Below are 144179 nucleotides of genomic sequence, written 5' to 3'. Positions count from 1 at the left end.
ATTCCCTGTGATCATCGCTGCAAATCTCTCACCGCATGAAAAAGAGAGGTTGATTGAAGTTTTGAAAAAGAGAAAGCAAGCTATAGCATGGAATTTTTCTGATATCAAAGGAATAAATCCATCCTATTGTTCTCACAAAATTTTGATGGAAGAAGGATCAAAACCAGCAGTCCAACCACAAAGGCGATTGAACCCGAAAATGCAAGAAGTTGTGAGAAAAGAGATCGTAAAACTCTTAGATTCGGGAATGATCTACCCTATTTCAGACAGTCCATGGGTAAGCCCCATTCACATTGTCCCAAAGAAGGGAGGAATGGCCATCATAATCAATGAAAAGAATGAGCTGATACCAACAAGAACAGTTACAGGGTGGCGAGTGTGCATCGATTATCGAAAGTTAAATGATGCATCCCGCAAAGACCATTTCCCCCTTCCTTTTATCGATCAGATGCTAGAACGTCTTTCTGGAAATGCTTACTATTGTTTCCTAGATGGTTTCTCAGGATACTTTCAAATTCCTATCGTTCCTGAAGATCAAGAAAAGACAACATTCACTTGCCCATACGGAACTTTTGCATACAGACGAATGCCATTCAGACTTTGCAACCTTCCAAAGATGCATGACAGCCATTTTCCACGACATGGTGGAAAACTTCATGGAAGTGTTTATGGATGATTTTTTAGTGTTTGGAGATTCCTTTGATGCATGTTTAGCTAATCTAGACAAAATGCTTGCTAGATGCGAAGAATCAAATCTGGTTTTGAACTGGGAGAAATGTCATTTCATGGTGCAAGAAGGCATTGTACTAGGGCATAAAATCTCCAAGGAGGGGATTGAGGTGGACAAAGCGAAAATAGAGACAATATCAAAATTTCCACCTCCAACCAACGTCAAAGGGGTCAGAAGTTTTCTAGGTCATGCAGGATTTTACAGAAGGTTCATAAAAGATTTTTCAAAAATCACGCGCCCTTTGACTCAACTTCTGTTAAAGGAAGCAAAGTTTAATTTTTCTTCAGATTGTTTAAATGCTTTCAACAATTTAAAAGAAAAATTAACAACAGCCCCGATAATGGTCGCTCCAAATTGGAATTTGCCATTTGAATTAATGTGTGATGCTAGTGATTTTGCAGTGGGAGCAGTTATGGGACAAAGAATTGAGAAACATTTTCAGCCAATCTACTATGCCAGCAAGACGTTAAACCCCGCTCAAGCAAATTATACCACAACTGAAAAAGAATTGCTTGCTGTGGTTTATGCTTTTGAGAAATTTCGCTCTTACTTGATCTTGTCAAAAACTATTGTCTTTACTGATCATGCTGCCTTGAAGTATTTATTCAGGAAAGAAGACTCTAAGCAACGATTAATTCGTTGGATCATGTTACTCCAAGAATTTGACATCGAGATTAAAGACAAGAAAGGCATGGAAAATGTGGCTGCTGATCATTTGTCCAGATTAGAGAATCCCAACATCGAAGAACTCAAGGAGTCTGAAACAAATGACAAATTTCCAGATGAATCCTTGATGATGATAGGTGAAGAGGTACCTTGGTATGCAGACATTGTAAACTACTTGGCTGCATGATTTCTTTTTAAAGGAATGACACATCAACAGAAGAAGAAATTTTTTTCGGACCTCAGGCACTATTATTGGGATGACCCTTACTTATTCCGAAGTTGCGCGGATAATGTAGTAAGGAGATGCGTATTCGGAAAAGAAAGTCGTGAGATCATGAAAGGATGTCACGCTGGACCGACTGGGGGGCATCATGGTGCTAATTACACAGCAAGAAAAATCTTTGATGCTGGATTTTACTGGCCTACGATTTTCAAAGATGCTCACATGTTCGTGAAAGAATGTGATGCATGTCAAAGGGCCGGTAACATCTCTTCCCGAAATGAGATGCCCCAAAACAGCATCCAAGTATGTGAAATTTTTGACGTTTGGGGAATCGATTTTATGGGACCATTTCCTTCCTCACGAGGAAACAAATATATTTTGGTAGCTGTTGACTACGTATCAAAGTGGGCTGAAGCGAAAGCTTTACCCACTAACGATGCTCGTGTAGTAGTCAAGTTTTTAAAGAATCTGTTTTCACGTTTTGGTTTCCCTAAAGCTCTGATCAGTGACAGGGGTACACACTTCTGCAATACCCAACTGGAAAAGGTTTTGCAAAAATATGGTGTTCACCATAGAATCGTAACGGCTTATCATCCACAAACCAGTGGGCAAACTGAAGTCACAAATCGAGCTTTAAAAAGAATTCTGGAACGATCACTGGGAAGTAACAAGAAGGAATGGGCAGATAAACTTAATGATGCGCTGTGGGCATTTCGAACTGCATACAAAACACCTATTGGTAGTACACCATATAGGATGGTCTTTGGAAAAGCATGTCATTTGCCAGTCGAAATCGAACATAAAGCATTTTGGGCATTGAAATCATGCAACTTTGATCCTGTGGAAATTAAAACTAACCGTCTTATGCAGATGAATGCTCTGGAAGAATTAAGGGATGAAGCTTATGGAAACTCTCAAATCTACAAAGAGAAATCAAAGAAATGGCATGATAAAAGATTAAGCAGAGACAAAAAGTTTACCCCTGGAGAAAAAGTATTGCTATTCAATTCCAGGTTGAAACTTTTTCCAGGTAAACTGAAGACGCGTTGGTACGGTCCATTCACAATAAAAGAAGTCTTTTCACATGGTGCAATCGAACTAATTGGAAAAGATGGAGAAAGCTTTAAGGTAAATGGACATCGAGTGAAGCATTACCAGGAAGGAATGTTAGAAGAAGAAGAGAAAGAGGATATACCCCTCCAACTCACTGAAAACAATTAAGTGAGGGGTAGAGTCTGGCTCATGACTCAGTTAAAAAGAAGCGCTTGCGGGAGGCAACCCGATGTTTGTTTTGATTTTTAAATTGGTGTGTTTATTTTCTGTATGTTTGGTGTGAATTTTCTTTTTAGTTTGTGTTTTTGTTTTCAATAAAAGTGCTTTTTAATGGTTTTATTTTTTTGTGAAAGTTACTTTTCAGCTTAGAAACAGGTGATGGTCAGAATGGTGTAAAGTAAATTTCTGAAGTGCAAATTACAATTGGAGAAATGGCATCACATAAGTGTGGGGTGATTCCCCACAAAGAGCAGGATGGAGAACTGAAGTTGATACTGACCAACGGGAGAGCATTATTCGAAGGATGAAGCAAGTGTTCGGCCGACACAAGTCAAATCCAATTCACTCAGCGAAAAGGAGTAATTGATCTAATAACGCAATGTGTACTTGGCCAATATACAAAGCGTTAAATTCAAGAATCGCGTAGAGAATCCCAATAATTCCATTACGCGACGTGTCCAAATCTTATACGCGACACGTAAATGCACCTGTTCAGAGAAATTGTGCGGAAAAAGATTCAGATGCCACACTTACCTAAATCTCCAGCTGGTTCAAAAAGAAAAGATTTACATGCACTTCAACATCACAAACAGAAAAGTGCACTCAACACTTGTCCCACGCAAATCAGGATTTCTACCTCGCCACTACAATACCCCAGGGGAGTCTGTTCCTTTTTCTCCCTTTTTACTTTTATGTTCTTTAATTTTGCATACAATGGGGACATTGTATGATTTAAGTGTGAGGTAGGGGGTCGAATAAGGAAACCAAGCATTTTTGATAAAAAAAAAAAAAAAATTGCTAGATTCACATTTATTGAATAATGGTTTAATTCAGAAATCTAGTAAAAAATTAAAAAGTTTTATTGTGTTAAAACTTAAGTTGTTAACGTTGTGTAGGATGATCCAATGCGAACTCAAATGTTTAATTGAACCAATAGTATGTTATAGTACATTTGTGGCTTCCCTATCCTAGTGAAATCATGGAACAAAAACACAACCTTGCTTAGTTTGAGGGTCATAATATGTTTAGCATCGTGTACCAGAAATATATCCAGGAGAGCTTATGTAGTCATTGCACTCTAAACTAATATCTCTAACCAATAAGAGTTGAAGTTAAGTTCCCTTGCTTAAGCATATGTTTTTATTTTTTAGGATTGCTAGTAAAAAAAAAAAAATTACAAAGTTTGAGAATAAAAGTCTACAAAGCTATGAAGATCAAGAAATATCATGAAGAAAAATTCCAAAAATCAATGAAGACTCTAGAATAAAGGCAATTTGCCAAGTTATTAGTTATTGTAATTTTTATTTCTAGGTTATTTTTCCATATGTATGCTTGGGGACTTAGTAAAAATACTTTGAGGTTAAGAAAGATTTCTGAGGATATATTCGGAGGGATGCATAAAATGAATGTTGTTCAAAAGAAGTGGGCAAGTGTTTATGAAGATTGTGAGTATTTAGGATTAGGGAAGTTTTAAGAATCATTAGACACAAATGTATGCATTGAGTTTTCGATGTAATGGCTGGGTTCAAGTTGAATTGTTTTAAACAATGTTGGTGATGAAGGTTTTGATATGATGACATGCTAAAGTTAGTTTTGCTTGAGGACAAGCAAAGTTCAAGTGTGGGGTATTTTGATATCGCAATAATTATACATATATTTCGAGCGATATTTATGTATTTTTAGCTATATTTTGGTATGATTTAAGATAAAAGGTACTTATAAAGTTTGAAATTCCATTTTACAGCTAAAAATCATTTCTGAAGAAAAAGGAGAAGAAAATGTGCAAAAATCCGCAAAAAGAAGTGAAAGAAATTACACGAAGAAAAACGAGATCAAAAAGTCAAAGAATTCAAAAATAGCCGCGTTGGAAAGACGAGAAAAGAAAATAAAAATATAAAAAAACAAAAAGAATTTAAATTAATTAATGAGGTTTAATTAAAATAAATTATTGGGAATTAATTATTTAATTTCTAAATAATTTATATTAATTAAATTAATTTAATTTAATTTAAATTGGAAAAAGAAAAAAAAAATAGAAAAGAAACAAAAATCTAGCCCAAAATCGGAGCCCAAAACCCGAAGCCCTGATCCATTCTCGCGACCCAGATCCGGAAGATCCGAGCCCGATCCGATGTCCGCCCCGCGATCCACTTCCCCTCACAGAAGATCCGCGCATCGACCCGATCCGACCCGGGTTTAGGATCCGCGCTTTTTTCCGATTATGACGTCATCGACGACGTCACTCGGTTCTGATCCGCATCCGACTTCGACCCGATCCGACCCGAAGATCCGATTCGTATTACCTCACGTAAGATCCGCGTGTTGACCCGGTTTCCGACCCAGAATTCGATTCGGTACTATTCATGCCTAAACGACATCGTTTTGAGTACCAGATTTGCCAATTCCGATTCCATTACGTTTTTAACCATTTTTTCCCCACTTTTTCCTATTCTAAACCCATTCCTTTCCAACCAATACTCAATAATTCACCACCTTTAAACTTTCCAACCATTTATTCCCATCTTTTTAATTCTTTTGAATTTTTTTTCATTAGATCCAATCTCAATTTATTTCTTTTTGGTATTTAATTCTTCCAATTTTTACTATAAATACCACCATTTTTCACCACAAAAGAAGAGAGGAGATTGAATCATACACTTTGATACACAAATTTCTCCATACAATTTCTTACCATATCACCACTATACCAAATTCCACCCAACCTTTGAACCACAATTGGGGATTCAAGAGTCAAAAAGCTAAGGAATTGAAGATTGCAGTGGCATTAGGGACTACATCGGGTTTGTTTTATCGACATGTTTAACATTCTCAATATGTTTTCTATGTATGTTGTAACCTTAATTATGAGCTAAATTCTCTTTGCTTTCACTTGGATAATAAAACCTTGAAAATATGATTTGATTTATATTATTCGGATATTAATTGTTATTTATTTTATCATGCATATTTGATCATTTATTTGTATATGTTAAGTTTTTGTAATTAATTCTCCTATAACTAAGTTAATATTTTTAAAAGATCACTTTAATTATATTATCTTGAATCATAAATTTTTCATAACCATTGATATTTATGACTAGTAAAGGACAATATTCTAGGAATTGGGCAAAATAAAATACTAAAAATTTAACATGTATATTTTATATCGTACGACCAACTTACGATTCCTATTTGTTTTACTACCACTAAAATGAATAGTTTGATCAAATGTTTGCATGATAGGAATTAATTATTGTTAAATAAAATTGTTAATTGCATGACAATTGTTTTTAATTAATTTTATTATCAAAACGGTAAAAAATTTAGATCATGATTTTTAACCAATTTTAGAAATCGGTAAATAACTAATAATATCCATTGCACTTAATATAAATCATTCATTACTAAAAGGTGGAATTAAATCTAAGTGAAAGCATCCTTATCATTCTTGATTCTTAAAAACCAATTCTTGTTCTATATTTATTCTACACTTTAATTGTTAAAATTCTCATTATTGTCTTGTTACTAAAAATTCCCCCAAGTTACTTATCTTTTAAGTTAATTAGCGACAAATAGTCTAAATTTAAATCATACTCGTTTCCCCAAGTGTTCGACATCCGTTCTTACCATTGCTATATTACAAATTCAATTAGGTACACTTGCCTAAGTCGTGTAGTAAATTCTAGCATCGGTAATTTCAACCTTATAAATTTAAAACTAGTGAAATTTACACATCAACTATTTAACCCTAGAAGTTGATGAGTTGTTATTAGAGCGTGTTGGTGATTGTGTTTCAAAGGGGTTAGCAAAAGCGGGTTGTTATTTTTGGTAGTGTTCTGAAACTTCATTGCTTTTTTAGTGTGTGGTCAAAACAATGTTGTCATGGATGGTTCTGGTGGTGTGTTCACGAAGACCTGGGCATTCTTGTTACTTGATTTTGGGTGTTATTTTTGAGTCATTTTGATCACTTAATTAGGCTTACGTTTTTTTGGGATGTTTTGGTGATGAAGTTCAAGAATTATGAGATTAGTAAATCACAAAATAATGAAGGAAGAATCATTTTTTTTGGCTATTTTAGATGAAATAGAAATGAATCATGAAAGAAATTTTACTCCATAAATATCAAGAGTCAATGAAGTTTCAATAACTCTTTTTGATAGTTTTGATAGAAAAGAATTGGACACTTCAGTTCTAGACAACTACAGTCTATGTGAACGCGTGATTTTGTTGTTGTATGGTATGTGTGATTTCCTAATCAGATTAGAGAGGGTTAGGATATTGGGTTATTGTCACTGTAGCCCAACAATGTTTTGTATATTGGTTTAAAATGGTCCCTCGTGACTTTTTTTTGCCTTTAAAGGGTACGAACTTGTGTTTTACCGGTTAATTTGGTACCTTTACCTATTTTTGAAGGTTACACTGCCTTTATCACCTGCCAACTAAGCAGGTGAGTCAACAATGACTCATTGGTGAGTCGACTCATCGTTGCCACGTAAGTAAAATCGATTGGGGAGGAAAAGGATTGCACCTGCCAAACGAAATCGGAAGTAAAATCGACTGGGGAGGAAAAGGATTGATCCTCGTCGCTCCAAGGGGAAAGAACGATCGCAGATGTGCGATCGATTGAAAAAGCGGGAAATCAGGGTCTAGAAATCGATTAGTCAAAGGGGAACGACCAATGATTGGCTAGAAGGAAGCACATAGGTGCGTAGTCTGCTACTCCGGATGCCTTGGCCGATCGTGTTCACCTATGGGGCTTGACGAGGCCGAAGGGAAGGAAGAAAGGGGAAGGCATCGAGGTTTCTTGCTTCGGTTGTGGTAGCGAGTTGTGAAAAGGTGTTCGGTGGTGTTGATCAAGGAAACGATCAGCGCACGGCTCGGGCTCCGGTGGTTTGGCAACGAGGGTCGATGGGACGGAAAGGAAAGGGGATCCTGTCTTTGGCCAGCCGTGGAGGTGTTAATTGTTGGATTAATGTCTAAGTCCATAACTATAATTGGTAAGACTTGACCTGACCCGACATGGTCCATTTGGGTTGCATGGCATCGGGACAATTGGATAGACAAGATGAGGAAAAAGGATACTAGTGATTTATATTAATATATTATAAGTTCTAATATATTAATATATAATCATATTATTTAATTAGTATTGATCAAGAATTAATTTATAATTAATTAAGTGATCAAAAGGAACTAATTAAATATGGACTCTAAGATATATGTGTGTGATGGGCCAAGTTCATTTTGGTTGCGCTAAGCTTTCATGGATAGTCCATGGAGTGTTTAACCCATGGATCATATGAAATGAAAGGTCATGGGTATTAGGGTTTAACCCTAATCTCCACGCTATATAAAGATGTCCTTGGTTGGTGAAATTGGAACTAGTGTGTGTACACAAAAGGGCAAGGCCGATTTCACTAGAGAGAACCAAAGTATCCTTATTCTCAAGGTTATTCCAAGTGTTCATGGTGTTGTGTGAACCATTTGAGGTGTCACACTTGGGGCACTAGGCACTCAAGCTTCATGAAGACAAGTTACATCAAAAAAAGGTATGTATTATATCTATTTTATTACCCCAAGTATATGATATTTGTATGCTAGTATAGGGTAATATCTTGGAAACTTCATATTTGCATGTATAATAGAGAAAACATAGATCCAATGTATTTAGGGTTGTATGTGCACCATAGGATGTTGTAGTATACTAAAACCCAACAGTGGTATCAGAGCCATGGGTTGTTTTCTGTTATATTCATGCAAATGTTTGATTTTCAAAGTTGAAAAAAGAAAAAGAAAATAACCATGAAGTTTGTCAAATTTTAAGATAATTACTTGTTTTGTGAAAAACTAATTATTTGTAAAATTTGAATCATTTGCTATATGAGTTGAATTAGGTCAAATTTAGTAAAAGATAAAATGATATGATTATTTTATTAGTTTTAAAAGTTTGATCTAAATGTTTTTTATGGAGTTACAAATTTTGTCATAAAATTTTGGAGCTCAAAAGTTTTTTTTAAAAGTTATGATCTTAAGAGTATTGAAACCTCCATAAGTTATGGATATGAAAAGGTTTTTAAAAAAAAAAATTGATTCAAAGTTTTTATGGAGTTACAAAATTTGGTGTTAATGTTTTAAAGAATTCCATAACTTATTCTTAAGTTATGGAACATGAAAAGTTTCATCATAAAACAAGCATTTAACTCCATAAGTTATGGATTACCAAAAGTTTTATGTTTCCTTGATTTATGAGTTAGTTTAGATTAATGGAAAAAAAAATTGTGTTTTAGTTGTTTTCAATCCTAATTAATCTAAAAGTTGTTCATAAAATGTGTTTTTTTGTAACTTGTCCTCAAGTTATATGAAAAGTCACATTTATGAATCTTAAAAACTCATAAATATGCCTTAGGTTCCAAAAAAATGAAGAGTCTTTTCTTATAAATAGTTTTTATGGCTCCATAATTTGTCCTCAAGTTATGGATGTCCAAGAGTCTCTTCATTAAAAGTTTTAAAGCTTTACTTAAAACTCATAAGTTATGAAAATCCAAGAGTTTTGAATAGTTTCAAAACTTGCCCTCAAGTTTTGGAATTTGAAAAGTTTTCTCTAATGAATACTTTAATTCCAAGTTAAGCCCTTAGAATTTTAAAAGTTAAAATTCAACCCTTATACTTTATAATATTATAAGTTAATAATATATATATGTGTATAAGAGCAAGTCAGTCTTACCATTAGTAGGCCTCATTCACGAAGCCGGTCTATAAGGGGGGTATAAGGTTGTTGCCTATAAAATGGCAGCTTAATGGGTGTCCACTCTCACCCACCGCTTCCTTGACTGGTGGAGGGTCGTTAGCCGAACAGGTAGGACAAGGACTATAATTCTCCCTTCATTAAAAGTATTAATGATAAATACTACGTAACTAAACACTTATAAATTCCCAATCTTAGTTACTTAGCAAAATGTGAATAAGGTGCTAATCCATGAAATTACACTTTGCACTTTGTTTAAACCGTTAGTGGAGCGTGTGTGGTTAACCGGCACACTAACCTGGATTTAACAAGGTAGGCAAAGGGTAACTTAATATTTATCATAGTATCGATGGAGCTCGTGTGGTTAACCGGCACATCGATTGAGGGGTAAATATTAAGGGTACCAAGTATATTTGCATGGTTACTTCACACCTTGTTTTGTGATCCTCGGCATCCCAGTCACAAAACCTGAAGGGCATACTCGAGATTGAAACATGCCATTGAAAAGTTCAATGAATCTGAAAAGATCTAGGAGTTTCAAATCCAATTAAAAACCTAATTAAATTATTTCGTTTTTCATGGTGGAAATTAGTAAATCGTCATTTACCTACCTTCAACTATTTTATAACTCGGATTACGGCATCCCTCTTCCAGTTATAAATAGGTTGTTGGATCCTATCCTTAATATTTCATATTGAGTGTTATATTAAGGACTTTAGATCAACTATCTTGAATATCTCCCAAAAGATGTCTAGCTCAGACATCTATGATCTTCCCAAATCTCTTGGAACTTTACTTCCTCCATCTCCTCCAATTATTCTCCCTAACCCACAAGTTCAAGGTCACTCAAACCCTATTGGCAAGGCAAGGTCTAGGTGTGATTACATCTTGGAGATGAAGTCACATATTGACAAGCCAGGAGAGTTGGGTGTCAAAGTCTTGAGAAAGTTGGATGTTCAATCACTTTCTAAGTCACATAGTGAGTTCCTTTGGGACTACTATGAAACAGACTATGACATGAACCATAATGATCATATCTATTTGCTTGGTGCTACTGAATCAGCAATGATTTGGAGGACTAGTAAAGCAAATTTGATTAGAAGATCAACTTTCCAAACTTCCATGGACTTTGAAAATGGTAACATTGGATATCCAGAAAAGCTTTCGCTTCCCAATGGAAAGGGATTGGCCATAGTCAACTCGGTTGACCAAATGGTAAAGAGAAAGGCAAGTCTATGATAGTCCAGTACACCATTCCCAAAGAGTCCATATGTTTCTCTTGCCAAAGGAAGGGGCATTGATTGCGAAGCTGCCTATTTACCTGAAAGATCATAAGGTTGATCAAGTCAAGAAGTTTGACTCTACTTTAGGTAAAGTCCACTATCTAACTTTGTTAAGTTTCTATTCTGAGATTCTTGTTGCATGATGTGACTGGGTCACATGTTGATGTTTTAAGAATCAAAGAAATGTGAAGAAACTTAAAGGAAGTATATGCTGATTCTGATCGCGAAGATAGATTTCGATCGCATGGTTCGGTGATCAGAATTTTTGAGCTACTTCATAAGAGTTGTGATATATTGCTTAGGAATAGATAACAACAAGTTTTGCATATGCATTTGCATTGTAAGGATAAGTTTCTCCGCAAGTTTTAAATAAAAGAAAATTTTGTTTTATTTATTTTAAATATCCTTACAAGTGGCATTTGTGAAAAATGGTTGTTTATATGATTCCATTGATAGCAATATTTGAAAAAAAATGGACTTGATTCTTTCGTTTGTGGTAGTGTCATAATTTACCAAATAAAGAAAGATTCTCATTCCTAAGGCTTCAGTTGGATAGAAACTTGGAATCATGCAAGTTGAATAGTATGATGAATGAGAACTTTCAAGCATTGGAAAATTAAGACTTGTTCACATGGATGTGTGAATCAAGTGAAGGACTAAAGGGATCGAATACACATTCTTGTGCACTGGTCATGTCCACCACAAAGATCGATAAGATTATTCGTCATGATTTACTAAAGTTTAGTAAATATGGTTATACTTACAAGTTTAAGTATAATTCTGAAACATTGGAAAAGTCTTAATGTATGGCCGAACGAATGGGAATAATCAACTTAGGTAGAAAGATAAAAGTTTCTCAAATCTGAAAAGATAGGAGAGTACTTTAGTATCAAGTTTTGTGATCATCTTAATGATTAAAGAACCATATCACAATTGGTCTTCTAAGGACATCTTAGTGCATTTTTATGGCTAAGAAGAGGAGTCATGAATTGTTGAAATGGTTAAATCAAGAAGATGAGTCATACCTCGTTCCAAAACAATTCTTAGAGTCATGCTCCAAGATTGTAATTTGAGTGACACATCTTAAAGAAGGATTATTAACACTTGTCAAATGTAAGAGTAAAAGTGTCCTACTCTTGTACATTTGAAATTGGTAAGTTGTGATGTTTTGAATAAAACAAAGACCAACTTAGGCCAATTGTGTGAAGTGTTTGTCTTGATAAAGAATCCGCACTATTCCTTGCATATTTGACAAGAGAGTCTTATATGTCAAGAGGACAGTGGGAGTCTTAAAGGTTTTGAAAGTCTCAAGAACTAATCAAGAATAAAACCCGAGGTTCTTCACTAGCACACGACTTGAGGTTTATAACCTATCGTGTTGACATATTTCTATTTATGTGCCCATTCCAGTTAAAGATGTCTTTGCATATGAGTTCTTAGAGTTCTCAGTTGGTTGCATAACAACTTGGAAGTAATGGCAGACCCTTGAGCTGCCAGGTGGTAAGAAATTAAGATTAAGTTCAGTCCATATGTGTTTGGATTTGTCATTATCCTTGTCTTGTGACTATGGTTTTGACGATTCACATGGATAAGAACACATACACCATAAAATCTAAGGGTCATAAGGTTTCTATCCGATTCATGAAAATGATGGTGAGGAAACACTTCCACCAAGTAGATTTGAAGCAGATGGCAAAAGGTCTAAACAATTGAGACTATGATTACGGTATCCCTTTTCATAGTTCTGAAATTGTTTAGACACACATGCATGCTACCTAAGGAAAGGTGTATGATTTTGATAAAGTTTTATCAAAGCATCTCGTATCAGAAATCTGAACTTTGGTAAGAAATTCAATAAAGTATTGATTTCTAGAAGTCCAGTTGATTTCTGAGTACATGTTAAAGCTAGTGGGAGCATAAGTGTTATGCTAACAATCATCATGTTAGTGGGAGCATGATAATTATTGTTAGTGTTGCAAGTTAGCAATGTTAATTATAGAAAACAAAAGTTTCAATTCGTGAGGCTGCAGGGATTGAAAAAGTTGTTTTGCTATAATTAAGGGAGAGGATATACTTCATTTCAGTTCTAAAGGCTTAGATTGAGACCTTAATCATCTTTAGTCAAGAATATATATATATATAAATTTCATGTTGGATTGGTTCAACTTAAGGAAAATTCTATATATTGCGTTCTCAAAATTCGATTATGATTACGGCATCCCTCTTCATAGTCAAATTTTGAAAACATGGCAAATAAAAATATTGTAGCAAAAGACTGGTCTAGAATCATGTCTTTATGTGAGACATCATGAATTGTGTACCATTTGCTTTGGGTACAGGATCGATTGCATGTGCTATATTATTTGTCATTTCTAAATTTTTCCAAATGCCCAGAGGCATTAAGAAGGGAAAAGGTCTAGAATTGGATATGACTAAAATGATTAAGCAATTGTCAAGGACAATCTGAGGTTTACCAAAGATTGGTTGCTCAGGGACAGTTGGAAGTATAGTGCTAATTTTGGAAGGACCATATTGACATATTCTGAAAAGAGGCATCTCTTATTCAGAAGTGATAGTCAAAATGAGAATATGGAGTTGTCTCCATAGGTGGAAGTTATCTGTGTAAGATTAGAAAACTTAATGCAAGAAACATGTCCAAAGCAATGTACTTTGAATATGATACTTAGTTTCCATGAAGTTGATCTCCATTGGAATACCTTATAATGACTGTTGACAAGTCTTTGTGACTTTGTACATATTCATTACAAGAGGGTCGGTGCATATAAGTTTAAAATCTAAACAGATTTCGATAAATGATAGGAATTTGAAATTCTCACATTTTTCGATAAGGATTTGGGAGTATGAAATTAGAATCATTGAAATTATGTTCAATTGGTTTATTTCACAAAGTAAGGATCATAGAGAAACATAGAGTGCATACTTGGTGTATGGCAAAGCTATTGTTTAAGAAAAACATAGTGTACATGCTTGGAGCATGGGACAACTAGTGTTTTTAATTCAAGTATAAAGTTGATAAAACCGAAACAATGAATAATGAGTAATCAGTATGGTGATAAATAAAAGTGTTTATTTATATTCATAGGGTTTGATACCATATTTGATTCATTTATTCTTGTGTTTCACTTTGCATGTTTTGACTTCCAGAATAACTAAGTCGATCTTCCTGAATGATTAAGTTATTCAAACCATCCACAGTCGGTCATATGTTGGAAGTAGATATGAATCAAGACTGTCATGGGTTGGTTTGTAGAGGTCCAAGTTGGTGGACAAAGTGGTGCTACAACACTCATGAGTGCTCATAAGTTCTGAGTATTGGATTCAACCCACGCTCATTTGAATCACTTCATGGATTTTATCACAAGTGATCATGAGACGATAATATCTTATATTCTTCAAACCTAGAGATATGAGTTGTTACTATGAGTTGGTTATACATTGATTGCACGAAAACGCATTTGGTAACTCGATGTTATAAAACGTGCCTTTGTGTATGATTCAACAAGTAGTAGAACAAGCCATATGAGTCGAAGTTTATCCATTCCTTTTACCTTCGGGATAAAAGCGATATCTGTGGGCCCCTCGATGATTTAGCGATGACACATGTGAGTGCTTGGCCAAGACAGGACTGATTTGATTTGTTCAATCAGTCAGTCATCATAAATCGAAAATCGGAAAACAACAAATGGACAGAGAGAATGATTATAATCCATGTCTCAGTCCATATGATATCTAGAATGGAGGAATATATGATCCCTTATCTAATGGACAAGTCATTGACAAAGGTCAGAGTTCATCGGCAAGGTCAGAGTTCGACAGAAGCTTTTGAGAGCTACGATTGCCAGTTGGTTTTTGAAGTCATACTCAATAATAGTTTTAGACTTATCCAAGTGGGAGACTGTTGGATTAATGTCTAAGTCCATAACTATAATTGGTAAGACTTGACCTGACCCGGCATGGTCCATTTGGGTTGCATGGCATCGGGACAATTGGATAGACAAGATGAGGAAAAAGGATACTAGTGATTTATATTAATATATTATAAGTTCTAATATATTAATATATAATCATATTATTTAATTAGTATTGATCAAGAATTAATTTATAATTAATTAAGTGATCAAAAGGAACTAATTAAATATGGACTCTAAGATATATGTGTGTGATGGGCCAAGTTCATTTAGGTTGGGCTAAGCTTTCATGGATAGTCCATGGAGTGTTTAACCCATGGATCATATGAAATGAAAGGTCATGGGTATTAGGGTTTAACCCTAATCTCCACGCTATATAAAGATGTCCTTGGTTGGTGAAATTGGAACTAGTGTGTGTACACAAAAGGGCAAGGCCGATTTCACTAGAGAGAACCAAAGTATCCTTATTCTCAAGGTTATTCCAAGTGTTCATGGTGTTGTGTGAACCATTTGAGGTGTCACACTTGGGGCACTAGGCACTCAAGCTTCATGAAGACAAGTTACATAAAAAAAAAAGGTATGTATTATATCTATTTTATTACCCCAAGTATATGATATTTGTATGCTAGTATAGGGTAATATCTTGGAAACTTCATATTTGCATGTATAATAGAGAAAACATAGATCCAAGGTATTTAGGGTTGTATGTGCACCATAGGATGTTGTAGTATACTAAAACCCAACATTAATAGTCATCGATCATCAACAGGTAGAAGAAAATTCTCCATCTTCTTCTCCCAAGTGGACTTGCTTTTTGAACTGTTCTTTAGTATCTGAAATATCTCTAGGGTGGTAAGTTAATACATAAAGCATCTTTGATCCAGGCACACCAACATCACGCAATAATTGCATATTTGGAATCACATTTGCTTGGGAATCCAAATCCAAGACCCACGCACACCTCCTGATTGCAAGAAGAGTTTTTTCATTGAATTGGAGTAAATCTTTAAGTAAGTTAAAGGTAGGTTCTATACTATTCTTCAAGCTTTTACGAAGGGATTTGGGTCTTGTAATTAGTATCTTGACAATATCAGAATCTGAAAGTCCTACAGAATGTAAGAACTCAAATTTGGGAAAAAGGTTTGTTTGGGGATTACATGTGAGAGCCCTGGGAAACTTTCGCACTAAATGAGATATTTGGGTTTCTGTGAAGCCTTGATTCTTGAAAAATGCTATCATAGAGTCTGCTCGATCTGGGGTTTGGATGTTTAAGCATTTGGAAGCTGAAATCGCCTTGTCTGGAGGGAATCCGCATGAGTTTATTAGGTAGGAAACTGTGAATGAGTTATATGATGCTGCTTGTGACGAATATGATGTGCGAGGAAATAATCTATGAAATCGCCTTCTCTCTCTCTCTCTCTCTCTCTCTCTCTCTTTTTATTGTTCTTGTCAAAAATTGAAGAATGGAATGGGTGCTGGGGTTATTTTTTGATAGGAATCGATAGAGGAAATGAGTGTTTATTATAAGACAGCGAGGGAGGTGGAATGGTGGTAGGGTGTGACGGTGCAAGGTGGTTTTGGGGTTGTAGCAACCACCGATTGTTGTTGTGAATTTGATGGGAAGCATCAGTGGAAGGAAACGGGGAATTAGGGCTTTCCGGCGATGTAGGGATGAGGGAGAGAGAGACAGAGAGAGAGAGAGAGAGAGAGAGAGAGAGAGAGAGAGAGAGAGAGAGAGAGAGAGCTTAATTGATAAGAGACTTGATGAGGTGGCATTTTTTTAACTTTAAACCTGCTGACTAGGAAGGGGTTCACCGGGTGACCCCTTCATTTTTTTAAAAGGACTTTTTAAACCCTAAAAACATGAATTCGTACCCTTTAAAGGCAAAAAAAAAGTCACGAGGGACCATTTAAACAAATATACGAAACATTGTTGGGCTACAGTGACAATAACCGTAGGATATTAGGCTATGCTTGATCTAATTCCAAAAGGGTTATAGTAATTAGGGGCAATTCGGTCAAACCTATTATACGTAGAAAAGTGTATTGGTATTTAAGGGTAATAAGGTCAATTTACTTATTGTATTATATATATATATATATATATATATATATATATATATATATATATATATATATATATATATATATTAAAGTTATGAAAGATTTTAACAGTAAAATGGCACATTTTTTTGTCAATTTTGGTCCTCCAACTTACAACATTGACCCTTCATCTTTATGCTTTTGTTCACAAACAACCCTTTCACTTTGGTTTGAATTTTTTTATAACCCTCGCCTTTTATTACATATTATTAGTATTTAGTCTTTTGGCAGAAATGGTCCCTCATCATTATTATTATTATTGTTAGACAAAATTACACAATTGGTCCTTGTGGTTTACATGGTGATTTAACATTCTCTTTTGTTCACAAACAACCCTTTCACTTTGGTTTGAATTTTTCATAACCCTCGCCTTTTATTACATATTATTAGTATTTAGTCTTTTGGCAGAAATGGTCACTCATCATTATTATTATTATTGTTAGACAAACTACACGATTGGTCCCTGTGGTTTACCAGATTTAACATTCTCTTTTTGGTTTTAAATTAATGTTTTATTTATTAGAAAATACTCACCCAATACCATAAACCCACCCACCATCTGCCATCACCACCACCACCGCCAAAATTACATAAATGGTCCATATGGTTTACCCATGGTGACAAATTCAGTCCCTACTACCTGAAAAGACCAAATTACCCTCACATTAACGGACAAAAAGCAACCAACATGCTACTTTACTTTACAAAGCAATACCTTCCGACCCCGGCAACGCCGGTGAATCTTTTCTAGTTTTAATTATAATTATTATAAAGTATAAAAATCGATTATAAAAAGTTTAATTTTTTTTAAAGGTTATGATTCGTTTACGGCCCTAATCATATTCAATATCCATCCGTCTCCCCTTCACCTCTTGAGCTCTGATTTCAGAAAAGACCACGAACACGAAGTTTTCATAGTTCAGATTCAGAAGTCGCCGAATATCTCTGTAAGTCCTTGCTAACCTGCAATGTTTCTCTTCCCTCCTCTCAACGATAAAAGACCATATTCCGAAAAAAATCCCATTAATTAATCGCTTCTGGATTGTAGTGGGTGTTTGCGAAAATTGAGAAATGGGTATCTTGAGTTTTCGTCTGTTCAATATTATAAAATCTGGGGAATCACTTCTGGACTAGAGTGGATCTAGTTCATCGAGTTTTGTCTGGGTTTTTGGTTTTCAGATTCGTTATTATGCCTATAGACCAATGACCTGAACAAACAAAGAAGTGAATTTGGAGAATTTGGCAAATTTGTCATCTGTTCATTCATGCACGTAACCTGTTCGACTAGATGCCAATGGGAGGTTACTTCTAGAAAGAAATTACTTTTAGAACCGACTTCATTAAATCCATTAGTAAATTTTTTCAAATTGTTTTGCTTAAATAATAAATAAGGTTGATTTGTCTTTTCTCTTTTTAAGGGACCAAGCAAATAAACTTCACACTTGCAACGCCAAATTAGGGTTTCGTTGAGCCACTGTTTCAAATCGGATTTGATTTAACAATGACATCGTTAGGGGCTTCTAAAGGTGTACTGGAGATTGCAAAGTTTGCTGTTTATGTTACAGTTCCGATTGGTCTCATGTATTTCTTCACCAACAACACTAACAATCTTCACAAATTCATGGGCGTTGTAAGTATCTCATCACAATTTTAGCTTTAAACAGTATTCTTCAATAGTATTTGCTACGTAAGTTTGATCATTTTAGTTGAATGTTCGTAGTTCTGTTAACAAGTATGAAGTCAAAGGATTATCTTTCGTTGAGCCCATGAAGAGTTCAAACCATTAGTTATTCCTATATAGGAAACATAGGAATATACCTGAAAATTATTTATTTTTCTTTAGGGTAAACTGCAAGAAATTTCTTGTGTTTTGTTTCTTGTTAAATGCAAGAATTTTCTTGTTTCTCTTTAGTTTTTAACTACAAGAAATTTAATTATTATAGCATCATACTTTGATTTATAGGCATAAAAGTTTCCTGTTTCTCTTTAATGTTAAATGAAAGAAAAATAACAATGTAATTCCATTATTTATTTATTATAGCATCATACTTTTATTTCTTTTTATTACAACCCTTTACTTCCAAAAATCCAGGGTTAATGACATAATTGGGTAACAAACTATCTAAAGTGTTTTAAAAATACCATTGTGCTAAAAAAATGTTCTAAAAAATAAAACCAACTTTTATTTTTGTTTTTACCGGGCTACAAGGGTTTTTAAATAACAGAAATAAAATTTGGTTACCTTCTTAGAATATTTTTTTAGTACAATGGTATATGTAAAACACTTTACATAGTTGGTTACCTAATTATGTGATTAACCCTTTACAACCACTAATTTTCACATTTAAAGTTCTAAAAAGTACTATAAAAATCCTTCAAACCAAGTAGATGGTTTTGATTATAAGAGTAGGATTAATTTTTGCAATGTTTCACTTTTTGAAGCGACAATATGTTGTGTACCCTACGGAGGGGCCAAGGCCACAATCACCAGAGGAACTAAGAGAAATGGCTCGGGAGATAGCTCGCAAGCGAGCCACACAATCATCATAACCTACTACAGCCTACTCGTGAACATGCTTTTTAGTTCATGTTATGTGCTTATTAAAGTGTAATAAAAGTGCTTCCAATAAATTTATTGTAATTCTAGTATCTTGAATATTGTAGTTGTAATTAAGAAATTCGGCAATTAATAATACGGGGATAATCACAAAAATATTCATTCGAAATTTGGGAGTATGGGGAAATAACCCAACTTCTTTTGGTTTACCAAAACGACCATCATGTCCTAAGACTATAGGTTAAGTTTTAATTATTAATAATCTTTTTTCCTAAAACCGGTTTTTAAGTGGTGGAACCGGTTTTTTGAAAACTTGTTGATTTTCACTAGTTCGTATACAAACAACTTTTGACCTTCGAAAAATATCAGTTTTCAGTTCAGCCGGTCCAACCTACTGGTCCAGTCCGATCTACAAAACAACGATAAAGGCCAAAATTACAAAAAAAAAAAAAAAAAAAAAAAAAAAAAAAAAAAAAAAGTTGAATGATCCAAAAAAATATCTGTGGATTAAGAATGTAGGTTATGATCTTGAGTTTGATCGCATAACAACTTCAACCACTTCATTTCCCCTTTTCACCTTTTGACCACAATTAGACTCTATCAACTTACGAAATTCTATATTTGCTATTTTAACACATCCTAGCCGACTCTTGGAGGTTCCCAAACCAAGTCAAGACAAAGTAAAATCAAGTTTCATGAAATTGATACATATAGTCCATATATCTTGACTTTTTAATTTAACCCAAACTTAACTTCCTAATAATTTTTTAGGCCTTTAATTTCATAATTTCTGTAATTTATTTTATTTGTTTGTATTTGTTTTAATTATTTTTATTTTATCTAAAAATTTTAAAATTTTAACTTTACTAAAAAAGGACAGAAATTCTAGCCCTAAATACGGATGCTATAAATATACACATTAATATTTTTGGAATGACCATTTTGCATCCCATGAATAAAGGATAAAGAGCAAAAAGTGATTTATTTTCAAATTTGATCATATCATAACAAACATTGGTTTAAAATGGACTAGGTTGTTCTAAATATAGCATGAAGAAGCCGTTATGTCGTGCAATAATGAATTTTTACCTCCACCGCTATCACAGTGTTGATCCACCACCACAATCACTATGCAGTACCCCATCATAATCGTACTGGGAATGGATGGAAACGTCGAAATTGAATTTGTGGATAGTGGAGGTCTGATCGAAAGCGACTGTCCTACCCTTTCTCCTTCGTACGGATCATAAGGGGCGATTTTTAGTGTATTGTGTTAGATGACATCGTTGCAAGAGGAGCGACTACCCTCACCCTTCTCCTTCCCTTGTGAGATATTTGTAGATTAGGTTTTTTATTTGTAAATTAGATTAGGTGTGTTTATCATTTATAGTTTGATTTGTGTGGCTAACATGTGTAATTCCTATCAGTTTTTTTAATGATTTGCTAGGAGCAAACAACAATTAGATCTTTATGGTAAAATGAACAATTAAAAGAAGACCCTACACGAACATTTGATACGACAACTCGACAAGTACTTGAAAAGAAAGAAAGTTTCACCTTTTGCGGTAGAGTTGTGACATCCCCAATTTCACGGCCAGAAAAGATCGATTTGTTTATGCTTTGTTTTAAAATCAGAGTAATCTTTTAAAGAAAACTGTTGCGGAATTTGTTCCCAGAAAACATGATAAATACTTTATCCAAGCATCTCCGAAGAGATGTATTTATTCGTTTTAAAACATTTGGGATGTCCTGGTCAATACAGACACATAAGCATAAACCGAACTTACATTCATCTACACTAATTATCTACATCTCTTTTAAATCTCTCAGTGTAATGTAGTTTCGTATCGATACCCGTGATACAAATATATTGAGTGAGTTAGGTTTGAAAACCTGGTGAGTACATAGGGATTTCAATCCCACAATGTTATAACACACACACACACACACACACACATATATATATATATATATATATATATATATATATATATATATATATATATATATATATATATATATATATAAAATTTAGAATTCACACAATATATAATTTTCTCTATATATATAATCAACTCTTACCCCCACCCCGTCAATCCTCTCAATGAGACTATCCATACTCTCGGACCTTAAATTATAACTCTTACACCCGAATCTAATCCATGTTCTCGAATCCATGATTGTGCCCATTCCATACTCCCGGATAAGGGACAATTGGTCTATGTCTAAATCCATACTCCCGGATTAATGACAAATTATATGTCCTGTCCATACTCCCGGACTAAGGACAACCGACTATGTCTTAATCCATACTCCCGGATTAAGGACAACTGACTAAGTCCAATCCATACTCTCGGACTAGGGACGAATAACTAAGTCTAATCCATGCTTTCGGATTAATGAAATGTTTAAGGGTTCTATTCCCCGTGTATATCTCACTCGTACTCATAAGGAGATACTACCCCATAACCATTATAACAAACCTTAGGTTTACTCTTTAACCTAAGTTATCATAAACAATTAGGTATGTTCTTTAACACTTAATTCAGACATCATCAAATAACTCACACAAAACATATATTTAATACATTCAAACAATACTTGTATTAAAATCATGTTCAGGAAAGGGACTATGCACTCACTTGATAACACGATGATCGGACAACACTACGGCTCTATAAAGTAATATTCTTCGATGACGCCGAGATTTTTTCTCAGAAATCGGGCTTCTCGCGGGCAGAGTTTCGGCTCGAAAACTCTTTTTCTCGGGATCTTCGGGGATTCGGGACTTACTTCGGGTATCGGAATGATACCGGGACTTCAGGGGGTTAAAAGTGGGCTTAAAGATGAGAGAAGTAGGAGAGAGGTTGAGAAATTAGCAACCAAAACCGGTTACCTTCGATTTCTATTTATAGGGCTGAGTTTCGCTATTCACGTCGTGAACCAGGCTTGTTCACGTCGTGAACTTGGTCGTCATCAGGTGCATAGTCACGACATCAGTCTGTCAGGCTCTGAAGGTGTCAATCACTGAGTTCACCTCGTGAACTCTATGTTCATGTCGTGAGTTCTGACACAGGTTGAAGTTTGTGCCCCGAACTTCATAAATTCATATCTTTCGCATACGAGCTCCGTTTTCGACGTTCTTTATATCCACGCGTACGTGAGATTATGCTCTACAACTTTCGTTTAGACTCCGTCGGCTAATTTTGACTTTGTTTTTATTATATTATTTTTAGTAGGCCGGGACAGGTTAACTCTGTTAGAAATTCATAACTTCTTCATCTGACGTCCGTTTTCGTCTGTCTTTTTACCGTTGAACTACTATCGACGAGACCTTCGATTATCGTTTAGATTGTTTCGGCCAAAGATCACTCGATCTCAATTTCGAGATTTGGGCTGCATACCGCTAAGCTGAAACTTAGAAAAATTATAACTTCCTCATACGAAGTCAGATTTGGGCGTTCTCTTTATGCACGCTTTCGGTTTAACGTATTCTACGACTTTCGTTTAGATCGCTAAAGCCATATATCGCTCTATCATAAATTCACTATTTACGCCGCGCTGTGTCGTGTCGGTTCTGTTGCGAAACTTCGACAAGTCATAACTTCTTCGTTATAACTCGGATTTCGGCATTCTTTATATATTCGGAATCCTTGTAACATATAATACAACTTTTATTAAGACTATCCATTCTTATTACTTCAAAACGAGTCTCAATGATTGACCTAGACTATTATACCGTCATTAATGCATAGCCCAGAAACACGGGCGGTACAATTCTCTCCTCCTTAGAATGATTTCGTCCCCGGAATCATACATCAGCAAACAAATGCGGATAGCGACTCATCATGTCATTCTCCGTTTTCCCCAGGTGAGATTTGGCCCATTCGTGTGTTTCGATTGCACAAGAACTAAATCGACCATCTTGCATCGCAACTTCTTAGTCTTACGGTCGACGATTGCATCTGGTTCTTCAATTAGTCTCTTGCTTTCATCCAACCTTATTTCAGAAATTGGAATTATGTCGGGAACTTCTCCCGTGAACTTCCTCAAATAACACATGTGGAAAGTGTTATGAATATCATCTAGTTCTTCTGCTAGTCCTAGCTTGTAAGCTTGGTTCCCAATTCTCTAAAGAACTTTAAACAGTCCAATAAACCTTGGACTCAACTTTCCCCGAACCACGTAACATACTCATCTTAATCGGACTCGATTCGATATGACCTATAGGGTCGGAATATCAATCATCTTCTTAGTCATTACCGAAACGATGGTAACGACATACGTGAATAAAAACAGAATCAATTACTAGCTTCTTGGCAACCTTGTGACTTTCCCTAATCCAAGTGTGAGTCATGTGCTTCCAGTAGTATAGATCTCTACTACTATTCACACCTACTCATACTCGTCCCAAGTATTGTCTCGCATTCCCCAAGTCCTAAAATCACAAAACAATTTAACACATACGAATGTGCCCAAATAATCATAAAAATTTTCCTAGACTCTACTAGGACTTCTTCCATGCGTATCTTTAATCATCAATTCTACTTCAACTCGGTTGGTGATGGAAATTCCAGACGATGGGACAACTTCAAGAATTACACCAATCGTTCCATCATCCTACCAATCGAAGGTGTACTTCAGACGTATCGTACTCTTCTAAACGTTCCGTTATTTTATCAGACATATTCTAAAGGCAAGATACCACTCTTACGATATCTTCCGATAGGTGTCATTCACTATCGTAAGCCTTTCATTTCCTCAATTTACTCAATTCTCTACGAGTCTTCACCATGACGTTTTGTACACCCAATTGGACGTTCGGTGTACCGGGCGAGAATTTTAAGATAGGAAGGCTTTATTTACGATAGACGTATAAATCTCCTTATCACTCCGAAACATTTACATGCTAGTTCTAATATCGTAGTCGTACGCTTAGAATCCTAAACATGTAAGGTTTCCAGATCCGGTCGGCAACAGATCATAGATCCAAACAAATAATAACATATATGGTAAACATATAGCATTTTGCACATAAAAGCATTTTAGGCATCTTTCCTAAAATAAACTAGTGCTCGTGTCTAAAATATGGTAGACACTCATCTCATAATCATCACTTAGCATTCTAAGTTTACGTCTACAAAATCCTACAAATTCCTAGTTCGCTTAAACTAATGCTCTGATACCAACTGTGACATCCCCAATTTCACGGCCAGAAAAGATCGATTTGTTTATGCTTTGTTTTAAAATCAGAGTAATCTTTTAAAGAAAACTGTTGCGGAATTTGTTCCCAGAAAACATGATAAATACTTTATCCAAGCATCTCCGAAGAGACGTATGTTATTCGTTTTAAACATTTGGGATGTCCTGGTCAATACAGACACATAAGCATAAACCGAACTTACATTCATCTACACTAATGATCTACATCTCTTTTAAATCTCTTAGTGTAATATAGCTTCGTATCGATACCTGTGATACAAATATATTGAGTGAGTCAGGTTTGGAAACCTGGTGAGTACATAGGGATTTCAATCCCACAATGTTATAACACACACACACACACACACACACATATATATATATATATAATTTAGAATTCACACAATATAAAATTTTCTCTATATATATAATCAACTCTTGCCCCACCCCGTCAATCCTTTCAACGAGACTATCCATACTCTCGGACATTAAATTATAACTCTTACTCCCGAATCTAATCCATGTTCTCGAATCCATGATTGTGCCCATTCCATACCCCCGGATAAGGGACAATTGTTCTATGTTTAAATCCATACTCCCGGATTAATGACAAATTATATGTCCTGTCCATACTCCCGGACTAAGGACAACCGACTATGTCTTAATCCATACTCCCGGATTAAGGACAACTGACTAAGTCCAATCCATACTCTCGGACTTGGGACGGATAACTAAGTCTAATCCATGCTTCCAGATTAATGACGTGTTTAAGGGTTCTATTCCCCGTGTATATCTCACTCGTACTCATAAGAAGATACTACCCCATAACCATTATAACAAACCTTAGGTTTACTCTTTAACCTAAGTTATCATAAACAATTAGGTATGTTCTTTAACACTTAATTCAGACATCATCAAATAACTCACACAAAACATATATTTAATACATTCAAACAATACTTGTATTAAAATCATGTTAATGAAAGGGACTATGCACTCACTTGATAACACGATGATCGGACAGCACTACGGCTCTATAAAGTAATATTCTTCGATGAAGCCGGGATTTTTTCTCAGAAACCGGGCTTCTTGCGGGCAGAGTTTCGGCTCGAAAACTTTTTTTCTCGGGATCTTCGGGGCTTCGGGAATTGCTTCGGGTATCGGGATGATACCGGGACTTCGGGGGGTTAAAAGTGGGCTTAAAGATGAGAGAAGTAGGAGAGAGGTTGAGAAATTAGCAACCAAAATCGGCTGCCTTCGATTTCTATTTATAGGGCTGAATTTCGCTATTCACGTCGTGAACCAGGCTTGTTCACGTCGTGAACCAGGCTTGTTCACGTCGTGAACTTGGTTGTCATCAGGTGCGTAGTCGCGACATCAGTCTGTCAGGCTCTGAAGGTGTCAATCACTGAGTTCACGTCGTGAACTCTATGTTCACGTCGTGAGTTCTGACACAGGTTGAAGTTCGTGCCCCGAACTTCAGAAATTCATATCTTTCGCATACGAGCTTCATTTTTGACGTTCTTTATATCCACGCGTAGGTGAGATTATGCTCTACAACTTTCGTTTAGACTCCGTCGGCTAATTTTGACTTCATTTTTATTATATTATTTTTAGTAGGCCGGGACAGGAAAACTCCATTAGAAATTCATAACTTCTTCATCTGACGTCCGTTTTCGTCTGTCTTTTTACCGTTGAACTACTATCGACGAGACCTTCGATTATCGTTTAGATTGTTTCGGCCAAAGATCATTCGATCTCAATTTCGAGATTTGGCTGCATACCGCTAAGCTGAAACTTAGAAAAATTATAACTTCCTCATACGAAGTCAGATTTGGGCGTTCTCTTTATGCACGCTCTCGGTTTAGCGTATTCTACGACTTTCGTTTAGATCGCTAAAGCCAAATATCACTCTATCGTAAATTCACTATTTACGTCGCGCTGTGTCGTGCCGGTTCTGTCGCGAAACTTCGACAGGCCATAACTTCTTCGTTATAACTCGGATTTCGGCATTCTTTATATATTCGGAATCATTGTAACATATACTACAAATTTTATTTAGGCTATTCATTCTTATTACTTCAAAACGAGTTCCAATGGTTGACCTAGACTATTATATCGTCATTAATGCATTGCCCAGAAACATGAGCGTTACAAGAGCTTTGAGCTGAGATAATTTCTTGACAATGTGAAAATACATTATGAGTTTATCATTGTAGATATTTTATGTTTTATGATTCTTTTGGGGTTTTTTAATATTTTGATTCACTAGTAGTTATTGCACTGATTTGATTACTAAAGTTCTTTTTACATGTCATATCGGATGGATATTAAATATTGGTGGTAGTAAATCACTAATTTTGTTATGGAAATATTGTGTCATTTTTTTTTGCTATTTATATTTAGAAAAACTGTTGGTAAATGAAATTAAACCTTGTTGTATTAAATTGTGCTATCAAAAAACTTTGATGTATTTTTTTTTTTTTTGAAAAAAAAAATCTTGAAGTATTAAACTATCAAAAAACATATTTGCTATTAAAACCTTTTTATTAAACTATCAAAAAGGAATTTTGAGCTTTAATGTATTAATGTAGTTGCAAAAAAATAAAAAAAAAATGAAAATAAGATAGGGTTACAAAAAAAGTCTCTTGTAGTATTTTAGATATTTCAAATTTTGTTCCAAAGGCAACTTCTTCACTTAAAAAATTCACCAATTAAAAGTTAGTTTTAAGAGCAATGGACCAATCGTGCTACGAGACCACTGATGTAACGTTTTTCAAAAATATCCTGAAAATAGAATTTTTCAGAAACCACAGAGATCATTTATGAAATTTTGTCTAGAAGTTTAGTTTCTATTTTTATTTATGTTAGAATTAGTTAATTTTGTTGTTTCAGTTTTTTCTTTCGATTTAGAATGAAATTAGGTTGATTTTAAAGGGAATTGGACTGGATCTTAAACCAAATTTCCCGTTACCCAAATTTCTCAAACTCAAACGGTTTGATTTCGGTCGGTCTACCCGATACCCAAGAACTTTTGCCCGAACCCAAATAACCCAAAACCGATTAACCCGTTCAAAAAAACACCCTGTCCCCTATCCAAGCGGAGCCCCAAAAAACCTAAACAAGCAGTTTTCAACAGCTTACAGCTACGAATGCTCGAAATCCAACCATGTTATCTCGTCTATTTCCGGTGCCAACATTCATCAATGGCACCGGTACCGGCAGCAGCACCACCGTCTCTCCCCATCGTAGCTCCAATCGCAACCTCATTTTCATGCCCCCTGCACTACAACACTTTTTGATGTGTCATTTGACAGGTGTTATCTAACAACACAACAAGACAGAAGTACGATAATACCCTCATCAACAAACGACACTTGTTTACCCAAGTCCTGAAAGTCACCTTCTTCTCCATACTCAAAACCATAGGGGCAAAACTGTTGCTCGCTTTTAGCAGTTTAATGGCTTTACTTGACACAAAACTCCATGGAGGGTACAAGCTCGGTTTACATTATTGCATGGGTGTTGGGGGGTAAAACCGGAATTTTACTCACTTTATGCCTCTCATTTGCAAGTTGGGTTTGTGGGAAAACCCATGTGTATTAAACCACAAGCTCATCTTAACTAAACCTACTTAGGCCCCGTTTGATAGTTGCTGACTGAGAAAGTGCTTACTGGAAAAGGTCTGTCTGAGTAATAAATTATAACTGAGTAAAAAACATGTTGTTTGATTGTATATGTGACTGAATGTGCTGGCTGATGCAAAATGACCATTTTACCCTGATGCTTTAATAATAATAATAATAATAATAATAATAATAATAATAATAATAATAATAATAATAATAATAATAATTTATTATAAAAGTTCAGGGTCCAACTAATAATTTCCAGAAATTAGTTATGCAAGACAATTTAAAGTTGTGGTAGATTAGGGCAAGATGGGTATCTTCAAGGACCAAAGTTGCCTAATTCTGATTTTGAGTTGTCTTCTTCCCCTGATCTCCCTGCCTGAGCTGCGATGCAGCTCTGTTTGTCTTTTTTTTGTGCCTCTTTTTGTGTTTTTTTTCCTTTCCATGGATTAAATTGATGTGTGGGGAAGGAGGATGAGGGTGGTGTTGGTTGAGGGGCAATGGTGGAATGGATTTCAATCAGATTCAGTTAGCAAGATTTTTTGGTATGAACGAGTCAGACATTGTTGACCCGGTCAGATGTAAAGCTAAGCCATATCAAACACATGGAGCTGACCGAGTTAGACATTTTTGTCTGACTTGACCCAGTCAAATCCAAATCAAACAGGGCCTTAGTTTTTTTTTTTTTTAAACACTCTGTAAATAGTATTGGATATGAGATTCAAGTCATTATATAGCTTAACGACATCATATGTCAATGTCTATTAAGCTCCAAGCTGATCTTAACTAAACCTAACATCATAGTTTTCACATCTTTTCCCATTAATTTATGTATGGGTTAAATGGTTGAATAAATAACAATGTTTGTCTAAATAAAAACAGCTATTTCATTTTTAAACAGAATAAACCGTCTGAATGATACTAAAATGACTTTTTTACCCTTGTATGTAAAAAACAACTTTCGTAGTATTCATTGGTATCGACTTTGTCAAGCTTTTGGTTATTCCATTATATCATCATACGTGTGGTTATTGTGGTTATCGGACTCCATTTATTTTATTTTATGATTAATTATAAATTTTGTATACAATTAGTTAACAATGAAATTTTTATTCAACAATTAATTGGTGATTAAAGTATATAGGTAGCATCGTGAGATGCATAATTTTCATATAAATATAATGAATAAGAAGATATGGATACATAAGAAACTCAGAAACACAATCACCACGATTGTTTGACTTCTAAATACGTGAAAACCGGGTGGTTTCTGAAATCCCAAGGATTCTCATTCTACAAACTCTTCACTTTTGGCTCTTGCTTAATCTGGTTTAGGTTTCTCCATAAATACTTTCGAGTGGCCAAGAATCCATCTTGAGCCATGAAATCCTATAAACATTTAAATTAAAATTTGAACATGATAAATGATAATAGAGTGTAGAACAAACAGTTGAGTTTTTTAGAAGGAACAAGGCAAGAAGGCTTACCTTGATGATGTTAGATTCTTGTTTTTTGATCGATGAATTATCACCGCAATGCATGTCTTGTGTGGGCTCTGAAGATGTGGAACCGACTTCCAGGCGATGTAAGCTGTCAAAACGGCAATAAAAACACCAACATGAACCTTATGGGACATATTTTTTTCTTCTTCAACGATGAGTTCCATATCAGCATTCCTTATTAAGTTTATGTTCTTGATGCATGAAGAAAATGTCATTTCAGGGACCAAATGTGGTGTACAACAAGAAGAAGAAGCATAAACCTCACCTAGGGTTTTGAAATCAATTATTTTTTCAGGGGCACACTTGAGTTAGATGAATATAGAGCTACCGTAGCAACCGGCTCCATTAATGAAATAACAAGGAATATGTTAAAATTGAATTTATTTTGAAAAAATAAAGTTTTGTCTAAAATAGAAAAAAAATGCAAAATATTGGGTTTTTATGAAATAAACCAAATTTACATGTTAGTAACCAACTTCATGGCTGCAATAAGTAAAAGTTATGTCATTTTTGAAAAAAAAAAAAATTTAGGTCTAAAACAGAAAAAGAAAAAAAAAAGGATATTTTATTGAATAAACCCTTTATAAAAATGAAGCTTTACTATCCAATTTTTTTTTCTTTAAAAAAAAACAGTACTTCATTTGTATGAAATCTTTGCATGTGGTAACATAGTAGATTAAAGGAACAAAAACATGGACTTGTAAAAGGAGATATTGTCATAGAAGTCACAAATTAACGGTTTTACCTAAGTTGAAATTTATGTTCATGTCTAAAATATGGAAAGTTTTTCTCAATTTTTGTTGATTTTGTCCCTATGATAATTTTTTGTTCGTTAATGCTTAAAGTTTGTCATTTTTTTGCCCTTGTTAGACGTAATAAAAGATTTCCAGATTATCATGAAATCAAATTTACAAAAAAAAAAAAAACTTTAAGTTAACAAATAATTTATATTTTTTTACCATAAATATGTTTTTTTATATATTATACATATTTATGCAGGAAAAATGTATTTATATATTGAAAAAACATTTAACTAAACATTGTATAAATAAGTTTTTTAGAAGTATAAATACATATTTTACATTTTATTAGAAATATAAATACATTTTTTTAGAAATATTAATATATTTTTTTAGAAGTATAGATACGTATTTTTACATAGCTAGAAGCAAGGTTCTAAATAACGTAAGTTGTGACTTGGCGGCAATGTCAAGTCTCAAGTTTTTCCAAGCTTTGGCGAGCCACGTCGTTTGTAAAGCGTGACTTAAGGTGACAATTTTGTATACAATTAATATTTTTATACGTATTTTCAACTATTATTCATTTTATACACATATATGAGTTAATGCGGCATTTAGGTAAAGCTTGGTGGCAGGTACAAGCCTTGGAGCCATGACTAGTTTTCTAGAACATTGGCTAGAAGTATATCAATAAAAAAAATGTATTTATATGAAAAATGTAGTTATACTTCTAAAAACGTAAAACTACATATGTATACTTCTATACTTCTAAAAAACTAAAAATACATATTTATACTTCTAAAAAATATATTTATACTTCTAATATATATATATATATATATATATATATATATATATATATATATATATATACTTCTAAAAATATGTCTATACTTCTAAATACATAAAAATATGTACTTATACTTTTAAAACATATTTATATGATGTTTAGAAAAACTTTTTTTTTTGTGTATAAGTACGTTTTTTTGCATTAATACATATAATACATATAATATGGAAAAAAATATGTACTTATACTTTTAAAACATATTTATATGATGTTTAGAAAAACTTTTTTTTTGTGTATAAGTACGTTTTTTTGCATTAATACATATAATATGGAAAAAAAATACTTAAAGTAAAAACATAAAATATTTGTAAACTTAAGGTTTCTTTTGAAAACTTGATTTCATGTTACCATGAAAACCTAATCACATATATCAAGGGCAAAAAGGTTTTTTTATTTTATTATTATTATTATTATTATTTTTGCAAACTTTAGGCATTAACCAACAAAATATCGCCACAAATTTAAGGACTTTCATGTCAAAAGACATTTTATAACTTTTTGAAGGTCAAGTCGGTAACAATTGACATGCTCACGCTTAGGCATGTAAACTGGTCCGGAACCAAAAAATCAAAAAACGAATATGACTTAAACTAAGAACAGATAACCGGACCGAATACCACTAACTGATTCCAACATGTTTCCTTTATTTGAAAAAATCAACAACCTATAGAAAAGAATGGGGATGGGGATGAATTGGACCTACGCCCTCCTAAACACATAATAGATTTGTTATTATTAGGCCAGAGTTAATTCTTTATATATTTTGCTTAACATTGGTATATAATATCTAAGGCTCGAAGGTATGTAGCGGGAAGGGCGAGCGGGAAGGTTACCCGCACCTCGGAACACAATATCGAGGGTGCGGGAAGAAGAGTGCGGGAACAGAGTGAGGGGAAGCCTCCCCGCTTCCTCTCTCATGTTTTGATTGGCCACCTTCGGATATATATATATATATATATATATATATATATATATATATATATATATATATATATATATATATATATATATATATATATATAGACACACACACACACTAAACTAATCCAACTTAATTTTTACACCTTTTTCTACATATTCTCTCCAAAAAACCACAAAAACATAATGTTGTCATCTTCGTCCTCCGATTCAACGGCTCAAGAAGAGACATTATGTGTTGGTTCCGTCATGGAAAAGACCGTTTCATATTTCCAAAACTGACAAGGTCAAAGTTCATGTTCACGAACTAAAACAAGAAAGCCGCAGTTGCAGAGAAATTGTGAAGCCGAGCACAATCGTCTTATAGAAGACTATTTTGTAGATGACGTCGTGTACGTTGAAAAGTTTCGACGACGAGTCCGGATGATGAAGGAGTTATTCTTACATATTGTTGGCAATTTGGAAGGTCGTTTTTCGTATTTCCAATGGAAGCGGGAGGCTAGACGCAGAAAATGTTTCTCTCCAATTCAAAAATGCACAACCGCAAATCATCAATTAGCATACGGCATGGACGCAGACAAATGGGACGAGTATTTGAGGATGTTCGAGCGTACCATACGGGAAAGTGTGTACAAGTTCGCGAAAGCTATTAGGTTTACGGACGACAGTATTTGCGCAAACCAACCATCAACGATGTTCACCAATTGTACATGACGCATGAAAGTAAGCATGGTTCCTGGGAATGCTAGGTAGTATCGATTGCATGCATTGGGCTTGGGCATTGTGCCCCAACGCATGGTGTGGTCAGTACATGCGAGGCGACCGTAGAGAGTTGACGATTGTTCTAGAAGCAATCGTATCACATGATCTTTGGATATGTCATACATTCGTTGGTCCAGCTGGTGCAAACAAATACATCAATGTTCTAGACCAGTTGTCGGTACTTAACGAAGTCTACCTTGGAAAATCTACATGATGTACCTTTTCAAGCAAATGGGGTAGCATATAAGTGCGGGTACTATCTTACTGACAAGATATATCCTACCTTATCTGTTTTTGTGAAATCGTTCACATGTCCGAACGACAAAAAAAGAGTAAAGTTTAAGTAGGCATACGAGTCAGCTAGGAAGGACGTGGAGTGAGCATTTGGTGTACTCAAGAGGCGTTGGCAAGTACTAGCAGCTGGGGCATAGTCATTTGAAGTGAGAAGGTTGAAACACATAATGTACGTGTGCATCATATTACATAATATGATTCTTGAAGACGAAGGAAGAGCGATATGCGATACAACGAAAACTAAGTTTTTCCAATTGTCGAAGGAGTAGCTGTTGGTATGCAAGAGTATAGGACAAATAGAAAAGAAGTACATGATCGTGACATTCATCACACCCTTCGTGCGGATTTGCTGGAACACGTTTATAGGGCTCAAATACAGCCTCATATAGAGTATTCGCACGATGATTTGTTTGACGAATTAGATGAAGATTCAGATATGTTCGTCGAGGGTGATGATGTCGAGGATCACGGTGACGATGATGACGATGACGAGGACGATGATTCCGAGTGACGTATTTTGTTTTTTTTTCAAATTCGGATATTATGTAATTCTTGATTATGTTTTCTAGGTCTTTTTTTTAAATCTAGGTTGTGTTTTTTAATATTGGTTGTTTTCTAGGTTTTTTTTAATCTTGAATGTAATTTTTATTTTAAGTAATGAAGTATTTTAATTTTAATTAATTTTTGTGTTTATTAATCATTTTTAAGAAATTATATTTATTTTTTAAATTATAAATCTTAAAAATCAAATATTTTTATTTAAAAAAATGAAAATGTAACACCCGGTTCCTCGTACGTATTTAATAAGAAATTATTCATATTTGCTAAATGACTCGACAAGTTGGAGGCCCCAAACTCGTCGAGTAGGAATTGGATATGCTGGACGCGGGACTTGAAGTCTACTCGACGAGTAGGCCTGCCAGAGTGAAACCCTAATTTTCAGGGTTTGCACCCTATTTAAACACCTTAACACCCCCATTGTGGCATCCCTCATCGCCTCCCTTAGTCCAGAAAACCCTAATTCGAAACCTTAACCCATTTTAAGTGTTCTTGAGCCATTTTTATGTGTTCTTGGTGTTTTTGAAGCTTGAGAAAGAAGAAGAAGTTTGGGAGTTCAAGAGGAAGCAAGTAGAACCTTGACCATTCATCTATTAGATTTCTTTTTGGGGTAGTTTAGGGCTTTAAGGAGCCATTTTTGAAACCATTCATGGATGCAAGCATGTTATGGGGTTTTGACTTCAGATCCAGAGTCTTTGAGGGACTCCATGGCATAAAGGTGCCAACTTTATGGCCATGGGAGTCCCATGCATCCTATGAACTACTTTTTAGGGTTTTTTTGAGCTAAATAGCCCATGCATGAACGTAAAGTTTGTAACTTTATGTGTTATATCGACCCTAGGAGGCAAAATCTATATTTTGGATGAGTTAAGCCCGACTGAAATCGACTGTATATAATTTGATCATGGGGGACTTGACGAGTCGTTCTTAGGACTCGGCGAGTTGGGTCGTGGTTTCCCCCAACCTTCTCTGTTACTTAGCAAACTTGTCGAGTCTAGAAGATGACTTAGCCAGTTAGACGTGTTTTGGACTTAAATGTCAAGAACTCGACGAGTCCAAGGATGAACTCGCAAAGTCAGTGAGCAAATGTCCCAACTGTATGAAGGAGAACTCGACGAGTCCAAGGAAGGACTCGACGAGTTCAAATGGAAAGTCCTGATTCTGTCATAAGGAGAAACTCGACGAGTTAGATGGTAACTCAACGAGTCAGATCGCGAATTCGAGATTCTCTGAATTATGGAACTCGACGAGTTGATGGACCAACTCGGCGAGTTGATTCAACCAGGATGTTGACTTTGACCAGGGCATTGACTTTGACTTTGACTTTGACCATTACTCAAGATTGACCCTTAAAGGGGATATGAATATGAGGGAGTAACTAAAGGAGACTGTTATGTGTAGGAGTTTGAGGAGAGTTGGTCCCATCACCGAGGACAGTTCAGCTACTGCACGACATTGAGGTGAGTTACCTTCCAGTAGAAGTGGGTCTAAGGCCACAATGCCGACCCACTAGTACGAGATGATTGTTAGATGATTGTCTTTGTGATAATTATATGGTATGTTATGTTTTATGTGCTAGTATGCTATGATGATATGTGATAAGGGTAGGAGGGGTAGGATAGACCCCAGTACCGGTCGATAGGGCCAAAGGGGTATGCCAGCACCCGAATAAGCCAGGCAATATATGATTTATATGTTATGCACTAGGATGGTATGTGGTAGAAGTAGGGGTTAAATAGTCCCCGGTACCGGTCGACAAGACCGAAGGAGAGGCCAACACCCTGATATGCTAGGCTAGGTACCGGTCGACAGGACTGAAGGGGTAAGCCAACATCCTGATATGCTAGGCTAGGTACCGGTCGACAGGACCGAAGGGGTAGGCCAACACCCTGATATGTTAGGCAAGTTACCAGTTTAAAGAGACCAAAGGGGTAGCTAATACCCGTATATGTTAGACAGTATGTGTTATGTATGGTATGTGGTATGATGTGGGAACACACTAAGCTTTGTGCTTACGGTTTACGGTTTTTGTTTCAGGTCCTTCTTCTTCGAAGGGAAAGGAGTCGGCTCGGTAGCAGCGCATCACACATGATTTCCGCACTATGATGTTCTTGGGATTGTACTCTGACATTGTTATTTGATTATGACATGCTTTTGTAACACCCATATTTTCAAAACAATTTTTCACATTTTATAAAACACGTTTTCATTCATAATCGTTATAAAAACACCATTGTATCACATAACATCATATCCTAAGATCATAATAAAATCTCCCCGCGTGTGTACTGATCAAGCCGACGCCTTCCCGCGATCCTCGCTGGTACCTGAGACACATAACACAACACTGTAAGCATAAATGCTTAGTGAGTTCCCCAAAATACCACACATAACACATATTAGTCACTCGAGGCTATAACTCTGTTTGACACTCTGGTCAAAGTGTCTATGTGGGACCCCCCAGTCCCATAACTCTGTGGGCCCTCTGGCCCTAACTCTATGGGTCCTCTGACCCTAACTCTGTGGACCTTCCGGTCCTAACTCTGAAAACTCTGTAACATACATAGCATATAACACATAGAAATCACATCATGCAAAAGCATACACAATACTCTGTCTCATAGCTCTAATTACCACTCTAGGTAAAGTATAGTGAGAAGACTCACCTCGGGTAACTCGGTAAAGCTCGAACTCTGTAAAGTCGGGTCTAGCCTCCGCCTAATCATATGAAATAAACACTCTGAATCAATACATCTCTCAAGGCTAGACTATTCCTCCTCTTAGTACTCTCAGAAGGGTAAAAGACCATTTTACCCCTCTCATGGCTCAAAGACCCTAACGTTGACCAAACCCTAAAAGTCAATAAAAGTCAACGGTCCAACTTTTGACCCGACTCGCCGAGTGCACAAATGTGACTCGGCGAGTTCAGTCGTGAACTCGAGTCCTCTATTCCCCCTCTGACTCACTGAGTCATTCCCCCAACTCGGCAAGTCACTCACTGAGTGATTCACGGGAAACCCTAACCCTACTCGCCGAGTCTGCCCTTGGACTCGGCGAGTTCATGTCATGCACCAACTCAAATGACCTCCTGAGGTCAGATCTGTTCCTCTAATCCATAGATCTGGCCTTCCCAACCACTATAATCACGTAAAGTCTCGATCTTGATGCACAAGCAACATTTATATGACCATATATGATGATTTAGCCCCAAATACCTTAATCCAAGGCCATGACCTCTATTGTTCTTCATAAAGCTTGATGAATAAGGCTCTCTGGACCTCTATGGATCCAGATCCAAAGCCTTATCACCAGAAGGGGCTATTTGGACATCAAATCTAACCAACAAAAGGTCTAAGAAACCCTAAATCCGTATGATCATCATAAGAACATAAGGAAAGTCGAATTACTACCTCAAATGTGAAGATCTTAGCTCCAAATCCACAGAATAGCAACCTCCTATGCTTCCTCTTGGCTAGTACCTCCTTCTTCTTGCTAAACAACACTTCCAAGGTCAAGAATGGCTTCCTTTCTCTCTCAAAACACTCAAGCACTCTAGGGTTTCTCTCTAGGGTCTGGTAGCCGCCATTGAAGGCCATAAGGGCCTTTAAATAGGTCCCAAACCCAAGAAATTAGGGTTTCATTAAACAGCGTGGACTCGCCGAGTCCACGTATGGACTCGCCGAGTCCGGTCATTAACCCGGATGGAGATTCGCGACTCTACTCGGCGAGTCTGAGCGCCTACTCGCCGAGTCTCTCTCCAAAACTCAATAAAATACATAATTTAAGATACCTGGAAATCCGGATGTTACAATTCTCCCCCACTAGAATCAGACTTCGCCCTCGAAGTCTCACTCCACAAATAACTCTGGATACTGCTCGCGCATCTCTAACTCCGGCTCCCAGGTCATTTCAGAACCCTTCCGATGTTGCCACTGGACTTGAACCAATGACACCTCCTTGTTTCTCAAAGTCTTGATCCTTCGATCCACAATCGCAACCGGTCTCTCAACATAATTCAGGCTCGCATCTACCTGAATGTCCTCTAACGGAACCACTGCCGACTCATCAGCGATACACTTCCTCAACTGAGACACGTGGAAGGTATCGTGAATCTGGCTCAACTCCGTAGGTAGCTCCAAACGATACGCTACCCTGCCCACCCTGGCAGTCACCCTGAAAGGACCAATATACCGAGGTCCCAACTTACCCCTCTTCCTGAATCGGATCACCCCCTTCCAAGGAGATACCTTCAGGAGTACTAAATCGCCAACCTGGAACTCAAGCTCGGAGCGACGTCTGTCCGCATAACTCTTCTGGCGGCTCTGAGCGGTCAACAACCTCTGTCTGACCTGCTGAATCTGCTCAGTCGTCTGGAGTACTATCTCTGTACTACCCATCACACGCTGCCCGACCTCACCCCAGCAAATAGGAGTCCGACACCTCCTCCCATACAACAGCTCAAAGGGTGGCATACCGATGCTCGAATGATGGCTGTTGTTATAGGAAAACTCAGCCAAGGGCAAGTATGTGTCCCAACTCCCTCCGAAATCCAACACACATGCCCGAAGCATGTCCTCGAGCGTCTGAATCGTCCGCTCACTCTGCCCATCTGTCTGGGGGTGGTATGCAGTACTAAAATGCAGCCTCGTACCCAACTCCTCATGAAACTTCTTCCAGAATCTGGAAGTGAAACGCACATCTCGATCTGAGACGATCGAGATCGGCACTCCATGCCGTGATACCACCTCCCTCACGTACAACTATGCCAACCTCTCAGCGGAGGACCTCTCACTGATAGCAAGGAAGTGAGTGCTCTTCGTCAACCTGTCCACAATCACCCAAATTGCATCGACGCCCCTCGCAGTCCTTGGCAATTTGGTGATAAAATCCATGGTAATCTGTTCCCACTTCCACTCGGGAACCTCCAACGGCTGCAACTTACCATGCGGCCTCTGGTGCTCGGCCTTAACCCTACGACAGGTCAAGCACCTCTCAACAACCCATGCTACATCCCTCTTCATACAGGGCCACTAATAATCTCTTCTCAGGTCCAAATACATCTTAGTGGCCCCGGGATGGATCGAAAACCTAGATCGGTGTGCCTCCTCCATCAATATGGTACGTGCCCCGCCCACAAATGGCACCCAGATCCGACCCTGGAAGGTCATAAGCCCTCTGCTATCGGTAACAAACTCCGATACATATCCGATAACCCGCTCTCTCTTGCGGTTCTCCGGTCTCAAGGCCTCAGCCTGGGCCCCTCGGATGGTGTCCAACACCGGAGTCATCACTGTCAATCTCATACAAACGTCCCGTATCGGGGCGCTCTCCGCCCTACGACTCAGGGCATCAGCTACAACGTTAGCCTTGCCCGAGTGGTACAGGATCTCACAATCGTAATCCTTTACCACGTCCAACCATCTCCTCTGGCGCATATTCAGGTTGGGTTGATCCATCAAGTACTTCAAGCTCTTGTGGTCCATATATATGGTACACCGAACCCCATACAGATAGTGACGCCAGATCTTGAGGGCGAACACTACAGCCCCCAACTCCAGATCGTGGGTGGGATACCTCGTCTCGTGAGGCTTCAGCTGCCTCGATGCGTATGCTATCACATGCCCTCTCTGCATCAGCACCGCTCCCAGCCCCGATATCGATGCGTCACAATACACCACAAAGTCCTCCATCCCCTCCGGAAGGGCTAACACTGGGGCTTCGCACAGTCTCTGGCGAAGTGTCTCGAAGGAGGCCTGCTGCTCTGGTCCCCATGAAAAAGCAACACCCTTCCGGGTCAACCTGGTGAGTGGCACGGCGATCTTGGAGAAATCCTTGATAAATCTCCGATAATAGCCAGCCAACCCTAAGAAACTCCTGATCTCGGTGGGGGATCTCGGCACCTCCCAACTCATAACTGCCTCAATCTTGGCAGGATTGACCAATATCCCATTCTGGTTAACGAGGTGCCCTAGGAACTGGACCTCTCGTAACCAGAAATCACACTTGGAGAATTTGGCATAAAGCCTCTCCGATCTCAAAACTCCAAGTAACTCTCTCAAATGCTCCTCATGCTGCTCTCTGGATCTCGAATACACCAGTATATCATCGATGAACACGATCACCGAACGGTCCAACATCGGTCTGCATACTCTGTTCATGAGATCCATGAACGCCGTCGGTGCATTGGTGAGCCCAAAAGGCATCACCACGAACTCGTAATGCCCGTAACGAGTCCTGAACGCTGTCTTCTGGATATCCTCATCTCGTACTCTCATCTGATGATATCCAGACCTCAAGTCGATCTTGGAAAACCAAGACGCTCCATGCAACTGATCGAATAAGTCGTCGATCCTCGGTAAGGGGTAACGGTTCTTGACCGTCAGTTTGTTCAGCTCCCGGTAATCAATGCACATCCGGTGTGAACCATCCTTTTTCTTGACAAAAAGGATCGGCGCTCCCCACGGCGAGCTACTCGGCCGTATAAACCCCTTCCCCAGCAGCTCCTGAAGCTGCAAGGATAACTCCTGCATCTTTGGTGGCGCAAGGCGATAGGGCGCCTTGGTGATAGGCGCTGCCCCCGGAACCAAATCAATACGGAACTCTACCTGCCTCTCGGGAGGCACACCCGGCAACTCCTCGGGGAAAACATCCGGGAACTCGCGCACTATTGGGACCTCACCGATCGACCTCGGTCTCTCTGCATCTACTCTCGTATCCACCACATAAGCCACAAACCCACTACAGCCCTGCTGTAAACTCTGCCTCGCTCTAGCGGCCGAACAAAATGCTGACCCAGAACGGGAACCCTCGCCGTACACCGTAAGTACTCCCCCACTGGGGTCTCGTATCGTCATCAACTGTCACTCACAGTCAATCACAGCTCCGAAACGGCTCAACCAATCCATGCCCACTATGACACATACGTCCCCCATAGCAATCGGGACCAGATCTATCAGAAACTCGACACCGAAGATCTTGAGTACACATCCTCGAATCACATCAGTAGCATACACCGCTCGCTCGTCAGCTATGGAAACTCGTAGAGGTCGACTCAACGCCTCACGTTGGGTACTGATGTGCTGACTAAACGCTAGTGACACAAAAGACCGACTCGCACCCGAGTCAAATAACACCAAGGCAGGTACAGAACACACAAGAAATGTACCTACGCATATCACAATATAAGCATAACACTACAAACTCAAAATAAACAGAGGAAAGAATACATACCAGCTACCACATCGGGTGCTGCGCGGACCTCCTCCGTTGTCAACTGGAAGGCTCTCCCGCGAGCCTTCGGCGCCTCGGCCTTCGCCGGCCGACTCTCTGTAGCTCGAACAGCAGCAGGGGCAGATCCCTGAGAAGCTCCCTGAGCTGACCCTCGTAACTGCGGACACTCGGCCTTCCGGTGTCCGGTCTGGTTGCAGTGAAAACAGACTGCAAACCCCTTGGGGCAATCCTTGGCCATATGCCCCTCCTTGCCACATTTGTAGCAAGACCATGCTCTGCACACTCCATCATGACTCTTTCCTTACTTGCCACAAGTGCGGCCCCTCTGGCTCCCTGATCTCGAATCGGCAGGCTTGGCCCGCTTGGCTGCCGGCTGAGACTGTGCCGGTCGCCGATCCCTACCCTGAGACTCCGCCTCTTCCCTAGCCTGAGTCTCTAACTCTATCTCCCTCTTCCGGGCATTTGCCTGAAGCTCGGCAAATGTCCGGTACGTCGAGTTCACCACGAACTCTCGTATATCCCTCCTCAAAATGCTCAGATATCGGCTCATACGTGCCTGCTCGGAGGACACGTGCTCCGGGCAGAACATCGCCCGCTCATGGAACATCCTGGTGATCACTGTAACAGACTCTGTACCCTGCTTGAGGGTCAAAAACTACTGGCCAAACGCCCCCTCTCCACCTGGGGAACATACTCTTCTCGGAACATAGCAGTGAACCTCTCCCAGGTCACTGCAGCAAGCTCAGTAGGCGAATAGTGCGCCGTCACAAACTTCCACCAGTCCTTCGCTCCCAAGCGAAGCTGGTTCAACGCGAACCGGACTCTCAAATGCTCTGGAGATGAGCAAGTAAAGAAACACCCCTCAATGTCTGATATCCACCTCATCGCTGCAATCGGGTCCTGGGTCCCATCAAACTCCGGTGGTTTTGTGTTGCTGAACTCACGAAACATCAACGCATCACCACTCTGCGGCCTAGTCGCAGCTATAGCTGCAGTGGCCGCAACAACCGCAGCCTCAGAAAGAGCAGCGTATCTCTCGTCAAATGTCTCTACCAGTGTGGTCTTGATAGACCCGAACATCTCTGGTATCTCTGCCCTGATGGCTGCATCCACCTCCTCATGAATGATCCTACGGATCTCCTCATCACTAGTACCGCTGCTCTCTGGTGTGTGGCGTGTCCCAACCATGATGTCTCTGAAATACAACATAATAAATATCAGGGACTCGCTCGAGTATACTCGCACTCGATAACTCCACCCTACTTGCTCCTTAGTACCCAATGGATTCTTACTTAGGGTGCACACTGCTCCGGTGTCTTCAGTAGTACGGGCCCTATACTACCGTCCACACCGCATCAGCATCCACTCTAAGTCCTCCTCCTTGGATCCCAAGTCCCAAGTACTCTACTCTCTTTAACCATATGCTACTCACTAGCGGCTCTCTCATAAACTCCTCGCTGCTATCTAAACACTCTCAAGTATCCCTAGCAGCAAAACTCCTAGACTAGGGCATCACATATCAGGCCACTCTAGTCCTAAGAATGCCTAGTCTACTCTAGCATGCATAGCATAACTCATCATATATCATAACATAATATATCTCATAACACTAATTACAAGGGTATTTTGGGAAATCACCATTCGGGCGCTGGCTGATCGTACACACGGCTCTGCTCTGTTTATCTTAAAAACTCTTTTTACTCTTTTAAAAAGTTTTTAGTCATCAAAATTTCTCTCAAATCCTCAGTTTGAGTTCAGATACGCCCGAAGATGAATCCGAATCCCTCAAACCAAGGCTCTGATACCAACTTGTAACACCCATATTTTCAAAACAATTTTTCACATTTTATAAAACACGTTTTCATTCATAATCGTTATAAAAACACCATTGTATCATATAACATCATATCCCAAGATCATAATAAAATCTCCCCGCGTGTGTACTGATCAAGCCGGCGCCTTCCCGCGATCCTCGCTGGTACCTGAGACACATAACACAACACTGTAAGCATAAATGCTTAGTGAGTTCCCCAAAATACCACACATAACACATATTAGTCACTCGAGGCTATAACTCTGTTTGACACTCTGGTCAAAGTGTCTATGTGGGACCCCCCAGTCCCATAACTATGTGGGCCCTCTGGCCCTAACTCTATGGGTCCTCTGACCCTAACTCTGTGGACCTTCCGGTCCTAACTCTGAAAACTCTGTAACATACATAGCATATAACACATAGAAATCACATCATGCAAAAGCATACACAATACTCTGTCTCATAGCTCTAATTACCACTCTAGGTAAAGTATAGTGCGAAGACTCACCTCGGGTAACTCGGTAAAGCTCGAACTCTGTAAAGTCGGGTCTAGCCTCCGCCTAATCATATGAAATAAACACTCTGAATCAATACATCTCTCAAGGCTAGACTATTCCTCCTCTTAGTACTCTCAGAAGGGTAAAAGACCATTTTACCCCTCTCATGGCTCAAAGACCCTAACGTTGACCAAACCCTAAAAGTCAATAAAAGTCAACGGTCCAACTTTTGACCCGACTCGCCGAGTGCACAAATGTGACTCGGCGAGTTCAGTCGTGAACTCGAGTCCTCTATTCCCCCTCTGACTCACTGAGTCATTCCCCCAACTCGGCAAGTCACTCACTGAGTGATTCACGGGAAACCCTAACCCTACTCGCCGAGTCTGCCCTTGGACTCGGCGAGTTCATGTCATGCACCAACTCAAATGACCTCCTGAGGTCAGATCTGTTCCTCTAATCCATAGATCTGGCCTTCCCAACCATTATAATCACGTAAAGTCTCGATCTTGATGCACAAGCAACATTTATATGACCATATATGATGATTTAGCCCCAAATACCTTAATCCAAGGCCATGACCTCTATTGTTCTTCATAAAGCTTGATGAATAAGGCTCTCTGGACCTCTATGGATCCAGATCCAAAGCCTTATCACCAGAAGGGGCTATTTGGACATCAAATCTAACCAACAAAAGGTCTAAGAAACCCTAAATCCGTATGATCATCATAAGAACAGAAGGAGAGTCGAATTACTACCTCAAATGTGAAGATCTTAGCTCCAAATCCACAGAATAGCAACCTCCTATGCTTCCTCTTGGCTAGTACCTCCTTCTTCTTGCTAAACAACACTTCCAAGGTCAAGAATGGCTTCCTTTCTCTCTCAAAACGCTCAAGCACTCTAGGGTTTCTCTCTATGGTCTGGTAGCCGCCATTGAAGGCCATAAGGGCCTTTAAATAGGTCTCAAACCCAAGAAATTAGGGTTTCATTAAACAGCGTGGACTCGCCGAGTCCACGTATGGACTCGCTGAGTCCGGTCATTAACCCGGATGGAGATTCGCGACTCTACTCGGCGAGTCTGAGCGCCTACTCGCCGAGTCTCTCTCCAAAACTCAATAAAATACATAATTTAAGATACCTGGAAATCCGGATGTTACAGCTTTTGAGAATTATGATCTATGGATTTAATGAAACGAAGTAACTTGATGATGTTTACTCTAAAATGTTTTTATGAATCGTTATGTTAAAAATGAAATTTGTGGTCATTATCTTTGGGATGTTACAGAAAAATAGTGAAATGTGATCATTTCCTGCATTTGGTGAGGGAAAGCTGACGTAACACTAAAAAGTGAAAGATCTTTCCCATACGTGTCCTACGATCTAAGATAGTGAAATACTTAAATACAATTATTATTATTATTATTATTATAAAAACATAAATAAATATATTTAAAAATACTTTTCGAATATGTTATTATTAAATATATAAATACTTTTTAAATATGTTATTTTTAAATGTATACATATTTTGTAAAATGTATAAATATTTTTTTAAATACATTATTATTAAAATATGTTTTGACATATATTTTAAATGTATACATACGTTTCTAAATATATAAATAGGTTTACATTGTTACCCGAATTATGTTGGGTTTTTTATATATTATATGTATTCACGCAAAATAAAAGAGGAAAAAACGTATTTATACACGAAAAAAAATGATTAATTAAACATCGTATTTACAAAAAATTTTAAATGTATTTATACTGTTAAAAAACATAAGATGAATATTTATACTTCTAAAAATTATATATTTTTTGGAACAACTCTAAAAAAACGTATCCATATTTTTAAATATTTACAAATACATCTTTGTACTTCTAAAACATTTTTTTAGGTAAAACCATATAAATAGGTAAAAGAACACGTTTGTAAAGAAATATCATTAAAATAATTATGAATACGATATTTAATTAGACACTTTTTGTATATAAATATTTTTTTCTAAATAAATATGTATAATATGAAAACTTAGAGTAAAAATTAAACATATTTGTATATTTAAAAACGTATTTATACATTTATAATTTTTTTTATATATTAATAATAACATATTTAAAATTTTATGTATTAATTTATGTTTTTAAAATAATAATGATATTTAAGTTTTTCCATATTTTAGACATTACATATTTATGATCATATAATGTAGGGATAATGACTTGAAAGGGTAATAGACTTTCGACTTTGTTCATATTTAGTCACTAAACTTTTTTTCAATATCTATTTGCCATTAAACTATTGAAACTGTTCACATTTTACCCTTATGACCGGTAACAGTCGGTCATAAGGGTAAAATGTGAACATTTTCAATAGTTTAGTGGCAAATAGATAATGAAAAAAAGTTTAGTGACTAAATGTGAACAAAGTTGAAAGTTCGTTTCCCTCTCAAATTATCCTAATATTATACTCCGACAAAGGTATAAAAAAAACGAAACCAATATTATATGTATAAGTTTTATGTTATAAAACTATGCAATATTATATCTATAAAAATTATCCTAATATTATATGTATGAATTTTGTGTTATAAAATTATGCAACATATAAATTGACATACATTAAACCAATTAAACCATATACGTTGTTTATAAAAGAATACATACATACATTGATACATTATATATGTTGTTATACTCCATGTATTGACATACATCATATTAGTATATTTACTATTAAAAAGGATATCAAAATTTTCATATTAGACACAACATACATTTAGAAGTATTTTTAATATTATTATTCTTTTTAATTTTTCTTATGTAACTTGTGTTAACAAATACATACATATAGTTGAAAACATACATACAGTCAAATATATAGATACATAAATGGTCCATATTACATTACAGTTTCAAAAGTAGCCCTTTATGTAAAAAGTTATTATAAGAATTCTCCCTCGTTAGTTAGAATTTTTTTTCTTTCATTTTTAACGATTGTATTGTAATAATAAAATGGTATAGTATTAATTTGTCTGTGAGTTTAAAGCATCTTATTTTCATTAAAGAAGAAAAAACGATAAAGAACAATATGATATTTTTACTTTAAACATATATAAAATAGCTTTTCTTGACCAATTTTGTACAGGAAACACACAAAGTCAAATATAAACTGAAACTGCCCAACGAACTAACCAACATCTGAGAGAGGAAAAGAAGTTGATTTTTTAATGAAACTAAGCAACAACATCAATTTTAAATCTATTATCAATAACTATTGGATTTACATTAATGATGTCGTCTTCATAAAGATTTCAAGCTAACTTGCATCAGCTGAAACATGAAGTTGAGCATCGATATTCAGATAGAATCAAAACACCCTATTGGTAGCCAATAATGTTAGATTAGGTGTCTAAGGTCAAAACTAAATTGATACAACTTTATGAACTAAAAACAAAATACTTTTTGGGTAGCCCTTAATAACTATAAATAGTTAGGAACAACTTAAGGAGCGTGATGAAATAATTCGGTTTTTTATACCTTTTTCAGGGTATACTATTAGAATAATTTGAGAGGGAAACGAACTTTCAACTTTGTTCACATTTAGTCACTAAACTTTTTTTCATTATCTATTTGTCACTGAACTATTGAAACTGTTCACATTTTACGCTTATGACCGGTTGTTATCGGTCATAAGGGTAAAATGTGAACAGTTTTAATAGTTTAGTGGCAAATAGATAATGAAAAAAAGTTTAGTGACTAAATGTGAACAAAATCGAAAGTTCATTACCCTTTCAAGTCAATATCCCTATAATGTACAAAGAAATGGATAGCCTAGTGGTAAAGCGTCTACCAAAACAATCGGTTCTTCGTCCATATGAAATCGTTACATGTGGTAACATAGTAGATTAAGGAACAAAAAATGGACTTGCAAAAATGCCTACTTATAACTCATTCCACCGCGTTACTATATTGTGCAAATACTCGAACAACAAAAACAAAAACACAACGAAAGTTATTTTATAGGTTAAAATATGTTAAAATTTATGATTTTCCTATGTTTTTATGTCATTTTACATATTGTTATCAGAGGTTTTTATAAACACGTCTTTATCAACGAAACTGAGTAAACAATAGTTTAATTAATTTTTAAAGATACAATATTTTGTGTAATGTATATGATCGTAAAAAATGATGGCACACATATTATAGTGAAGATCATAAATTTTGTATATTTTAACGAGAATATATGCCAAAAAATTACTTTATGATGAAGTAAAAAAAATGAGATTCTAAGACAAAAAAATTGTTGAATATGTCGTTTGTTTATGTTCGATTCCAATACAAAGTTATATATAAAGGTTGATAAAACTTAAACGGTGTAAACGATATATTTTGATATAACAAACTTTATATATTAAAAGTTATGATATAAAAATAAATTAAGTTGTTTAATATATAAAATGGTAATTATAAATGAAATAATAATAAAAATAAAATAAACAAACGTTATATATATATATATATATATATATATATACACACACACACATATATATTAACCAATTAAGTGTCGTGAGTATATATATATATATATATATATACACACATGCATATTAACCAATTAAGTGTCGTGATTATCAATTAAACATCATAAGTAAAAAACTCTTTTGAGTTGTAATGTTTAATTGGTTAAAAATATTTTTGAGTTGTAGTAGTTATTAAATAAGTTGAAAAGTTTTGTAAGTTTCAAATGAATTAAGTGTCATAAGTACCAATTAAACATCATAAGTTAAAAACTCTTAAGTTGTAGTGTTTAATTGGTTGAAAATACGTTTGAGTTGTAGTAGTTATTAAATAAGTGAAAATTTTTGTAGGTTTCAAATGAATATGGTACTAACAACATGGCTTCTATTGTAATAGATGTATAGATTTACAATCTTTTATTTGTAAGGACATGAAACCCACAAGGTATTTAAACTTTTACCTAACAATTTAATATATTTAAGTTGAGGAAAATGACTTAAAAGGGTACTTATCTTTTAGTTTTGTTCACATATGGATAACATTTCATTTTTTTGTACACCATAAGATAACTAACTTGTTTATTGTGTTCACATCTGACCAATATTACTGATTAACTTAGGTTACTGCTTATATGGCATTTGCGTGGCATATACGTCTTATACGTGGTATGCATGTGGACAAGAAAAAAGGAAAATGCCTTAGAAGAGTAATTATCTTTTAGCTTTGTTAACATATGGGTATCATTTTATTTTTTGTACACCATAAGGTAACTAACTTGTTTATTATGTTCACATCTTACAAATATTACCGGTTATCATAGGTTACTACTTATATGACATATACGTGACATGTACGTAGACAAGAAAAACACATGTGTACATTATATATATTTCATTTCCCAATGTTTAAAGTTTCAATCTAAAAGTGGAGGCTTCATTTTTACTAATTTCAGTTGAGTCAGGCTTTGTCTCGGTCCTTTCATCATCTACCCATTCTTAGAATTTACATTTTAGGGTTCTTCCACTCTTCAATCAAAGGAAAAACAAGGTTATAATGAGGAAGATTAAACCAAAAGCTCAAAAGAATAATTTGGTTTACCATGTGAGTTTTGACAAACTCTAAATTTTTTTTTCAGGGTTATCTTCAGTCGTTGACATGTTCACACAAGATGGTAACTTATAGTCACATGAATGCTTAACTTGGAATTCATCAGGTCGTATGGAAGAGAATAATGAAGACGAAGAATACATTATCGATCTCCACTTTTGGGGCTCAATTAATAACTTAACTATTAGGAAGTAATGCATATAAAACACGAAACCAAAAGCACACAAGACATTGTATTTACGTGGTTCAGTCAAGGTGACCTACGTCCACGGGTAGGAGGGGAGTATTTTTTATTTATGAGTACTCAAACAGAGGTTACAAGCACAATTCAACTGAGATTGCCTATCACTCTATAATTCAAGACACATTCAAATGAGTAGTAGGCATCCCTATTTATAGACTATGGATCTGACCTAAAACCTTAATGGGCTTGGCCCATTAATCAATATGTCCATGAAAGGTGTCAACCAATCACAATCCGTCATGTAGTAGCTTCTGGAACATTGCATGAGCATCAACAACATACATGATGGAGCATCATGATCCGTAGTGGTTCATCATGATGCAAAACTAACTCATCAAAATAATCATGGCTCATCAACCATCATGGTTGCACATCATGCAATAATCCTTGATCATATTTAACTTCTTAGCGTCATTGGACAATCTTGAGCGTCATAGTGAATATCATAGCATAAGTGGTTCATCAAGGGATACCATGGCTCATCAGGAACACATGTGGCACACCTGGAACATGTGTGGCGCATCAAGCCACCTAATGGTGCATCATGATGCACAAGTGGCACATCATGATCATTAGTGGCGCATCCATGCTTCAGAAACACATCAACAACACATCAATACTTCAGAGTACTCCAAGACACACTAGAGTGGCGCACCTTGTACCAAGGTGGCACATCTAGACCATAAGTGGCGCACTTTGTTCACAAGATGGCACATCCAACTCCCAAATAGCACACCTTGACAATGAATGGCGCACTTGCTTCCCAATGTGGCACATCCTCATCATGGATGATGCAACTTCTTCCAAAATGGCATATCGATGCACTGGATGTCACATCTTCATCATGGAGCATCACAAGATGCTCCATTCCTTTCCTAGATGCTCTATTCATTTCTCAGGTGCCCCATTCCTCCTTTTAGATGATTTATTCATTTGTTAGATGATTCATTCCCTTCTAAGATGATATGTTCCTTTGTCACATGCTCCATTGAACTCTAAGTGCTCCATTGAACTCAAATGCTCCGTAAGAATGCTCCAAATATTCAAGTCACATTTAACACTAACTGTATGACACCTTTTTATAATGTACACATGTGTTTTTCTTGTCCACGTATATGCCACATAAGCAGTAACCTAAGATAACCGGTGATATTGGTAAGATGTGAGCACGGTAAACAAGTTAGTTACCTTATGGTGTATAAAAATTAAAATGTTACCTATATGTAACAAAACTAAAAGATAATTATCCTCATAATTCATTTTCTTTTTCTCTTGTCCACGTAGATGTCATGCATATACCACATATATGTCATGTAAGTAGTAACGTAAGATAACCGGTAATATTGATAAACAAGTTATTCATCTACGATGCACAAAAAATAAAATATTGTCCATATATGAACAAAACTAAAAAATAATTACCCACCTAAATTATTTTCCTTTTAAGTTATTACCTAACAACATTTCAAACACATCAAATTTTATTCTACAAATTAGTGAACAAAAAAACAAACAATATTTCACAAACAAAATTGATGTACAGTACAAGTGGTTAATGCAAGCACTCAACATAAACCACATCTTCATCCGTTCCAAGCAGAAGCTGAGCCCCAAAACACCTACACAAGCAGTTTTCAAACAGCATACGGCTACGAATGCTCGAAATTCAACCATGCAATCTCGTCTATTTCCGGTGCCAACATCCATCTATGGCACCGATACCGGAAGCGGCACCATCGTCTCTCTCCGTCGTAGCTCCAATCGCAACCTCATTTTTCTGATCGGCGCTGCCCCTGCACGCCAACGCCGCCGGATCAGCGTTACATGTACCGTCTCCAACAGTCATCAGAATCACTACGCTGTTCTAGGGGTATCCGCTGAGGCTACAACCTCGGATATCAAGAAGGCATATCGTCTCCTCGCTCGAAAGGTATATAACAACAGTATGTGTATGTGTCTGATTTCGATTTGCGTTATATTAGGGCTGAATTGAGAACCATGCCTTGATAAACAGTTTGAATATTCTTTGATATCACTTTAAATTAATCATAGAAGATGAAACTTGTGTTGAATATCTTACAAGCTAGCAGTGTGAGCAGAATCTATTACATCTTCTCTTGTTCAAAGTATGGTTATTCCTAGAAAGATTTAGGAGAACCACCTGATAGTGGATGTTTGCCCCTTTTTTCTACTTAATATGAATTGAACTCTGATCATTCTAGAAAGTAAGTTCAGGAAATAAAAAACAAGAAGAGGAAGGTGGGACTGAAAAGAGTTTGTGGGGGTCGTGCTTTGTTAGTGGACCATTCTATTAGTTATCTAAATGGTAGATAGATTGCTTCATAACTGATGCACTTAGAATGCTTCTCCACTTATGGCCAATCAGATGGAAAAGGAAATTATTGCACATTAAGAGTTCATATTGTTTTAACTACAATGGATTGAAGTGTTCATGTGATGATAACTGTTGGCACAGATATAGATCTTCAAATCAATACCATAATTCTGCAAGGCTGCATAGATAAGAATTGGTATATGGAAATTCCCTAATATAGAACATGCTTATTAAATTACAATTCAATGTTTTAGAAGGAAAAGTAATCAAAACAATTCACTATGTGATTAAAGCCAATTGCCATTGTTGTTTTTGTTGACATTTCTTTACCTATATAACTTATTTGATGGTTTACTTTTTTACTGATGCCAGTATCATCCAGATGTCAACAAGGATTCACAAGCTAGTGAAATGTTTAAAGGCATTCGTCTCGCATACGAGGTTACAATTTATCTACTTTTTCATTATCAATCAATATCTTAAAATTTAAATATAACAAAAAAAAAACCTTTTGGAATGATTTCATTTGACAGGTGTTATCTAACTCCACAACAAGACACCAATACGATAATTCCCTCCATTTTCAACCTAGTACTGGTCCTCCATGGCGTACATACAACATCGATCTAGACGACATAAATTTACACAAATGGTCTCATTTTAAACAAAAAATGAATCACCAAGAATGGTACGACTCGAAATACCGATATTACCCTTTTGATGATGAATCTGAAGACGAAGAGGAAGACGATAATACCCTTACCAACGAAAGACACTCGTTTACTGAAGTCTTGAAATCCACGTTCCTGTCCATATTTTTACTGAAAACCATAGGGGCTAAACTGTCACTCACTTTTAGCAGCTTGATGGCTTTGCTTGACCCTAAGCTTGATGGAGGGTACAAGGTTGGTTATGTAGTTGCGTGGATGTTGGGGGGTAAAAGCGGAATTGTGCTTACTTTATGCCTCTCGTTTGCTAGTTGGGTTTGTGGGAAAACAAGTAGTAATGTTGTTGCTCTTGTGGTTGTTTCCATGTGGGTTGGTTCATATATTGCAAGGTTTGCGCCAATTCCCCATGGTGCCCTTCTTGCTCTTCTTTATATGTCTATTAAACTCCAAGCTCATCTTCACTAAACCTACTTTTTTTTTTTTTTTTTCAATTTAAATACTCTCTGTAAATAGTATTGGATATGAGATTCAAGTCATTATAGCATATAAACCACATCATAGTTTCTACATCTTCTCCCATTAAGTTCTATATGGATAGCAATGTTTGTCTAAATAAAAACTGGTGTGTTTTTCTTTTTTAGATGGAATAAACCGTCTGAATGAGACTAAAATGACTATTTTACCCTTGTATTTAAAGAAAAAACTTTCACAAATCACAATGTTCATTGATTTTAAGGTGAGAGGAGTTGGCCTAAATAGGTAAAGGGGGTGTGTCTTAAGAAATTAAGCCAAATTTCTTTTGCTTATTTCATTATATGGTTATTATGGTTACCAGACTTCATTTATTTTTATGATTAATAATAAATTTTGTATATACAATTAGTTGACAGTGAAATATTTTTTTCAACAAGTAGTTGGTGATTGAATTAGATAGGTAGCATCTTGAGATGCATAATTTTCACATAAATATAATGAATAAGAAGAGGATTTTATACATGACATGGATACACAAGAAATTCAGAAACACCACAAGCAAAGCGGATTGTTTGATTTTCTCATATCAATACATGAAAAATGGGTCGGGTTTTCTTCTGAAATCCCAAGGATTACGAACTCTTGACTTTTGAGTCTTGCTTAATCTGGTTTAGGTTTCTCCATAGATACTTTCCACTCGCCATATCAACAAATCCCCAGAATCCAGCTTGAGCCATCTGAAATCCAATACCATAAACATTTAAATTTGAAATTCGAACATATGATAGAGTTGTAGGAGAACAAACAATGAGTTTCTAGAAGGACCAATGCAAGAAAGGCTTACCTTGATGATGTTAGATTCTTGTTTTTTGATGGATGAGTCATCATCGGAAAACATGTCTTGGGAGGGCTCCGAAGATGTAGGAACTGATTTCCAGGCGATGTAAGCCGCCAAAACGGCGGAGAAAAACACCAAGAGGAACCTCATGGGACACATCTTTTCTCTTCTTCTTGAATCTTGAACAACGTTTGAGTTTTCTTTGATAATGTAGGAGATGAACTGGGATATTGAAAAGTAAGGGAGGCGTGAGTTTTTGTTAATCGTGTTGATATATAAATAATAATGTTGGATAAACGCGTATGACCCACTTGGATGTGGGTGGTTTGGGGCATATTACAAAGTCAAAGGTGGCTATACCTACTATTCCTTGTGATGAGGGTATTTTCGTCATTATCTGTAGTTTGATCTAGTCTTAGAATAGGAACAAAGTCTAAGGGTATTATTGTCATTTTTCTAGTTCATCCGAATATGGGAACAAAGGTCATATTAGAATTTAAAAATCGTTTGTTTAATGACAAATCTCTTTCAAATGTTTACATTTCATAATCTTAATTAAATTATATTTATATAATTAACAAGAAAACATATATATATTTTGATTTTAATATCATATATCTCATTTTTATAGGTCAATTAAATTTAATAGTGGCTCGTGCATCATGCCATTATAATTTTTTAAGTATACACTCGCATTACATTTTTTGATTTTAATATTAAGAATTTGAGAAAACCGGTTACCATAGAACCGCCCATGATCGATGAATAATGATGTTGAAGTAAGAAATACGTGGTATGTCCCATTGATGTCATTGATGTCATTGATGAACTTGAACGCACGATCTTATGATTCTTTAGGTGGTTATAATAAAATAAGTTTTAATATAACACAACAATTAAGGTATAAATATCGTTGTAGTTTTATATAAAATAATAAAAAACACGTTAAAGTGATTTTAGTTCAAAATGTTTTTATTGTAAATATTAAGATCTTATCATTTAAATTCTAAAATGATTTTAATCTTAACAAAATCAATTTAAGGGTATGATTGGTGAATAATCTTTGTAACATTAATATATTAAAAAATAATTAAAAGATCATTGATTATATGATATTTAGCTTTTGTTTTTTTTTAATAAAATTTTATTAAATCTAATGAAACATTTTAAATTGATTGATATCTTTATAAAAAATAATACAATTGATATTTTAATTTTATCTTTTCGTTTTCATTGATGCTCTTAAATAAATATTCAAACTCATTTTGATTTTAAATTAGGAAATATATTAATGTCTCATTTGTCATCTTAGAGTAGATGCTAGATTTATAATTGCGGTTCCACACTGAGCTAAGTTTTGTCTATAAATAGATTTGTTTTTGAACAACTAAAAGATTTATAACAAAAAAAAATTAGCAAGGAACTAGAACATTATAAAATGATCATACGATTTTGAAATCAAGAAACCTAATTCAAATGTAAAATTCCTATTTGGTAAATCACAATAAAGAGGAATCAACAATTGATTAAAGAATCAATTGTTGCCTGCACATACTGTTATTAAACACCGCATTGTTTCTGAATCTCCAAAATACCTAAAAAGTGGTCATAATAATAACATTCATAGTATATTTGTAACATCCCAAAAATCATGACCAAAAATTTTCATTTTTAAATATAATACTTATAAAACCATTTGTCTGAAAACAACCATGGTATCAATTCATCTCAAAACCAGTGTATCAATAGTTAAGTCATGTCATGATAAAACAATGTCAGAGTACAAATCCCAGAAATCTCATATGCGGAAAATCGTGTGTGTGCGATGCGCTGCTACCGTGCCGACTCCTTCCCCTTCGCTGAAGAGGTACCTGAAACAAAACTGAAACTGTAAGCATGAAGCTTAGTGAGTTCCCCCATCATACCACATACCATAAACATATACTGCCTATCCCTCGGTATCTTTCAACCGGTATCTGACTGGCATAATCAGAAGTTGGACTTCCCTTCGGTCTCTTTCAACCGGTATCTGACTGACATAATCGGAAGTTGGACCTCCCTTCGGTATCTTTCAACCGGTAGCCGAGAGCTGACCTCCCCTTCGGTATCTTCCAACCGGTAACGGGAGCTAACCTCCCCTTCGGTATCTTTCAACCGGTAATCAGTGACTATTTCACCCCTACCACGACCACATAAGAACATACCATGAACATACTACTAGACATGCGTGGGTTCTGACGACTCCTTCGATATCTTTCAACCGCTAACCGAGACTAATCCCCCTACTACCACTATCACATATATCATAACATGCTAATTACATAAAACATATCAGGTAGTAGCAAACCTAGATAATTATCATAAAGACAATCATCTATCAACAAACTTCTACAAGTGGGTCGGCATTGTGGTCGTAGACCCACTTCTACTGGAAGGTAACTCACATCAATGTCGTGAAGTGTCTGAACTGTCATTGCTGCCGGGATCAACTCCTCTCAATTCCTACATGTAACAACCTTCCTTAATTTACCATTACATACTCTTAACCCTCACAAGGGTTACTCAAGTCAAAACCAAAGTTAAGGTCAACCCCTTGGTCAAAGTCAACTCTAGGTCAAAGTCAACATCCGGTTGACTCGACTCGCCGAGTTGACCCCACAACTCGCAGAGTCCCCAAATCCTCAAAACACTAGAACCTCGATCTTACTCGCCGAGTATTGCACACACTCGTCGAGCTCTCCTACGTACAAAGTCGGGACCCTTTTCATCTGACTCGCCGAGTTCATCCTTGAACTCGTCGAGTCCTGCTTCATGCAAGAAGACACGTTTAGCCATGGACTCGCTGAGTTCCTTATGAACTCGTCGAGTGTGTCTTCATGCAGTTGGGCTTTGCCTTGAACTCGCCGAATTCTGTTCTTGAACTCGTTGAGTTCCATGATTTCCAGGTCCAGATTCACATCTATCTTGTTGAGTCCTTTTCTAGACTCAACCAGTTCGACCAAAGCAGAAAAGGGTTGGGGAACCATACCCCGACTCGTCGAGTCCCATGAACGACTCGCTGAGTCCCCCAAGGTCCATGTCCATACAGTTGATTTCAGTCGGGTTTAACACATCCAAAACATAGATCTAGCCTCCTAGGGTCCATAATACACGTAAAGTTACAAACTTAACATTCATGCGTGGGGTTTTGGCTCAAAAGGCTCTAAAATGGGGTTTATATGATGCATGGGACTCCCATGGCCATAAAGTTGGCACGTTTATGCCATGGGAACCCCCAATGCGTTCCAGATCTGAAGTAATACCCCTCTATAACCACAAAATCCCGAGAATGGCACTTCTAAGGCTTAGAAAAGGTAGAAATGAACCCTAACTAGAGATGTAAGAGATAGATGGTCAAAGTTTCAGCTTTATACCTCAAATGAGTTGGAAATGTGCCAAAACCTCTGGATCTTCTTGCTTCCTCTTAATCTCTCAAGCTTCCTTCTTCTTCTCTAACTTCAAACACACACAAATGGCACCAAAAAGCTCAATAACACTCAATAAATGATTAGGGTTTCGAGTTAGGGCTTCTCTGGACTGGGAGGGACGATGGAGGCTGGGTTGGGACAAGATAAGGTGCTTAAATAGGGTGCAAACCCTAAATATTAGGTTTTCATCCAGACAGTCCTACTCGCCGAGTCCCGCTCCCGACTCGTCGAGTAGGTCACTTTAAACCCGCATCCAAAGTCTTGTCTACTCGACGAGTTGGGCCTCCGACTCGCCGAGTCCCAGTGTAAAAACATACAATCTTTAAATTTAAAATACGTACCGGGAACCGGGCGTTACAAATCCCCCTCCCCCACTTATTTTAGACTTTGTCCTCGAATTCTGCTGTTACATCTGGAAAAAGATCGGGGTGGTGTTCCCGCATCTCGTCCTCCGGCTCCCAACTCCACTCTGAGCCCTTACGGTGCTGCCATTGCACCTTCACCAGCTCGACCCTCTTATTCCTCAGATCCTTCGACTTCCTGTCGAGGATAGCTACTGGTAGCTCAATGTAGTTCAGGCTGTCATCCACCAGAATATCCTCCAAAGGTACCACTGTAGAGTCGTCTACTAGACACTTCCGCAGCTGGGAGACGTGAAAGGTACTATGAATATGGCTAAGCTCGGCTGACAGATCCAACCTATACGACACCTTGCCCACCCGAGCTGTAACCCTGAAAGGACCAATGTACCTGCGGCCCAACTTGCCCCGCTTTCTGAACTGGATGACACCTTTCCAAGGTGACACCTTCAGGAGGACCATATCCCCGACCTAGAATTCCAGGTCCGAACGACGCTTGTCGGCATAACTTTTCTGCCGACTCTGAGCAGTCTGAAGCCTGCTCCTGACCTGTTGGATCCTCTCCGTAGTCTTGAGTACCACTTCGGTACTTACCATGACTCTCTGCCCAACCTCACCCCAGCAAATCGGGGTCCTTCACTTCCTCCCGTATAACATCTCAAAGGGGGGACGATCGATACTCGCGTGGTAGCTGTTGTTGTAGGAGAACTCAGCCAAGGGAAGGTAGGTATCCCAGCTACCACCGAAGTCTAAAATGCATGCCCACATCATATCCTCTAAAGTCTGGATGGTCCGCTCGCTCTGACCATCCGTCTGCAGGTGAAAAGTTATGCTAAAGTGCAGACGAGTACCTAACTCGTCGTGGAATTTCTTCCAGAATCTGGAAGTGAACCGCACGTCTCTGTCAGAAATCACGGAGACCGGCACTCTGTGTCGAGCTACAACCTCTTGGATATAGATATCGGCCAGCTTCTCGGCCGAGATGCTCTCCTGGATCGATATGAAATGTGCACTCTTGGTCAACCGATCTACGATGACCCATATCGAATCCACTCCCCGTGCGGTCCTGGGAAGCTTGGTGATAAAATCCATGGTAATATCTTCCCATTTCCACATAGGGATGTCCAACGGTTGCGTCTTGCCGTGAGGCCTCTGGTGCTCGACCTTGACCTTCCTGCAGGTTTGGAATCTCTCGACGTACCAGGCTACATCCCGCTTCATGCAGGGCCACCAATAATCAGGACGAAGATCTCTGTACATCTTCGTCGCCCCGGGATGAATAGAAAACCTGGATTTGTGCGCCTCCTCCATCAGCACCTGGCGCACCCCTCCATGATACGGAACCCACACCCTACGGTGTAGTGTCAACAACCCACTGCTATCATAGTCGAAGGAGGAAACCTGCCCCACGATACGCTCGTTCTTCCGATGCTCCTCTTTCATAGCCTCCTGCTGGGCCTGTCGAAGTCTCGGATCTGCTCCAGAAGCGGAGTCACCACTATCATCCGCAAGCAAATGTCTCTGATCGGGGCTGCCTTGCGACTAAGAGCTTCGGCCACAACATTGGCCTTCCCTAGGTAGTAGAGGATCTCACAATCGTAATCCTTCACCACATCTAGCCACCGATGCTGCCTCATGTTCAGATTTGGCTGATCCATGAGGTACCTCAGATTCTTGTGATCCGTGTAAATGGTACAACGGAACCCATAGAGGTAATGTCGCCATATCTTGAGGGCGAAGACAATCGCCCCCAACTCCAAATCGTGTGTCGGGTAGTTTGCCTCGTGAGTCTTTAAATGCCTCGAAGCGTAAGCGATAACATGCCCTCTTTGCATCAATACTACGCCGAACCCTGAGATGGACGCATCGCAATATACCACAAAATCCTCCACGCCCTCTGGCAGGGCTAGGATCGGCGCATCGCATAATCTCTGCCTCAATGTCTCAAACGTTGCCTGCTGCTCAGGCCCCCAGCGAAATACAACGGCTTTCTTCGTCAATCGGGTAAAGGGTACGACTATCTTGGATAAATCCTGAATGAATCTCCGGTAATAGCCTGCCAATCCCAGGAAACTCCGAATCTCAGATGGAGACTTCGGAACCTCCCATCTGATCACGGCCTCTACTTTGGCCGGATCGAACAAAATACCGTTCTGGTTGACAAGGTGCCCCAGAAACTGCACCTCGCACAACCAGAACTCGCACTTGGAGAACTTGGCATACAAGCTCTCCTTCCTCAGGGTATCCAACACCTCCCGCAAGTGCTCCTCATGCTGCTCCTGCGTCTTGGAGTAAACCAAGATGTCATCGATGAAAACTATCACAGACCGATCCAGCATCGGTCTGCATACGCGGTTCATGAGGTCCATGAACGTGGCAGGAGCATTGGTGAGCCCGAAGGGCATCACCACGAACTCGTAGTGGCCATAGCGAGTCCGAAACGCAGTCTTCTGTACATCCTCGTCTCTGACCCTCATCTGATGGTAGCCTGAACGTAAATCTATCTTGGAAAACCAAGATGACCCCTGTAGTTGGTCAAAGAGATCATCAATCGTCGGGAGTGGGTAACGGTTCTTCACCGTTACCTTGTTCAGCTCCCGGTAATCTTAACACATCCGATGCGACCCGTCCTTCTTCTTCACGAACAGAATCGGGGCTCCCCATGGTGTACTGCTCGGTCTGATGAATCCCTTGTCTAACAGCTCCTGCAGCTGTGTAGACAACTCCTGCATCTCGGGAGGAGCCAACTGATACGGTGCCTTGGCTATCGGAGCCGCATCGGGGACCAGATCGATCCTAAACTCCACCTGTCGCTCGGGATGTATCCCAGGCAACTCCTATGGAAACACATCCGGGTACTCTCGCACCACTGGCACATCGCTCACAATCGCCTTGCCCTCCTCTCGGGTATCCATGACGTAGGCAACATATCCGGCGCAACCCTGCTGAAGGTAGCGCCTAGCCCTCGCTGCTGAGCATAAAGCTGGTCCGTGATGTGGCCTCTCGCCCTGAATCACCAGCTCTCCCCCACTTGGGGTCCTGACACGTACCAATTGTTGCGCGCAGTCAATCACAGCCCCATTAGGGCTCAACCATTCCATCCTGATGATGACCTTGTTTTTGGGTTTTCTACGCATCAAATACACTCTAAACTAGGCAACGGAAAAATCGAAACAACGATATACCTAAGTGTACATGCAACCTATGGATCTATGGCTTCATGCTAATTACATCAACCCTAGAAAACTAAAACATAAGTAAGAAAACATACCTCTTATGTAGCCCTTGATCTCCATGCTTGAGATCTTGAACCTCCATGAAGTTGCTTGGATGAAAGGACCCAAACCAGAATCCATCTAATGGTATTACACCCAATGACACCAAAGAGTGGAATAAAAATAACTAGGAGAAGGGTCAATTTCACAAACCCAAAGGGGTTAGAAATCGTCCCTAAGAGGGGGAGGAAGAAGGGTTGGCGAATACTTCAAGCGAAGGTGCAAGGAGGAATGAAATCCCTAAGGCCCTATTTATAGCCTTGGATGCCTCCTAGGGTTTAGTACTCCTTCCCATGTGGGATGGAGGCCCAACCACGAAAATTCACTCCTTTCCCATGTGGGATGGAGTGATTTTCATCCAACCCTAATCCCATAATGGTTCTGGAACATTCCTGATTAACCAACTATCGATTAATGAACATTCAACCCTTTAATTAATTAAACTGTTAATTAATTCCCAAAATATATTTCCAATTAGTTTCTAATTAATTATTAACCATAATAATTAATAAACCAATTTCTCCTTTATTTATTCTACTCAATTTGGGTCTTGAGGGCAACCCAAAAGGACCCTGTCATTATTAGAAATATTACCAATAGTTAATGACCTTGGACACTATTCCAACACTTGTTCCCACGCAATGGTATAGGAACCAAGTCTAGCAGGTAGCGCTCCTCGAACAACCTCAAAACACAATCTCTGAAAACCTCTGATGCTCGAACTGATCGGTCGTCAGCAATATCGACCTCTAGAGGGCAATCCAATATGCCCGAAGACTCAGGGAACCTCTTGCTAAGTGCAAGAGAGATAAATGATCGGGTAGCACCCGAATCGAACAAACACCTGAACTGGAATACCGTTCACATGGAACGATCCCATCACCACATCGGGTGCGGCGCGTTCCTCCTTGGTAGTCAATTGGAAGGCTCGGCTCCTCACCACTGGAGCCTCTGACTTGCCCTGCCGACCATCCGTGAGCCGCAGGGTCGCTGGAGCTGGCGCCACTACTGGCGATGCTGCTGTAAATCTCGGGCAGTTGGCCTTTTTATGGACCTTCTGATTGCAATGAAAGCAAATCAGGTCTGATGTCTGAAAGGTGGGGGTAGGGGTAGTACAATCCCTACCAAAGTGCCCAGTCTTGCCGCACTTATAGCAGCCTGATCCCGTCCCAGTGCGGCAAACCCCCTCATGTGACCTGTCGCATTTCCCACAGCGGCTCCGGCCCTGCTGGCCCTTCGACCTAGAGTCGAATCCCTTGGGCTTCTTCCCCGAAGCCCCAGTAACCTGTCCCTCCTCCGCCTTCGTCTTTTTGATGTGCTCCAAGTCGATCTCCCTCTCCCTCGCAATCATGGAATCCAGGGTCGGGCATGTTGAGTAGCTGATGTGCTCTCGAATGTCCGCTCTCAACATGTCATGATAGCGGGTCTTCCGCATCTCCTCGTCCCCCGCATACTGAGGCACCAATAACGCCCTCTCCCAGAACTTAGCGGTAATCTCCGCCACTGTCTCTGTAGCCTGTCTCATGTTCAGAAACTCCTTAGCCAGCTGCTGAAGCTCCACAGCCGGCGCAAACTCAGCCCTAAACCTGGTCACAAAGTCTGACCAGGTCATAGCCTCAATGGTTGAGGCTCCCAGAGAGTCACCCATCGACTCCCACTAATCTCTATCTCTGTCTCTCAAACAACCTGCAGCATACCGAAGCTTCGACCCCTCAGGGCAGAAGCTCGTCAACTGTGCAGACTCGATGTCTGCAATCCATCTCCTGGCCACCATGGCGTCCTTCGCCCCATGGAAATCCGGTGCACCACTCCCCCTGAAGTCCTTAAAGGACAGTGTGCGCACCCCTGACTGGCTAGCCGCCCAATCACTCCTAAACGCCCTGAGGCGATCCTCCATCAGCTCAATAATCCCTTCCTTGATCGACCCAAAAATTACCGGGGTTGACTCAAGGATGCCTCTGGTGATCTCAGAAGCAATGAACTCACGTAGTCCCTCATCAACTGGCTCGGCACCTGATCCCGAAAATGATTATGAGCCCGATCCTGACCCTAAACCTCCTCCTCCTCCTCCGTGTCGCGTAATCATCACCATTCTGAAACAAAACACATAATCATCAGGGTCATACATAACCTCGAGAGGTCTCACATACTACAAGTTTCCTGGTTCGATCTCGGCCCTCCTTGACTCGAGTACGGATCCTCTGCTTTCAGTAGTACGGGCCCATACTACCTTCCATATCTATCCGTACTTTCCTCATGGATTGCCTTGACTTCACCAAGTCCCTTCCACTACTACTGCTCGATGCACTGATCTCATCCTAGGCTTACCCTAGGGTAACTCTCCGACCTACTCTCCGCCATCAGCTGCATAAGGAATCTCTGCTACCCTTACCTAACTAGCTTGCGAATACCATTACATATCACTAAGACCAGATAATTCTTTGAATGAGAGGTCCTACCCTACAACGGCTGTACTCAAACGAGAGCTGCGCAATAGGGCTAGACCTAACCTTCTGAAATTATTTAGTCCTCGCAATATGTAACTTAACGTATTCGTTTACTAGTTAGATAAAGATAACTAGAACTCCTAAAAGCATAAAGCAAGCAGCATTCGAGCATTGAGTAACCATACCAAGCAGGTCATATTCAGGCCATCATATTACTGACTAATCAGTTCTAGCATATAACTCAATAGGCACATATAACAGGCACATAAGGCATCTTCCTAGATCTTTAGCCCTAACCTAGCATGCAGTTCTCATACAAGGGCATCAAGCATATAAGACATCATTCCTAGATCCTTAGCCCTAATCTAGCATGCAATTATCATAATCATATCACATCATAACATAACATGCATGGGTATCTTGGGGAAACTTACTTGAGCTCGGCCGGTCGCATGCCTCACACACCTTATTCTTTCTCAAACCTTTTCATGTTAAATTTTAGAAAAACAATTTTCTTGTAAAAATCTTTCAAACCCTCGATTTGAGTCCAGACACCCCCGAAGGTGTGTCCGAATCCCTCAAACCAAGGCTCTGATACCAACTTGTAACATCCCAAAAATCATGACCAAAAATTTTTATTTTTAAATATAATACTTATAAAACCATTTGTCTGAAAACAACCATAGTATCAATTCATCTCAAAACCAGTGTATCAATAGTTAAGTCATGTCATGATAAAACAATGTCAGAGTACAAATCCCAGAAATCTCATATGCGGAAAATCGTGTGTGTGCGATGCGCTGTTACCGTGTCGGCTCCTTCCCCTTCGCTGAAGAGGTACCTGAAACAAAACTGAAACTGTAAGCACGAAGCTTAGTGAGTTCCCCCATCATACCACATACCATAAACATATACTGCCTATCCATCGATATCTTTCAACTGGTATCTGACTGGCATAATCGGAAGCTGGACTTCCCTTCGGTATCTTTCAACCGATATCTGACTGGCATAATCGGAAGCTGGACTTCCCTTCGGTATCTTTCAATCGGTAGCCGGGAGCTGACCTCCCCTTCGGTATCGTCCAACCGGTAACCGGGAGCTAACCTCCCCTTCGATATTTTTCAACCGGTAATCGGGGACTATTTCACCCCTTACCACTACCACATAAGAACATACCATGAACATACTACTAGACATGCGTGGGTTCTGACGACCCCTTCAGTATCTTTCAACCGGTAACCGAGACTAATCCCCCTACTACCACTATCACATATATCATAACATGCTAATCACATAAGACATATCAGGTAGTAGCAAACCTATATGATTATCACAAAGACAATCATCTATCAACCAACTCCTACTAGTGGGCCGACATTATGGCCGTAAACCCACTTCTACTGGAAGGTAACTCATTGTTGGATATAGTGTCTAAGTCCATAACTATATTTGGTATGTACTTGACCCGAGCGGCATGGTCCATTTGGGTTGCATGGCATTGCAATACTTGGATACACCAAAATGAGAGAAAGGACACTTAAGGTTATTAATTATAAGTACTAATATATTAATAATATTATTTAATTAGTATTGATCAAAGAATTAATCTTGAATTAATTAAGTGATCAAAAAGAGACTATTTAAATATATGGGGTTGATTGTGTAAATAATATATTCTTGTATTGTAGGCTAATGATCCATGGTTTGTATGGATTGGGTTAAAACCCATAAGGTGCTCCATGGATAGTCCATGGAGGTTACAAACCCATGGATCATGTAATATGGAAATCCATGACAATTAGGGTTTACATGGTGTAACCCTACTTGTGCCACAACTATATAAAGACCCCTAGACTAGCAAAATCGGCACTACTACAAGCAACAAAGAGGGCTAGCCGATTTTTGAGTATAGTGAACTTCTCTCAAGGTTATTCCAAGAATTGTGGTGTTGTGTGAAGCATTTGAGGCATCACATTTGGGGTGCTAGGCTCACAAAGTCATCAAGGAATCCAAGCTACTAAAAGGTATGTTATTCTACTTGAGTTTTGTATTACAAGTTCCCCATAAGATGCTAGATAGGAAGTAAACCTTGGAAAATCAAATTTGCATGTATTTAGAGAAAACATAGATCCAAGGTTTCTAGGCTTGTTTTCTTTATACTTGATGCAAACTTGTTGAAAAAGCTCAAAAATCTGGACTCTGCAACATGAACTCGCCGAGTCCAAGGGGGGACTCGACGAGTCCATGTGAAAATTCATCCTACTCGTCGAGTAGGTTCTTGCACTCGACGAGTAAGAGCCCCTGAATGCAGATTTTCGACTTTTGCTGTTGGAAATGGACTAGAAACATTACCCTAAACTGTTTTGGTGTTTTAAAACTTGTTTTAGATGGTGTAATGCTTATTCTAATCCATTTACAATGGCTAATATCAAAATTCCATGTTTTATATGTGTTAATATGATTCTTGAAATTTTGATATGAATGTTCATGTTCTTATGAGTTTTAGAAGATCATAGGAATTATGTGTAACTTGCTTGTAAGGATGATTCTTGATCTTAATGGCTAATGATGGAGTCCATAATTTGTCCTCAAGTTATGGATAACCAAAAGTCACTTCTTTAAAAGTGTCATTAAAGAATAAGAGGTTACATAAAATGAAGAGTCTTCATTTTAATGAACCATTAAACTCATCAGTTATGAAATGAAAGGTCTTGAATAGTTTCAATACTTGCCCTCAAGTTTTGGAATTTGTAAAGTCTTACACCCTATTACTTTAATTTCCAAATTGAACCTTATAATTTTAAAAGTTTAAAATTCAACCCTTATACTATTATTATATTAAAAGTTTAAATATATAGATATGTATAAGAATAAGTCAGTCTTACCGTTAGTAGGCCTCATTCACAAAGCCGGTCTATAAGGGGGGTATAAGGTTGTTGCCTATAAAATGGCAGCTTAATGGGTGTCCACTCTCACCCACCGCTTCCTTGACTGGTGGAGGGTCGTTGGCCGAACGGGTAAGACAAGGACTTTAAATCCTCATTAAAAGTGTAATGAAATTATAAATTAACTACACTTTAATAATTCCCAATCTTAGTTACTTTAGGAAAATGTGAAATAGGTACTAACCCATGAAATTACACTTTGTACCTTACCAAGTCGTTAGTGGATCGCGTGTGGTTAACCGGCACACTAACAAGGACTAGTAAGAGTGGCAAATGGTAACTTAATTTTATCATAGATCGGTGGAGCGCGTGTGGTTAACCGGCACATCATGAGATATGGACTGGGAAAGTTCCCAATTTGGACCACATCAAGATTTGGGGTTGCGAGACTTTCGTGAGGTGTGAGTCTCATGATAAGCTCGAACCTCGAAGTGAGAGGTGTATTTTCATCGGCTACCCACAGAGATCCTTCGGTTACCTCTTCTACAGACCCAATGATAATGTGGTCTTTATAGCTAGAAGAGGAGTCTTTCGTGAGAGAGAGTTCATAAGCCAAGGAAACAATGGGAGGCAAATTGACCTTGAATAAATTCAAGAGTCAAGTGGTGAAGGAACCTCAAACCCTAGTAATCAACCTGAGGAGGAAACTCATGTTGATCCGACTAACGAGCCCATACCTCTGAGGCGTTCCACGAGAGTTAGGAATGCACCTGAGAATTACTATGGTTTCCATATTACTGCGGAAGGTGATACACTTATCAGTGATAGTACACTGGTAAGTCTGGATGAACCTAACAGCTACACGGAAGCCATGTCAGGCCCTGAGGCTGCTAAATGGAAAGAGGCTATGGACAGCGAGATATAGTCCATGTATGACAATCAAGTTTGGAACTTGGTTGACAATGTACCAGGTCGTAAGACAGTCGGGTGCAAATGGATCTTCAAGAAGAAGACCGACATGGATGGTAATGTACACACTTATAAGGCGCGGCTGGTTGCAAAGGGCTATTCTCAAACTCCGGGAGTTGATTATGATGAAACCTTTTCACCAGTAGCAAAGATTAAGTCTAGTAGGGTTATGTTAGCCATTGCTGCATTTCATGACTATGAAATATGGCAAATGGATGTCAAAACTGCTTTCCTCAAGGGAAAGTTGGCTGAGGATGTTTACATGAGTCAGCCAGAGGGTTTTGTCAGTACAGAGTACCCTAATAAGGTGTGTAAGCTTGAGAAATCCATCTATGGATTGAAACAAGCACCTCGCAGATGGAATCTTTGCTTCGATGAGAAAGTCAAAGAGTTTGGCTTTTTAAGGAGTGAGGATGAGTCCTGTGTATATGTTAGGGCTACTGGGAGTATAGTTATCTTTTTGGTGTTGTATGTGGATGACATACTACTCATAGGAAATGACATCCCAACCTTGCAGGAGGTTAAGTCCTGACTTGGGAAGTGTTTCGCTATGAAGGACCTTGGGGAAGCTGCCTATATCCTAGGGATAAGGATATTGAGAGACAGGAGTAAGAGACTAATTGGACTTAGTCAGAGTACTTACTTGGATAAGGTACTGAAGAGGTTCAGTATACAGGATTCCAAGAAAGGGGAATTACCGATTCAGAGTAACGCCAAACTGAGTAAGACTCAGAGTCCGAGTACAGAGGCTGAGATAGCTGAGATGAGTCATGTACCATATGCTTCCGCTGTGGGCTCAATCATGTATGCTATGACTTGAACTCGCCCTGATGTGGCCTTTTCCTTGAGCATGGTCAGTAGATATCAAGGGAACCCTGGCAAGGCTCAATGGACTGCGGTAAAGAACATTCTCAAGTATCTGCGAAGGACTAAGGACTGGGTCCTTACCCTTGGTGGCAATGATGACTTGAGAGTGGTAGGATATAGCGATGCTAGCTTTCAGACTGATAGGGATAATTTCCGCTCTCAGTCAGGCTGGGTCTTTATCCTAAATGGAGGAGCAATTACTTGGAAAAGTTCCAAGCAAGAGACGGTAGCTAATTCAACTTGCGAATCAGAGTATATAGCAGCAAGCGAGGCAGCAAAGGAGGCGATATGGCTAAAGAACTTCATTAGAGACCTTGGAGTTGTACCAACTATAAAAGAGCCAATGGAAATTTTCTGTGACATCGAAAGTGCGGTTTCCTTAGCTAAGGAACCAAGGGATCACGGGAGATCCAGACACATTGACAGAAAATACCATTTCATTAGACATCGAATAGAAGAAGGACTCCTCGTGGCTAAGAGGGTATCATCAGATGAGAACCCAGCAGATCCCCTCACGAAGGGACTAAGTAGGGTTAATCATTTACAGCATGCGAGGCGCATCGGGCTGAAGGATGATATTAGTTTTAATAATTAGATAGTTTTGAAACTTGTAAAATGTAATTGACATTTGATGATTAAATAAAAATTGTTGTTTATTTATGAGTAAAGTGTTACTATCTTATGTTAATCGTTTACTATTATTTCAATTTTGCATGTTTTGACTTCCAGGATAATTATATTATTCAAACTCTCCACAGTCAGTCATACTTTGGAAGTAGGTATTGAATTAAGACTGTCATGAATTGGGTGTGTAGATTGTCTAAGGTGTATTAGACATAGCAATGGTTGCTGCAACATTCATGAGTGCTCATAAGTTCTGAGTATTGGAGTCAACCCACGCTCACTTGTATCACTTCATGGAATTTATCTCGAGTGATCGTGAGACGATAATATCATATAAATCTTCAAACCTAGAGATATGAGTTGTTGACTACGAGTTGGTTATACATTGATTGTACGAAAACGCATTGGTAACTCGATGTTATAAAACGTGCTTTTGTGCATAATTCAATAAGAAGTCAGTACAAGCATATAAGTCGAAGTTTATATGTTCCTTCTAGGATTAGAAGCGATATCTGGGCCCCTCGATGATTTTGTTTTGACCTATGTACCGGGCCCGGTCAGAACCTAATTGATGTGTTCAATTTAGTTCTATGTCAAACGGATCAGAGATCGAGAAACAAATGTTGGACAATAAGTAAGACCATGTTCCATGTATTTGTCCAGCTGATATCTTGAGAGCAGAGGATTATATGATCACTTATCTTAAATGGCGTATCATCATCATCATCTTAGTTCCAAGAGACTTTGAAAGAGCTACGATCTCTAGTCGGATTCTGAAGTCATATCTGCAACTATATTTATTAGACTTATCCAAGTGGGAGACTGATGGATATAGTGTCTAAGTCCATAATTATATTTGGTATGTACTTGACCCGACCCGGCATGGTCCATTTGGGTTGCATGGCATTGCAATACTTGGATAGACCAAAATGAGATAAAGGACACTTAAGGTTATTAATTATAAGTACTAATATATTAATAATATTATTTAATTAGTATTGATCAAAGAATTAATCTTGAATTAATTAAGTGATCAAAAAGAGACTAATTAAATATATGGGGTTGATTGTGTAAATAATCTATTCTTGTATAGTGGGCTAATGATCCATGGTTTGTATGGATTAGGTTAAAACCCATAAGGTGCTCCATGGAGGTTACAAACCCATAGATCATGGAATATGGAAAGCCATGACAATTAGGGTTTACATGGTGTAACGCTACTTGTGCCACAACTATATAAAGACCCCTAGACTAGCAAAATCGGCACTACTACAAGCAACAAAGAGGGTTAGCCGATTTTTTTAGTATAGTGAACTTCTCTCAGGGTTATTCCAATAATTGTGGTGTTGTGTGAAGCATTTGAGGCATCACATTTGGGGTGCTAGGCTCACAAAGTCTTCAAGGAATCCAAGCAACTAAAAGGTATGTTATTCTACTTGAGTTTTGTATTACAAGTTCCCCATAACATGCTAGATAGGAAGTAAACCTTGGAAAATCAAATTTGCATGTATTTAGAGAAAACATAGATCCAAGGTTTCTAGGGTTGCATGTACACGATAGGAGTGTTAGAATGCTCAAAACCCAACACTCATCTCAATGTCGTGAAGTGTCTGAACTGTCCTCGCTGCTGGGATCAACTCCTCTCAATTCCTACATGTAACAACCTTCGTTAATTTACCATTACATACTCTTAACCCTCACAAGGGTTACTCAAGTAAAAACCAAAGTCAAGGTCAACCCCTTTGTCATAAGTCAACTTTGGGTCAAAGTCAACGTCCGGTTGACTAGACTCGCCGAGTTGACCCCACAAGTCGTCGAGTCCCCAAATCCTCAAAACACTAGAACCTCGATCTTACTCACCGAGTATTGCACACACTGGCCGAACTCTCCTTCATTCAAAGTCGGGACCCTCTTCATCTGACTCGTCGAGTTCATCCTTGAACTCGTCGAGTTCATCCTTGAACTCGTCGAGTCCTGCTTCATGCAAGAAGACACGTTTAGCCATGGACTCGCCGAGTTCCTTATGAACTCGTCGAGTGTGTCTTCATGCAGTTGGGACTTGCCTTGAACTCGCCGAGTTCTGTTCTTGAATTCGCCGAGTTCCATGATTTCCAGGTCCAGATTCACATTTATCTTGTTGAGTCCTCTTCTAGACTCAACCAGTTCGACCAAAGCAGAAAAAGGTTGGGGAACCATACCCCGACTCGTCGAGTCCCATGAACGACTCGCCGAGTCCCCCAAGTTCCATGTCCATACAGTTGATTTCAGTCGGGTTTAACACATCCAAAACATAGATCTAGCCTCCTAGGGTCCATAATACACGTAAAGTTACAAACTTGGCGTTCATGCATGGGGTTTTTGGCTCAAAAGGCTCTAAAATGGGGTTTATATGATGCATGGGACTCCCATGGCCATAAAGTTGGCGCCTTTATGCCATGGGAACCCACAATGGTTCCAAATCTGAAGTAATACCCCTCTATAACCACAAAATCCCGAGAATGACACTTCTAAGGCTTAGAAAAGGTAGAAATGAACCCTAACTAGAGATGTAAGAGATAGATGGTCAAAGTTTCAGCTTTATACCTCAAATGAGTTGGAAATGTGCCAAAACCTCTGGATCTTCTTGCTTCCTCTTGATCTCTCAAGCTTCCTTCTTCTTCTCTAACTTCAAACACACATAAATGGCACCAAAAAGCTCAATAACACTCAATAAATGATTAGGGTTTCGAGTTAGGGCTTCTCTGGACTGGGAGGGACGATGGAGGCTGGGTTAGGACAAGATAAGGTGCTTAAATAGGGTGCAAACTGTAAATATTAGGGTTTCATCCAGACAGTCCTACTCGCCGAGTCGGGCTCCCGACTCGTCGAGTAGGTCACTTAAAACCCGTGTCCAAAGTCTTGTCTACTCGACGAGTTGGGTCTCCGATTCGCCGAGTCCCAGTGTAAAAACATACAATCTTTAAATTCAAAATACGTACCGGGAACCGGGCGTTACAATATTTCTTGATCAACGGAACATACATGGCTCCACCAAACCCACTATAACTATAACACAACTTGCAAAAGAATATCAAGTTCTAGGCAATGTGAAAACAACTTTTGACATTCTCGCAACTATCTCGTAATCGATAAACAGATGAACAAGGTATTTCGTCTACACTTGACAACAAGGACAAAGAAGTGAGGGAACATCAATGCCCTTTGAAAGTAGATCCGGTCAGGTGACCATCTAGACCAAGATGCCAAAAAATATGTTCACTTTTTAAGGCATATATCTATTACACTTCATTTCCTCAGTCCCACTCGGCAACACGAAGTCTTCAATCTAAGTCTCCCTCGCCTTGAAATCATCATCACTATTAGAATCCCCCCTCCCCCCATCCAGACTATCATATAGAATAAAATCAGTCACGAGTCTAATTAATGCATTAAGTTGATCATGTTCTAGACCAAACCCGAACCTCCCTACACTACTCCCGCATCTAACCAACCTCGCCCCAACGATCTTCTAAACACACTCCTTATTGTTATCGAACCAAAATAAAGTAGGAAACCATACACACAAAAGAATATCTATGAATACATTGATATAGTTTATGCGATAATATATTTCTATATTGTATGTTTTGATTCTTTAACTAGAAATTCCCTACTCTTTGCTTCACACGGAATGCATGTGAGGTTTTGCTTATTATGTTCTAGTCACACAAAATGAAAGTACTAATATTCATCATTTTATCGTGTGTGTGCACGATTTTCGAGGGGACTAAACTTTCCAACATATGAAAGTCTAGAAACCAAACCTACAAACATGACAATATACAAAAGTTGAAGGGGGTGGAAATTATCGTTGTTCAAAGTTAAGGGGGGTGAAAGTGACATTTCACAAAGTAAAGGGGTGGAAAGTGCTATTCTACAAAATAAGGGGATGAATTGTCAATATACAAAAGTCTAGAGACCAAATATGCCATTATAAAGATTTCATGGCCAAAGTATAAATAAAAAAGTAGATTTATGGCCAAAGTGTGAAATAAAAAACTTTTATGGTTCAATTATAAAAAACAAAAGTCTATTATTCATAAGTAGGTTGGTTTTTATTATATATATATATATATATATATATATATATATATATATATATATATATATATATATATATATATATATAGGGAAGGGTTATATGGAAAACAAAAACACCCTAAAAAAACCCTAAAAATCATAAAAATGCATAAAAAAAATACTTAGAAATCACAAAACTTTTTTTTGACTTTAAATATGAAAAAATCGCGGCTTTTTCTTCAAATTCGCTGAAAAAAAATAAAAAATCGATTTTTTTTTTGTGTTTTTCTTCAAAAAATTTTTTAGCGAATTTGAAGAAAAAGCTGCGATTTTTTCATTTATAAAGTCAAAAAAAAATTTTGTGATCTCTAAGTATTTTTTTTTTATGATTTTTAGGGTTTTTTTGTTTTCCATAGAACCTAAACCTATATATATATATATATATATATATATATATATATATATATATGGGAAAAGTGAATATACATTACAGCCCCACCTAAGCTTAGGTACTAAACCTCATGAAAATACGTTGTTTTACTATATAAAGATTACGATTAGGTTACCACTTGAAGTTGTAGTTTCATAATGTACACAATAGTTTTGATAAGAAAGCAAGAACGTTGATTATATTCCTTCTTCGTGACGATGGAAAACAATATTGTTCACTAGGGTGAAGTAAAAACGATAATGAAGGAAAAAAAAAACAATGATGGTAAAACGATAATGGAGGGAAGAAATGTTATTAGGGATGATATATTACCAAGTGAAAACCAAATCGAGTATAACTACTAAGTTAAAACGATATATTTTAGAGGTTTAGTACCTAAGCTTAGGTGGGGCTGTAATGTATATTCTTTATCCCCTATATATATATATATATATATATATATATATATATATATATATATATATATATATATATATATATATATATATATGTTTGGGAACTTGGACTAATGATCCTTTCAAATTTGAAGTTCAAGTTCATTTATTTTTTTTTTTTTGTGAATTTTGAATGCATTAACGTTGGAAATTTGGACTTGTAATTAATTTTTGCTCTAAATTTTGATTTAGATCAAATCTACAATCATGATATTGCAAAATAAAAAAGTTTTTAGGTAAAATCTCAATCTTCGTAACCTTAATTTAAAAGGTATTGCTTTATTAATATGAATAGAAGTTGACATAAGAAGAAATTATGCATTTAAACGTTTGACATATGTATGCCTTCTAGAAGATTGATTAGTAGGTGACCACTCCTACGTGTGTTTGCTTGATTAAATCTCTTTAAAATTAACAACAGCTCTAAATTGAATTCTAAAGAATGTTTTGTCTAATATTGTATATTTATGTTATATATAAAATTGTATTTTAAACATAAATGGTCTAGTGATTAATCATGATTAATGAATCTTTTACTTTTACAAAACAAACTAATTAATAGCTCTTTAAAACACTATTAATAATATAAATTTTACTTTCATGAAAAGATTGCAGTTGTAATTCTTTATACTCAGTCATGAGTTGCTAATCAAATTTGAGTAGGGGTGTATTTTATTTTGGAACTCACTCAACGACTGTCATGTATAACATGTACTACATACTTTCATGTATAATATGTACTATATAATATAGTTAAGGTATCATGTATAACATGTACTACATACTTTCATATATAATTGTACTATATAATATACTTAACGTATCCACAGTATGAGTTTTTTGAATAATCTTTTTAAACCAAAAGCTCTTAAATTTGAAAAAAGTGGGCGGATGAACTTTTTCAAATAGCTTGTTAGTTAACAAGCTCTTGTCGTGAGTCTCTTACTTAGAGATAAAATGAGTATTTTCATTTATTGTTTTTTTTAGGAAAAAAAAAAGACTCGTATAGTGTATGCGTTAGTCTTTCTAAATTTTTTCTAATTTTCACATTAATAATACATGAGTGCCTATCAAAAAAACATACCAGTCCAATTGAATGAATCATTTCATTCTTTCTCCAATTTCTTAGTACAATAGAGAATACTAGCTTGAGGACCAACGTACGTTTGTAGTTGGTAATCATACAAATAAAGTTTTAACTTTCAAGACTTGCATTTGGACATTCATGATCGTGAACATGACTTGAGTACTACTAATAATTTACAAAATTTGCTTTAGAGTGCAAAAAATTTATGAAGATAATTAAATATATAGAGCGGGTAAAGTTTTTTAGATGAAAATTATTTAAGTTGTTATTTTCTTCTAGAAGATTTTAAACACCAACCCATCATTAATGTTATGTAAATCCTAACAAATGTGTTTGACTGGTTCTACGTTAATCTTTGTGGGGTTGGATTGATATGTTGACTACTTCCATTCCATGTCAAATCTTAATTAAAACAATGTTTCTTGAATATATATATATATATATATATATATATATATATATATATATATATATAATAAAAATGGTTGTATCTCTTATAACAAATGTCTTAATGTTGTTTCGTATTTATCTTGAACTATATAAATTTGATTACCATATTGATCAAATAACACATCAAACTCTTTCTTTATTATATAGGTGTGTGTGGCAAAACTAATTGATAACTGATAGTTGGATGTTGTAGCTTTTATTTTTATATGAATGTTTGGCAAAAAAAGCTTTTAAAACATATAAATTACATAAAACCACATTTTTATAATATATAAAATATAAACATAATTAAAAAAAATGTAATTATGTCAATTTGCAAAAATATGAAAGAGCCTTTTGTTACACGCTATTTGAAGTAGCTTTTAGATTTGAAGCTAAAAACTAGAAACTCCTATTGTTGAAGGAAACTTTTTTCCTTTTTAGTTTTCTCTTGAAAATTAAATGCTAGAAACTCCAAAATAATTGCGTTGTAATTAATCATCCAACTATTTCTCTTCTTTCTTTGTCCCACTTTGTTATAAAAAAATATCCAAGGATCACCCAATCCAACTAATTGCAGATTGTTTGCATATTCGTTGACCCAACATTTGGAAAAATGAGAGCTTCTAATTGGTTGTTGACCAAGAGGCTTGGCTGTAGGTTCGATGGATGCCAATGATTAATTAGTACATAAAGGAATCCAACTTCCATTCCATCATGCACATCCTTACCCTCATGATTGGTTTGACGGATTCCATCCCACTATACAAAGGAATTCAACTTTTATTTACAATTTACAAGTCAACCTTTGTTTCATAAATTATTTACTGAAAAATTAGACCTTACAAAAATAATTACAATCCCTAGAAAAGTGGAACGGCATTGAATTTAATCCTACCTCTTGCAAAAATAAAACCAAACCTCATTTGTAATTTTATAAATATGGATTTAAAACTAAGACTATAAACCCTTTCAAAACAAAACTCATACAATAACTATATATGTTTTCAAATCCACTGTTTATGCTCACGAATGTGCAATGTTCAATCCTACTTATAAATGATCAACTTGTGTGTTTAAAAACCAAGTTTTAATCTTCTAAATCCTCATTTTGAATGTTATGGAAGAGTAACCTATAAATGCCCTTCATTTCATTTTCAAAGTCATCGATTTGTTTCAATTTGTGTATTCTAAAAAGGGATAATTTTATTGTTTGAAGTCTTATAGGCTCTTTGTTAATCAGTCAGATTCCTGTTTTGAACATATTGTTGAATACACATTCAACTCAAAGAAAAAATAGCTAACCAAAACCGATAAAATACATAAGATATTTCATTTTCTCGATTGATAAAAATCTTGAAAGGGTACAACTAGTAACCAACATGACCTTGACCAAAGTCAAAATGTTCACATTCATCACCACCCTCATATTTGACATACATTTCTCTTTGTTTCTTCTATCTTTTTTAAAACTTCAATTCCTTTTTTTTCTTGTCATTATTGTCTCTATTTCGATTTTACATCTCAACATAACATTAACACCACCAACATCTTTACATAATTCCAACTTTTTTTGTTCAATTGGATTTTCTCAGTTTTTCGGGCAGCTTTGGTCAGCAAACAGTTCGACCATAACACATGGATGCAATGTAGAGGTTTTTTGACCATTTTTCCTGCAAAATAAACACACAATCATTACTCGAATGATGAGAAAATATATAAGAAAAGATTTGATTTTTTTTTTTTTTTTTACCTTGACATGAGTGCTAGGGAAGGCAGATGTCCTTAAAGTTTCTTGAGTCTCATCCATCATTTTACGCCTTGGAATACTCAAAATAAAAGCAGCTTGATCAGGTGTGGCAGCCATAGATGTTATCCTGTACCCACTTTCCCATCTACGGTGTATTCCTTCACTTGGGTAAAGAAAATCAAGCTCCACAACCTATATTTTTATTAATTTAATCTTATCATCATTATCTCTCAATAATTCATAACATTAATCACCAAAATTACAATTACCTGTTCAGAGAATCCTGCGTTTCTTGACATGACAACACCCCAACGACTGCCAGCTGTCGTCATGGAAGTCACATGGAATCCTTCTTTCCATTTTTTGCTAATCCATTTAAATGGAAACGATTCACTCACTTTGTATGATTGTTGAGTGTATGGCGTTCCTAAAAAAAAATTATTAAAACTATTTTATTTTCTTTTTGATAAAATTAAAATCATGATAATTAAAATAGAAAAAAAAAGATTTATTTAACCTTTAGACATGACAACCAATGAGCTTCCATTAGCAGCACCAGCTATTGAACTGATGTAAAAATTCTTCTCCCACTGTTCCATAATCCAGTCCTGAAGAATAAGGTTAATAGAAAACTGTGTTAATAATGAAATGGAAGAAATACATAAAATATGAAAATGACTAAAATAACCTTGTGAAGAAAGACGGGAGAAACTTCATAAACTTGGGAACAGAATCCTGTTCCTGCATCCATAATTAAGGCCCAAAGATTTGAGGCTGAAGCCACACAGCTGATGTATAGACCATCTTCATTACCCTTATCCACATGTTGAACAAGTCTCGCATCAGCTACATTATAGTGATATCTGCAAATCAAATTAAAATTAAATCAATTATCATTTATTTTTTTTGTTATTTTAAAATGAAAAAAGAAAAACAAATTCATACCTTTGTTTCATTGGGCGACGTGCATTGTAAACAGAAATCCATTGTGTAGCAGGACTACCTAATCTTACTTTCTTTTTTGGTTGTTCATCTTCTTCTAAATTAATAAGCAATCTTCCCCTTTTTTGTCCCACCTGATAAAAAAACAAAATATAAAATATAAAAAACCACTTTTTTTTTAAAAAAAAAAAAAAAAGAAATTTGTGTACCTTGAGTGCCCCATCGATTCTGATTGGTCTTAGTGATGTAACGGGTTCAATAAGGCTCTCAAATAAAGAAATTAATTTAGAATAATTTGGCTCTTCATCAAATTTCATATTTGTAACAGCTTCAAGAAAATGTTTAAATGGTGCAGGACAAAAACAACACATCAACTCAGGTGATGTTGCCATTTTCTTTTTACAAACAAGAAAACTCTTATTGTCTCCCTGTAATATAAAATAAACTTAATGTATTAATGTTAGAAAAAAACAAATTTAGAGTGAAAAGACGAAATTGACCTACCTGGTAGCCTTGCCATGGTAACCTTCCTTTAATGAGAAATATTAATGTGTATGCAAGTGACTCAAGGTCATCTCTTCTACTTCCTGTTCGACCTAAATGTGCATGCACACTTGCATATCTTATTGTCCCCCTAACAAAACATATTTTATCCCAAATTTTACATTAAACTGATGTTATAAATAAACTTTTAAAATAATTTTATATTCACAAACCTAAATATATCTGGTCGTTGATCATACTCAACGTGTTGACTAGAAGTTGAATCTTTCCATTTTGATGCTAAAGAAGCAACAAAAAAACGTGTTAATGATACTTCAACATAATTAATGTAAAGGGGAATCATTAAATAAAGTTAAAAGCATATACCTAAACCAAGGTCGATAAGATATAGTTTCTTTTCATCCACTGTTCCTGGTTGACCAAGTAAGAAGTTTTCTGGCTTCACATCTCCATGAACAAACCTTTATAATATATAAAAAAGACCTCAATGCATTAAGGCAACTAAGAGTGTCATTAAATGTGATTGTTCAAGTTTAGATATGACTTTGACTTACCCTTTTGAGTGAAGCTTTTCAAGAATTGATATTGACTCAACAGCAATGCAAGCCACCATACTTGGTGACATCCTGAATAAAATAAGTAATTAGTAAATAAATATACATTTTTTTCATTTATGTATGTAAGAAGTATGTATGTAAAGTGAAGACTATTATCTTACGATTGGCCTAAAGAATTCCAAACATCCCAAAGACTTGGTCCAAGAATGTCCATGACCTAAAAAAGATTCATAAATTCTCATAAAGATAGAATTTTTATACCAAAAATGAAAAAAGTATGACAAATTTCAAAGTCAAAACTCACCAGAATGTAAAAGTCACCTTGTCGCCCCTTGTAGTGAACCCATGGAATCCCATAACATCCATTCAGTGAGCTTTTTTTTTGTATTAAAATGTGTCAATGTATTAGATCTCAACTCACAAGGTTAAGCATGGAATTATGTAAATGTTTTGGAAAAGATATGATATGTACCTGTAAACTTGCCACTCATAAGGAGGACCATAGTTGCAACCTTTACTATTACGATGCTCAAACTTTAATGCTACCTATAAAAGTAAAACAAAAAAGGATCAAAATTGTAACACAAAGAACTAGTTATTATAAAAGAAAAAAAAGACCTTCATCTATCATTTATTGTTTCAACATGTACCTCAACTGCATCTGGCCCTGTTCTTTCTGTTCCACCACTTAACCTCCTCCCAACATAAACCTGTCCAAAACCACCTTTCCCCAACTTTCTTTCCACCTTATATATAGGAGAATTACCCACTTGTACCTTCATCATAACAAAAACAACACACATTATGAGTTTTCTAAAGGGGGAAAGTTAATCTCAAAGAAAGAGAAAAAAGAAATACCCTTTCGGGAACAGGAGTTGAGTTGCCTTCTTCTTCAACACCCATAACTTTATCACCACCACCACTTCCACCTTCCATGGCAATATCTTTATCTGCAACTGTGTCTAGTCTAATAGGAGCTTCAGGGATAATATCACAAGGAGGTTCAGGGTCCAAATCAATCAACCGAACACCTCTACCTCTACCACCAACAGTTGGCCTCACTGGTAATGCCGCTACAGGCCCTTTGGCTACACCTGCAGCATCACCACCTCTTCCCCTTCCACCACCACCACCAGTAGTCTTTCTTCTAGGTCTGGTTTGGGTTGGTGGGGCGGTGTTTTCTGCTTGATTGATTGGTTGAGTGGCAGGCTGAAGATCACCGAGCCGTTTTGATCTCCTTGCTCCACTTCGAAGTTGTGGCATCGTCACCCATGCAAATTAGATCCAAATCATAACCCTAGTGTTGCGTTTTTAAGCCTTCAATTAGCTACATAAATGAAATAAAACTGATGTGAAAAGATGAACAGATTGAAAAATGAAAACAATGTCGCTAGTGGAAACAGTATCATTTGAATCGGATGAACAAATTGCAACAATGAGAGTGAGAATTTGCTAAATCGGAAAGTGATATATGTCGGATTTATACTATTTTTAGCAAAAGGACTTGTAGATTATCACGAGGATTCTACATTCTGCTACAAGTTTGATTCTTTTGGAAAGAAAATATCTCCAAAAGATTGTAATCCAACGGCATACAGCGTATAAATCCGTCTGACTAAAGAATCATTTTGAATCCAATTGAATTTACTACATAAACGCATAGAAACATAAGCAAATCCCTGACGAAAACAGTCTGTATCGAATTTGAATGAGAATCGGAGAGAAAATCATTGACGAATCAAACCGTCAGATTACGTCGTAGCTCATGAGAACTACTTTATCCGATCATCGAAAATCTTATGAACTCAAAACATTATCCGTATGTTTAAAATTAATTAAAGCGAAAGTATTTCAAATAATAATTAAATAATCAAAAGGCAGATCGACCGCACCTCAAGGACTGCAAAATCAAGATGATCGGATCCAAATGCTTGATCAATCGGCGAATTTCACATGAAAACCTAACTTTTATAACTCGATCGGCTGTCAGATCCTTCCAGTAAACTCCATGATAACAAAAAAACAATATCGCCCTGTGTACCTCTTCGTTTTACCTTATCTGATAAAAATTGAGAGAAATTCAAACTGTTCTGCCACAAAAATGAAAACTTTTTGTTAGTTTAGGGATTCAGGAATGAGAAGAACAGATCAAAGTGATGATCAATTGAGGGAAATGAGATTTGAAACGAAAAATCGTACGAATTGCGATGGGATTGTGTGATTCTTGTTGCGGCTATCGGTGTGTAATGTGTTTGTTTCTCTCTCTGAAAGTATTGCTCTTGCGGTCTTGCCCTGGTGTCCGAGGCCTTTTATATATATATATTAAATAAATAAATGAAAATTAAAATAATTATTTATTTCTTTTTCGGTTTTAGTGTTTCTTTTTCATGAAAATGCAAAAGGGGAAAGTAAAGAATGTGAAGCATGCGACATGTGGCCTTCGATACGACCAATTATTATTCTTATTTTTTCTAGTCCAAAATGGAGTATTATTATTTTGAGAATTCAAAATTTTCAAAAATTCAAGAACAAAAAATAATCATTAGATAAAACTGTTTAATGGCTTAAATCAAAAATACTATATTTGTAATTTTGAACTAAATTAATCATAATCATATCTTTGGTTTTCATAAAGAAAAGCAAATTAAATACAAAAATAAATAATCCTTACAATTCAACTAAACAAATTTAATGCCAAAATGAAAATCTCTCTCTCTCTCTCTCTCTATATATATATATATATATATATATATATATATATATATATATATATATATATATATATATATGTGTGTGTGTTCGTCTTCCTTGCCGCTTTCCTCTCCATCTGCTACCCTCCAACCTTCCTCTTCTCTTCGCGTTTTACCATCAATTCTTCGGTGATGTTGCTGAACAAACAATTAATTCGATGAAAAACGTAGGAAAGGTTTTTACTCGTTAGGTCAAAAATGATTTTTGTATTTATTGTTACTCAACCGAATATGGTTCGAAATATTCAAACTTGTTCATTTATGTTTTTGGGTTGAATTACGAACTTTTTTGTGATTTTTGAAATTATTTGTGAATTTCAAACTAATTATTCATCTCAGATATATTTTGAAATGATATAGCATGATATAGAAAAGAGAAGATAAAAAAACTCAATCTTTTACACTAAAATCAAAATTTCGAAAAAAATATCTAGGGATGAGAGAAAAATAAAAAAAACATTTCGAAAATGAAAAAAAAAATTATTAAAAATCCAAATTTTATAAACATTATCATAAGTATTAGCAAATTATAAACATGTATGTACAATTGAAATAGTCTTAGAGTCAAAAAGTCAGCATATACTTAGTTTAGAGTTAGGAGTACTTATCTCTAGTTTCCGTTCTAGTTTACTGTATAAATACATGTATTTACATGATATCAATACGAAAACAATTCACACTTCATTATATGGTATCGGAGCGTACCTTATCTTGTTTCTCGTTCCATGGCGACAGGAACCCCTCATCTTCTTCACATGGTAGCCATCACCGCCTCCACAATCAACTTTAAAATCCCTTCGATTATTGTTAAGCTTGACCGTGAGAACTACTCTTTATGGCGCACAACCATTGTCGCGGCTCTTGAAACCTTCGATTTGGATGATTTCGTTTTCGATCCTACTCCACATCCGACCACCATCATCGTTCCAGCCTCGAAGGAACCCCTGCCACCATCGATTCTCCGACAATTCCAAGCACTCCGGATACCACCTCTCCTAACCCCGACTTCACTATGAGGAAGAAGCGCGATCGCTTTGTTCTCTTGTGGCTTCGATCCACCTTGTCAGAAAAATCCCTCACTATTGTTACTCGATGTAATATTTCGCAAATGGCCTGACAAGCCATGGAGAAAACATTTCAAGCCATGGAGAAAACATTTCAAGCCCAAACTAGGGCATGTCGAATGCAGCTAAAAGCCCAACTCTAATCCTTTTCCAAAGGGTCCATGACCATGATTAAATACATCGAACGGAAACGATCGATAGCTAAGACTCTCATTGAAAATCTTCACCATGTAGCCGATGAAGATCTTATTGGCTATCTCCTAAATGGGTTAGATTCGTTATATGGGGCTTTTACAACCGCTTTTATGATAAAGATAAAAGTTCTCTCTGTCGATGATCTTACAGGTCTATTACTTCAAGAAGAAGCACGAATCAACATGACTATCTTAGACAAGCCTCTTTTCAGTCCACATTTATTGCTCTCATTGTCAATCACTCCAACAATCGTCCTAATACTAATTTCAATGGGCCAACTTCGGCGTCTTCATCTGCTCCTCGTAATACCGATCCTCGTCGTAAGAGACCGTTTTGTCAAATCTGCAACAAACAAGGTCATAAAGCCATCGATTGTTGGCAAAGGGGAAATCAGACGAATTTTCCTTCTTGCCGACCTAATCCCATAAGTCAACCCTGCATGCCCGTATGACTCAACATCACAATCATTCTATTGTGTTTGACCCTTCATGGTATTTTGACCCATGAGCTACAGATCATGACTCTTCTGACATTCCAAACTCAACATAGCAGATGAATACAAGGGTGATGACAAGCTCTAAGTACGAAACAATAACCAATTGTCTATTTCTCATGTTGGTTCATCTTTTCTTCCTAATCTCAAATTGCCCAATGTGCTTATAGTTCCGAAACTAACCAAAATTATTCTTAGGTTCTCTAATTTAACTCAGGATAATAGTGTTTACATGGAATTATGGCCTAAACATTGTTATGTTAAGACTTTTCAGAGTCAAACAATCCTCCGAGGGGACGTTAATGATGGGATGTATCAGCTGCCTTATACCCGAGCCAAACCTCGTTCTATGGCTTTCACTGACATTCATACCTCTCTCCACGGATGACATAGACGGCTTGATCATCCACATGAACCTATTTTAAGGCATTTAGTTTCTTCATTTAATCTTCCTTTGTCATCAAATAAATTACCAACTGTTTGTGATTCATGTCAAATGGGAAAAAGCCATCATTTTCATCTTCCAAACACTCATGTCTTTTATTCTAAACCTTTTGAATTAGTGTGCTCAGATGTTTGGGGACCTTCCCTTGATTTTTCTTTGAATGTAAATGGATATTTTCTCTTATTTATTGATGATTGCACAAAGTTTGTATGGATTTCTTTTGCCTCAAACATCACAAGTATTCTCCATGTTTCAACAATTTCGTACCATGATCAAAACCCAATTTTCTTGTGATATAAAGAACTTACAAACAGATTGGGGTGGTGAATTTCGCAATGTCTCCAGTTTCCTTCACAATAATGGAATTGTTCATCATGTTTCTTGTCCATATACACAAGAACAAAACGGTGTCGTTGAACGTCACAATCGTATCATCATCGAAAAGGGATTAACACTCGTAGTGTAACATTCAAGTTTTGGTAAGTTTCCCTTTAAGTCCCTAATGTAAAATTTCTTTCAATTTGGTCCATTGGTTAGTACGCAGGGCGTACTCATTGAGTACGCTTAGCATACTAGCCACAGATTTGGTCGCGGAACTTAACCACGTGCAGTGGGCGTACGTGGAGTACGCATGGCGTACGTGTGTCTGGGATAAACCCTAGTTTTTAGGGGTTGCACCCTATTTAAGGACCTTAAGTCCCCCAAGTCCCTTACCTTTTCAACCACCATTTCCCTTGAAGTGCAAATCTCGAACCCTAAGCCACCGTTAGTGCATTTGTGAGCTTCCTTGAGAGTTTTTGGTGGCTCTTTAGAGTTTTGAAGAATAAGGGAGCTTGGGAAGAAGCAAGGACGTGGGAAGAGCTTGTAGATCCAGACGTTTGGCACCATTTCTGACCCATTGAAGGTATAAAGCTTAAACCTTGAACATTGCATGTTTAGATCTAGTTTTAGGGTAGAAAATGTCATCTTTTGGTCCCATAGTTTGGATTCTTGGAGTTAAGGAACTTCAGACCATATGAGCTGTCCTTTTGAGCTCTTAGAGGTGTTTTAAGTCATAAAAATCGGATCTTGATGGTTAAGCCTCAACCATGCAAGTGTTAGTGTGCTTATGGACTTGGTGCATGTTTTGAGCACCATCCTTGCATGAAAAAGCATAAAGTTTGCAACTTTATGGCTTAGGACATTCTTAGGAGTATGGATCTAAGTTTTGGACATTAGGTCTTAAGGGATTAAGTCATGGAAGTAAGAATGGGGTGGCAGACCAGTACGTCATGTGTACTTAAGTGTACGTTGTGTGTACTGGGTCAACGCCTCGACCTCTGGTCAACACCAGCGTACTATGGGCGTACAAGCCAAGTACGTCGCGTGTACGCAATTGGTGCGCTTGGAAGATTTTGGGCTCGTTTGATGTTAGGCTTTAGACTTGAGTAAGTTGGGAATCGGGCCCACCTAGGTGTATCAAGTCATTTTTGGGCCTAAGGCCATGTTTGGGGGTCATTGGGCCATATTGAGCCTTAGAGTCCCTATGGTGGGCTTGGATGCCTTTTTGGGTTTTTGTGGATTTGGTCCTTGGAGAGAAGGAGGCCCAATAAGGCAAAGGTGAAGGAGCTTTTTTGCCTTAAGTCAAGGATTAGGGTGTTAGACTTCGTGTTAGAATGTGACCTAATTTCTAATTAGGGTTTTGTGCTTGTGCGATGGGGAGAGGAGTTCGCGAGTCATCCGCTGAGTGCGATTTGATACCCACAGTCTGAGGTGAGTATTCCTTCACAGTAGTTGTGGGTCGAAGGCACTAATGCCAACCCATTAGTTTGTGTTATAACGTGATGATTGTCTTTGTGATAATTTCTAGTTATGTATGTATATGCTTGATGACTCTGTAATTATTGTTATGATATTATGTGGTAGTGGTAGGGGGTGAAATAGACTCGGTATCCGGTTGAAATAGACCGAAGGGGTAGGCCAGCACACAGCTATGCTTGGCAGTATCCGGTTGAGATAGACCGAAGGGGTAGGCCAGCACCCATATATGCTTGGCAGTATCCGGTTAAGATAGACCGAAAGGGATAGGCCAGCACCCAGATATGCTTGGCAGCATCCGGGTGAGATAGACCAAAGGGGTAGGCCAACACCCATATATGCTTGGAATTATGTTTGTTTATTATGTGGTATGTTGGAGGAACTCACTAAGCTTTGTGCTTACAGTTTATATTAATATATTTATGTGTTCCCTTTTTGTATGTTTTTGAACCATTTGCAGAATAATTAATTTATTCAAACATCCACAATCAGTCCTATTTATGGAAGTAAGTGGTGATTTAAGATTTTCATGAAGCATTGCTAGATTGTTCATTGAGATGAACATAGTATAGAGATTGCGACCAATACTAATGAGCACATGAAAATATATATTTTAAGTATTGGAGTAACCCGTATTTGGAGATTACTCCATGGATTATGTTATAAGTAATTCTAAGATGGAAATTGATGGGTTTTGAGCATAACATCATTCTTATGGTGTGCATGCAACCCTAATGCTTTGGATCTAGGTTTTCCTCACTTTGCACATGCAAACAATCTTCCAAAGCATAAACCCTAATCTAACATGTCTAAGAATGAAATTCATATGTACATAAGGGTTTGGAATCTTACATTACTTGTTATGTAGCAATAACAAGAACACCTTGAATATCCTTGACCTCTGAAAGCTTAGTGCCCCAAGTGTTGCACCTCTAATGGAGTCACAAACACTCAATGCAAATGATAAAGTAGGAGAGAGGAGATTTCGACCACTCTAGGGTTTCTTTAGCCCTTGGACGAAAATCCCTTGGTCATGGGGTCTATTTATACTTGTGGCTGCTAGAGTTTTAGGTGGAAACCCTAATATGTCTGCTTAAGCCTTAAGCAGCCCATTGACCACTTCTAGAATACACCTTGAACGAATTCTTTATGGGCTTCCCATATAATTCGTCTAATCTTATTCCAAGGTGATCCATCAGCCCAATTGCAACTATCAGTGATTTGCAATATCAGTCCCAAATTATCTAATCAATCTCTTTTGATCACTAAATTAATTCCAAAGTAATTTCTGATCAATACTAATTAAATAATATGATTTCCAAATAATATATTAATCTTGTAATATATTAATAAAAACATTTTGAGTACGAATTTATTATTCACGTAATAAATTCCACTCTCTCTCCTCTTGTTATCCTATCAAGTTGCATGAGTGAAGACAACCCAAAAGGACCATGCTCATAATCGGGTCAAGTACATACCAAGAATAGTTATGGGCTTAGACACCTAATCCAACAGTCTCCCACTTGGATAAGTCTAATAACTATTATTGCAAGTATGACTTCAAAACCTAATCAGCAATCATAGCTTTCAAAAGCCGCTGTCAACTCTGATCTTATCAGAAGCGCGTCCTTTAGATAAGGGATCATATATTCCTCCATTCTACAAGATATTGTATGAACTGAGACATGAATTTTAATCATTCTCTCTGTTCATGTGTTGTTTCCCGATTTCTGATATATGACGACTGACTAATTGAACAGATCAAATCAGTCCAGGCTTGGCCAAGCGCTTTGGGGTGTCATCACGAAATCATCGAGGGGCCCACAGATATCGCTTTTATCCAACTTGGGTAAAAGGAACGGATAAATGTCGACTCATATGCTTGCTCTATTTACTCCTCAAATTACACACAATAATACATTTTATAACACCAAGTTACTGGTGCGTTTACGTGTTATCAATGCGCAATCGACTTGTAAACTGCAACTCATATCTCTCCGTTTCAAGAATATAAGATATTATTGTCTCACAATCACTAGTGATAAAATCCATGAAGTGATTCACGTGAGCGTGGGTTTAATCCAATACTATAATCTTATTACATAAGTACTCATGAACTCTGCAACAAACTTGTGTTATGTTTAAACACTTTAGACAATCTACAGACAGATCCATGACAGTCTTGCCTCAATACCTACTTCCAACGTATGATCGACTGTGGATGTTCGAATAACCTAGTTATTCTGGAAGTCAAAACATACAAAGCGAAACATAAGAATAATCGAATCCAATATGGACTCAAACTTGTGAGTATAAATAAAACACTTATTATTTAATCACCATATTGATTACACATTATTCATTGTATAATGTTTCGAATAATCAACTTACTACTTGAATTAAAACACTAGTTGTCCCATGCTCCAAGCATGCACACTTTGTCTACATATGGTCCTTACTTTGTGAAATAAATCATCTGAACACATTACCAATGATACTCATTTCACAACTCCTAATCCTTATCATAAGTGTAAGAATACCGAATTCTTACCACTATCAGAATATGTTAGATTCTATCATTTTATGCAATGATCCTTTTGTAATGTCACAGCACCAAAGTCACCAAGACTTTGCCAATGAAATTACAAAGTGCTCTATTGGAGATTGTTACAAGACAACTCCATAGATATGAAGTCTCAAATTCAAAGTACATTCCTTTGAACATTCTTCTTGCATAAAAGTTTCTAATCTACATAGATTCTTAATATCCAACTCCCATTACGGAAACATTTCCATATTCACCATATGACAACTCATTCTTAATAGATTCCTATCTATTCATGCCAATATGTTCCATTCAATACCATACTTCCAACTGCTCACAAGCGACCAATCCTTAGCGAACCTCAGATTGTCCTTGACAGTTGTGTAATTATTTTAGTCATTTCTGGTTCTGGTCCTTTTTCCCTCTTAATGCCCTAGGCATTTGGAAAATCAAAACGGTCGAATGTTACAGCATATGCACTCGATCCTATAACCGAAGCGTATAGAACACGATTCATAATGTCTTACATAAAGACATGATACTTTACCAATCTCTTGCTATAATATTGTCATATATAGAATTCTCTTACGTTGAATCTTTTCAACATAACATTCATATATGTCCTTTGACTAAATTTGATTAAAATTTCTTGATCTAAGCTTTTAGAATTGAAATGAAGTATAAATTTCGCTCCCTTAATTATAGCAAAACAACTTTTAAACCTCTGCAACTTTGCGAATTGAAACTTTTGTTTCTATGATTAATATTGCTAACTTGCAATCCTTACCATAATGATCATGCTCTCACTAACATGATGATTACATCCTTACCAGCATAACACTTATGCTCCCACTAGCTTTGACATGTATTCAGAAATCAGCTGGACTTCTAGAAATTCAATACTTATTGACTTTCTTAACCAAAGTTCATATTTATGATATGAGACGCTTCGATAAATCTTTATCTAAGCTTATACACCCTTTAGAAAGCTCACATGTGTGTCTAAACAATTTCAAAACTTATAGCAATAAGTCTTAAATGTTCAAACCATTTGCCATTTCTCACAATTCGAACTATGAAGAGGGATGCCATAATCATAATCGAATTTGTGAACACAGTTTACACAATAGCTAACTCCTTAAAATCTTCTTAGTGAAAGCTTTTCCTCACAATCATTTTCATGAAATGGAGAGAAACCTTATCACTAAGATTTTATGGTGTATGTGTTCCTATCCGTGTGAATTTGTCATAACCATAATCACAAGACAAGGTTTGTGACAAATCCAAACTCATATGGACTGAACTTGTTCAATCTCAATTTCTTGCCACCTGGTAGTACAAGTGCCCACCATGTCTTCCAAGTCATTCAGCGGCTCACCTACACAGATCAATGTACTTTCCATTGATTAAGGTGCTTTTCTTTATGCATTCAAATGAGAACTCATAGAACTCACATGCATATTCAACCTTAACTGGAATGGGCAAGGAAACAAGAATATGTCAATACGATAGGTTACAAACCTGAAGTCGTGTGCTAGTGATTAACAATGAGTTTACTCCTGATTAGTTCTTGAACCTTTTTCAAGATCTTTAAGACTCCCACTAACCTCTCGACATATATGATTCTCTTGTCAAGAAACATTCCTTAACAAACAAATATTCAAGAGTTAGTGTGGGTCCTTATCAAGACAAACACTACACACAATTGGTCCTAGTTTGTCTTTGTCTTATCCAAGACATCACAACTTACCAATTTCAAATGCGCGAGAGTAATAAACATTTCTTACTCCATATTCGATTAGTGTTATAAACCTTTTCACAATTACGTCACTCAAGTCACAATCTTGGAGTATGACTCTAAGACTCGATTTTGGAACGAAGTATGATTTAACCATTCCAACAATTTATGATTCCTCTTCTTAGCCATACAAGTGCACTAAGGTGTCCTTAGAGGATCAATTGTGATATGGTTTCATACTCATAAAGACGATCATAAATCATGATACTCAAGTACTCTCCCTTCTTTTCAGATTGGAGAAACTTTTATCTTTCTGCCTAATTGATTCTTCTTATTCGTTCTGCTATTCATTGAAACTTTTCCAATTACACTTAATCTTGTAAGTATAACCATATTTACTACACTTTAGTAAATCATAACGAATAGTCTTATCGTTCTTTGTGGTGGACTTGACCAGTACACATCAATGTGTACTAGTTTCCCCAGTCCTTCACTTGACTCACATCTATATGTGAACAAGGAATTAGTCTAAATTTTCCAAAGATGAAGGTTCTCATTCATCATACAATACCAGTTGCATCATTCCAAGTTTATGTCCAATTGAAACTTGGGTGATGAGAATCATTCCTTATTTGGTAAATTTTTTGACACTACCACAAATAACATAAAAAAGAATCACATCCATTTTTCAATATTTGGAGCTATACCACATAAGATTTGACACCCAAGGCATGGATGAGCTGTTCCCATGTCTAAAGTCAGTTGAAGATGGAGCTAAATTGAAGAATATCAACCTCGCGACTACTATCCCAGGGGAGTTTGTTCCAATTCCTTCTTTATTTTATTGTTCTTTATCATGCATAATATGCAATGGGGACATTGCATAAATTAAGTGTGGGGTAGGGGGTTGGTTATATTAGTTAAATTAGTAAGATTAGAATCCTAATTCTAGGTATAATTTTAAAATTGCTAGGACTTAATTGAGAAAATTTGGTAAAAAGCAATTAGGATTTTATGCTAGTGTTACATTTGATGATTGTATGAAGACCCAAATGTTTAGTTGAGCCTATATACGTTCTAGTGCATTTGTGGCCCCCTTTATTCTAGTGAAATCATGGGACAAAAACACAACCTCGCTTAGTTTGAGGCATGCAATATGTTTAGCATCGTGTACTTGAAATGTATCCAGGAAAACTATTATCCTTAACCAATAAAGGTTGAAGTTGAGCGCCCCTGCTTAAGCATGTAGGGCTTTGAGTGAAAAAAAAGTGAGTTACATGTAAAAGAAAAAAAAAAGAGAATTACAAGAAAAGTTTGAAGAATTTTGGAGCAGTCAAAGTAAAGATTAAAAGATCAAAATTCTAAAGAAGATCAAAGTTGAAGATACCAAAAAATCAAAAAGTTGGTGAATTCAAAGAAACGAAAGACAAATTATCAAAGAAGTGAAGAATTCTAAATAACTCCATATTGGTATTGGAAAAGTTGTAATTTTATAGATTATGTGTGCTTGGGTTGCTCGACCAAAAATACCTTGAGGTTAGAAGGTTTTCTGCGGATGGATTCGGAGGGATGCATAAAATGAGCATTGTTCGGAAAAAGTGGGCGAGTGTTTATGAGGATTGTAAGTATTTCGGATTAAGGGGGGTTGTTTAGGAAAACTTTAGACACAAATGCATGCGTTGCGGTCTTAGCATAATGGCTGGGTTTGATTGGGATTGTCTTATGTGATGCTAGTATGTTTAAAATTCAGTTTTGCTTGGGGGCAAGCAAAAGGCAAGTGTGGGGTATTTTGATATTTGCATACTTAGCTATATTTTTAGTATAGGTTTATATAATTTATTAGCTAATTATTTACGTTTTATGGACAAAAGGTACTTAATAATGTTCAAATTGTATTTTCAGTCCAAAAGGGAAGCTCGGAAGCAAAAGGAAGCAGGAGTCACGATCGAAAGCTCGGGAATGGAAGAAAGAAGGAAAATGCTGAATTCTGAAGCTACTCGGCGAGTAGGGACGACTACTCGACGAGTCCATACGAAGGTTCGCGAAGAAATACGAGAAGTCCTTGCCGCATACGGATTCAACAAAGGGATTCGACGAGTCGGTGGGCTACTCGACGAGTAGCCCCTGTTTTGAGATATCTATAAATAGAAGCCACAAATCCGAATGGAGGCTCTCTCTGGCTTTTGGAGAACTTACTTGGCGACTAAGGAACTTGCTGAAGATCAGAAGAACGTGTGAAGAACCCTAATCTCAAAAGAATAAGGCAACTAGTAAATTTTCTACTTTACCTTTGAATAGAATGATGTTTGGTTTATTTAGATTCGTTTTTAGGTTTTCATACACTGAAATCATGAACTAAATTAGTTAGTTTCTGTTTAGGAAAGACGAATTTGCTCCTATGGTTTGATACATTCTTTTGATTAATTGTTAATTGGTGATTTTGTTAAATTAAGCTTGTTAAAGACCCTTATGCATTAACCATAACTATTTTCTGTTAATTGCTAAGTAATTAAGTTGCATGAACATCTCTTGATTGCTTATCTCATATAAATTTATGTGAACACATTGCTATATGCCTAGGAATAATGAATATGAAACTAGGATTAACTAGAGAATGGGTAAATTAATGTGTGAGCTTGATTGATACTCCATCAACAAGAGGTTAGTTGAATCACCAATTTAATTAGCTAATTACAAGTCTTATTTAATCCGAATAAATTGAACTAGGAGGTTTATTAGTTTAATCACTTGATCATTGCTTAAATTAATCTATTTCCTAAGGATTGGTAATAACGAATGTGAATGTAATCACCATAATCGGTAACCAATAACAATTAATCTATTACATTAACATAAAAATTAACCATAGGAGTAAAGGAGTTGAACCTAAACAGAAACCCTTTTGATCATTGAATTTAGTTGTCTTTACGTGTTTTCAGCTATTAGTTGATTAGTTAAGCTTTAGTTTAAGTTTCTAGTCTTGTAAAACTAGAGAAAACCCTATTTTCATTACTTGTCTTTTAGATAATATTAGTTATTACTTTTAATTTTCCGTTCCCTGAGTTCGATACCCTACTTATTTAGCCATACCACAATTGATAGGTCCACTGCCTTTTGTGTGTTAATTTATAATTAAAAGTAGGTTTAAAACTAGTTGAGTTTACACACATCAAACTTTTCAAGTCTTCGAACACGTGGGTTAGGGAGAATTATTGGAGGAGGTGAAGCATGATTTTCATTTCCACGATCAAATCGTGGAACATCATCTTCGTGTGGAAAGCTTTTTCCAAAGGATTCAGGAAGACCATAGTTGTTTGACATCTACAAAACGGGAGAAAATTCAAGTTAGTTGATAAAAGTCCTCGGTATATCACCCAAATAAATATCAAGGCTAGGATCCAACAAAATATTCTACAACTCGGAAGAGGGATGCCATAATCCAGTTGCAAAATATTTGAAGGTAGGTAAATGACGATTTACCAATTTCCACCATGAAAAACGAAAAAGTAGTTTAAGTTTTAAATGAATTGAAACTCCTAGTTCTTTTGAGATTCATTGAACCTTTCAATGACATGTTTAATCTCGATTATGCCCTTCAAGTTTGTGACTGGGATGTCGAGGATCACAAACAAGGTGTGAATGACCATGCAAATTAGCTTGGTACTCTCGAAGACGTTTACCACCTAATCAATGTGCCGGTTAACCACACACGCTCCATTGATCTATGATAATCTACGAGCTACCCATTGCCATCCTTCATTGGTCCCATATTAGTATGTCGGTTAACCACACACGCTCCACTAATGACCAACAAGGTGCAATGTGCAATTTCATTGATTGGCACCAAATTCACATTTTTCCTAAAGTAACTAAGATTTGGGAATTTATAAAAGTGTTTAGTTACTTCGTATTTCATTATACTTATAATGGAAGTTTGTGTCCTATCCTACCCGTTCCGCTAACGACCCTCCACTATTCAAGGGTGCGGTGGGTAAGAGTGGATACCCAATGACGGTCATTTTACAGGCCGCTTCCTTAAACACCCATTATAGACCAGCTTCATGAATGAGGCATACTAACGGTAAGACTGAACTTTTACTTATACATATAATTTATTAAACTTTTAGTTTTATATAGTATAAGGGTGTATTTTATACTTTTAAAATACTAGATGGTCTAATCTAATAAATTATACTTTTAATTTAATTAAATATAAACCAATACATTATGGATTTATTAACTCTCTTTTAATTACACACTTAATTAATTTAATAAAACCATAAGGGTGTAATTTGAACCATTCAAAATATTATCAAGGTTCTAAATTTAAGATTTCAAAATAAGGCTATTTAATAAAATTTTAAATTTCATAACCAAGAGGTGATCTTTTGAAACTTTTCAAATTACTAGGGTTTAAGAATTTAATATTTTAAAATTAAAACTTTTAATTAAATTTCAAATTCTAAAACTTGAGGGCAAATTTTGAAACTTTTCAAAATTATATTTTAGATCAAATTTGAAAAATAATTAAATATCATATAAATAATATTTATCACATAATTTGACCTAATCTAATTTTTCAAGACAATATAATTCAAATCAATTTACAAATAATCAATCTTTAGCTTATAAAAACAAGTAATTATCTTAAATTGACAATTATCCATTAATTTGATTAGGATGTCAATCACCATAATAAAAAATCCGATTTCAATTTGAATAAAGCAATTTATGGTAATTATCCAAGGCAAATTAGGGCAAAATTTTCGAAATCCTGCTGTAAGACTGAGCTCAGGTCGTGAGCACTGTGCTCACGTCGTGAGTCTGGTTCAATTATGAAAAACGAAAATTTCCAGCTTTGAAAAACTTAACTTTTGCATCATATAACAGAAAAACTACCCTAGGCTCTTATACCACTGATGGGTTTTGAGCATAACATCATTCCTATGGTGTGCATGCAACCCTAATGCTTTGGATCTAGGTTTTCCTCACTTTGCACATGCAAACAATCTTCCAAAGCATAAACCCTAATCTAATATGTCTAAGAACGAAATTTATATGTACATAAGGGTTTGGAATCTTACCTTACTTGTTATGTAGCAATAACAAGAACACCTTGAATATCCTTGACCTCTGAAAGCTTAGTACCCCAAGTGTTGCACCTCTAATGGAGTCACAAACACTCAATGCAAAGGATAAAGTAGGAGAGAGCAGATTTCTACCACTCTAGGGTTTCTTTATCCCTTGGACGAAAATCCCTTGGTCATGGGGTCTATTTATACTTGTGGCTGCTAGGGTTTTAGGTGGAAACCCTAATATGACTGGTTAAGCCTTAAGCAGCCCATTGACCACTTCTAGAATACACCTTGGACGAATTCTTTATGGGCTTCCAATATAATTTGTCCAATCTTATTTCAAGGTGATCCATCAGACCAATTGCAACTATCAGTGATTTGCAATATCAGTCCCTAATTATCTAATCAGTCTCTTTTGATCACTAAATTAATTCCAAATTAATTTCTGATCAATACTAATTAAATAATATGATTTCCAAATAATATATTAATCTTGTAATATATTAATAAAAACATTTTGACTACGAATTTATTATTCACATAATAAATTTCACTCTCTCTCCTATTGTCATATTATCAAGTTACATGAGTGAAGGCAACCCAAAAGGACCATGCTCATAATCAGGTCAAGTACATACCAAGAATAGTTATGGGCTTAGACACCTAATCCAACAGAAATATCTCATACTCTTCAAACGAATATGCATGAGATTCTATCCTACAATCTAATGTGCCTTGGTTTTCCCCAACGTTGTTCATAACTCACAGTGACAACTATATAGGGATTTACCATATACGCCATGAAGAATAGGGCAGCTATATATAGTCAAAGTTTATTTGGTCACTCTTCCTTAATAGGGAAGTTGATATCTCTGGGCCCCTCGATGATTTTGTAACGACCCAATTTTCGAAGGAAAATTTTCATTTTTAAATAGTCAAAAACATTTTCCATAAACCATAAAATCTCAAGTAAATATGTTTTGAAATTCGTAACAATTACAATATTATTCCAATCATCAGAGTGTCCCATAAAAACGTCGGAGAGAGAGTGCATGCCGCGTCATCAAGCCTTGCCCTTGCCCTTAGGCTAGGATGTACATGAAACAAATCCACAAACTATAAGCTAATGCTTAGTGAGTTCCCCAGAGCATACCCCACACAATCCACATAATCACATAATCCATATTAGCTATAAAAGCTACATAAACCATACAAGCCATACATACAAACATATAAGGATGCCGTGGGCTCCTCCCAAGGTCTTACTCCAGGATGTCATGGGCTCCCCCACATGGTCTTACACCTAAGTGTCATGGGCTCCCCCCATGGTCTTTAGCTGGAAAGCCATGGGCTCCCCTACATTGTCTTACATCCAAGTGTCATGGGCTCCTCCCGTGGTCTTTACTTGAAAAGTCATAGGCTCCCCCACATAGTCTTACATCTAAGCACCATGGGCTCCCCCATGGTCTTCCCTACAAGTGTCATACTCACATAACACATAATCAAACAAAAATCCACATATCATAAAATGGGCCGACCTTGGTGCCTTAGACCCATTGGTATAGTGAGAAAATTCACCTCTCGTGAATGCTGAACTGACAAGATAAGATCAGATAAGTCCCACGCACTGCTCCAACTCAACTGCCTATAATCATCATGTGATTAACTTGTCAAAATCCCAAAATACCATAAATACCCTCAAAGTCAACCCTGGTCAAAGTCAAGGTCAACAGTCCATGTTGACCCCAACTCGTCGAGTGCATCCAGCAACTTGCCGAGTTACCTGAGTAACTCATCAAATCGCTGAGTTACCCGAGTAACTCATCGAGTTTCTAAATGTCTAGAAGACCGAAAACTCATGTAGACCGCAAACTCTAATCCTTCACCGAAATCACTCCGAATCTCGAAAACGGGTAAACCTTACCCGACTCGTCAAGTTGGCTAAGGAACTCGACGAATCCCTTCAGTCCTTTTTGTGTTCAGACATTTTTAAGCTACCCCAAAGCTCCAAAATGCAGATCTAGCCTCCTAGGGCATGGTTTCCACGTAAAGTTGCAAACTTTACGTGCATGCAAGCTCTTAATGCCAAAACCAAGCTAAGGGAGGGGTTTAAACCAAAGAGAAGGGCCAAATCTTGATGTTTTCAGTAACTTTATAACTCTAAGGACTTAGAGGAGTCCAGATCTGAAGTTACAACTTCAGATCATGCCCAATACCCGAAATAATCTACAAATGTACTAAAAATGACCTTAAACCCAAGAAAAAGGGGATCTAATGCTAGAATGACCAAGGTAACAGCTTGTTACCTTCAAATGGAAGCCCAAACGATGTAGATGTTGGATCTACAAGCTCCTTCCCGTTCCATGCTTCTCAACCTTCAAACTTCTTCAACAAGTTGCACCAAAAACACTCTCTTAGCCCCTCAAGCATAAGGAAGCAGCAAAGAACGGCTAGGGTTTCTTCTCTGGGTAATGAAGTGGTAAGGGAGGCCACAATAGGCAGATTAAGTCCTTTATATAGGGTGCAAACCCTAAAAATTAGGGGTTTCCTTTACAACGCATACTCGTCGAGTCGTGGCCTTCCGAGTCGTCGAGTAGGATTTAAATCCCGCGTCCTCATAAAATGATCTCCACTCGACGAGTTGGAGCTCCCCAACTCGTCGAGTCCTAGCATAAAACCCTAAAACTTGGAAAATTAGATGATACCTGGAACGAGTGTTACAGATTTGGTGACTGCCAATTAGATGCTTGGCCAAGCTGAGACTAGGTTAATCTAATCAACAGTTAGTCGAATATGATCATCACAAATTTCAACCGGGAAACATAATCTTGAACACCGAGATTGACATGTTATCCATGACTCAGGTTTATATAGATATCTTGAATAGTAAATGAATATGTTATCACTAGTCTAAGAGTTGTTTTATTGCTAAGTTGCAATAAGTACAATAGTTGTATAGAATTGCACACTCTCTGTCTATTATTAGTGAATGTTGGACCAAATAATGTTGAATGACTTGTGTAAATGGGAGACTATTGGAAATAGTTCCCACAGTCACAACATTGATACTATTACTATTATAAGAGAGTCCCTTTGGGTTATATGCAAGGACATAAATGAGCAATTAATGACACAAGAGAATTATATGGATCTAGTTTGTTAATTAATTAAATATACAATTAATTAACTGAATCTTGTAGATTATCATGGGCTAAAGTGTAAAGATTTAAAATTCAAATCTTTTGGATAAATACTTGTCATATAGATAATTACTAGATAATAGAGTTATTTTCTAATAAGGATACTTAATCCTCCCCTATATGTAGATGGGTTTTTGGCTGAAAGATGATGGTGATTCCAAGTGAATAAACCCTCTTAAATTTGGCAGCCATGCTCTCCTCTCTCTAAACCCAGAAGAAAATCGAAGAGTGCAACACGCTTCTTGATAGCTACGATGCGCCTAAAGAACAAAATCAGTTTCTGTTAGTGGTTTGATTCCAAAAGTGTCCAAATTGTTGTTTTGACTTCCTTGGGTACGATTACATCAGAGAAATCATTCTTTGGGTTCTAATCCATTCGCTCAACTGACGAGAAAGAATAAATCAGAGGCTACAAATGTACGTGTTCTCTTTCCCTCTTTATAGTTAATTATTTTGTTGCATTAACTGGTTGAACATGGATCCGACTTTTGGATCATGAGTTATTGTTTTTCTGTAATTTCATGTTTCCACTGTATGTGCCTTTGTGGCTAAGATCCTCAAAACCCAACATGGGTGGCCTACTTAGAAGGTAAAATAACAAAAATGAACAAATCTTCTCATTATCGCATCAAAAATTGTCATAGGGACAAAACACCGCCAAAACTTGCAAAACTTAATAGGCGGGTGACGTGCTTAGAAGGTAAAATGGAAAAATTAAATAAATCTTTCCAAATAATAGGGCATTAATGCATAAAAAGTAGTCACATGGACAACTATGTCAATAACCTTTTAATACTTCCATGAACTATTTAGTTGATTTTGGTGTTTTTAATTGATTTTAAACTATAGAACAGTAGAAATGAATTTGATTTACTTTGTTTATATTTGCTGAAAAATATGTTAAAACCCAAAACTCATGAGTTTAAACATAAAACCTAGAGAAACGGACCCAAAATTTGAGATCTCGAACCTATTAAGAAACCGAATTCAATATATTCTAAAAATCAAAAACCAAAATTAATGAATTTGGTTTTGACCAAAAATGATACACAATGTACAATAATTATTTCATAACGTACAACATAAATGAACAATTTCTTTGAATATTAGAATTATCACTCTGGAAACAAGTATTTACCAGAGTATAAATTCAGAACCATTCGGTTTTAAGTCATCGTGTTCGCCCATCTGATTGCAGTTACCACCCGATGTTAAAAACTTAGGGGGTGTTTGACTTGTCTTTTTGAGAGACAAAAATCATTTTTGGAAAAGTTACAAAAAATTAGGTTTTTCTAACTTTTCCAAAAAATCAGTTTTCTTGTATAAAAATCCAAAACATAGTTTTTAAAATTTTTTTACCAAACATCTTTCCTTTTATGTTTTTCAAAAAGGATTTTGCCTCGAAACAAGCCAAACACCCCCTTAAAGCCTATCAGAATCGAGTTCTATTGCTTATAGATTTCATGGCTTCTTCAGCTGTAGATAACGCCATTAATAAACCAGCCAATGTTCAAATCAATAACCTCTCCACATCTCCTCCAAATCTCCAAAAAAAAACCTTTCAATTTTCTCTCAAGGCCAGGTGTGTACACAATTCTGTTTCAATTTTCTCCCTGGACCAGGTGTGTTCACAGTTCTGTTTGTTGATGTGCTTTTACGCTATCATTTCATTTCATGAATTTGTTTTTGCATTATCAATAGAGCTTGCAAATATGTTGCTGTAGATGGGATTTGTGCATTTCCTATTGTTAGATCATACATTGAGGCTCTAATTAGATCCATTACTGTTGCACTGAATTTATCGAATTTTGTAAGGAAATTTGACCTGAGTTCACGATGTTTTCTACTTCTGAATAGTTCTTAAATCGTTATAGTACTTTAGCAAACTTCAATACAGATAAAAAACCCTTCTTATTCCAAAATGAAGGTGTATTTATAATAGCGATTGTCAAAAATTTGTCAAACCACTTGACTAAAAATTGTCATATTTGACTCAAACCCATTTTGACTGTTGCTTCAAGACTAAATTACAAAATTGGTCCCTTTGGTTTGCAGCTTTTTTGGTTTAGGTCCAAAAAGTATTTTCTTTTTCAGTTTTGCTCCCTCTTGCAGGGTTTCATAATGTTTTTGGTCTCTGTCCCATGTAAATTGACTCTACCTAGCTTCTTTCTTTATGGAATCATCTCTACATTTTGGATTTATAGATACAAGGATTCAAAAAAAATGCATTCAAATTGTCTACCAGGTTAGAATGTATGATGTAAGATTATCCTAAAACATTGCCTCCATTAGCTAGGTTGGATTTACAGTAAGTAAAATGATTATTCCTTATTTCATACATTTACAATATTTTCATTCTGACCATCTTTTAACTTGTTAGGTGACAGATTCATGGCTTGCATATAAAAAAACAATCCAGATGATGATGCAAAGGTATTTGCTTCAATGATTCTTAACTAGAAAAGTTTTTAAATAACAAAATATCTTAAAAAGGAATTGAAAGAGGTGGAGAAACAGCAAACTTTCGATCTAATAGCATGATTCTAAGAAAGGTCAGCTAAACTAATTTAATCGTATTCTTTATGATTTTAAGAGAAATTTCCATTTATGGTACCTGATTATAGCTGATTTATAGATTTTAGTACCAGAAAGTTTTCTCCTTCAATATCTATCCATATTTGAGGTTTTTGTAATGTTTTGGTCCTGTTCCAAGTAAAATGACTATACTTTTGGGATCAATATTGCAAAAACCGGCTATAATCAGGGACCAAAATCGTCATTTTACTAGGAATGGTGACCAAAAACGTTATAAAAGCCTCAAATAAGGACCAAAATTGAAACAAAAATGCTTTTGGGATAAAAAATGCAAAAAATCATAATCTTATGTTTCATTTCTTCGGGTAGGTGTTAATATAGATGATCTAGTTTCAAAGGTGTTTTAACAGTAAATAGGTGGAGGTTTGGTCATGTGTTGTATTTGTATGGAAGCCAAGCCCAAGCCAATATGGGATGTTACATTCCCTGATGTTTAAAAGAAAAGTGAATTGAAACAACTTTGTTTCTCAACATCTGTCACTCGATTCAGTTGATGATGCGCACAGGCATGATATTGATAAAGACAATAGTGCATTTCCCCAAGAAATGACTATATCTTTATTTAATTATAGTTTTATTAAAATTCAAAAATATTTAAATATATAAATAATTAATAATTAAATATTTCATCTTTTTCAAATACTTCAAAAATTGTTTCATCTTTTTTGATCACCTCTAATTTCCATCTGGGATGTCTTATCTTATATAACACAGGGAAAAAGGCCACCCATGGTGTTAGTGGCAAATTTATTGATACTGGGGACTTAAAACCCCTTGCCATGTTACATTACATTACACAATGAAAAATAACAAGTGAAAAAATAAAACTTATATGACAAACTAGTTTTGCAAATTCTGAATGAACACCACCACCTTTACATAAACCCAATCTTTTACATTATCATAAAACCGAAAAAAAGCATGTCTCCCTTGTTGATTTAGAAGCAAAGCCCAACATGCTATCCAAAATCCAGTAGCAAAACCAGTCAAAAGATTTTACATCTCACCAATTTTCTGTGGAATCTCTAGGCAATCAAGTCATAAAGATTGGTAATTTCATTTGGGATTTGTCCTGTTAGATTGTTACTTGACAGGTCAATGCTCTTCAACTGTTTCAGAGTGCTAAAGAATTCATGCTCATTTCCTTGCCACTGAATCATTGCATGGTCAACATATGTCTCTTGTTCATATGTTGTATAAAATTGTACATCTTGTGAAAACCCTTGTTGAACCATGCCTGTAAGATTACTCAAACATGAGGGAATAGTTCCATGGAGATTGTTCCTTGACATGTCTAGAATTTGAAGATTAGCTAACTCACATAACTCTAAAGGGATTGTTCCAGAGAAGTTGTTTGATTTTAGGATAACAACATACAACTCTGAGAATCTTTCCCCAATCCAGACAGGCACATTACCAGAAAACTTATTGGCCCCTAAATTCAACGACTTTAAGCTCGTGCAATTTTTTAAAGACAAAGGCAATTCTCCAGAGAAGTTGTTCTTGTATAAATACAACATCTTGAGTTGTATCAAAGATCCAATAGAGGGAGGAAGGCTTCCAAAGAGATTGTTGTGTCCGAGATTAAGAACTCTTAGGTGTTTGAAATTCCACAAACAGTTAGGGAGTCGTCCGATTAATGAGTTATGAGAGAGGTCAAGAAATGATAAGAACCCATCAACAATTTGGCATATAAAGGAGATCCCTCCAGAGAATTTGTTTCTGGAAAGGTTTAATGTTGATAAAGCAGAAGGAACATTTGGTATTGGACCATAAAATCTGTTGGAACTCAAATCTATCACTGAACTCTGGGCAAAATTTGATGATAAATCTGGTACTTTCCCGCTAATATTGTTGGAGGAGAGATTCAGATGTTGTAATTGAGAAGGCCACATGTCCCAAAACTCCAGAGGAATTGTGTCTGAAATTCCAGTATTGGAAAGATCAAGAAAGGTAAGATTCTTGAATGTCTGAATCCATTTGGGGAAGCGAGACCCTAGCAGCTTGCAAGAGGTCAGATCAATATACTTTACATAAGAAAGGTTTGAAAAGTGATATGTGGAAGGAACTCTAAGATTATTAAAAGACAAGTCAAGAGTTTGAAGCCTAGGTAGTTCCCACAGTTTCTCACTTATGCTTCCATTTAAATGATTATTAGATAGGTCCAAAGATGTTATGGATGAAAACTTTTGGATCTCACTGGATAATGACCCTGTAAATTGGTTTCTTGGAGCATACAACATTTTTAATGAAAGTGATGCGCATCCAGACAAGTTGTTGAGAAAATCAGGAAATTCAACCACTAAAGAGTTGTTGTCGAGACTCAAAGCTTCCAATCTACAGAGATTAATACCAAGATATTTGGGTATCCCATCTAACATGTTGCTAGAGAGATCAAGAACACGAAGCTTATTGGTGGTTAATGGGAACAACCAACGATACATGGATGAGGTGAGATTGTTGTTTCCAAGATAAAGGGATTCAATAGATGAAGAAGAGTTGAAAAATGAAGAAGAATATGGATACACAACATGTGAGAGCTCACATCCATCTAAACTTAAATATGAGAGTTTCCTAAGACTTAGAATTACATCTACCCAATGATTTTGTTTGGCTAGGGAAATCCCATCCATTTGAAGTTCCTCCAAACGATAGAGATGAGACAACCACTCTAGATTTTCAACTCTAAATCCTCCCATGGATCCAAGATAAAGGCGTTGCAAGTTGGTGATGTTTCCAAACTCTGGAGGAATGGTTCCATAAAGAGAGTTATAGGAAAGATCAAGAAAGATTAATTCTCTCAAGGAACCAATGAAGGTGGGAATGGTTCCGTGAAAAGAATTTCTGGAAAGATCAAGATGATTCAAGTAGGTTAAGTTAAGCAACGAATGGCTTATCTCACCTCCAAGACCATAGGAGTCAAGATGAAGCCATGTGACATGACCTGTTTGGTTGTTGCATGTGACTCCACTCCATTTACAGCAATCATGTTGGTCAACTCTCCATGTAGAGAGATGACCATTGGGGTCTTGAAGGGGAGCTTTGAAAAGAAGGAGAGCATCTCTCTCATTATCCAAACACTTTTTCATATCATCTCCTCCTAATTGGCTGGTAGTTGTAGTCACAAGGAGTAGCAAGAGAAGTGAGGGAATTATAAAAACACATGGATTCATAATGTAAATGCAAATCTTGTTGATTATTGGATTGTATTGATCATGGGTTTATGCAGTCTCTACTGTGAAGAAGAATGATTCTTCAAATAAGTGGCTTGCTTGTGTGGAGTAATACAATACTTAATTTCCAGGAAATTGAAACCAAACTAGAAGACAAACTAAATAAGACACTCAAAGACTTACAAAGTCTTGGCAATTTGTATTTACTATATATTTCTCTTTCCTATGTTGTGAATTGTGATATTTTGCAATTTATTATTATTATTATTATTATTATTATTATTATTATTATTATCTGGGAAGAATGAGTTACTGTGAAGCTCTTAATCAATTCAGCTTTAGCATACAGGGGTGGTGGTTCTAATTTTATGCCAGAAATACTCTTCTTTCCCATGTGGTCTCTTGAGGCATTTTATTTAATTCTTTCTTCTGATACTCTTAGAAGCATTGAATTTGCTGTTTTTGGTGCATTTTGCAATCCAACTTTGTTACTCCAATAATAGCATCCAACTTTAGCAATTTTTTATTTCCTGACCTAGTGTATGCTATTTTTTATTACCTGATTATATAAATAAAATACGTTTGAAGTATTTATGTATGTTTTAAGACAAGAAAAGATAAAACATGAAAAATATTAACATTTTATGTGACATTACAAGTTAAATGCTCTTGTTAGGGTATTGTATTTTGAAAAATAGAGTAGCTCTGCAAAATCGCTTAATCGCTTAGGCTGCAAGGAGTACTCAAACCAGACACTGCGCTGAGGTTGAGTTGGGCATTTCACCTCTCTCTCTCTCTCTCTCTCTCTCTCTCTCTCTCTCTCCCTCTCTCGTTTGTCCTCAACAGTAAGAAATATAATTTTTTTTTAATTCAACCGTCATATTATATATGTATATATTATTTTTAAAGTTTAATTAACTAGGAATAGAAAAGTATTATATTACTTAATAACTAATTTATGACTGATTTAGGACTATTTTTAACCTAATTTTAGATAATGTAAAATTTTAATTGGTTTATAGTTTGTTTCGGTGTAAATGTATATCAGTTCCACTCTTTTACTTATTGCAATTTAGGTTTGATGTAAAAACATCTCCAATGAAAGCTTATTCTATAACTTTTTACTGTTTAGTTGACCACTTATCACTACTTACTATCATTGGAGGGTATAATTTTTTTGTTTGTTTTTATTGACCACTCAATATATATCGAGTGGAGCGTTTTACACATCTAATCCTTTTTCTTTAATCATATTTCATGTTAACCCTTTAATTTTTATTTTACTTTAAATATATTTTTTTATTTCTTTAACTAATTAATTATTTCTGTTATAGTTTATCATTTATGAAACATTTATATTTTAATATCTAGTGATAATATTTATGTAAAATATTTCGCAGTAAATATGATGTATTTAAAAAATGGCTAACTAAATGAGAATGTTTTATAGAACATTTTAAATAGATGCGAATTAATATTTTAAATTAATTAAAAAGTTATTGGAACATGTTAATCGTTTTATAAATGCTATTTTATTAAATGTCAAATTAATAGAACAATAAGGTGACAATAATGTTAAATCATAGTATATGTTTGCCCCGTGGAGATGCTTTGAGTGTAGTTTTAAGCTTATCATTAAACTAGAGGTTAGACTAATCGAACATTTAATCTATTTTTTTAAGTAAAATTTCAGATTGATTAAAGATAAATTCAGTTTTGAACTATTTGTTTATTTATAGTAACATTTCATTATCATAAATTAAACATCAAAAACATAAACAAATGTTTTGTTACAACTTGTTATCTTGATTCAAGTTATTCATGTATGTATATATATATATATATATATATATATATATATATATATATATATATATATATATATATATATATATATATATATATATATAAAGGTCCAAAAATCCATTGCTTGACTTCTAACATGACGTCACTCTTTATGGCTGTAGATTTGTAGTTTGTTGAATTTCAATACTTGAAGGGTACAAAAAGAAAATTAGCAAGAAGATACCAACAAAGAGGAATAGAAGCAAAAATAGGATTCACTTTATCGTCTTAATTCAAATGGCTGCAGCTTCTCTTCTATCTCTCTCTCTTCCCAAACCAACCATACTCATTCCAAAATCAACCGCTTCCACCATAACCACCCCTTCCGTTACCACATTTACAGAGACGCTTGATCAGAAATTCGGCCGCAAAGGCATCAAATTCTCAGAGTTCGACGGAACTCAGATCGCAGAACTGACAGTCAGAAATGGCAGTTCGTTGAAGCTTCAATTGAACAATGCTCATGTCACTTCTTACAAGCCTAAAGTAAACTGGAAAGATAATGATGGATTCGAAGAGGTTTTATATACTACTTCTGCTGCAAAAGGCGGAATCGGTTTAGTGATTAATACAGCTGGTGATGCTTCGAAATCTAAAAGTGTTGATTTATCGGAATGGATCGTTAAGGATGCTGATTCCGACTCCATTGATGCTCTTCAGGTATTGTTCCTCTTTCGTTCCATCACCTTTTTATTGTGTTTTAAATTTTTAAAACGTAAATTATTGTCTTCTGGATAATGTTACGCATTTAACACCTTAAATCATAATTTAAATACTTTTTATTTTTGAACACGATAATATTGATGAAAAATAAGATTATTTAGTTATTTGTTAAATGAAGTATATATAGGTGGATAATGCTACTATAATTTATGGTCCAAGAGTCAAGAGACCAAGACTCCTATTTAACTTTTTTTTTTTCTTTTCTTTTTTATAACATCTAGTTAGCCATCTAGTTAGCCGTAATTTTATATATTTCAAAAGCTTATAATTTTTTTCAAACATTTATATATAAATAAAAACTTCAGTTTCTACTATCAGCAATTTTTGCCAAACATACCTTAAATTGTCTAAAACGATCAATTATGTCAATTAATGTAACCAAAGTTTTTTAAAAAAAATGATGTATTTCATAAAAACTACACAAATATAATTACATGATTGATATTTTATTTAATGAGCCAGAATAACGTATTTATCAGTTTCACTTTCATTTTTACAGATGGAGTTGAGTTGTACCACAAGTGGAACTCTTGACATAACCTATGTTATCTCCCTCTATGCCCTAAGCATGGCAACCGCAGTTATAATAAAAAATAATGGCCGAAAACCAGTTGACCTAAAAACCGCTATACTTAGCCATCTAAAGTCTAAAAATAGAGGAGGAACTGCCATTCAAGGCCTCCAAGGTTGCAAATATTGCACGCAGCCTCCTTTAACTTCTCAGTTTGAGATTCTCTCTCCATCCGAAGCAGTAAAACCAGAAGATCCAGCCTGGTTTTCCCTTGGGTGGGAGCCTGAGAAGAAAGGAGGAATTTGGAGCGTGCAAGATTTGCCACTCACAATTTTGAAACATAAAGTTAGTAGAGTTTATGGAGCTCCACTTGAGGAGAGATTAAAAGAGTTCTACAACACTCCTCCATCAAAATACGAGACCATTGATCAGGTAATCTTTGATATATTTAAGACTAAATTCAATTTTTTTGATTTTGTTAAGTTTATATGAATTTTAAAAATGATATAAATCGTTACTTGTATTTTTAGGGAAGAGAATTGTTCTTCAGGGTGGTAAGAATGGGGTTTGAAGAAATTTACGTATCAAGTCCGGGATCATTATCAGAGAAATATGGAGAGGAGTATTTTATTTGTACAGGTCCTGCAACGATGTTGGCTCCAATCACCATTGAACCGGGTGAAGAGTGGAGAGGGGCGCAAGTGATCGAACATGATAATTTGTAATTATATAATATTTTATATAACTATATTTATCCTATATAAATTAAAACGAAAAATATATGTTACAATCCTTCCTTTGCTTTTGTTTATGTAGATGCACCGTACAAAATTTTGAAATAAATTATTTGTTTTGGATGCACTTGGTGAAAACTTAAGTCGTTTTATAAGAAGGGGTAATATGGAAAACTCAGCTAAATATTTAACCACAATCAAAGAGAACGTGGATTAGTACCAAATGGATAAACTTGGCTTCATTCATGTAAGTTCACCATTTAGTTAATCTAAATGAGAAGAGTTCATTCCATAGTGCCAAATAATATGGTTTCACGTTATTCATGGGGAGATTTGTAAATGATTTCATTAGTTTGTCATTTGGGATTTATATCTCATCAATTGAGGACCGAAAACGTCACAAGATGAGAAAACATGTATATATTAAATATAAATTCTAAAATATCACAAGATGGGAAAAGACATCTATAATAAAAATACAAATTGCCACGACTTGAGTGTCTTATTTAGTTTGTCTTATAGTTTGGTTTCAATTTCCTGGAAATTAAGTATTGTATTACTCCACACAAGCAAGCCACTTATTTGAAGAATCATTCTTCTTCACAGTAGAGACTGCATAAACCCATGATCAATACAATCCAATAATCAACAAGATTTGCATTTACATTATGAATCCATGTGTTTTTATAATTCCCTCACTTCTCTTGCTACTCCTTGTGACTACAACTACCAGCCAATTAGGAGGAGATGATATGGAAAAGTGTTTGGATAATGAGAGAGATGCTCTCCTTCTTTTCAAAGCTCCCCTTCAAGACCCCAATGGTCATCTCTCTGTTAAGATTTATGGAGTCATGAACAAATTGACAAGTTCCTAAGAGTTCAAGGGCCATAAATGAAACTTGGAAATTAAAACAATTGAATTGTTGAATGGACCGTGGAATCAATTGTTTAATATTTATTGTCACTATCTCTAATGTGAACGCAACAATTGAACATTTGAATTGGACGCGAACTTTCGGTGGAATAATCAATGGACGGCTAAAGAAAAATCTACGCATTTTTCAATCTTTGCGGCAATCTTGTGCATATTGCGGCTCACAAATATACCTATATATATGCATGTATGTTTTGCATATTTTGTGTGCAAAAACTTGAGAGAACATCAAGTGTAGAGTGTCAAGCCAATTGTAATCTTGTGAGTTTTAATAAAATTCTCTAGTTGCAGCCCGTGGACGTAGGATTTACACCGAATCCGAACCACGTAAAATCCTTGTGTTCTTTATTGCTTTATTTTCTCGTTTCGTTTGTGAGTGTGTGATAGTGTTTCCGCTGCGTGTACCCTATCTCAATTCCTAACAACTGGTATCGGAGCCTGGTTAGCGAGGTTTGGAGGGTACGATCGTTTTTTTATCACGCACGAGTGTACCTGATTTGTATCTTGTTTGTCATAATGGCTGAAGACAAGGTGGTAATCGAAAAGTTCAACGGTTCTGATTTTAGCTGGTGGAAAATGCAATTAGAAGCATTACTATGTCAGAAAGACTTGGACATGGTACTCGGAGACAAACCGGAGAAAATGGAAAAAGCTGCTGAAGATGCGTGGAACTCAAAGGACAAGAAAGCCAAGGCGGTTATTACATTGTCATTGACGAAGAGCGTTGCTTTCAACATCATGAATGAAACCACGGCGCGTGGTATGATGGAGGCTCTGTCAAAAATGTATGAGAAACCATCGGCGGCTAACAAGGTGTTCTTGATGAAGGAGTTGTTCACTACAAGGATGAATGAGGAAGGCTCAGTTACAGTTCACATTAATAATCTAAATTCAATTCTGTCCAGATTATCATCTGTGGGAATTAAATTTGATAATGAGACTCAAGCTTCGCTGCTACTAGCTTCTCTACCTGATAGCTGGTCCGGAACAGTTACTGTTGTTACGAGTTCCGTGGGGACCAGTGGTATGACTTTTGAAGGGGTTAGAGATTTGGTTCTTGGCGAAGATATCAGACGCAAGAATCAAGGTGGATCTTCCTCTTCTGATTTATTAAATATCGGAAGAGGTAGAGGGAATAGCAGGAATAGTGGAAGCAGTGGGAGTCGGGGAAGAAGTTCATCTAGAACTAAGAAGAATGTGAAGTGTTGGAACTGTCAAGAAGTGGGACATGCTAAGAGTCAATGTCCAAAGAAAGAATTGAACATTACCGGTGCTGAGAGTGTGTCTGAGGATGATGCATTGATACTCAGTATGGAAAGTTCTGTAGACTCTTGGGTCATGGATTCAGGGGCTTCGTTTCACGCCATGGACAACGGGGAAACGATGGTGAATTTGAAAGAAGGAGATTTTGGAAAGGTACGTTTGGCAAATGACGAGATGCTTCAGGTAACGGGCATGGGAGATATTGATTTGGTTACTTCATTAGGAACTACATGGAGCCTGAAGGATGTCAGGGTGATTCCGGAGCTGAAGAAGAAATTGATTTCTGTTGGTCAGCTGGATAAACAAGGACTGGAAGTAAGGTTTGGTAGTGGTAAATGGAGGGTGGTCAATGGTGATCTGGTGATTGCTCGTGGTATGAAGTGTGGGTCATTGTATATGGTTGAGGTACCTGCTGAGGGAAGTATGACTGTCCCTGTTAAGCAAGACAAAATCTGGTTCGCTAAATCTACGGCTAAGAGAGTTCATTTTGCAAACATGAATTCTGGAGCCAAGGGGATGTTAGCTGAACGAGTCGGAAAGTCTAAACCAGTCAGGAGATTCTGTGACAGTGGGAACACGGGGCGTGTTCCGGGTACAGTTACAAAGAGCCGTTGGGTTTTGAAGACTAAGACTGAAAAATTCTCTCCTGTTGAATGTTTGCAAAGTTGGGAGAGTGTTAGTGGTCCTCGGTGTATCTCTGGATCTGGTGGAGTGTCCAAACCGGTTGAGACAGAGGATGAGTTGGTGGCGGGATTAGCCACGGCTGAGTTGGAGCTAGTGGGAGCTTCAACTGGCCCTTCTAGAAATTGATGATGAGGGGCGGCTGCAACTAGAGAAATCAGACTAAGTTTTAGCTTGTTCTTTGGAACTGGAAGCTTGAAGGACTTGGTTGTTTTTTAAGATTACTGGAGTAATTGAGAGTTGGATGGCGGAGAAAGACTAATTTGTTCAAGTCTCCAAGTGGGAGATTGTTAAGATTTATGGAGTCATGAACAAATTGACAAGTTCCTAAGAGTTCAAGGGCCATAAATGAAACTTGGAAATTAAAACAATTGAATTGTTGAATGGACGGTGGAATCAATTGTTTAATATTTATTGTCACTATCTCTAATGTGAACGCAACAATTGAACATTTGAATTGGACGCGAACTTTCGGTGGAATAATCAATGGACGGCTAAAGAAAAATCTACGCATTTTTCAATCTTTGCGGCAATCTTGTGCATATTGCGGCTCACAAATATACCTATATATATGCATGTATGTTTTGCATATTTTATGTGCAAAAACTTGAGAGAACATCAAGTGTAGAGTGTCAAGCCAATTGTAATCTTGTGAGTTTTAATAAAATTCTCTAGTTGCAGCCCGTGGACGTAGGATTTACACCGAATCCGAACCACGTAAAATCCTTGTGTTCTTTATTGCTTTATTTTCTCGTTTCGTTTGTGAGTGTGTGATAGTGTTTCCGCTGCGTGTACCCTGTCTCAATTCCTAACACTCTCTACATGGAGAATTGACCAACATGATTGCTGTAAATGGAGTGGAATCACATGCAACAACAAAACAGGTCATGTCACAGGGCTTCATATTGACTCCTATGGTCTTGTAGGTGAGATAAGCCATTCATTGCTTAATTTAACCTACTTGAATCATCTTGATCTTTTTGGAAATTATTTTCATGGAATCATTCCCACCTTCATTGGTTCTTTAACTCGATTAAGGTACCTTGACATTCGCTATAACTCTCTTTATGGAACCATTCCTCAGGAGTTTGGAAACCTCACCAATTTGCGGGTGCTTTACCTTGGATCCATTGGAAGGTATGGAGTTGAAAACATAGAGTGGTTGTCTCATCTCTATCGTTTGGAGGAACTTCAAATGGATGGGATTTCCCTAGCCAAACAAAATCATTGGGTAGATGTAATTCTAAGTCTTAGGAAACTCTCATATTTAAGTTTAGATGGATGTGAGCTCTCACATGTTGTGTATCCATATTCTTCTTCATTTTTCAACTCTTCTTCATCTATTGAATCCCTTTATCTTGGAAACAACAATCTCACCTCATCCATGTATCGTTGGTTGTTCCCATTAACCACCAATAAGCTTCGTGTTCTTGATCTCTCTAGCAACATGTTAGATGGGATACCCAAATATCTTGGTATTAATCTCTGTAGATTGGAAGCTTTGAGTCTCGACAACAACTCTTTAGTGGTTGAATTTCCTGATTTTCTCAACAACTTGTCTGGATGCGCATCACTTTCATTAAAAATGTTGTATGCTCCAAGAAACCAATTTACAGGGTCATTATCCAGTGAGATCCAAAAGTTTTCATCCATAACATCTTTGGACCTATCTAATAATCATTTAAATGGAAGCATAAGTGAGAAACTGTGGGAACTACCTAGGCTTCAAACTCTTGACTTGTCTTTTAATAATCTTAGAGTTCCTTCCACATATCACTTTTCAAACCTTTCTTATGTAAAGTATATTGATCTGACCTCTTGCAAGCTGCTAGGGTCTCGCTTCCCCAAATGGATTCAGACATTCAAGAATCTTACCTTTCTTGATCTTTCCAATACTGGAATTTCAGACACAATTCCTCTGGAGTTTTGGGACATGTGGCCTTCTCAATTACAACATCTGAATCTCTCCTCCAACAATATTAGCGGGAAAGTACCAGATTTATCATCAAATTTTGCCCAGAGTTCAGTGATAGATTTGAGTTCCAACAGATTTTATGGTCCAATACCAAATGTTCCTTCTACTTTATCAACATTAAACCTTTCCAGAAACAAATTCTCTGGAGGGATCTCCTTTATATGCCAAATTGTTGATGGGTTCTTATCATTTCTTGACCTCTCTCATAACTCATTAATCGGACGACTCCCTAACTGTTTGTGGAATTTCAAACACCTAAGAGTTCTTAATCTCGGACACAACAATCTCTTTGGAAGCCTTCCTCCCTCTATTGGATCTTTGATACAACTCAAGATGTTGTATTTATACAAGAACAACTTCTCTGGAGAATTGCCTTTGTCTTTAAAAAATTGCACGAGCTTAAAGTCGTTGAATTTAAGGGCCAATAAGTTTTCTGGTAATGTGCCTGTCTGGATTGGGGAAAGATTCTCAGAGTTGTATGTTGTTATCCTAAAAGCAAACAACTTCTCTGGAACAATCCCTTTAGAGTTATGTGAGTTAGCTAATCTTCAAATTCTAGACATGTCAAGGAACAATCTCCATGGAACTATTCCCTCATGTTTGAGTAATCTTACAGGCATGGTTCAACAAGGAATTTCACAAGATGTACAACTTTATACAACATATGAACAAGAGACATATGTTGACCATGCAATGATTCAGTGGCAAGGACAAGAACGCGAATTATTTAGCACTCTGAAACAGTTGAAGAGCATTGACTTGTCAAGCAACAATCTAACAGGACAAATCCCAAATGAAATTACCAATCTTTATGACTTGATTGCCTTGAACTTGTCAAAGAACGCTCTATTTGGAGAGATTCCACAGAAAATTGGTGAGATGAAAAATCTTTTGACTTTGGATTTATCTAGAAACAGTTTTTCAGGGAGGATACCATCAAGCATGTCTCAGATGAGTTTACTAAATGACCTAGACGTGTCATTTAATAATTTGTCAGGGAGAATCCCAACTAGCACTCAACTCCAGTCCTTTCCACCTTCAGGATACAATGGAAACTCACGTCTATGTGGACCTCCTCTTACCAAAAAATGTCCTGGAGATGAAGAACCAGAAGTACCACCTCTTATCGGTAAAGGTGAGGGTGATGAGGAAGATATAGATGAAGTTGAGAGATGGTTTTATATTGGTTGGGGAACTGGTTTTGCTACTGGATTTTGGATAGCATGTTGGGCTTTGCTTCTAAATCAACAAGGGAGACATGCTTTTTTTTCGGTTTTATGATAATGTAAAAGATTGGGTTTATGTAAAGGTGGTGGTGTTTATTGAGAATTTGCAAAAATAGTTTGTCATATAAGTTTTACATTTTCACTTCATATTTTTCATTGTGTAATGTAATGTAACTTGGCAAGGGGTTTTAAGTCCCCAATATCAATAAATTTGCCACTAACACCATGGGTGGCCATTTCCCCCCTGTTGTATGATATAAAAATCTCAGATGGAAATCTAAAGTGCACAAAAAAGATGAAACAATTTTTGAAGTATTTGAAAAAGATGAAATATGTAATTATTAATCATTTATATATTAAAATATTTTTGAATTTAAATAAAACTATAATTAAATAAAAATATGGTCATTTCTTCCGGAAATGCACTATTGTCTTTATCAGTTGTCCAACCTTTAGCCTTTATTTGTCTGTCATAGCATCCTACTTCCATTTCTTTCTAGTACAACATCATACTTTTAGTTTGTTCTTATTACAACATTGTACTTTGTTTGGTAGATTTTTTAGTACAATGTTGTGATAGGAAGATATAAAAATACATTGATATTTCTTGTGTTTAACATACGTGTGCGCATCATCAACTGAGTCGAGTGACAAATGTTCAGAAACAAAGTTGTTTCAATTTACTTTTCTTTTAACATTAGGGAATGTAACATCCCATATTGGCTTGGCTTCCATACAAATACAACACATGACCAAACCTATACCTATTGACTGTTAAGCACCTCTGAAACTGGATCATCTATATTAACACCTGCCCGAAGATATGAAACGTAAGATTATGAGTAATTTACATTTTTGTCCCTGATTATAGCTCATTTTTTTCAATTTTGGTCCTGGTTTGAGGATTTTGTAATGTTGTTGGTCCGTATTCTAAGTAAAATGCATATATTTTGTTGGAGGAATGTTATTTAGTGGATTGGAATGGAAGAAGTTTTTGAAGTTGTATGGTTTTTCCCGTTTGATTCAATAGAACTTCACCCTCTCTTCTTATCCTCCATTTTTCTTGTTATTGTCTTAATTAGTATTCTTATCAGCTCTATTTTGGGAACAAAAAAGCCATTTTACTTGGAAAAAACACAAAAAACATTACAAAAACCTCAAATAAGGACCAAAATTGCAAGAAAATACTTTCTGGGACCAAAATTGCAAAATCAACTATACTCAGAGACCAAAATTATAATTTACTCTAAGATTATTAACATAAACGTAAGTTACATTTTTGGTCTCGGGGTGTAGTCGATTTTCGCATCTTTCCCAAAAAAATTCAGTTGAATTTTTGGTCATTATTTAAGACTTTTGTAACGTTTTTTTGTTCCTATTCATAGTAAAATGAAATGACTATTTTGGTTCCCACTTATAGCCAAATTTTGTAATTCAAATAAAAAAATATAGTCATTACAGAAACCTCAAATAATGATCAAAACTGCAAAAAAAAAAAAAAAAAGGGACCAAAATTGAAAAATCAGATATACTTAGGCACAAAAACGTAAATTAATCTAAGATTATTAAAAGTATAGTAAGTTATATATTTGGTATTAGGGTGTAGTCGATTTTTCCACTTTTGATCCCAAAAGAATTTATATTGCGATTTTGGTCCTTATTTGAGGCTTTTATAACATTCTTGGTCCCTATTCTTAGTGAGGTAACGTTTGGTGATGGGACTGGATAGAACAACACTGGACTGAACTGAATTGATTATCTGTAAAGCGTTTAGTAGCACTAGGACATGACAAAACATGATATTAAAATGACCAAATTGTCCCTGGAATACATGATCTTTATGTTATATATATATATATATATATATATATATATATATATATATATATATATATATATATGGGTGAGATCGGTTGAGAACTCATAGTTTCCCGAAAACCCAAGAACTAAAAGTGGAGCGTTAGATCAAAATTAATTCATTAAGGGCATGATTGTCATCTTACGAATCTCATTTAATATTTAATTTTTTGTGTTATTGCAAATATTAATAGAAATGTCTAGAAATTTACATAATAAATCAAAATTCTAGATTTTTTTAAAAATAGTATTTTTTTGATTTTTTTTTTAAAGTGCAGATTTTTTAAGTTTTTATGGAAAACATGAAATTTTGAAAAAAAATGGAAAAAATATATTTAAAAAAAAAGCTGCAACTTTTTTTAACAGCATTTAAAAATCAATAATTTTTTTTAAAAAAAAAACTGGAATATTTAAAAAATACTATAACTTTTTAACCAAAAAAATTAACATTTTAGGTATATATGTGCATATTTTTACAAATGCATAAATGCATATTTCAAATACTATAATATTCGTAAGGAAATCATAAGAAAACTCATTTTATTTACTAATCAATAAACACAATAAAATAAGTATTTTATTCGATACAAAATAAAATATAAAAAACGAAAAAATGCTACAAAATTTCAAAGCGTTTTCATGTCTTCGTGTCAATATTTCCATATTTTCTTCAATTTATCACTTTTCACCTCTTCAATAATTTCCACAAATTCTTCCAAATCTACAAGAAAAATAAATTTTTTTATTAATGCAAGAACACTCACAAAATGCATATTTGTATATCGTGTAAGATTCATATGTGATTATATAATGTGATATTCACATGTGGTTGTATCTTTTAAAATTCAAATGTGAAATTCATAAAAAAAAAATTAAAAAAAATAATTAACGAAGAACACTCATACAAAATGCATTTATGCATATAGACATAATTCATATGAGATTCACTTTTGATTTACATGTGAATCACATGTAATTCATTCGTGATTCATTTGTGATTTACATGTGAATCACATGTAAGTCAAATGCTCAAAAGTTTTTATGTTGTGAACAAAAAGAATTCAAGTTAACCATTATACATAATGAAGAAAAATAATAAATTCATATGTGAACAAAAAAGAATTCAAAACTTGTTATGTTGTGAACAAAAATAATTCACTTGTGATTTACATGTGAATCACATGTAATTTATATGTGAATTACATGTGATTTACATGTGATTTACATGTGAATCAAATGTAATTTACTTGTAAATACATGTGAATCACATATATTCACTTGTGATTTACATGTGAATCACATGTAATTCATATGTGTATTACATGTGATTTACATGTGAATCAAATGTAATTCACTTGTGATTTACTATCACATGTAATTCATATGTGAATTACATGTAAATCACATGTAACTCACTTGTGATTTACATGTGAATCACATGTAATTCATATGTGAATTACATGTGAATCACATGTAATTCATATGTGAATTACATGTGAATCACATGTAATTCATTGTGATTTACATGTGAACTACATGTAAGTCAAATGGTCAAAAGTTGTTATGTTGTGAACAAAAAGAATTCAAGTTAACCATTATACATAATGAAGAAGTGGTAAATCATCCAATAAAAAAAAGTTAAAAAAGCATAATTGATAGATTCAAATCATCAAATGCACACTAGCTGTAAATAATTGCATCAGATGAGATATTTATTTTACCTTGGCTTTCCTATGTCATGACCTTGATGGTTTCAAGAAATCAAACTCCATAATGGTGTATGTATTGCCAAATTTCTAAGTTGTTGCATCATAGTATGAAAACTTCTCCATAGATCCTACACTTCCATAGCATAAATCAATGAGATAATAAAACAAACCTTATAGAATATAAAAATATTGCAAAATACAATCTAGCGATCAGAACTAGTTATAGACTTCAAGTCATGAATATATTATTTAAAAATTTTTATCTACAAAAGACCAAGGATTGTCATTTTACAATTTACATAAATATGAAACCATAACAAATAAGCAAAAGTACCACCACTGATAGATCCAAATACTCCTTGCTGCAATCACAAAGGTCAAATATGTCATTTTACCTTGGCGATGAGAATTATTAATTATATTCTATGAAATGTATACAAATTGCTAGGAATGTTATATTTGGAGTTTTAACCATGGCTCCACAAAAGTTAGGGCCAAGAGTTACTGAACTAGTATAAAAGGTATTTGGTGACTACTAATATGATGTCAATAATAAGTTGGGTGAAATTTGTGACATCCCCTAATTTCTCGGCCAGAAAAGACCGATTTAATTTATGCTTTTTAAAACAATGTCAGAGAAATCCTTTTAAAAGATGTTGCAGAATTGGTCCCCAAAACAAAACATGATAAAAGTTTGTCAAAACCTTTCTTTAAGAAATATATAATTTCATTTCATATCAAAACCTCGGGATGTCATGTTCCGATACAGATCAAAAGCATAAACAAGACATTATAAGCCTTTCAACAGTTATTTACAACTACTGGCCTATAATCCAAAAATCTCTCATCGTCATCCGACTATGCTCGGGGTCCACTACCTGTAACATAAAAAGCTGAGTGGGTCAGGCTTGGGAGCCTGGTGAGCATATAGGGTTTTCAACCCACAATAATAATAAACTTATTAAGTTCACCAATCAACAATAACCCTGATTACCCATTCCCGTTATCCTCACTTTACGTCCCTAAACACTTATCACAAGGGACCTAGCCTAAAGGATATCATCGGGATGGACACTACTGCTAAGGGGACTCCTCAGCCATACATGTCCTAAAGGCAACCATGAGGGGGATGGAGTACAACAAATGAACACCCAAGTTCATTAACACCTACAGGTTGCGGGCCTGCCAACGTTCCACTGGACTGTCTACAAAAGTCTGTGGTCGTCATCCAAACTCCGCTAGATGACTGGATCACAATCACATCGAGGCCTCTCATCATTTTATTTCATCACACATCAACTATCTACCCATGTTTTACCCAACATATTTGTAGATAAAAATACATATACAGTTTAAAACTTGTATAAAACATCTATTCAACAGTCACCTCAATTAAACAATTAATATAATTACACGTAGCACGTATTTTATAGAAAATACTTCATAACTAGGTGTAAGATGAATGTGACTATACACTCACATGATTTGATGATAATCGGGCAGCAATTCGTTTCCTAAAACGTTCGTTTCTAATAAAACCGGGAGTTTTATTGAGAAACCGGGCTCTGCAAAGGTTGGGCTTCGAAACCGAAAAAATAAATTTTCCGGGCTTCTCGGGCACTTCGGGGCGTATTCCGGGTGTTTGGTATAATACCGGGGCTTTGGGGGAAGTTGGAATTAAAGAAATATTGAAAAAGAGGCTAAAAATGACAAGTTTGCAAAATATACCCAGGAGGTCTCGCACCCTTCTATTTATAGGAGCTAGGCTTCTGATCCAAGGGCTGAGAAGCCTCCACGCGTCAGCAGATCCGGAGCGTGGTCACGTGGGTTGCGCATGCGAGGGGTGAGCTGTCGGCCTCTGATTGGACCGAGGTCTAGGTCCGAGGCTCTGATCGTGGCACACCATGCGAAGGTCGGACACCACATGAGAAGGCACGCGTCGGACCCTCGGCTACACAGCGCATCGATGACTAAGCTCCTTCGGACACGAGGCGACACGCAGACTGCTTCGGTTGGGCCTCCCTTCGGTCGAATCAGCAGCGAGCATGTGGCTACTGTTAATGCGAGCTGACTCAGCATTTTTGGACACGTGGCATGATTTGAGCGAGGGTGACGTGGCCGAAGTCCACATATGCGGAATTTCTCGGTTTTGACATTTTTCTTGATTTTCGCGCCAAAACTTCTAAAATCCATAACTTTCGCATATGAGCTCCGTTTTTGACGTTCTTTATATGGACGCGTAGGTAAAATTACGCTCTACAACTTTCGTTTAGACTTTGTCGGCTAACTTTGACTTTAATTTTTATATTATTATTTTTAACAGATAGGGACAGGAAATCCGTTAAAATTCATAACTTCTTCATCCGACGTCCGTTTTCGTCTGTCTTTTTACCGTTGTGCTACTATTGACGAGACCTTCGATTCTCGTTTAGGTTGTATCGGCTAAAAATCACTCGATCTAAAATTCGAGTTTTTAGCTGTCTACTGCTAAACTGAAACTTAGAAAAATCATAACTTCATCATACGAAGTCAGATTTGGGCGTTCTTTTTATACCTACTCTCGGTTTAACGAACACTACGACTTTCGTTTAGATCACTAAGGCTAAAAAGTAGTTTATCAAAAACTCACTTTTTACGACATTCGGCACCGTGCCGGTTTTGTGGCGAAACTTCGACAGGTCATAACTTCTTCGTTATAAGTCGGATTTTGGTATTCTTTATATATCTGTAATCCTTGTCACGACCACTACAACTTTCTTAATAGATATCGGCTTTATCTAATATTTATTTTTGACGCTCATTTTTATTCTTAATTAATTAAACCCTAATAATTAAGCATAAAACACATAATTTTCACATAATATTCACATAATTCCTTTTCATTTCTTCAAAATGAGTTACAAAGGTTAACCTAGACTATAACGTCAATATTAATGCCTAGCCTAGAAACACGGGCATTACAATTCTCTCCCCCTTAGGATGATTCCGTCCCCGGAATCACACATCAGCAAACAAATGCGGGTAGCGACTCATCATGTCACTCTCCGTTTCCCAGGTGAGATTTGGCCCATTCGTACGTTTCCAACGCACAAGCACTAAATCGACCATCTTGCGTCGCAACTTCTTAGTCTTACGGTCAACGATTGCCTCAGGTTCTTCAATCAACCTCTTATTTTCATCCAACCTTAATTCAGAAATGGGAATTATGTCGGGCACATCTCCCGTGAACTTTCTCAAATAACACACATGAAAGGTGTTATGAATACCCTCCAGTTCTTCCGGTAATTCTAGCTTATAAGCTTGATTCCTGATCCTCTGAAGAACTTTAAACGGTCCAATAAACCTTGGACTCAACTTTCCCCTTTTACCAAATCTTATAAGTCCCTTCCACGGTGAGACTTTAAGTAAAACCGAATCTCCAACTTCGAAGGATATCGGTTGTCTTTTCTTGTCAGCATAACTCTTTTATCGATCTTGAGCTGCTAACATCCTTTCTCTAATACTCTTAACTTTTCAGCAGTCTAATGGACTATTTCAGGTCCCATAAACTGCTTCTCCCTAGCTTCCAGCCAACATGACGGCGTTCGACACTTTTCTCCATACAAAGCGTGATAAGGTGCCATCTTGATGTTTGAGTGGAAACTATTATTATAGTAAAATTCTACTAGAGGTAAGTGTTCATCCCAGTTACCTTGGAATTCTAGGGTACATGCTCTCAGCATATCTTCCAATGTTTGAATCGTTCGTTCGCTCTAACCATCAGTTTGCGGATGATAAGTTGTACTTAAACACAACCTGGTACCCAATTCCTCTTGTAGACTTTTCCAAAACCTTGAGGTAAAACGGCTGTCACGATCGGATACAATCGTTAACGGAACACCGTGAAGCCTCACAATTTCCTTCACGTAAGAATTCGCAAGTTTATCCATAGACCAGTTCTCTTTGGCTGCTATGAAATGCGTACTCTTAGTGAAGCGATCAACGACCACCCAAATCATGTCGTGACCGTTCTTTGTTCTGGGCAGTTTAGTCACAAAATCCATGGTGATGTCTTCCCATTTACCCATGGGTACAGGTAAAGGTTCTAAACTCCCATACGGTTTCTGATGTTGTGCCTTAACCCTAGCACAAGTTACACACTCGGCCACATACTTAGCAACATCGAGCTTCATCGTCGGCCACCAGTAATAGGGTTTTAGGTCCCTATACATTTTCGTACTGCCGGGATGAATCGAGTACATGGTCTTGTGAGATTCTTCCATCAGAACATCTCTTACTCCTCCCGTCTTAGGTACCCAAATCCTATCTTTGAATACCTTCAGTCCTTGACCGTTTGTATCAAACGCCAACATTTTACCCAAACGTTCCTCCTTCCGGTCAGTTTTCTCCAAAGCTTCCTCCTGAGCTTTCTTTATACTTTCCATAATTGTAGAGACAACTTCAATTCTCAACGCTCTTGGCCTTTTCTTTTCAAGATTTACCTTCCGACTGAGAGCATCAACAACAACATTTGCTTTACCAGGGTGGTAAAGTATCTCACAGTCGTACTCCTTGAGTAATTCTAGCCAGCGCCGTTGCCTCATGTTCAATTCCTTCTGATTAAAGAGATATTGAAGACTCTTATGATCAGTGAAAAGTTTACATTTAGTACCATAAAGATAGTGCCTCCATATCTTTAAGGCGAATACTACCGCTGCCAACTCCAGATCATGAGTGGGGTAGTTCTTTTCATTCTCTTTCAATTGCCTCGATGCATACGCTATCACTTTATCCCTTTGGGTCAGAACACATCCGAACCCAACTCCAGAGGCATCACTATAGACTGCGAAGTCATCAACTCCTTCAGGTAACGAAAGAATCGGTGCTTCACACAATCTCTTCTTTAACTTCTCAAAGGCTTCCTTATGCTTCTCATTCCAAGTATAAGTAGCTCCTTTGTGGGTCAAAGTTGTTAATGGAGTAGCAATCGAAGAAAAGCCTTGGATAAATCGGCGATAATATCCGGCTAATCCTAGAAAGCTTCGAATCTCCATAGGACTTTTTGGTTGTTCCCACTTCATCACAGCTTCAATCTTTGCTGGGTCAACCATTATTCCTTCTTGGTTAACCACATGACCTAAAAATTGGACTTCTTGAATCCAAAATTCACATTTGGAGAACTTTTCATACAGCTTCTCTTTTTTCAGAACTTCTAGCACTTCACGCAGATGCTTTTCATGCTCCTGCTTGCTTTTCGAATAAATTAAGATATCGTCTATGAATACTATCACGGATTTATCAAGGTATGGTTTACAAACCCTGTTCATCAAATCCATGAAAGCTCTGGGGCATTGGTTAGTCCGAACGGCATAACCAAAAATTCATAGTGTCCATATCTTGTTATGAACGCAGTCTTTTCGATATCCTGCTCTCTCACCTTTAGTTGATGGTATCCTGACCTAAGATCGATCTTCGAGAAATAGCTCGAACCTTGCAACTGATTGAACAGGTCATCGATCCTCGGCAACGGGTACTTGTTCTTTATTGTCGCTTTATTCAGCTCTCTATAATCGATGCACATTCTCATGCTCCCGTCTTTCTTCTTTACAAATAACACAGGGGCTCCCCAGGGTGATGAACTAGGTCGAATGAAACCTTTGTCCAATAACTCCTGAAGTTGTGTCATAAGTTCTTTCATCTTTGTTGGTGCTAATCGATACGGTGCTTTTGCTATCGGCATCGTTCCTGGTAACAAGTCGATACGAAATTCTACTTGTCGATCAGGGGGCAATCCGGGAAGATCTTCGGGAAAGACTTCCGGATAATCACACACCACCGGAATATTCTGCACCTCCTTCTTTTCCTTCTTAGCATCGATCACGAACGCTAGATATGATGTACATCCCTTGGCCAAACACTTTCTGGCTTTCATTAGGGAAATGATTCCAGAGTTTACTCTGCGTTTGTCTCCATACACCATAAACGACTCTTTCCCTGGCGGGTTTACTTTTACTATCTTCTTCATACACAATATGTCGGCATCATTGGCGCTAAGCCAATCCATTCCTAATACTATGTCGAAACCATTTAACTCGATAGGTAATAATCCTCGTGGAACTTATTCCCATCCAAGTCAATGAGGATGTTTTTCATACGATGGTTAACAGGTACAAACTTGCCACTATCAATCTCTACTATTATAGCATTAACTAGTCTATCTACAGGCAAAGCTAGTTTTCTACCAAATTCATGCGATATAAAGGAGTAATTGGCTCCAGAATCAAACAAAATTTGGGTAGGCAATTCATTTACGAGAAAGGTACCTGAAGCGACATCGACTTCTTCTTTTGCAGCTTCGAGTGTCATCTGAAAGGCTCTCGCCTTCGGCTTTGGTGGAAGATTGGGCTTTGCTGCATCCTTCCTCTTCGGACAGTCTTTCAAAACGTGCCCTTCTTCGTTACATCCAAAGCATACCCTCTGGTTGGACGGACACTCGTTGGCATAATGCCCAGTCTTTCCACATTTGTAGCAAGTCACCCCCTCACTACATTTCCCAGAGTTCCTTCTCACACCATTTCACTTCGCCTCCTCCTCCTCTAAACTTCTTGGACTTTGAAAATTTGCTTTTCTTATTGGAACCTGAAGTTCCTTCAAATTTTCTCTTTTCGCCAACTTCTGCCCTCTCCAGAGCCTTCTCTCTGATCTGAGTCTCAACATTCTTAGCAGCCCAGATGGCGGCTTTCAAAGTGGTTGCTTGCTTGACCATCGGACCAAAGTCCGCTGGTAATCCGAGGGCAAACTTGTTGACCTTAGAGAGTTCGGTTGGAACTAGATGAGGAACAAGCTTCATCTTTTCCGTAAAACTAGCAGCGTATTCAGTAACACTCATCTTTCCCTTCTTCAAATTCTGGAACTCATTATTAATTTCCAGAAGATCCTGCTCAGAGCAGTATTGCAATTTCAGCTGTACCATAAAGTCTTCCCAAGACATCTTGCTAGCTTCTCCCTTGGGCATCGAATCAGCTAGTAACTTTCACCAGCTCAATACACCAGATTTTAACAGAGGAATTGCAAGTGCGGTCTTTTGTTTGTTGCTACACTCACAACTTTCAAACATCGTCTCCATTTCGGAGATCCAATTCATGACTTCCACCGGTGTCGGACTTCCAGATAGACACGGTGGTTTAGATGCCATGAAATCTTTGTATTTGCATCCGCGTCCATCAACTCCTCCATCCTGGTTGTTTTGTCTAACTATCGGTGGGTTGGATTGACCAAGAGTCCCACTGTAGTTCCCTCCTACTGATTGCCCTTCATTCAGTTCGGGCTGTTCAACAGGTATCGTAGTTTCTTCCCTATTCTGTTGTAGTAATCGCCTTGTCTCCTCCATTTGGCGATCTAACATCATCTGCATCATTGCTTGTACCCCAACCATCGTCATTGGCTCAGGTGCAGCTCCTACAACAGGTACTTGCTCAACTACTTGGGGTTGAGGTTGTTGATTCCTGTTTCCGTTTGCATTTGCAACTCCACTGCGAGTTCTTGCCATTATAATCTATATACCGAATAAGGCGAATTTAGGTCTTTATCCTCGATAGGTATTTAAATTCCCTTATCACTCCGAAATGTTTACATGTTAGTTCTAATATCGTAATCGTACGCTTAGAATCCTACACACATAAGGTTTCCAGATCCGGTCGGCAACAGACCATATATCCGAACAGATAATGGCATATATGGCAAACATATAACATTTACCACATAAAAGCATTTTAGGCACCTTTCCTAAAATAAACTAGTGCTCGTGTCTAAAATATGGTAGACACTCATCTCACAATTATCACTTAGCATTCTAAGTTTAAGTCTAGAAATCCTACAAATTTCTTAGTTCGCTTAAACTAATGCTCTGATACCAACTGTGACATCCCCTAATTTCTCAGCCAGAAAAGACCAATTTAATTTATGCTTTTTAAAACAAAGTCAGAGAAATCCTTTTAAAAGATGTTGCAGAATTGGTCCCCAAAACAAAACATGATAAAAGTTTGTCAAAACCTTTCTTTAAGAAATATATAATTTCATTTCATATCAAAACCTCGGGATGTCATGTTCCGATACAGATCAAAAGCATAAACAAGACATTATAAGCCTTTCAACAGTTATTTACAACTACTGACCTATAATCCAAAAATCTCTCATCGTCCTCCGACTATGCTCGGGGTCCACTACCTGTAACATAAAAAGCTGAGTGGGTCAGGCTTGGGAGCCTGGTGAGCATATAGGGTTTTCAACCCACAATAATAATAAACTTATTAAGTTCACCAATCAACAATAAGCCTGATTACTCATCCCCGTTATCCTCACTTTACGTCCCTAAACACTTATCACAAGGGACCTAGCCTAAAGAATATCATCGGGATGGACACTACTGCTAAGGGGACTCCTCAGCCATACATATCCTAAAGGCAACCATGAGGGGGATGGAGTACAGCAAATGAACACCCAAGTTCATTAACACCTACAGGTTGCGGGCCTGCCAGCGTTCCACTGGACTGTCTAGAAAAGTCTGTGGTCGTCATCCAAACTCCGCTAGATGACTGTATCACAATCACATCGAGGCCTCTCATCATTTTATTTCATCACACATCAACTATCTACCCATGTTTTACCCAACATATTTGTAGATAAAAATACATATACAGTTTAAAACTTGTATAAAACATCTATTCAACAGTCACCTCAATTAAACAATTAATATAATTACACGTAGCACGTATTTTATAGAAAATACTTCATATCTAGGTGTAAGATGAAGGTGACTATACACTCACATGATTTGATGATAATCGGGCAGCAATTCGTTTCTTAAAACGTTCGTTTATAATAAAACCAGGAGTTTTATTGAGAAACCGGGCTCTGCAAAGGTTGGGCTTCGAAACCGAAAAGATAAATTTTTCGGGCTTCTCGGGCACTTCGGGGCGTATTCCGGGTGTTTGGTATCATACCAGGGCTTTGGGGGAAGTTGGAATGAAAGAAATATTGAAAAATGGGCTAAAAATGACAAGTTTGCAAAATATACCCGGGAGGTCTCGCACCCTTCTATTTATAGGGGTGAGGCTTCTGATCCAAGGGCTGAGAAGCCTCCACGCGTCAGCAGATCCGGAGCGAGGTCACGTGGATTGCGCATGCGAGGGGTGAGCTGTCGTCCTCTGATTGGACCGAGGTCTAGGTCCGAGGCTTGGAATCGTGGCACACCACATGAGAAGGCACACGTCGGACCCTCGGCTACACAACGCATCGATGACTAAGCTCCTTCGGACACGAGGCGACACGCAGACTGCTTCGGTTGGGCCTCCCTTCGGTCGAATCAGCATTGAGCACGTGGCAACTGTTCATGCGAGCTGACTCAACATTTTCGGACTCGTGGCACGATTTGAGCGAGGGTGACGTGGCCGAAGTCCGCGTATGCGAAATTTCTCGGTTTTGACATTTTTTCTCGATTTTCGCGCCAAAACTTCTAAAATCCATAACTTTCGCATACGAGCTTCGTTTTTGACGTTCTTTATATGCATGCGTAGGTAAAATTAAGCTATACAACTTTCGTTTAGACTTCGTCGGCTAATTTTGACTTTAATTTTTATATTATTATTTTTAACAGACAGGGACAGGAAATCCGTTAAAATTCATAACTTCTTCATCCGACGTCCGTTTTCGTCTGTCTTTTTACCGTTGTGCTACTATTGACGAGACATTTGATTCTCGTTTAGGTTGTATCGGCTAAAAATCACTCGATCTAAAATTCGAGTTTTTAGCTGTCTACTGCTAAGCTGAAACTTAGAAAAATCATAACTTCCTCATACGAAGTCAGATTTGGGCGTTCTTTTTATACCTACTCTCGGTTTAACGAACACTACGACTTTCGTTTAGATCACTAAGGCTAAAAAGTAGTTTATCAAAAACTCACTTTTTACGACATTCGGCACCGTGCCGGTTTTGTGGCGAAACTTCGACAGGTCATAACTTCTTCGTTATAACTCGGATTTTGGTATTATTTATATATCCGTAATCGTTGTCACGACCACTACAACTTTCTTAATAGATATCGGCTTTATCTAATATTTATTTTTTGAAGCTCATTTTTATTCTTAATTAATTAAACCCTAATAATTAAGCATAAAACACATAATTTTCACATAATATTCACATAATTCCTTTTCATTTCTTCAAAATGAGTTACAAAGGTTAACCTAGACTATAATGTCAATATTAATGCCTAGCCTAGAAACACGGGCATTACAAAATTCTCCAAGGCTATTGTCCATGGGAAGTTCTTGATTTCTTGGGGAAAATTATCCCATAACTTTCTTGCCTTTTTTGTTACAAGGTCAACAATTGGCTTTCCATGGTCGTTTGGCTGTGATGCATTCATGTTTATTGTAGACATAACTTTTGAACAAGATTTTGCAGATGATAAGCCATTTTGTTTACAAGTTAAGAAATTAGATTGATTTGACCAACCCTGTGTGAGTATAAGAGATTTGTTAGTCGAAATGGACGTATACAAGTGAAAAATCAATCCAGTAGTGTTTGATTTACAGATTGGGAACCAATAATCTGGATTTCTGTTTTATTTTTGGCATGGATTTAGAGAGAAGATAGTGGTGATTTGGGTTGCAATAATCAGAAAACTCAGAAACTAGCATCTGACCAATTATACCAATAATTCTGGTTCTCTACCTTAAAATTAGGTTAAAACAGGAAGGTAATTGGTAATAAACTAATCATAGTGTTATCAAATTGGAAAAAGTAAATATTCTGTACAGATATCGACTTCAAAGCATAAACATTGTAAAACTATACAACATAATAACAATTGTCATACCATGCAATAGTTGGAGAACCAATCATCAGTACTTCTATTTACTCGTTTACTGACTACAAACATGAAAATATTTCTATCCCTTTCAAATGTATGGTTCATCCTATGATTTTGATTGAATATAGTATCACATACATTCAATATGTACAAAATCAGCAGAAAACAAACGCATATTTGATCCAAATCGAATAGTTACTGTTAATAATAGGTTATGTCGTAAAAAACACAAAAAATTATATACAATAAACCTATATGATTGATCTGATTGTGATATCACACAATTATAACATCCTTTTACCTTGTAAATAACTTTGCTAAACTAAAGTGATGAGTAACAGAGAAATTGCATGCGAGAAGGAGCTTACTGGAGACGACGTAGACAAGATGAACGGTGCGTCGACACGACAAATGTGGAGGAGCGCCCAGATCACTGTTGATCTGACCATTATCCAGAGCACCACCATTTTTCCATTGGATCTGAGCTTTAATGTCAATATAAGTACAAAATAGATCTTCCTCAGATCCTAGCTCGTCCAAGCTTTCAGACGGTGAGTCGTAAGGGCCTGACGCCAGACCTAGATCGTCTGGTAGCCTGAAGTTCATCTCGCAGTGTGCTCGTTGATGATGAGACGACCTAAATTGAAAAGCCATCGCATTTTATGGCTTAGGATTCAGATTCGAAGGATCCTAGATTTCAAAGAATCGCATATAATCTTCACCTCACCCGATTCAATGAACAGGGGAGACAATTGACGGAGGAAATCATAGATTTCAGACGATTGTTCTGGATTGTGGAATGATCGACAATGAAGTTGTGAGAGAAAGAGGGATGCTGAGACAAAGACGATCGAGGGATTTGAGAGTGGCATCGATTGATTTGGGGGAAATAATCTTTTCAGTACCATAAATGCCCTTCGATTAATTTCAGAACCATACCCCCGTGTTTAATTTTCTCATTTATTTACAAAACTGCCATAAAATATCTTAGCCCTTAATTTTTTTAATCTGATGGTCCACTTTCAGTTCTCGGGTTCTCGGGAAACTATAAGTTCTCAAGTGATCCTTCCTCTATATATATAAAAGCATTCAAAACTAATCCATTAAATTATTCAAAAACCTTCTATAATATTTCAAGTGCATTAGATATAAAATTTGAGTTATACGTAAAGTGAGAAAGCTAAATGAATAATTGGTGAAGTTATAAGAAAAGGTAATGCAACAACATAATTAGGAATGGTTATGAGTGTTTTGACGGCAAAAAAAAAGGCAGGGTGAGTGTGGAAATGAAAGATAATAATGTTTTCGGTTAAAAAACAAGTGGAGATAAACAATGAATAAACATTGTTGAAGGAGAAAAGATTACGACGAGACGAGAGAGGCCAAGGATTTTTTTTTTTTTTTTTGTTAAATGTGTTTTGTTCCACTCAGTTCTATCATTTTGGGTAGGACTAAAATCTAACAAAATAGTCACATTTGACTTGATCATTGTTCCATCTTGTTTTTGTCCATTCTATATCAAACACTGTCTAAAAGAGTCTTGTTTTGTTCTGTCCCGTCCAATCTCACACACCAAATGCTGCCTAAAATAATTATTTTGGTCCCTATTTATATTTGATTTTTGCAATTTTGATCTAAAAGCTATTGTTATTTTATTTGGAATAAGACCAAAAGCATTACAGAAACCTTAAACAAGGATCAAAATTGAAAGAAAAAATGTTTTGGGACCGAAATCTAAAAAATCGACTATAAGCTGGTATATACCATAAATGAAAATTTCTCTTAAAATCATAAAAATACTATTAAATTAGTTTTGCTAACCTTTCTTAGGATCATACTCCGCCTCTTTCAAATCCTCTTGAAGATATTTTGTTATTTAAAAACTTTTGTAGTTAAGGATCATTGAAGCAAATTCATTTGCATCATCATCTGAATTGTTCTTAACATATGCATATGCAAGCCATCAGTGCCAACCTTGTGCATATGTTGGGTGTGCGACCGTACATGCCACCACGGGTCCATAATTTTTGTTACTTACATTAGTATAACGACGGATTAGTGACATATTAGTAACGAACGAGCGACAATTTTTGTTTTGATTAATTTTATAACAATTATCGATTTATTAATGATCTTTGTTTATATAAAAAAAATTATATTAGTAGCCTATTTTATTTTTCGAAACCTTCAAAATCAACGGACAAACCCTGCAAGCCATGGATTGGTCACCTAACAAGTCAAAATATGGTCGGGATGAAAATATTTTTAAATTGATGAATAATCATTTTATTTACTGCAAATCTTTAGAATTCTACGTATAAGCGATAGAAAATAAAGAAAATGAAGAGAGAAACCAAGACGTAAGAAGAGAAGAGAAGAGAAGAGAAGAAAGCAATCAAGACGTACATTTAAGACGAGTATGCCCTTTTTATAACAAATGATAGATTTCTATTGGACCGCTTTCCAATTGATTGGTTTCCACCAACGGTCGATCAATTACCTTCAGCAAATCTATATACATGGATTTCATCTAAATATACAAATGTACAACATTTGGACACACATAACAAACATTTACCAACTCTTTAACATCATTCTTGTCAATTATCTCCATAACATATCTCAAGTAATGATGTTGAAAAGATAAACAAATATTGCTATCTTTTCTTTAATTTTTTTGTCACCAAAACAAACCCATTAGGTTATTGATCGTCTGTCACAACCTTCCTACATAAAGAACTACCATATAACTTGTTGGAGGAAGTAGTTTTGGGTAAGGAAAAATCGTTTGAATACTTGAATATTATTGAGAATATTATAATTGCACAACTTATTTTATACTCTATTTTTCACGTTCATAACAAACCAAACATATAGACACAACTTTTTTTTTTTTTTTCATAGGGACGAAATTTGTGATATATTTTACGTTTATAAGTATAACAATATCTACTCTGAAATTGATATATAAATACAGTTAATTCATTTTCTTTTTTCGAATATAGTTAATGCTTACGAATAATTAAAAAAGCCAAACAAAAAAACAGAAAAACAATGGCTACGGTTTACAGCTCCATCTTCTCATCCAACTTCATCCATCTTCAACCTTCAAGAAACCCCATCACCAAAATCACCACTAATCTCATTCCACCTCACAATAACTTCAACACCTCCACCAGAAATTTCCAGTTGCCAAGAGCCGCTTCGATTCCACACCCACCGATCAACGTCGATTACCTAGAAACAGAATTCAGCGGCCATGGCACTTCCTTCACAAGCCTCGGAGAAAGCTGCGTTGTCAGGATGGGATTGGACAACGGTAGTGTAGCCACTCTCATGCTTCCAAGTGGACTCATTACATCTTACAAGCCGCGTATGTGGCATGGAGGATTACAGGAATTGCTGCATACGTCGGTATCCGAGGGGGATGACGGCCGTGGTGCAGTGATCCGTGGCGGCGTTTCGTTAGCTTTCAGATGTGAAGGAGGCGGCGACGATGAAGAAAATGGAGTGATTTCATGGTCTCCGACTATCTGGAATCTTCGCAATGTTGGAGGAAGTCCAGATGAGTCCATTCAGGTGAATACTCAATTCGCGATATCTATTTCCCGTTCTTCTGTATGAACGAATTGAAATTGTCAAATTGCCCTAATGTTCTAGGTAGAACTGATTAGTAGCAATTCAGAAGACAAAATTGAAATCAAACACATTGTGACTTTGAAAGAAGATGCTATAAGCTCAGAGATCGTGATCACGAATTTGAGATCTTCATCACTCCGACTAACGGGATCGATCATCGGTCACTTAGCTGTGAGCACACCGGAAGCATCATACGCCGTCGGGCTCGAGAGAGCAAATTACTTCGTTAAGCCACATATTTTGTCAAAATTCAGCATTATTCCTCCTGATTTCAACAAGAATGATTCGCGTCAATTGGGTTTCAAGCGACTGCTATCGGATTGGGGACTCGGAAGCCCGAATCAGGACTTGAAAGATGAAACAGCAAAAAATGGGGAAGAAGATGAAGAGATTGAAGGTGAAGAGGATGATAACTACAAGCATTTAACTGAGAAAATAAGCTTGATCTACACCAGTGCTCCCAGGAATTTCACCATCATGGACAGGGTACTTCTATAAAAAAATCACATCTAAATTTGACTAATCATCCTTTGTGAGCTGTAGTACTCTTTGCACAAATGGTTGTACTAATGCTCACAACCTCTTTGGAAAGTACAACTCACAAAATGCATCTATTTACGACATATATTACATACATGACATGACAAATTGTGAATTAGACTGACAGGCATACATGCATGCTCTGTATTACAGGGTAAACGGAACTCAGTTGCAGTGGGTAGAGAAGGCTTTAACGAGTTGTACATTTTTAGCCCTGGTTCGAACCATAAGTCATATGGCAAGTACTCATATATATGCATCGGTCAAGCCGCATTGCTCAAACCAATAACAATAGGTCCCCATTCCGAATGGAGAGGCGTGCAACACTTGCATAACCCTAATCTTTAAGCATATATGTTTTAATGTTACATAAAGACTCATTATTTTAGAATTCTACGAATATAAGAAATTATAACCAGTTTTATTTTGATTTTCTCTAATAAAAGCCATTAAAAAAGACACGCAAGACTCCAAATATACACACATGGGTGGGAGATACTCCCTCTGCTGTATTCTAATGAGATGCCCGGGATTTATTGTTGTTGTTGTCGTCATTGTTGTGTTAGTGTCTTAATAAATTAAGCCTTTTTTTTGGCTTAATCAGATTAAATAAAAAAGAAAAAGTCGTGTATAGTTGTCTAGGTCTTAACCTATTAATTACATTAGACCCCCATTGACATTTACCATATTACTGATAGATACTTTCAACCTCTAGTTTTACCTCCTAAAAAGTTTCTATTTATGTTTGAATGAGTAAAACTGTTGTCGTGAAAAGTTGTTATTTATAGAAACCAACGCTAAAAAAAATGTTTTTTTTTTCCATTCTTTCGCTCTCTTGTGCTCTCCCATTCTCGTTCGACTAGCAACTAAACGATTAATTTCACCAAACTAAAAGATAATTGAGAAAACCAGAATAATAAGGGATTTTAATGGCGTAAATTAAATGAAATCAAATCTAGTTAGATGGTGAGGGAATGGCAAGTTCCCAACCATCTAAAAAAGGAATAAAGAACACCGGCGGAGGTGGTGGTGGGTCCTCCGGATCCGGCCAAAATTTAAAATTTGCCCGGCGAACTTCAAGTGGGCGATATGTCACGTCATCCAAAGATGAAATTGATTCATCCGGCGACTCATCGAATTACACAGTTCATATTCCGGCATCCTCCGACGACGATGAGACATCAGTGGCTACAAAAGCTGAACAACAATATGTTTCTAATTCGTTATTCACCGGAGGTTTCAACAGCGTTACACGTGCCCATCTCTTGGATAAAGTAATTGAATCAGAGGCGACTCATCCACAAATGGCGAGTTCCAAAGGTTCGTCGTGTTCCATGCCAGCTTGTGATGGCAAGGTCATGAAAGATGATAGAGGCGTAGATATTATTCCATGTGAATGCAGGTTTGTTTTTTTTTTTTTTTGTGGGTTTCTCAAAAGTAAAAAATGTCAAATCAAATCTTTCGTTTTAATTTATGGTTTTATTTTTCACAGATTTAGGATTTGTAAAGATTGTTTTTTAGATGCACAGAAAGATAATGGGTTATGTCCGGGATGCAAAGAGCCGTACAGGGCGGAGGATGATGATGAGCCACCATACGGTGGAGCATTGACACTTCCGGGGAGTATGTCGGTGATAAAGAGAAACAACAATGTTGATCATAACAAAGGGTTGTTTAATGAGACTTCTGGTACATATGGTGTTGGAAATGCATATTGGCCACCGGAGGAAGGTGGTGGGATGGGCGGTGGTATCGGAGATCCGGCAGACAAACCGTGGCGGCCGCTCACCCGGAGAATTCCTATTCCAACTAGTATCATTAGTCCTTATAGAGCATTGATTGTAGTTCGTTTTGTAGTTTTATGTTTATTTTTAACATGGAGAGTTCGTCACCCGAATCCCGATGCAATGTGGTTATGGTTAATGTCGATTATATGTGAGCTTTGGTTCGGGTTCTCGTGGATTTTGGATCAAATCCCAAAGCTTTGCCCGGTCAACCGTTCGGTTGACATTCCCCTTCTTCGCGATAAATTCGAGTTACCGGACAAAGTCAAGAACCCTAACGGTCGGTCCGACCTCCCCGGTATTGATTTCTTTGTTTCCACCGCGGATCCTGAGAAAGAGCCGCCACTCACGAGCGCCAACACCATCTTATCGATCTTGGCCATTGAATATCCGGTGGAGAAGGTTGCTTGTTACATATCCGATGATGGTGGTTCACTTCTAACCTTCGAGGCCATGGCGGAAGCTTGCAGTTTCGCAGATTTGTGGGTCCCGTTTTGTCGAAAACATGACATTGAGCCGCGAAATCCGGACACGTATTTCTCGTTAAAAGGTGATCCAACAAAAAATAAGAAGCGAAACGATTTCGTTAAGGATCGGAGGAGGGTGAAGCGAGAGTATGACGAGTTTAAAGTGAGAATTAATAACTTGCCAGATTCGATACGGAGACGATCTGATGCGTTTAACGCGAGGGAGGAGATGAAGATCTTAAAGAGTGTTCGGGATAGTGGTGTAAACCCAACGGAGCCAATAAAGATCAAACGAGCCACATGGATGGCTGATGGCACTCATTGGCCCGGTACTTGGGCCAACCCTAGTAAGGATCATGCGAAAGGTGATCACCCCGGTATCCTGCAAGTAATGTTGAAGCCTCCGTCCCCTGACCCGATACTCGGGTCAGGGGACGAGAGCCTTGTCGACTACTCAAATGTCGATATAAGATTACCAATGTTTGTATACATGTCGAGAGAGAAACGGTCTGGCTATGACCATAACAAGAAAGCCGGAGCAATGAACGCGCTTGTACGTTCATCCGCAGTCCTTTCGAACGGGCCATTTATTTTGAACTTAGATTGTGATCATTATGTGAACAACTGCATGGCGGTTCGTGAAGGGATTTGCTTTATGATGGACCGTGGTGGCGAAGACATTTGCTACATTCAGTTCCCGCAACGGTTCGAAGGAATTGACCCTTCAGACCGTTATGCGAATCATAACACCGTGTTTTTTGATGGAAACATGCGAGCACTTGACGGGGTGCAAGGTCCATTTTATGTGGGTACGGGATGCATGTTTAGACGATTTGCTTTGTACGGGTTTGACCCGCCAAAGGTCAACATTCTACCTACAAAGAAGGGGACAGGTGGCAATGAATCGCCATCAGAGAGACAAGCATTGAAGGCATCCGATTTTGACCCGGATCTTGATGTTAATGAATTACCACGACGATTCGGGAACTCGACACTTTTAGCAGCGTCGATTCCCATAGCTGAGTTTCAAGGGCGGCCGATCGCTGACCATCCAGCAGTCGAGTACGGCCGCCCTCCCGGCGTCCTTCGGGACGACCGTGAACCACTTGACGCCACTATTGTTGCTGAATCTGTATCCGTTATCTCTTGTTGGTGAGTATTGTATGGTTAAAATGGCGAAGTGGTAAAAAAACAGTTTTGACATTTGACATTAAAGCCAAAAAGAAACCATCATATTTATTTATCTTATATTTAAAAATATTAACCTTTTTTTGTTGGAACACAGGTACGAGGATAAAACGGAGTGGGGTGATCGAGTGGGCTGGATTTATGGATCGGTGACTGAGGATGTGGTGACGGGGTATCGAATGCACAACCGTGGGTGGAGGTCGATCTATTGGCTCACGAAACGAGATGCTTTCCGGGGATCTGCTCCGATCAACCTCACCGACAGACTCCACCAAGTGCTCCGATGGGCGACGGGGTCCGTCGAGATTTTCTTCTCAAGAAACAACGCTTTTCTGGCATCCAAACGTCTCAAATTTCTACAACGTTTAGCGTATCTTAATGTTGGGATTTACCCCTTTACATCCATTTTCCTCCTCGTTTACTGCTTTCTTCCGGCGCTCTCGCTATTATCCGGTAACTTCATCGTGAAAAATCTCAACGCCACTTTCTTAATCTACCTGTTACTAATCACCCTATGTTTGATCGGACTCGCGGTGTTGGAAGTGAGGTGGTCCGGTGTGTCTCTAGAAGATTGGTGGCGGAATGAGCAGTTTTGGTTGATTTCCGGTACGAGCTCGCACTTGGCGGCGGTGGTTCAAGGGTTGTTGAAGGTGATTGCAGGGATTGAAATCTCGTTCACTTTGACTGCAAAAGCAGTAGAAGATGCCGATGACATATACGCAGAGTTGTATCTAGTGAAATGGACGTCATTGATGATTCCTCCAATTGTTATCGCCATGATTAACGTTCTCGCCATTGTTGTTGCCTTCTCGAGGACGATCTACAGTTTAAACCCGCAATGGGGGAAGTTCATCGGAGGTGCGTTTTTTAGTTTCTGGGTTTTGGCTCATTTGTACCCGTTTTTCAAAGGGTTGATGGGGAGGAGAGGAAAGACGCCGACGATTGTGTTTGTGTGGTCTGGGCTCATCGCTATCACACTGTCGTTGTTGTGGGTTGCTATCAATCCTAGCGCCGGCCCGGCGGATGCAAGTGCCGGAGGATCTGGTTTTAAATTCCCTTGAAAGATTTTCGACCAGAGTTTTTTAAAGTATTTTGTTTAGGTTTAGAATTTCTTTTTGGTTTTATAGTTTTGTATATTTATGTTGTTGTTCGGTTAACATATCATGAACAGAGATTTGTTTATAGTTTGTAATATTTATCGGTTTCAAATTATTATATCTCATTTGTAGTTATAGATACTTGTTGGTATCTTGATGTTGTGAATAAAGCCAGCTTCGGGGGCTTCCTATACGGAGAGTGTGTCTAAAGGATGACATGAAGCAAAGTGGAAGGGCTAGTTTGTAAATGAAAAAAAGTCTGAGTTGACTCCGACTATAATATATAGAAAAAGCCGAACTTGTCCCAAAGCCCATGACATGAGTGGTCAATTGCAGAAACTACAGGTATATATAGGCGTACAATGTGATTGGTTGTCAATTTACTATGCCATTTTTGTTTTTGTCGATTTTTTTTTTGTACGTAATACATAATGAGAATTACATTTATACTGATGCACCATTGGGATGGATAAATATGATGATATGTTTGTTGATGGTAATGGCTTTGTTAATCTGTTAAGGAGAAGTGACAATAAGCACATAAATATGTTTAGGCTCAGTTTGGCATATTAGATGAAATGTTAATTTTTAAGTTATAAATTAGCTTACCAATAAATTATCTCAAGTTAGCTTGTCAAAAAACTAGCTTATAAACTATAGTAGATTACTTTTAGGTTTTAACAAATGCAAAGTAGTCATAATCTAAACCCATCCATGGACAAATGCGACCACCCGTTCTAATATGCACCTTTAAAATCAAGCTTTAGATTATTTTACTTTGTTCACTTTTATTTGCTTCATAAGACCATGCATACAATGATACCGATAATATGTAACTTATACTTCAACCGTTTACAGTTACATCCACATTATTTTTATACTAACATGCTTTTAAAAAGTGTTTCCACTAATACATCATAACCAAATTATATTCTTTTACGAAATATCTGAATTATTTATAATCAATAATTATAATATGTTAACATGAATTTAATTATTTATATATAAATAAATGGAAACTAAGGGATCAAGTTCAAGGAAATGAATCTATATAGAGCAACAAATAAAACATCATTAAAAAACAAATTGACATGTTTTTAAACGAAAAATAATACTTATATTTGTGTATTTTATAAATTAGAGTAAATTACACGAATGGTCCCTATAGTTTGGGGTAATTTGTGCGCTTCGTCCCTAACTTATTTTTTTAAATCGGAAGGTTCTTAACGTTTGTTTTTATTACGTGTTTGGTCCATACTGTTTGTTTTTGTTTCACGTTTGGTCCATGTCTTACCTAAAAAGACTATTATTTAAATAGATAAAAATGGTGGGGTAGATAAAGTAAAGTGAGGGGGTGGGGTTTGGGGTGTGTTTATTTAAATAAATTAAAAAATCAAGGGCAAAATAGTCTTTTTAGGTAAGACAGTGACCAAACACGTAACAAAAACAAACAGTAAGAACCTTACGAGTTAAAAAATGAATTAGGTACCAAACGCACAAATTACCTTAAACCATAGGGACCATTCGTGTAATTTACTCTATAAATTACTTGTAGTAGGGTACGTGTGTGTAGTAGGGTACGTGTGTTTATATATTTATCTTTCAAACGATTTGTATGTCTATATATTAAAGTACGTTAAACTTATGTTATTATGTTTATGTGATTTTGTTTTATAAATATAGAAATTAGATAAATAATATTTATAAAATATAAATGAAATTATTTTTAATATTATAATAAATTAATTAAATAAGTAAATTGATCAACTAAATTTAATACTAAAATAATAAAAGGTTAATTATTATGTGGATCATGGCTTTTTGGTTTGTAAGAGTTTCTAAACTTAAAAGACATTAATACAATATATAAGAGAAGGGAAATGGACTTATTAAGGTAATTTACTTTTCGATTTGTTCACATCTGAATAACTATCTTTTTTTGTACATGTTTAGGTATGAACTTTTTGGAAGTGTTCACGTATGACCATTATTACCGGTTGTAGCAGGTTATATCCGGTCATAATGGTAATATATGAACACTTCCAAAAAGTTTGTTACCTAAATGTGTAAAAAAAGATAGTTACCCAGATGTTAACATACCGAAAAGGTAAGAGTAAATTACATGAATGGTCCCTGTGGTTTGGGTAATTTGTGTGTTTGGTCCCTGACTTATTTTTTAACTCGGATGATCCCTACTGTTTATTTTTGTTGTGCGTTTGGTCCTGTCTTACCTCAAAAGACTATTGTGCCTTTTTTAATTTATTTTTTAGTATATTTTCTTATTTATGTATTTATTTTTTATATATTTAAAAAAATTAATAGACCCCACATATCTGTATCTCCTCACCCTAAACCTGAAACCACATTTGAGAAATTTAAGTTGGGTCCCACCAGTCACCATCCCATCTCTCATCCTCCTCAACTTCTATCATATCTCATCTCATCACAATCTTATATTCTCTAATATATCTTATCTCTAATCAATCTCATATACTCGGTTATATCTCCTCTCTTTCCAATCTCATATACTCGGTATATCCCATCTCTACTCAGTTTCATATACTCTGTGTATCTCTACTTAACCTCATGTACTCTATATATACTTCATCTAGTATATCACATCTCAGCTCAGTCTCGTATACTCTATATATCTCATCTCATATTCAATCTCATATCCTCTATTCTAATAAAACAGTACCTTTTTTGCCACGTGGCAATAGCTAAGCATCCTCCCGTCTAATTTTCCCGCTCAAATCATCAATGTGAAATTCCTGTTCTGCCTTCATGTTGTCGATCCCGTTCAAATGTTTTAGAACTCAGTGTATTCATCAATCCCGTAAAATCAGCAAATTATATAATCTTCAAACGCTCATCAACAAGCATAATCCCGTTAAATCAGGAAGTGATCACTCCATATCTTTTGATGTAAACCCTAATCGTCACAAACTTCTCTGGATTTAGGCTTTACAATAATCGACCGCTCCACCATCTCCACAAAACTGTTCGATTGAAAAGCAGATAGAGAGAACGATTGAAATCTTCGGACTCATCACCATTTTCAGGTCCGATAGCTTCTCTTCCATGTTTCAATTCAAGCTTAAGAAACCGAAGCTCGCCAATCACTTCAAAGCTTGCTCCGCCAACAGATTTGATTTCTGGTTTTTTATTTGTCTTTTTGATTACGAATTCTCTGTGGAGTAACTACTCTTCTTCTGTATGTCTGTTAGTGTTTGATCGTAGTGATCCCAAACTTCGTCATATTTATAGCCATATATCATCCTAAGCCCTAAAATTTGTTCAGAATTCTGCTCTGCGAATTAGTTGATAATAATATAATTATAGGGTTTCGAATTTGTTGATCCACTAATGATTATCTACGTATGGTAGCACTCCTTCCGTTTAATCTTCAAAAATTCTTCTATGTGCTTCTCAATCACTTTAATTAGGGTTTTTGTGTTAGGATTTCACATGTCGGCTCAATACCTCTCTGTAAGTTGTAACATTTATTAATATTTAGGCTTTTTAAATTTTCTTCAGTCTGGATACATTATTGGTGCTAATAACTGATAATTTCGATGGAAGAGTATATGTATATGCTGATGTTTTCTGTTATGTGCAGTGTGGAGACATGTTCTGGGAGCCACTGATGTTATTGACAAAATTGATATTGCCCTTAGGAAATGTGAGTACTCTTTTTTTTACTAAAAGTCAGCCCACAGTTTTGTAGACTTGTTTACCAGGATTTTGGGAGTGTTGAACAGGATATATAATTATTTGGTTATTGCTCTTATCCTTTACCATGTGATTAACTTGTACAATAGATTAAAGGGTAAAAAAGGAAACGAGATGAAACAATATAGTCATGGCTTAGCAAAATAGTTTTTCTACAGGCAACAAACCTTTCTTTTCTTATGAATTATTATTATTAGCTCACTATAATTTTTGTTTATTATCCTAAGAGAAGTTTGTTAATAATCTGTAAAAGTAAATACTTGACGATCATATATCAATCTTTATTATGCTTGAAATAATTATGAAAAATACTAATAACTGATTGGGCTATAGCTAAAAAGGATATCAGTAATGTATTGTGACAAAACAAGAGACAAAGCTGATACTGTGTTACCTTATTTGCTTAAATCTATAAGAAAACCTACATAGTTTTCCACATTGTTATATAAAAGAGGGTGATTTCTTAATTTTCAAAAAGTTGGTTTCTTGATTGCATATGTTGTGAGATATGTATATGGTATGGTTATTTGCTACAATGATAAATAAACTAAAAAATAGCAAGTTAGGAATGTTATCAAGCACTACCCTTAGTTTTATCATTTATGATGTACTTAAATGTTTGTTATTGCTAAAGTATCATCTCTGATTCTTCAGATGTCATTACACTGTCATCATCATCAGTGGGGAGTATTTTAAGAGCATAGAACCTTCCTGTTGGGCAAATGGTGTGAGAGTCTTTTCTATCAGGCTCAAAGTCCTCCAAGGCATTATTAACAATTCCAGTGAGTAACATTGTTAAGCATTCTTATATTTTGTTGCACCTATACAACTCAATTCTACTAAGATCATGTTTCTTCTGAAGTGTTCTATTTTATTATCTGAAATATACATTTTTTTACCTTTTTAAGCTATACAGTATAAGTATATGCCTTGGATAGTGACATGGTAATCATCTGCAGGCCAATTTGAAGCTTGATCTGGACAATCTAATTTTTGTTTATGGTGACACATGTCTTTATGCCATTTCCAGCATTGATGGATGGAGAGATTCTTTGGAAGGACTACATAAATGAAGGGTTTGACCAATTCACCAATTCACCAATTATATTATCTTTTCTTGTTTCTTGATTGTAGTAGCACTTTTTTGATATATTATTTTCATTTCATTAACAGCATGGAGGTTCATTAGTTGATTCTTTCTGAGGGCAGTAACGTAATTCACGTTGTAGGAGTTTCCGATTTATCCGAGTTTAATACATATGAGACTGATGTTAAGAATGGAGGGGTACTGAAACATGTCAGAAAATCATTTCCTAGGGGGCATTTATGGCGATATCTTGTCAAATGACAAGAGTTCATCTACTATACAAGTTTTGAACATGATGTAGAATGGTAATTGTATAAGTTTTCATTTGTATTTTATCATTATTGTAGTTTTCAGAAATTGTTTTCAAATATATTATGATACAGAAACAATTTTATATTTTAATTAAAATAACAATAATTGACTTATAAACAAAATATCAATGTTAGATAAAAATAACTTTTTAGAAATTTATGATTAATAATTACGATTTTTATAGTTTCTATGTTATTTTACATAATTAATTTTTTAATTCTATTTAAAATTAATACCCGTGGGTTCCACGGGTTTTAACCTAGTTATATATATATATATATATATATATATATATATATATATATATATATATATATATATATATATATATATATATATATATACACACACTTTGTATGTCTCATCTTGATTTAGTCTAGTATACTCTTTATTAGCCACATCATGGCTTCTGGGAATCAGCAACAACTTTGGGGCATTTTTGTCCCAACTTCAAACGTGCATAACTTCTTCATTTCTTATTCGTTTTCGATGATCTTTATATTCACGCAAAGGTGGGAACATACTCTACAATTTTATTAAGTCATATCTCACTGAATTAATACATATCTTAATCTATCATGTCACGAAGATATCTGTCACACCCCCGAACCAGACGGCGGAAACGTCTGAGGGCTCGTGTGACTTAAATTGAAATATCATCACAATGAATATATATGAAACATAACACATGCATCACCAACCATTACATAGTACAACTGACATTGTTTACATCAAGTACAAGGTTTACATTACAGGATTTCGAAATATAAAGTGTTTGGTGATTAGCAACTACAAAAGAAACTTTCAACACACCGGATGCTTCCTTGTCTAATGATTACCTGAGAATACAAGTTATTTTGAAAACGGTCAACATATATAATGTTGGTGAGTTCATAAGTGTGTTTGATGTAAAGTAGTTTATGTCATTGGTAAAACCCAGAAAATCTGATATTTTCTGTAATAAAACTTTTCTTGAAAATATTGTGATGATCCTGTAAGTATATGCGTGAATGATTTCAAAACATGAATAAATGAGAAGTTTTTGCATTATAATGTTTGAAAGTACAAGTGAGTAAGATTTATTTCCCCGGAAAACCCGATGTCTTCCGAATAAAAGTTATGATTGTTTTGCTTCATTTAATCGTTACATCGAATGAATATGATTTCCCTTGATTAATGATCTTCCTTTGATTAATGATTTCCCTTGATTAATGATTTCCCCTGATTAATGATGTCAGATTTCTACGTGAGTCGTTATAACCATGCATGATAATGACTAGTTCGTCTGTCTTAGTATTCTAATGAACACCGAAATTTGATCTTAAGACTTTGTCACCCTAGACTGGCCGAGTCTAACTGTAGCAAACATCTTAGGTGTGGGGGAGTCACCCCCGTATAGATCTATACACAAACTCTCGCTCTCCCTCCAGGAGACTTTGATTACAACTACAGACTACGACCGACACTTAGTCACCCGTTATTACTCACTCAATCCACATGAGTTTGGTTAACCTTGATTAATGATCGAATTTTATTTTATACGAAAAGAAGGTAAGCCGAACAGACGATAAGAAGAGGACTACTAGGCCCTACTAATTTTGTATGTTATTTAAGGCTGTCGAGTATACGAAAAGCGCTTTGGCCCACTTCGCATATAATTTATTTGGACTTTACTAGTAATGCTAATGGGCCACTGAGGCCCAATAGCATGTAAAAACCATTGAGGGTCCATTAAGCATATAATTGGGTCACAGGAGGCCCAATAACATGTATTATTTAAGTTGGGACCAAAAGCCATGTTAATGAGTCACGAAGGCCCATTAAGCATGATTAGAATCTCTCAAGCCCAACCATTTGAACGTTTACTTGGTTTATATAGAATTAATGTTGCGAGTTGCTTAATCGATATGTCGTATAAATCATGAAATTGTTTTATAACGGTTTATAGATTTATAAAATAGTTATTTTTCTATTCAAAACCCATAAGTTATAAAGTTTTGTATATTTTGACCCAATTATTATTATTATTAGTATGATTGACCAAAAACATTAATTTGACCTATTCAGCCCCTTTATTTTGATAAAGTTGGCAATTTTTAGTCCTTTTTATAAGAAGAATGACATATTAGGTCCTTGGACTATTTT

General features: G+C 36.7%; 10 protein-coding genes and 2 long non-coding RNA genes across 15 annotated transcripts in view; 8 read left to right on the top strand and 4 right to left on the bottom strand.

The window, feature by feature from the left end:
• Positions 1-676, top strand: part of LOC145121624 (uncharacterized) — a 1896-nt gene extending 1220 nt beyond the window's left edge. Inside the window, exon 1 of the mRNA XM_079057343.1 lies at positions 1-676. This exon is cut by the window's left edge and continues 1220 nt beyond it. Within this exon, the coding sequence (XP_078913469.1) occupies positions 1-676 (676 nt within the window).
• Positions 677-17765: 17089 nt separating this feature from the next.
• Positions 17766-19664, top strand: LOC145119062 (uncharacterized). Of its 2 annotated transcripts, XM_079054703.1 has the most exons (4): positions 17776-17898; positions 18000-18252; positions 18370-18581; positions 19394-19664. In XM_079054703.1, the coding sequence occupies exons 3-4, from the start codon at positions 18453-18455 to the stop codon at positions 19499-19501; spliced, it is 237 nt and encodes a 78-aa protein (XP_078910829.1). In that variant the 5' UTR covers positions 17776-17898; positions 18000-18252; positions 18370-18452; the 3' UTR covers positions 19502-19664. The 2 variants fall into 2 exon arrangements, with proteins under 2 accessions (XP_078910828.1, XP_078910829.1); XM_079054702.1 differs by lacking the exon at positions 18000-18252 and having other exon boundaries at positions 17766-17898.
• Positions 19665-50927: 31263 nt separating this feature from the next.
• Positions 50928-52954, top strand: LOC145120091 (Chaperone DnaJ-domain superfamily protein). The gene is made up of 3 exons (XM_079055881.1): positions 50928-51314; positions 52092-52160; positions 52253-52954. The coding sequence occupies exons 1-3, from the start codon at positions 50940-50942 to the stop codon at positions 52850-52852; spliced, it is 1044 nt and encodes a 347-aa protein (XP_078912007.1). The 5' UTR covers positions 50928-50939; the 3' UTR covers positions 52853-52954.
• A 402-nt stretch (positions 52955-53356) lies between these two features.
• Positions 53357-53963, bottom strand: LOC145120093 (Methyltransferase-related protein). The gene is made up of 2 exons (XM_079055882.1): positions 53706-53963; positions 53357-53598 (listed from the first exon to the last, which is right to left on the bottom strand). Exons 1-2 carry the CDS (start codon positions 53856-53858, stop codon positions 53494-53496), a joined length of 258 nt encoding a protein of 85 aa, XP_078912008.1. The 5' UTR covers positions 53859-53963; the 3' UTR covers positions 53357-53493.
• A 10028-nt stretch (positions 53964-63991) lies between these two features.
• LOC145118607 (uncharacterized) lies at positions 63992-72182 on the bottom strand. The gene is made up of 3 exons (XR_013713378.1): positions 71571-72182; positions 71176-71257; positions 63992-64088 (listed from the first exon to the last, which is right to left on the bottom strand). It is a non-coding gene; the product is annotated as an uncharacterized LOC145118607 (long non-coding RNA).
• A 4189-nt stretch (positions 72183-76371) lies between these two features.
• Positions 76372-81106, bottom strand: LOC145119263 (casein kinase 1-like protein HD16). 3 transcript variants are annotated; one of them, XM_079054890.1, is made up of 18 exons: positions 81005-81093; positions 80698-80895; positions 79664-80132; positions 79456-79581; positions 79278-79351; positions 79110-79179; positions 78967-79022; positions 78803-78874; positions 78615-78709; positions 78461-78527; positions 78249-78378; positions 77954-78172; positions 77748-77878; positions 77491-77665; positions 77320-77410; positions 77072-77229; positions 76806-76994; positions 76372-76725 (listed from the first exon to the last, which is right to left on the bottom strand). In XM_079054890.1, exons 3-18 carry the CDS (start codon positions 80066-80068, stop codon positions 76666-76668), a joined length of 2118 nt encoding a protein of 705 aa, XP_078911016.1. In that variant the 5' UTR covers positions 80069-80132; positions 80698-80895; positions 81005-81093; the 3' UTR covers positions 76372-76665. The 3 variants fall into 3 exon arrangements, with proteins under 3 accessions (XP_078911016.1, XP_078911015.1, XP_078911014.1); XM_079054889.1 differs by having other exon boundaries at positions 77748-78172; positions 80698-80890; positions 81005-81106; XM_079054888.1 differs by having other exon boundaries at positions 77748-78172.
• Positions 81107-82823: 1717 nt separating this feature from the next.
• LOC145119225 (uncharacterized) lies at positions 82824-92266 on the top strand. Its single transcript, XR_013713753.1, has 3 exons — positions 82824-84231; positions 84565-84656; positions 91738-92266. It is a non-coding gene; the product is annotated as an uncharacterized LOC145119225 (long non-coding RNA).
• A 9146-nt stretch (positions 92267-101412) lies between these two features.
• On the bottom strand, positions 101413-103990 carry LOC145119113 (receptor-like protein EIX2). The gene has a single exon (XM_079054743.1). The coding sequence runs from the start codon at positions 103876-103878 to the stop codon at positions 101731-101733; it is 2148 nt and encodes a 715-aa protein (XP_078910869.1). The 5' UTR covers positions 103879-103990; the 3' UTR covers positions 101413-101730.
• Positions 103991-105911: 1921 nt separating this feature from the next.
• PNSB2 (NDH-dependent cyclic electron flow 1) lies at positions 105912-107818 on the top strand. Its single transcript, XM_079057781.1, has 3 exons — positions 105912-106383; positions 106946-107389; positions 107488-107818. Exons 1-3 carry the CDS (start codon positions 105961-105963, stop codon positions 107680-107682), a joined length of 1062 nt encoding a protein of 353 aa, XP_078913907.1. The 5' UTR covers positions 105912-105960; the 3' UTR covers positions 107683-107818.
• Positions 107819-108359: 541 nt separating this feature from the next.
• LOC145121623 (receptor-like protein EIX2) lies at positions 108360-113825 on the top strand. Its single transcript, XM_079057342.1, has 4 exons — positions 108360-108513; positions 110196-110280; positions 111347-111538; positions 111683-113825. Exons 1-4 carry the CDS (start codon positions 108360-108362, stop codon positions 113823-113825), a joined length of 2574 nt encoding a protein of 857 aa, XP_078913468.1.
• Positions 113826-131194: 17369 nt separating this feature from the next.
• On the top strand, positions 131195-132826 carry LOC145119360 (protein NDH-DEPENDENT CYCLIC ELECTRON FLOW 5-like). The gene is made up of 3 exons (XM_079055010.1): positions 131195-131767; positions 131849-132313; positions 132521-132826. Exons 1-3 carry the CDS (start codon positions 131243-131245, stop codon positions 132713-132715), a joined length of 1185 nt encoding a protein of 394 aa, XP_078911136.1. The 5' UTR covers positions 131195-131242; the 3' UTR covers positions 132716-132826.
• Positions 132827-133246: 420 nt separating this feature from the next.
• CSLD4 (cellulose synthase like D4) lies at positions 133247-136973 on the top strand. The gene is made up of 3 exons (XM_079055009.1): positions 133247-133769; positions 133860-135770; positions 135904-136973. Exons 1-3 carry the CDS (start codon positions 133342-133344, stop codon positions 136865-136867), a joined length of 3303 nt encoding a protein of 1100 aa, XP_078911135.1. The 5' UTR covers positions 133247-133341; the 3' UTR covers positions 136868-136973.
• Positions 136974-144179: the final 7206 nt, after the last annotated feature.

Source organism: Lactuca virosa, chromosome 6 (genome assembly GCF_052849685.1).
Source record: "Lactuca virosa cultivar CGN04683 chromosome 6, Lactuca_virosa_CGN04683_v6, whole genome shotgun sequence".
In the NCBI taxonomy this organism is placed as follows: domain Eukaryota; kingdom Viridiplantae; phylum Streptophyta; class Magnoliopsida; order Asterales; family Asteraceae; genus Lactuca; species Lactuca virosa.
The sequence above is the reverse complement of the archived record's forward strand: the minus strand, read 5'-3'. Positions and strand labels throughout refer to the sequence as shown.

Bases quoted from the DNA above. Each gene is read 5' to 3' on its own strand.
- CSLD4 (XM_079055009.1), top strand. From the start codon at position 133,342: ATGGCAAGTTCCCAACCATCTAAAAAAGGAATAAAGAACACCGGCGGA. The intron at 133,770-133,859 runs GTTTGTTTTTTT...TATTTTTCACAG, and splicing joins ATTATTCCATGTGAATGCAG to ATTTAGGATTTGTAAAGATT. The intron at 135,771-135,903 runs GTGAGTATTGTA...GTTGGAACACAG, and splicing joins GTATCCGTTATCTCTTGTTG to GTACGAGGATAAAACGGAGT.
- LOC145119360 (XM_079055010.1), top strand. From the start codon at position 131,243: ATGGCTACGGTTTACAGCTCCATCTTCTCATCCAACTTCATCCATCTT. The intron at 131,768-131,848 runs GTGAATACTCAA...CTAATGTTCTAG, and splicing joins GTCCAGATGAGTCCATTCAG to GTAGAACTGATTAGTAGCAA. The intron at 132,314-132,520 runs GTACTTCTATAA...TCTGTATTACAG, and splicing joins ATTTCACCATCATGGACAGG to GGTAAACGGAACTCAGTTGC.
- LOC145120093 (XM_079055882.1), bottom strand. From the start codon at position 53,858: ATGTGTCCCATGAGGTTCCTCTTGGTGTTTTTCTCCGCCGTTTTGGCG. The intron at 53,599-53,705 runs GTAAGCCTTTCT...ATTGGATTTCAG, and splicing joins AAGAATCTAACATCATCAAG to ATGGCTCAAGCTGGATTCTG.
- LOC145119113 (XM_079054743.1), bottom strand. From the start codon at position 103,878: ATGAATCCATGTGTTTTTATAATTCCCTCACTTCTCTTGCTACTCCTT.
- LOC145119263 (XM_079054889.1), bottom strand. From the start codon at position 80,068: ATGCCACAACTTCGAAGTGGAGCAAGGAGATCAAAACGGCTCGGTGAT. The intron at 79,352-79,455 runs GTACATGTTGAA...TTACTTTTATAG, and splicing joins CAGGGCCAGATGCAGTTGAG to GTAGCATTAAAGTTTGAGCA. The intron at 79,180-79,277 runs GTACATATCATA...ACAAAAAAAAAG, and splicing joins TATGAGTGGCAAGTTTACAG to CTCACTGAATGGATGTTATG.
- LOC145120091 (XM_079055881.1), top strand. From the start codon at position 50,940: ATGCAAGCACTCAACATAAACCACATCTTCATCCGTTCCAAGCAGAAG. The intron at 51,315-52,091 runs GTATATAACAAC...TACTGATGCCAG, and splicing joins ATCGTCTCCTCGCTCGAAAG to TATCATCCAGATGTCAACAA. The intron at 52,161-52,252 runs GTTACAATTTAT...TTCATTTGACAG, and splicing joins GCATTCGTCTCGCATACGAG to GTGTTATCTAACTCCACAAC.
- LOC145121623 (XM_079057342.1), top strand. From the start codon at position 108,360: ATGAATCCATGTGTTTTTATAATTCCCTCACTTCTCTTGCTACTCCTT. The intron at 110,281-111,346 runs GTATATGGTTGA...AGTGTGTGATAG, and splicing joins GGTATGAAGTGTGGGTCATT to TGTTTCCGCTGCGTGTACCC. The intron at 111,539-111,682 runs TCTTGATCTTTT...CAATTTGCGGGT, and splicing joins AATTTAACCTACTTGAATCA to GCTTTACCTTGGATCCATTG.
- LOC145119062 (XM_079054702.1), top strand. From the start codon at position 18,453: ATGACATCGTTAGGGGCTTCTAAAGGTGTACTGGAGATTGCAAAGTTT. The intron at 18,582-19,393 runs GTAAGTATCTCA...CACTTTTTGAAG, and splicing joins TTCACAAATTCATGGGCGTT to CGACAATATGTTGTGTACCC.
- PNSB2 (XM_079057781.1), top strand. From the start codon at position 105,961: ATGGCTGCAGCTTCTCTTCTATCTCTCTCTCTTCCCAAACCAACCATA. The intron at 106,384-106,945 runs GTATTGTTCCTC...TCATTTTTACAG, and splicing joins ACTCCATTGATGCTCTTCAG to ATGGAGTTGAGTTGTACCAC. The intron at 107,390-107,487 runs GTAATCTTTGAT...TTGTATTTTTAG, and splicing joins AATACGAGACCATTGATCAG to GGAAGAGAATTGTTCTTCAG.